The sequence below is a fragment of the Plecotus auritus genome (assembly GCF_963455305.1).
Source record: "Plecotus auritus genome assembly, chromosome: 1".
Classification (NCBI taxonomy): Eukaryota; Metazoa; Chordata; class Mammalia; order Chiroptera; family Vespertilionidae; genus Plecotus; species Plecotus auritus.
Window position 1 is genome coordinate 56,953,746 of NC_137770.1, and position 144,179 is coordinate 57,097,924.

At 42.5% G+C, this 144,179-nt stretch overlaps 1 protein-coding gene across 2 annotated transcripts; it reads left to right on the forward strand.

The window, feature by feature from the left end:
- Window positions 1–11,594: 11,594 nt before the first annotated feature.
- On the forward strand, window positions 11,595–107,749 carry ALDH1A2 (aldehyde dehydrogenase 1 family member A2). 2 transcript variants are annotated; one of them, XM_080649335.1, is made up of 14 exons: window positions 11,613–11,930; window positions 51,530–51,634; window positions 51,786–51,926; window positions 55,026–55,155; window positions 66,773–66,834; window positions 68,841–68,969; window positions 69,094–69,207; window positions 93,061–93,163; window positions 95,841–96,025; window positions 97,599–97,763; window positions 98,902–99,059; window positions 99,374–99,448; window positions 105,815–105,904; window positions 107,050–107,742. In XM_080649335.1, the coding sequence occupies exons 1-13, from the start codon at window positions 11,814–11,816 to the stop codon at window positions 105,885–105,887; spliced, it is 1,557 nt and encodes a 518-aa protein (XP_080505461.1). In that variant the 5' UTR covers window positions 11,613–11,813; the 3' UTR covers window positions 105,888–105,904; window positions 107,050–107,742. The 2 variants fall into 2 exon arrangements, with proteins under 2 accessions (XP_080505460.1, XP_080505461.1); XM_080649334.1 differs by having other exon boundaries at window positions 11,595–11,930; window positions 105,815–107,749.
- Window positions 107,750–144,179: the final 36,430 nt, after the last annotated feature.

The following is a 144,179-nucleotide window of genomic DNA, read 5'->3' on the forward strand; positions in this document are numbered from 1 at the left end:
TTTGGTGGTGATGAACTCCTTCAGCTTTTTCTTATCTGTGAAGCTCTTTATCTGCCCTTCAATTCTGAATGATAGCTTTGCTGGGTAGAGTAATCTTGGTTGTAGGTTCTTGCTATTCATCACATTGAAAATTTCTTGCCACTCCCATCTGGCCTGCATAGTTTCTGTTGAGAAGTCAGCTGACAGTCGTATGGGTGCTCCCTTGTAGGTAACTAGCTGTTTTTCTCTTGCTGCTTTTAATATTCTCTCTTTGTCTTTTGCTCTTGGCATTTTAATTATGATGTGTCTTGGTGTGGTCCTCTTTGGATTCCTTTTGTTTGGGGTTCTGTGCGCTTCCTGGACTTGTAAGTCTATTTCTTTCACCAGGTGGGGGAAGTTTTCGGTCATTATTTCTTCAAATAGGTTTTCAGTATCTTGCTCTCTCTCTTCTTCTGGCACCCCCATAATTCTGATGTTGGTACGCTTGAAGTTGTCCCAGAGACTTCTTACATTATCTTCAACTTTTTGGATTTTTTTTTTTTTTTTTTTGCTTTTTGCTTTTTCGGTTGAGTTTTTTTTGCTTCTTTGTATTTCAATTCTTTGACTTGATTTTTGTGTTCCTCTTGTCTGTTTTTGGGTCTCTGTATAATATTTTTTATTTCAGTCAGTGTATGTTTAATTTCTAGTTGGTCCTTTTTCATATCTTCGAGGGTCTCGTTATATTTATCGGCCTTTTCTAGGATATTCTTAAAAAGCCTTATAACCGTAGTTTTGAATTCTATATCCAGTCATTTGTTTTCCTCCATTTCTTTCGTTTGTGATCTGATTCTTTGATGCTGCATTTTCACTGCTTCCCTGAGTTGGTACGGTAGATTTGTGTGCTAGGTTTCCAATATGGCCCAGTGGTTCTGCCTCCCCAGTTAACCTGAGGTGGACACTCTTGGTGCACCCCTTTGTGGACTGTGTGTACAGCCTTGTTGTAATTAAGTCTTTATTGTTGTTGGTATCACTGGGAAGAATTGACCTCCAGGCCAGTTGGCTGTAAGGATCAGCTGTGTCTATGCTGGGAGAAGTTCAGTGCTGGAGACAGCCTTATTGGATTAGACTTGCCAAATTGCAATAGCCTCTGTGCTCAGCTTGGATGGGGTGGAGTCTCAGTCTTGGCTTCCCGTCAGCCTTGCTCTTGCGCGCACATGCGCGCCTTCAGACTTCTGCCTTCCCGGCTCCCGAGTCTCCGCCCGAGAGTCCAGACTCCCCCCACAAGAGCGTGGGTCCCCAGGGGCTCGCCCGGAACTGGGGTTGAGTGCAGTCAGAACTGGGGTTCAGTGCGGTCAGGGGCTTCCTTCCCCCTTCTGCCAGAGAAAGTCAGCCAGGCTCTCAGCTGCCCTTCCTCTCTGCGCGCACAAAGACCCTTTGCCGTACCTCCAATTCTCTGTGAGCTTTTCTCTTTCCTTCTAGTTGTAGAATTTTCACTCAGCCAGCTTTCCTGTGGTTCTGGATGGTGTCCGTTCTGTCTTTTAGTTGTAGTTTTGAAATTGTTGCGCGAGGCAGCAGTTTAGGTGTTTACCTATGCCGCCATCTTGGCTTCTCTTGACAGTAGATGTTTAGGGGTGCTTTCCTTGAGAGTCAGATCCTTCACAGTTCTTTATTCAATTTGCTTTTGGTGTATTTCTAACTGCAGGCCCTCCCACAGTTCTCTTACATAGGGACCACTTGTATGTTCTTCTTCTAGGCCCTCTGACCATACCGGATGCTGTTTTCTTTCTACTGAGAGCAGCATGGGTAAGATTTACTCACATTGGCAGTATTTTTGGATTCTGAAGAGTGATTTAGGGTGATTTGCCCTAGAACCACATGACATTTTGTGGGCCTAGGCATATTTGTTGTCAATTTTTATGAAGATTTTTCCTTAGGAGAATCATATGAATATTGCAGTGATTCATTTTTAGAGTAGTTGATAAATGTGCACTTGCTACTCTAGCAAAGATATTAGGATTTGCACTTGAATAAATGAAAGTAAGAAATGTAGTCTTTTAATAATTCAAGTGTCAGCTTGAATGTAAGGAGTTGTAAAAAAAAAGGCTTGCAATATCCGAATAGAGTAACACGCACATGTCCTGAAATTCTCTTACTGTCTCGCAGCAGACACAGGTCCACAGTCACTTGTTCAAGTCATGCTTTGATGTGGGAGATATCACATGCTCTGGAAGTAACTCCTGATAAATTTCCTTACAGTCTTGCCACCCTAAAAATAGCTTTTCAAGTGAATTCTAGCTCTCACCCACCTTTCTTGAAACTTGTGATTCACAATTACTAAAAATGTCTATTTATTCATAGCCAGAGAACTAAAAAGCCAGAATATTAATAACTGGAAATACTGTGGAAATTCATTTTAGATCTTTGAATTATCTAGATTCCAAATATCACGTTCTACTGGACCTTGTAGTTCCCAAAATAATGTCTGGCCATATCTTTAAATCTATAAAATCACATGAGTTTAGAATGGTCCTAAAGTATATTATAAAGTTTTTGTTTCATTTGTAATATTAATTTTCTTATTGAGTTTATTTTCTTAAGCATTTTTATGAACAACTCAGGTTAGAAAACCTCAATCATTTGAGATGACAAACTAGACTTATACGTTTTTATATTAAAACATGTCTTCAGATGTGTATTTCTTTTGCAATTCTGAATCCCATTTTTCTCTAGAAAGGCAGTATCTCTGGACAACATATTGTCTTTTTTTTTTAAATATATTTTATTGATTTTTTACAGAGAGGAAGGAAGAGGGATAGTTAGAAACATCGATGAGAGAGAAACATCGATCAGCTGCCTCTTGCACACCTCCTACTGGGGATGTGCCTGCAACCCAGTTACGTGCCCTTGACCGGAATCGAACCCGGGACCCCTCAGTCCGCAGGCCGACGCTCTATCCACTGAGCCAAACCGGTTTTGGCAATATTGTCTTTTTTAAAAAATATATTTTTATTGATTTCAGAGAGGCAAGGAGAAGGAGAGAGAGATAGAAACATCAATGATGAGAGAGAAGAGAATCATTGATCAGCTGCCTCCTGTATGCCCACTCCTGGGGATTGAGCCCACAACCCAGGCATGTGCCCTTGACTGGAATCAAACCTGGGACCCTTCAGTCTGCAGGCCAACGCTCTATCCACTGAGCCAAACTGGCTAGGGCCATATTGTCTTTCTTATGTTAGCAGGTCCATAAAACTCTTTTAGGGCATCACAGTATGCAGAAACGTTAAAACTCGAAGTCCAAGCCATTGTAGTTACATAGCAGAGTCTTTTCTTTTTTCACAGCAGAAAAGTTTGAGTCCTTCCACTGACAGGCAGATGTTGTCTCCATATTCATTAGCCCATAATGAATTTATTAATTGAATATGTAAGTTTGGCTAATTAGATGTAAGACATTTCTTCAGATTTAAAGGGTAATAATAAAAAATTTAAACTGCAACACCAGATCAAGCATTTAAGAATTGATAAATGTGAACTGGAAAGTGCACAGTTCCAATATAAATTAGTTAATTGCCTCTGTTAATTTAGGTGAAGCACATTAGCAGAAAGGTCAATCCATTTGAGGCTTGATGTGTTTTTCAAATAATAAATTAAAAATAGCAAATCCAAGAGCATTATGAAATGGGAAGCGTGGAATCCACTCTTCCAATCCAGAGGTTGCAGGGTGGATTCAAGGAACCCCACAGAGTTAATCTGCTGTGGGGTAACCAATGGTTCTCAAATCAAGCAGTGTCTTAGACACCAGGAAGCTTTGTTAAAGATATCAATGCCTTGGGCCCTTCTTAGACTAACTGAAACCTCTGGGGTGATGGAACCTGGGTTCAAAACCATTGGACTATTTCATGAATGTCTGAACCTCTGAGTAAGCAGGAGGAGAGTGGCAGCATCAATCCATAGCAGGTATATAAGCATTAGAAACATGATCTAGTGTCCTACTTAATGCTCTCTTTTCTTCTTAAGTGGGAAAAAATTGGCTGCCTTGTTCCCTTCTCTATTTCCTCTTCTGGCTAGGTCTGTATGTACCAAAGGGTCTTTACACTTGAGAACATTTAACTCAGATTTGGGAAGTAGGAGGCAATCTCAGCTCCAAGTATTTGTTCTTGGGAATTCCAATTTTACAAAGAGTTCAACTTAACAGATAACATTTGTTATCTTTACACTAGAAAAATGTAAAAGGAGTTCTTTGTAGAGACCAGTTTTGGAAAATGTTATCTTTATCTCTTGTATCTTATGTCTCCCCAGTAGCACCAAGAAGAGGAGAAGGTCCCTGGCAAGCCCCAATGAAACTTTTTGACTAGGCTGTCTCCTCTCTCTCACTTTCACTCTGCCCTGCATATTCTGACTTCTTTCCTGTCTCTTGGCCCCTTGAGTAACTTCACATATACAGCTACTGTTATTCACAGACTTCTTTTTGCTCTTCACAGACTCTATGTCAATGCTTGGCTTATAATGCATTGCCAATGAGTTTCAGTATTTGTTCACAGCTCTTTGATTGATAGAAGAAAGAAACCCAGGTTTAGCAACAGCAGTCAAGGCATCACAGATGCTTTGAAAGGGGGAAGATGTGCGCCTGAAGCAAGACACCTCTCCTCTGTAGTGTGGGGCTGAAAGTCCAAACTGGATGTCTGTTACTGACATCTCTGAAGGCTTCCCATTTTTGCCTGGTGCCTTTTACAGGTTGGACTGTGTGGTTGAGAAAAAAAGAGGCTGGCATTCTCCCTCTGTTGTCAAGATATGTTCCTCATTACCTTTTCAGTGGTTCATTCCAGCATGTAAAAGAGGGACACAGTGACTGTTCCTTTAGTCCCATTTTCTAATGAACATGAATATGGATCCCTACCCCAAATATCACCAAAGTTCATGTGAGAATTCCTTACACCCAAAGACCTTTTGAGTGAATGACTATATAAAGTCAGAAGGACTTGGGAAAGAAGCTTATGTTTAAGAATGGGAGAGTCCTGCCCGGCCGGTGTGGCTCAGTGGTTGAGTGTGGACCTATGAATCAGGAGGTCATGGTTCCATTCCCGGTCAGGGTACATGTCCAGGTTGCTGGCTTGATCCCCAGCGTAGGGCATGCAGGAGGCAGCCAAACAATGGCTCTCTCCTCATCACTGATGTTTCTATTTCCCACTCCCTCTCTCTTCTCTGAATTCAATTAAAATATATTTAAAAATAAATTAATGAAAAAAAAAAAAGAATGAGAGAGTCCTACAGTAAGTAGGAACAACAAAGAGATGTGTGGATATAAAGAATTTTAAAAGTAAAAAGAAAAGTGTCAACTAAGGAACATGAAAGAAAAACTTAACTTAGTTACATGCCAAGCACTTATTAGGGCAAGAATAAAAAACCTGGAGCTTGCCTATTAGTAACTCTTCCTCGCCTACCATGATAAAAATAGCTGCTTCCGATCTGAGACACATCCCTGTGACCTGCTCTGCAATATTGCATGCTCTGAACTACTATGTGAGCAGTACTGTAGTGTTCTGAGTACTTCGCTTTCTGTGGTAAGTCAGGCTAATGAACACCATCATTCCTATCTTAAAAGTCAAAAGGTCTTTTAGTGAAAGTCCCTCTCTTAAAAATTTGTAGTCTAAAATTTGTCTGCATTCTGAGATTATTTTTTCCTCCAAAGTAATCAGATTATAAATGTCACATCTTCGAAGATTTCTCATCAGTAGCAGATATAATACATTGAATTCAAGCTTTTACAATAATATTCTCTTGCACATACATACCATGGACTGCAGAGGGAGCGAATGCCTTTTTCCTCAGGCCTGTGAGAAAAGGGGCCATAGCTGGGTTTTTATTTTTCCCCTGTGCCTCGAAAGTGTGATTATCGATACAGTACTGAGCTCATCTCTGCACCTAGACTGCAGTCTTTAAACATATGTGAGGTGGAACTGGGCTTTACAAACAAAGACAAAGCTAGTTCCCACTTTTAAATTAGTCTCTTGAGGTTCCCAAAAGGTGGAGGATATATTTTAAAAGGCAAGAATTGTGTTGTGTATCAAAACATGATTTTTTGAGTCATAACCAATTAGGAATATACTCCCTGCAACCATAAATACCCCTTTTCATAGACTACAGTGACCAGAGGCCACATTGGGCCACGAGGGACTTAATATGTAGAGAATTTTTATGGTTAATAAATGCCACAATCTCAGCCTCTTTTCTTATAGATGCTGGAAGGAAAGGGATAATTAAATGAGCATTTAGATCCCAAATAAAAAGTTAATATTCACATTAAATAAAAATATAAGCGAAGTTATTTAATAGAAGTTTTCATAATGAGTTCAAAATACTTCATTAAACATTTCTGTATTGAAATATGTAAAGCTCTGTACAAGCTTTTGTTAATAAATTAAATACCACTTCTCTATAAATATACCATGTATTAAGCTTTCCTGCTATGGTTTTCAGGGAAACATTTTACATAAAGTAGCCCAGCATATCCCATTTGAGATGAATGAGATCATTAGGAAACACTTATATCTGAAATAAGCAATCATTCTGCATACAACCCAAGGGCCCTAATTTTTTAAATATTTCAAACATTGTGCCTCTTTCAAATCATTAGACTTAGAGACATTTAAGGACCTGATTCAATTAACCCAGAAGAGAGAAATGCTATAATGTGTGATTTATTTTGGCAGATAAATTAAAACGCAAGTGTGTCTGTTAGAAAAGGTAGGCTGTCATAACAGGAACAGAAAGGCCATTAGGCAGGGCTTCCTGAGGCTGAAATAGCTCCTGAATAGGGAAGCTTGCTGTTCAAGATTGGCACTCAGTTACTGTCAAAACCAAAAGTATTCCTTCTTTAGGAGGAGTCTTGATATTACATTCAGTTGCCTTAACTGATTTCTTTCTTCTTATGTTTTTTATTGATTTCAGAGAGAGGAAGAGATAGGGAGAGATAGAAACATCAATGATGAGAGAGAATCATTGATTGGCTGCCTCCTGCATGCCCCCTACTGGGGATCAAGCCTGCAACCCGGGCATGTGCCCTGATCAGGAATCGAACTGTGACCTCTTGGTTCAAAGTTTGATGCTCAACCACTGAGCCACACTGGCTGGGACCTCATTGATTTCTAAAGCATGTTTCTCAAATAAGAAACACTTACCCTCCTTAAGTGAAAACTAAAAAGAAGCCTAACTTGCTATGGTTTCATACCAAAGTCAAACTTCACATAAAATTGATGCTTTAAAATTATAATTTTGCATTCCATTATTGAGGTGAGGAAATATGAGGCAAGAATTTATTTTTCTCCTCTACAAGTCCAGGAGATTAGCTCTACCATGCTTAATAAACTGTTTTCACAAGGAAATAAATAGAACATGCTGTAGTTTACATTCCCTTGCACAGAAGGTTTTAAACACTATCTATCCTAAACAATAAATAATTATAGATGGGGGAGACTGGAAGAAGGAAATATTATAAGGGCGGGGAAAATGTTTAACAAAATCAGGGAAAAGACTGGAATTCAAAATGTTAGCAATCTGAAGGTAGTTGTGGGAAAGACTTAAACCATTTTGAAATCTATAGAGGAAATAAAATAAGATAAAAGAAAGAAGAGGAAGAAAGACTAAGAATGTCAGAAGAGATGTTAAGGCATCCTTGAATGTAAGTAACAGAAGAATAAATCCTATGAACAAAAACCAAGAAGACATATACTGTCTCCTATTGAATTAGAGCTTGGACAAAATATACAGAGTGGCCAGATTATTATGATCTCTGAACGCATAATAATCTGGCCACTCAGCGTATATCCTATATAATAAAAGTCTAATATGCAAATTGTCCCCTCAACCAGGAGTTCAACCAGCAGGCAGGCCGGCCAACAACCCATGTCCCCTCCCCCTGGCTAGGCTGGCCAGACCCACCCATGCACGAATTCATGCACTGGGCCTCTAATATATATATATATATATATATATATATATATATATATATATATATATATACACACACACACACACACACACACACACACACACACATATACACACACACACACACTCTGAGTGGCCAGGTTATTATGCGTTCAGAGATCATAATAATCTGGCCACTCAGTGTATACCCATACTAATAAAAGGGTAATATGCAAATTGGTCAGGACGCCCTCCCAGTAATGACTGAACAGCAGGCTGCATGGGGCAACCAGGCTGGCAGGGGGTTAGGGAGGGATGACCAAACTACTGAACAGCAGACTGTGTGGGGTGACCAGGCCAGCAGGAGGGGCAGTGAAGGGCGACCAGGCCAGCCGGGGGGGCAGTTGGGGGCAACCAGTCCGGCAGGGTGGTTAGTGAGGGACGACCAAATAACTGAATAGCAGGCTGCATGGGGCAACCAGGCCAGCGGGGGTGGGGGGGGTTGGGGGCAACCAGGCCAGCAGGGGGGGAAGTTGGGGGTGACCAGGCCAGCGGGGGGGGGGGGCAGTTAGGGGCGATCAGGTCGGCAGGCAGAAGCAGTTAGTGGTGATCAGGCAGGCAGGCAGGTGAGCAGTAAGGAGCCAGCGGTCCTGGATTGTGAGAGGGACGTCCAACTGGCTGTTTAGGCCCGATCCCCAGGATATATACACACACACTGTATATACTAGTATATGACTGTAATAATGAACTGAAGATAGGGGAACTTTTTTTTTTCCAGAGGATGATTATATGAAGAAAAATACTAATAATCTATGACCATATGACCAGAAGGGTTTGCAGTAAAAGATGGGGCAAAGCAAAACAAACTCCAAGATTAGGAAAAGAAAATGTTTCTTAATCAGTGAGTGTAGGAAAGTTCATTTCTACTTACACTAGAAGTAGTCAAACGCCCCCATAGGGAATGTGTTTCCTCTTTTGCTCATATTACTCAACAAAAATATTTTAGTTTAGTTTCTTTTTTCCATCACAATTTATTCCCCCATATCCTCTTCCAACTTCACCATTGCCCCTCCCCACCGAAATCACCACACTACTATCTGTGTCCCTGAATTCTTTTTTTTTTTAAACAAATCTTTTTTATTGATTTTGTTTTTACTTTTAGAGCAAAAGAGGGAGAGGGAGACAGAAACATTGATGTGAGAGTGAAATATCAATCCCCTGCCTCTTGCATGCCCCCCTACCCTCTGCCCTGACCCAACACTCCTTCCCCCACCAGAGCTGCCTTGCCAACAAATATTTTTATCAAATAGTTACTGTGTGCTCCATGCTGCTGTAGGAATTGAGGGAAGGAACCGAGGAATAGGAGCCACAGTTCCTGTGCTGATCACTTGACTATCTAGTTGGAGAGCAAATCTCACACAAAAGTAGCCATCAGGGAACAATTCAAACCAGTGTGCCATCTGTCACTGTCCTGGGTCTTTTGGAGATGTTTATGAAAGCCAAGAGATCCTCCCTTCCTGCCTGGAGAAGAAGGGGATCTCTTTATTGGCTCTACCTCACTGTGTAACAAATGCTCATCATTTCATCACACTGTTTCTTCTCTGGGAGAGATTTTTTCAGCCATGACGATAGAACTGGAATTAGCAAGCAAGAAGTGGGTCATGGACGAACAACCCCATCTTATGCTTTGAGAAAAAAAAAATGTAAATCAATGGTTTTTCATTGTGATAGTCTTTCCTGACAATATTCATTTATCAGTTTAATTTTTACAGATTTCCCCCTTTTCTCCTTGGAACCTTTTGATGATGTCTCAGTGTCTCAAGGATTAAAGTCCCTACAGCCTTGAATCAACTGTCTTGCCCTCCTCGTCTGCTGCTCCTCCAGCCACATTGATGTTTCCTAAAAAGTATTCTCACATCTCGATGCCTTTGCTCTCTGGACCCTTCTGCTTGTCCTTGCCTCCCTGTGGAAGTCTCGCCTCTCCTCTAAGGCCCAGTTGAAAGGTTAGCATTCCCAGAGAGCCCATCTCTGTGCTTGGGCATCCAGAACGTGTTGCTGATGCTCTTTTGTAACTTTCCCCACAAGCTCTCCTAGTCAGTAGTACCTCTCTGTGGGGAAGGGTTTCAAGCTCACTGATGGGAAGAGCTGTCCCAGTCTCCAGCACTTTGCCTTGCATTGGAAAGCGCTCAAAACATGTTTGCAGAATTGTTCCATCAGCATCATTGATTTATTTCCTTTGCTGCTACCTTCTCCCTCTCTCCCTAACTAATTCTAAGACTGTATTCTTGTATTCCTCAGTTGTATCTCTAACCCTTTGGCTTTAATAAAAGTGTATCTCAAGAACATACACTGTTATTAAAGCACGATTTTTGGGTATAGAGATCCTGTGTGAATTGAGATCGCTCAACTACCTAAGCTAAGGTCCCTAGTTTCTCCATGAAAACAATTCACTCAGGTATCTGTGGGGATATACTTTCAGCTGAAAGTTATTTCTATAGGCCTAATACTAAAATGAAATATTCTGTCTATTTCTATTGTTTAGCAGCCAAGCACTGAACATCAGGCAGTTTTAGGTACTGAAAATATTTAAGGCAAGATCTTGTCTGGCTGACACTTAACACCCAAAGAAATGGGGTTCTCAGGGCTCTGAAAATGGCATTTAAGATAAGAATCAGTAGGCTCCTGTTAGGATTATAATGGGAGGAGGGAAGTGCCCTACAGAAATCTTTTCATTTGGACCCAAATTTAGTCCACTGAGTCCTAAGTCCATTCTGGTATGGGGTCGCTGGGTTCTTGACGGATGGACACTTACATGCTGACCTTAAGGCGCCCACAAACGAGAAGAAGGCCTATTGGAGCTACGGAAACACTTAAAATAGGGGGTATAAATATGGAAGCTGAAGCCCAAGGGGGTAGTTAAGTGAGGGGTCCCATGTCCAGCGGGATGATAGCTGTTAGCGTGAAGAACAAAAAAAAAACCACACTTGTATGTTTGTGTGTTTTCGGGTGAGGAATGTAAGTGCTGGAAGGAGGGATCCCAGAAGAAAGATTATAGGGGCAAATGAAACGTGCAACTCTGAGGAGCTTTTGAGGACCGAGGCCCGCCTCCCCGGCGCAGCCCGGACAGCCTGGCAGTCCCAGCCGGCAGAGGGCAGCAGCTGGGCGGGAGAAGCCAGCCCAGGGCCCGCGGAGTCGCCCGGCTCGCGGGACACTCTTGTTGAGTGTGGGGCGAGGGACTCGACTCATCATTACCCGCCCCGACCCTGCGGCCAAGGCGAACCTCGGGCTCGGTTGCGACATTGAGGTGTGCGGGGGTTCGCTGCGGAGGTCCCCGCTCCCCTGCCCAGGGAAGGAGAGCTGAAGACACCCCCTCCCAGGCCCCCGGGAGGAAAGGAGCGCCGGAGTTGGGAGGGCCCCCGGCACGCGGGTGGGAGGGGTTCTCCGCACCCCTGCAGCTACGTCCCGGGCTTGTCCCGCCGACCCCGCGCGCCCCCCTCTCACCCACTTCTGGGGCCACGACCCGCCCCCGCCCTCGCCCTCGGCCAAGGTGTGCCTCCCGCCGATGCCGACCTGGCCAGAGCGAGGCCGCCCCGCTGCTCTCCGAGCCCGCGAAGCCCTGGGCAGGTTCGCGCTCCGCCGTCGAGGAGGGCGGCGTGGGCGTGGGCGTGGGCGTGCGCGTGGGCGGGGGCGGCTCCAGCGGCCGGGGCGGGGGCGGGGGCGCGGACGCCCTTGACCGTGGGCGCGAGCACCAGGCGGCGGGCTGTATGTAAATCGCTGCGCCCCAAGTCCTAGGTAGGATGGACCAGCCCCCGCGCCCCGGCCCTCACGTCCAATAAGAAGCGCCCCCGCTTGACACCTGCCTATAAACAGGCGAGCGCCCGCCGCCCCGCGCACAGCCCGCAGCCCGCACCGCCACGCCGCGGGGCGACACCATGACCTCCAGCAAGATCGAGATGCCCGGCGAGGTGAAGGCCGACCCCGCCGCGCTCATGGCCTCCCTGCACCTCCTGCCGTCGCCCACGCCCAACCTGGAGATCAAGTACACCAAGGTAAGCGGCGGCGAGGGGCCGTCCACGCACACTCTCGAACCTGCCTTCCGCGTCTTGCGTGATCTGTTAGGGGGCGAGGGTCGGGGGTCGGGGGCCGGGTCGCCGGGGCCAGCCTGTCACCCCCGCGCAGCAGAGGGGCGCCGGGGCTCGGGGTGGGGGCTGCCGAAGTCCCGTGGAGTCTGGGGACACCTCGGGGACTGACCACCCGGGAAACGCGGCGCACAGGGCTCGCCGTCAACGGCTTTTTCCCAAACCGCATCCGCTGCTGCCTTCCATCCGATTCGGGGTCGCGACCGCTTCGGGGAAGGCGTCGGCACCGCGTCGGCTCCTCCAATGGGGAAGAAGGGCGTCCCGCCAGGTTGGTCCCGCAGCCTGGCTGTGGCTTCTGGGTCCCCCGCCGTCGAGGGCCGCTCGGTCGCCCGCCCCGCGGGTCCTCGGGGTCCCGACGGCGGGAGGAGCGCGGGCGCTGGCTGCCCGCACAGGTTTCGTGGGAACCTGGCTGCTGAGCGCAGTAGACCCAGTGTCAGCGTCGCATCGAATTTTGTAGGCAGTGGCCGTTTCCCTGGAAAACTTGGGAAGTCTTTTCATTTGTATAAATCAACAGGCTCGCTTTGGAACTGAAAAAAATTACTCTTTAGAACGAACGCTGACATCTTGGGTTTGCCAAGCAAGAATGTTTTTTGTTGCACCACATTAAAAAAAAAAAAAAGAATATGTATTCGCTACCTAGTATAAATTGAATTTACTTTCTTTAAAAAAAAAAAAAACTCGACATAGAAACAATTATTAATTACGCATATGGGGGAATTAGAGTGTTATAGCATTGGGAGGGAGAGATGGGATTTAAAGTCGTGTTTCTTGAAGTTCATTTTACAGTTCTCTTGTTTGATTTTTCTCTTTCTTTCCGTTGATTTCTACTCTAAACTCCCGATTAACTTAAATACACACTGAGCACACACAATATGGTTAAAGTTGTTTTCCATCATGCTTATTATACGATAAACTAAATTTTGTCGAGAAGTAAATTGTTTGGTTCTGACTTAATGGGTGAAAAAAATACACAAAACAACATCGGAATATTAAAATTTTACTTGCTTTGAGTTTTAGGTTACAAATCAGGGTGGTTCCTGTTTTGAGTGCCAATTTAGATGAATTTGATGTACCTGCTAGTTTTTTTTTAGGTGGCGTGACAAATTTTTGAAAGCTCTTTTAATGAGAGGTCGTTAATGGTTACAGCCATTTAGGCATCATTTGCATCACTATAGTGCCAATGTTTGGCACATCTCTGGGTGCAGGAACAAGCGGGGGAAAGCCTGAAGCATCAAGTTTTGTTTTAGGAGGGTCTCTAACCTCTTCAGCCTCACTTTAAAATTATTAAGAGGCAAGATCTCCTTCTGAGAGAGGACCTGATCCTCAGCTTTGGGAGGGTTTGATTTTCGTCTCACTTTTGATCAGATTCTCCTCACAGCCCTGAAAGGAGTTTTAGGTATGCAGTAGGTATCTCCGAATTTCATTTGGAAACTCTTCCAGCTCTCTTTCCCTCTAACTACCCCCGCGCTCTTTTTTCTCTTGTTCTCCCTCAGTAGGAAAGACAACTGATTTATAGCTAATTGAAGTCTTTAATGTGGAGTCATTTCACTCAGGGGAGACTTTTATCCAGTATCCGCTTTCCCACTTATTACAAAGAAAAACAATCAGAAATGAAATAATGGATTGTAACTTGATTCTTTAATTTGTGGGGAGGAGGCATCTTATTTTTGGCTTGACAAACAACCCTCATAAACACTGAGTAGTACTCATCTAAAGGCGACCTCTTTTCACAAAACCTTGTAAAATCAGGTATCTGTGAACATTCCCAGCAGCTTTCCTTCTTAGCTCTTTGGTGAGACTTTAAAATTTTCTGAGACAAGCGTTGTGGGCATGCAGCCTTTTTAACGCGGGGCAGAAGCTGCTCTTTGGTAGCCGAGGGTAATGGCGAATGCTGTTTTACTTAAAAGGAAAATAAGATGAATGGGAAGTTTTTTAAAAACTCACTTATGCTCACAAGTGAGGGAAATTATATTAGCATTTTTAAGCAGAAGAATGAATAAGGTAGAATGGACAGTTAGTCCTTTAGAATAGTGATACCACAATCACTAGGAATTTCTAAAAGGGTAATTAGTAGCTAAAAATTATTATGCTAGAGGGCTTGTTTCATAACACATAGGAAACAACAATGTTTGTATCAGAAAATGGTACAAAACAAACAGGTGGATCCTCAATCATTTTTGTCTTGTTAAACAAATACATCTTTAGTGAAGGCTATTGCGGTAGGATTTTAAAATGTGATTTTGGGACCAACATAAAGTCGCTACTGAGAATTTCAAGTAGCATGCATCTAGGAAACTTTGCACTGGGATCTTGTATTATTGTATTTATTCACCATTCTCTTTCTTCCTAAAACTATTTTACTTTTTTTTTTTTAAATAAAAGGGGAATGAGGGAGATAATTAGGGGGAAAAGTTACTGCCTTTGTTTGTTAAAGGTCCAGTGAAAGTGCTCCAAAATTAAAGTTCAATCTCCAAGGATGCTGAAAGGGCTAACCTCCCGGTTTGTATGTATTGACTTTCAGGCAATTACATTTAGTTTTGAAAATAAGCCTGAAGGTCCACTACCCATTTTAGACTAATGATCAATGGCAATACTATCTTTGGAATATGTCTATTTTTATTCTCCTAATAAAGCAAGCTAGACCTCAAGCTTTAAAAGTGATTTCTTATTAAAGAATATGTTAAACAAACAAATAAGACTGCATTAGTCAAGAAAGTGTGATAACAGCACCAACACAAAGGAGTGAGTGGACTACTTTGAGGTAGAGAGAACGGATACTTTCTTACTTGCATGCTAAGAGGAATGCTTAACAGCTAGCGTAAGAGTTTGATTGCTTTTAGCTATGCTTTTATGAATTAAAATTTTTCTGAGTTGTTTCTGTTTTATCAGTCTAGTTTTTAGAAGTTTTGTATAGCTGAATATATCACAGGAGCATACACATTGTAAAATCAAGCCTAGTACTTTACTGACTGCCCAGAACTGCAGAAAAGATCTTTTCCAGATCCCCAGGTCTTTGGGAACTTTAATACCACCCCTACCTTCTCCATTTTCTGTATCATCTCTCCTGGCTTTACTAGTCCATCTGTCCCAGCCCCCTCCCGCCCCCCCAACCCCGCCCCGTCACTACTCCACTACACACACACACACACACACACACACACACACACACACACACACGGGTTGCACTCTTTCCCTGTTGATCACTTTTTCAGTAAGAGTTTATGCCCATAGCTAACAGTAATATAAAGTGTTGTGTTTTACTCCAGCATCTGATTCCGTGGAGAGCTAGAACAGAAGGAGGAAGGGGGGCATTTATGGGGTATTGACTTACTAAAATAGAAGAGGAAAAATAAAAGGTAATCAACTGATAATCAGAGCTGATGTGCATGGAGTAACTACTATTTACTCTTTTGTTTATTAAATTAACAACCTTTTATTGAACATCTGTTTTCTGAAGTCAATTTCAAATATGAATGGCTATGTTTCTAACAACTGTGCTTTCCATTATGCTAGCTGGGCTGTGGAAGCATTGAGTGCCAAAAATTAGTTGTCAGCCTGGTGGTAGTTAGGTTGATCAATGTAAAAATAACAAGAATGACAATAATACTTATAATGCTACTTACATTGTTTATAGGGCCTAATGGTTTACCAAGCACTTTCATATATATATCTTATGAAGGAGAGAGAGAGTAGGAAGAAGTAGGAAAAATGGATAAGGAAAACCTTGGCTTTGACTTTTAAAAATTGATAGAGCACTCCTCACCATACCCTTTGCTTTTCCTAATAGTCACATACTTTTTTCTTTTTAAGAGAGAGAGAGAGAGAGACTTCAAATCTTCATTTTTTGTGTTGCTTCTATTGCAAACATGGAGAGAGTATGACTTGGCCTACTCCTCTTAAGAAAGAGCTACCTTTTGTGACTTCTGATTCCCTAACTTTAAATTACTATTTTTGATGTTTCTATGGTTTGTATGTCTGAGGCAAGATTGTTGCCTGTCCTAGGGATCATTTCTTATAAGATGGTGTGGGTCTAGTTGCCTCTAATTGAGATTGTATGTCTTGATTATAAATTATTAATCAAACTTTACATTTAGAGGGGAACTTACATTAAAAAAACTTTTTGCAATTGCACAGCTTTTTGATGTTTGTATCATCTCCATTTAACACAGGGGAGCTGACCAACTTCATTGTAAGACTTGAATTAGGCCCTTCTCCTGGGGTCCTGCCTGCCCCGATGCCTTCTGCTGTATGGGCTTATGTTACCATATCGAATCATCAAGTCCTTTTTATCTATAAAATGAGGAACCAGTGTTTACATTTCAGGGTAGAAGATTCTCTGAGGAGCCTATTCTGTGAGGTCTCATTTCCTTGTATCCAGACTTAAGAGAAGCCAGGCATGCATAATTAGTTCTCCGTTGTGTTAGACAAGCATCTCAAATACCAACATGCACAGTTCTCTCTCAAGTCTTTCTCAATTTGGGTGGTGGAATACAAATACTGATGGATATTTTTGCCTTTTTAGTTATTTTAGTGACAACTTGCAGGGGTCAGCAAACTACAGACTGTCTACCTAATTTTGTAAATAAAGTTTTATTGGAACACAGCCACACTCATTCAGTTACATATTGTCTGTGGCTGTGTTTGTATTACAATGGCTGAATCAAGTATTTGCAACAGAGACCATTTGGCCCACATTTTTGAAAAAGTTTATAAAGCCTTACCTTAGATAAAGGAAGGCTCTGAATTAAAATAGGCCTTTGTTCTAATCTTGATCAGATATGTGCTTAATTAGCTATGTGAACAGTTATGGATGGTGTCTTCCCTTAGGGGGTTTCTTCACTGGGTATCAATTTCTAGTTGTCAGTGTGAGAAAGTAAATGGCATATAATGACAATCAACCAAGGACTAATCCCATTTCATTTTTGTAAAGTGATCATTACATTTGTAGTTCCAAATTAATGGAGGCCCATTAAGAAATATCAGAGTTGTATGAACAATAAAGTTTTACAAACAGGCCAATGTTTAGTATTCTGTTTATTTATTTAATGTTTAGTAGTTTAATTAGTCATAAGAGTAATATTCTGCATAGCTTGTATGTTTACACCGGATTTTCATCAAATGGGATCCCTTGGAGGTTTCCCGACCAAGGTATTATTTTTACCAAAACGTAACCAAATCAGTTTCCCAGCCAGTACAGTCTTGAGCCACATAATGGTGGTTAGGCCAACAAGAGACTGCATTTACTACAGTGACCCCATAAGATTAAAATGGACCTGAAAAATTCCTATCACCTAGTGATGTCATCGCCATCATAATGTTGTAGCCCACGGCATTAATGTTTTGGCCATCTCAGCCCATCCATACTCCTGCTGTCAGCTAGAAGTGGCTGGGGGTGTCCCCTGGCTCACATGACCCACGGCACAGTATGGTCCTGAGTAGAGAGGGCATGAGCTAGCGTTACACACTGGCTCACTCTTTATTGGTGAATTCAAAACCTAAGAGTGGGAACTTAAAGTATGGGAAGATAAAAAAAAAACAAAAAAAAAAACACCCACAACAAGTAGCCTAAAGTAGTTACCTAAATCAATCAAGATCTCTAAATCAAAGGAGCCTAAATGGGAGGAGGTGGACTGACTCTTTGTCCAGTCCCATGACTGGAATTGTGTGCATTCCAGATAGCCTTCTTAGAAGTGTTGCCTCTTTAAAGTGGATGCCTCAGCAATCAAAGCTTAAATCAGGCACTTGTATTATAAAAAGGAAAGCCAACAGTCAGGGCTTAAACTGTAAGTACTCATGTGTTTGTGATGATGCTGGTGTAAGCAAACCTTCTGCCCTACCAGTCGTATAAAAGTAAAGTACAGCATACGAAATATAGTCAATAATATTATAATAAACTAGAGGCCCGGCACACAAAATTCATGCACTCAGGGTTGGGGGGGGGGTGGAGGTCCCTCAGCCTGGCCTGCATCCTCTTGCAGTCCAGGAGCCCTCGGGATGTCTGACTGCTGCGGAGGAGGCGGGAGAGGCTTCTGCCACAGCTGCTGTGCTCGCCAGTCACGAACCCAGCTCAGGGCTTCTGGCTGAGCGGTGCTCCCCTGTGGGAGTGCACTCACCACCAGGAGGCAGCTCCTGCATTAAGCGTCTGGTGGTCAGTGTGCATCATAGTGTTCAGTCAATTTGCATATTAGCCTTTTATTATATAGGTTGTATGCTGCCAGATGGGTAGTAGACTTATCAGGGTGAGTACTTCATAAGGGATGTAAATGTTTAATTACTATGCTGTACACCTGAAACTAATATAATATTGCATGTCAACTGTAATAAAAAATGAAATTTTAAAAATATAGACACAGATGACAGTAGTAGTCTATACCACCTCGGTTTGTGTAAATTCACTCTACTGTATTCACACAAGATCAAAATTGTCTCACAATGCATTTCTCAGAACATAACCCCATCGTTAAGCAGTGCATGACTGTATTTTAATAGTTAAATTAGGTATCTGACACTTGTATGCCAAAATTCAGCATTAATATGCCTCAATATACCCAACTGACTGGTGTTTTAAGTCATTTGTACCAAGATGTTCCCAAGTCATTGATGCTTAGATCTAGGAAGTATGACAGCCTGTAAGGACATTCTCTGAAGGAAGATACTATTTGGAAATGGGAAGGTATATTAAGTTATATAATTTAAAACTGACTAGACTTTCACTGGTCCTGACTGCCCAATTTTGGGGCACTTCACCTGGAAAAGCACCATGCAGTGACTATTTTGAAAGTCCTTCTAGCACTTCTTTAATTTTTTTAATTTGCTGTGACAGGTCATTTCAAAGCCAGTCATTTCTCTTCAAAGACCAAGTCTAATGCATATAAAAGTGATTGCCAAAATGTCACTTTGATTAATTTTTAATTGCCTTTTCAGACATATCTTTGAGCTCTATTCCATTTTACTGTTCAGATATATAAGATTCTTCAAATTGGGAATTTCTTATCTCTGGCATATCTCTATTGCTTGTTTTTGGCCCGAGTTATGTTCAAGTTGTCTCTCTTCATAATCTTAACTCTTAGTGAGTTTATTTACAGCAAGTCTCTGTTGTGTCACATGATTTGGAAACACTTCCAGACTTTGAAAATTTCAGTTGGAATAATAATTGGTCTCTCAGCAAAACTTCACTGGAGCTAACACAGAGGCTTACTGACTTCCGTAGATTGTGATTGAAAATTAGACTATCATGGGTGAACATTCTAATTTTTGTTATAGAAGGAAGCTTTCCTTTTCCTCCAGTTCAGCTCTGTTACTACCAGCTCTGTTTCCTTTCCTCACTATAGTTTGATCTTTGGAGAGCAAAGTAGCAGTTTCTTTATTCCTACATCTTTGGAAATGCCGGGGTTCTTGTCCTAGCCTTACAAAGGGTTCAGCAATCTGGAGAAAGAAGCTGCACATAGATTCAAGAAAGAGTCCAAGGACAAAAGATAATTTTGAAAGGCATTGGGGGTCAGAGGAGCTTCAGGTAAAGGAACTGAAAACTACTCCTTGTCTAAGGACCCCATGCTATTTATTAACACAATTTGTCCTAAGGCAAGGTGGAGACATACACTTCAAAGGGTAAGGTTTATAGAAGCATTGTCAGTTAAGGGAATAGCCTACAGCTGTTCAGGTGTTTGGCCAACAGGAGGCAATAATATGCAGATTAAGATGCTCTGAGCTGTCTGGCAGCAAGCAATAATATTCAGGTTTGGGGGAAATGCCGTTTAGCTGTTTCAACAGGTAAACTATATATGTGGCTCAGCCCTTGTTGAGCCTCAACCTTTTGGTGAAACTCTTATAATTATTCATGCTGGAATTGGTTTCTGGCATGGAGAGATAAAACCTATTGTCCAGGTGAACCTGGAAACACCTGTCTCTTATTTAGAAGAATTTAGGATATCATCAGTGGTACCAAAACACTCTCCAATCTATATGTATAAAAGGCTAACATGCTAAGTGTCCATCCAAACATCCAACTGGTCGCTATGATGCACACTGACCACCAGTGGGCAGAGGCTCAATGCAGGAACTGCTGTGATGCACACTGACCATTTACAAAGAAACAGCACCACAGACCTGGCACTGACAAACCAACACTCGGCTTCTCCCAAGTGGGACACAGGACATGCCACCACCCAGGAGCAATACCCCACCAAATTGCAGCCAGTGCTGCCAAGACCCCATGGTGCAAAATATGGCCCCAGCCCAGCCCAGCCCAGAAACAGTTGCTGTGGGCACCAGGTAATGATGTCACATAGCAATGCCCAGCTTTTTCTTCCTAAGGACTAGCCTCCTTGGAGTTACTTCAGCCTAGGAACATGACTTGCTTTATAGCCAGGTGGAAACATTTTACACTGTAACCAAATGTCTGTGAAGCATTTTTCCCATGCCTCATCTCATTTGATCCTCACAGAAGTCCTGGAGTAGGTAGATAGGAGACTCGATAAAATCCTGTTTTCTTTTCATTAGCCAAAAAATGGAGATTTAGAGAGTTTAGAAACTTGACCCAACTGAAGAGAAGTAAGAAATGGTGGACCTTGAAAATGACTTCAGGTTTTCTCACTGCGCAGAATATAGTCAAACAATGCTGTAGTTAAATATTTTACTCTTTGTTCTCCCTGTGTGATCTACAATAATAACCTGCTTTGTGTTGATATTTACTGCTGTGTTGCTGACAATTACCTGAAAGAGAAGTTAGGGTGCTTCACTGGACTGGAAAAAGTTAAGCTAAATCAGAAAGCAGGTCTAATTAAGCAAGTTTATTCTCTCTATATAGAAGGCTAAGTTGACTCACGCATGTGCAATACATATAAAGCTCTCGCTGGCACCAATTGCACGCTTGTCATTTCGACCTGTCATTGTTGATCATGAATTTGGTTGACACTTCTATTAAAGAGAAAGGGCGAATAGTGATATTAAAATATTTCTTCTAATTAATTTCCTTTCAATGTGCATGAATCCGTGCACTGGGCCTCTAGTCTTGATTATAAAATATAGGGAAATTTTTTCAAAATAATTAAAAGATTATATTTTTGTATATTTTTCTGATACATAATTTTGATTTGTCTAGCTTAAGTCTTCTGATTTCGGATCCAGTGACTCTTAAGGGTTTTTGCCCCAGGTCATTTCTAGAGGTTTCTTAAAGATTAAACTGAGTCCAAAAATTGGTATAGGTTGTATGCCTCTTCCCACAGGTTGGATGGAAGCTGTCTCCCCATAAGTGGATCTGGCAAAATATGGCGGATTTAGTAAACCTACTAACAACCAAAAATAAACTATTTTCTTCCTCCCCATCCCCAGCATCAAAACACACACTGGATCTGTGGGCTGAGGTGTGAGTAATGATGGAGAGTTAGGGTGGGAAGGAAGAGGGGAAATGACACCTTGCCTAAGAAGACAAAATTATGAAGTGTCTAAAGCATCTACAGAGGATAACTTAAAATCTTATTTCCCTACGTGTGAAAGATGGACTTCCTTTTTTGGGAGGAGATCAGGAACCAATATGAGGCTGGTTAAATTCTCTAGCAAGCCTGAAACCAGTGAATTCTGCCTCATTTATATTTTAGAATCTGATACCCAGTGTACCAATGTAATTTGATTTTCACAGGGAAGGTTATATCTAATTGTATTATCTTGGGGTCATTTTTATTTTTAACTGCAGCTAGAGCTACCCTTTTGCTTCCCTGAATTTATTCATTCTTTTATTCATTTGACATTTATTAGGGCCTCTTGTGTACAAAACGCTGTTAGTCACCATCTGGCATGAAGACACATAGATGTGGACTTTGTCCTAAAAGAGGCTGGAGAGGAGTCCCACTTGGGTATGGGGTGAGGCCATGAAAACAGTAACTATGGTACATGATAGGAGATGCTAAATGCCTGAGACAAGTGCACTTTAAGCACCTCGAAGATTCAGAAGGTAAAGAGGTATTTGCTTCTCAGCAGATCACCAGCATAATGTATTGTTAGACATTACAGGAAATGAAATGTTTCAAACATACAGAAGACTATAAACAGTAATATAACAAACATGCCTATACCCAGATTTGTTAGTTCTTAACATTTTGCAGTGTTTGCTGCTAATTTTTTAAATTTAATAAATCTTTATTGTTCAGATTATTACAATTGTTCCTCCTTTTTCCCCCATAGCTCCCCTCCACCCGTTTCCCACCCCACCCTCTGCCCTTACCTCCCCCGACACTGTCCTCATCCATAGGTGCACGATTTTTGTCCAGTCTCTTTCTGCACCCCCCCACACCCCTTTCCCCCGAGAATTGTCAGTCCACTCCCGTTCTATGCCCCTGATTCTATTATATTCACCAGTTTATTCTGTTCCTCAGATTTTTAATTCACTTGATTTTTAGATTCACTTGTAGATAGATATGTATTTGTTGTTCATAATTTTTATCTTTACCTTTTTCTTCTTCCTCTTCTTAAAGAATACCTTTCAGCATTTCATATAATACTGGTTTGGTGGTGATGAACTCCTTTAGCTTTTTCTTATCTGTGAAGCTCTTTATCTGCCCTTCAATTCTGAATGATAGCTTTGCTGGGTAGAGTAATCTTGGTTGTAGGTTCTTGCTATTCATCACTTTGAATATTTCTTGCCACTCCCATCTGGCCTGTATAGTTTCTGATGAGAAATCAGCTTACAGTTGTATGGGTGCTCCCTTGTAGGTAACTAACTTTTTCTCTTGCTGCTTTTAATATTCTCTCTTTGTCTTTTGCTCTTGGAATTTTAATTATGATGTGTCTTGGCGTGGTCCTCTTTGGATTCCTTTTGTTTGGGGGTCTGTGCACTTCCTGGACTTGTAAGTCTATTTCTTTCACCAGGTGGGGGAATTTTTCGGTCATTATTTCTTCAAATAGGTTTTCAGTATCTTGCTTTCTCTCTTCTGGCACCCCCATAATTCTGATGTTGGTATGCTTGAAGTTGTCCCAGAGGCTCCTTACACTATCTTCATTTTTTTGGATTCTTTTTTATTTTTGCTTTTCTGGTTGAGTGTTTTTTACTTCTTGTATTTCAAATCTTTGACTTGATTCTTGCGATCCTCTAGTCTGCTGTTAGAGCTCTGTATAATATTTTTTTTATTTCAGTCAGTGTATGCTTAATTTCTAGTTGGTCCTTTTTCATATCCTTGAGGGTCTTGCTTAATTTATCTGCCTTTTCTGGAAAATTCTTGCAAAAGCTTATAACCATGGTTTTGAACTCTATATCCAGTCATTTGTTTTCCTCCATTTCTTTCATTTGTGATCTATTTCTTTGTCTCCACATTTTGGCTGCTTCACTGAGTTGATAGAGTGGCTTTGTGTACTAGGTGTCCTATAGGGCCCAGTGGCTCAGCCTCCCCAGTTACCTGAGGTGGACACTCTTGGTGCACCCCTTTGTGGGCTGTGTGCACAGTCTTGTAGTTAAGCCTTGATTGTTGTTGGTATCACTGGGAGGAATTGACCTCCAGGCCAATTGGCTGTGAGGACCAGCTGTGTCTACGCTGGGAAAACTTCTGTGCTGGAGACACCATTATGGGAGAAGATTTGCAAAAGCCTCTGTGCTCAGCTTGAATGGGGCGGAGTCTCTGGGCAGAGCAGACAGCATTGGTTTCCCGTCAGCCCTGCCCTAACAGGCCCCTGTGTCTCAGTGTACCATGGTAATCGCTGCAAGCACCTCTGAGAGAAAGCCGCTTTCAAGTTCCGCCCGCTGCCAGATAGTCCAGTTTCTCCCTGAATGAGTCTGGGTCCCCAGAGTCTTGCCCAGAACTGGAGTTCAGTGCAGTCGGGAGCTTTTGTCTGCCTCCCGTTTGAGAAAGCCAGTCACGCACTCAGTTGCCAGTCCTCTCCGCACGCACATCTCAGTACCTCTGCCTCCTGCAGCTCTTCTGAGTCTCAGTGTGCTTTTCTCTTTCCTTCTAGTTGTAGAATTTCCACTCAGCCAGCCTTCATGTGGTTCTGGATAATGTCCGTTTTGTCTTTTAGTTGTAGTTTTGAAATTGTTGTGTGAGGCAGCAGTTTAGGCGTTTATCTATGTCACCATCTTGGTTTGTCTCTGCTAGTTTGTTTTTAAAAGAAATACACTGAAACTCCCCTGCGAACTCCACTTTTCCTCTCTACCTCCCCCTTCCTTCCTCAGAGCTATTTATCTTTCCCATAGGTGTGTGTATATGTATTCACAAACAATACATGCGGCTGTTTTGCATGTTAAATCTTTTTATATAAATGGTGTATACATTCTTCTGCAATTTGATTTGTTTGCTTAATATATTCAAGATTCACCCATGTTGTTGCATGTACCTGCAATTGATTCATTGTCATTGTTGCACAGTGTTCCATTCCTTGGATATATCACAATATTTAATTGTTTTACTATTGACATTTAAGATACTCCTAGCATTTTACTATTACAGTAGTGCTGCATTAAACATTCTTGAACACATCTCCTTATACACCTGTGTGAAAGGCCTTCTAGGATATACCCTTAGAAGTGCTATTGATGACTCACAGGGTATATGTATCTACAGCTTAATTACAGATGACCAGGTTTCTGTCCAACACAGTTATACTAGTTTCCACTGCCACCAGCAGTATATCAAAGTTCCCATTACTCTACATCCTCACCTATACTTAGAGTTCTCATACTTATTAAATTTTGCCAACCTGATGAGTGTAAAGTTATCTCACTGCAGTTTTAATTTGCATTTCACTGATTTCTTGTGAGGTTGAGCATCTCTTCATATATTTATTGGCCATTTGACTTTCTTCCTTTGTGAATTGGTCAGTATATAATTTGCTCATTTCTGTTTGTGTAGGTGTGTAGACTTGTGGTAATTGTTATATGTTCGGATTATAATTCTTTAACAGTTATATACTATGTGAACATTTCCTTCCCCCTGTGCTTTTTCTTTCTTCTTCTTTTCTAGTGTAATTGTCATATAGCTTTAAATGTAAATAGAGAATTTTTCTATCTTTAAAAAAATGTTTAGTGCTTGTGATGTCTTGTTTAGGAAATTCATTCTTATTCCAAGTTTTTAAATATATTCTTCTACATAGTCTTCTCAAAGTTTATTTTTATTAAAATTTTTACCTTTTGCATTTGTATCTTTATCCACTTGTAATTGGTATTTGTTTATGTATAAGAACACAGATAAATCTTAAGGACAAATGATGCAACATATAGTAAAGTCAAACGATATTAATGTGTCAGAAATTTTCAAAATTGTATTTTATGAAATTTTGGAATAAGATTAGGGGGTCCAGAATGTGTGTTTCTTTTCTAAGCTTAGTCTTCTCCACTAGGGGAAAATTTCAGAAACTAGTCCTACGTTGGTGGGTGATTTGAATACATGTTGGTTTTCCTAAACTAAGAGCAGAAATGCATTCCATAAATCTACCTTAAGGTATCATTGTAGAAAACTCTGGGTTACATGATCATTACAACTTTTCATGTCAAGACTAATTTCCCTACTTTTCTTACATTACCTAGAACAGAATATGTGCTCAAATGTAGCTACTATTGTGTTTCTTTTTCTCTCTCTCACTATCACTCCTACACACACACACCACCCACTTTTGAAGGGCTATTACCTGGTAAACAGATGAATTATTCACTGTTTGCTATTTGTTTTGGGAACTGGAGGAAAAGTAGAGAGATGACAATGAATATAATGTGAAAAAGAATTTCTAATAGAAAGACCCTTTTTCTTGAGCAACTGATTCAATACTGTGCTTTATCTTGCTAGTTTAGAGAATTTAAGTTATTCCTTAGCATCAGGCTTGAAAATAACATTACTTTGTATTTTGTTAATGTTTTAACTTACTGTGTTTTGAATCAAAGCAGGTGTTGTACACTCATTCACCTATGTGCTTGTATTTTGTAAGCGATTTGATCTGTTCATGTGTGCATCTAAATCAGAAGAAGCTACTGAAGAAGAATGAAATTTTCAAACCTTAAAAGGGAATCTAGTCCTTCTGTGCATGGAGTACTTATGTAATAACTAACAGGGTTGTCCCCATACTTTTTAAAGAAGGCTGAACATATATTCTCTGAATGCCCATATCACTTGTTTGTACTACTCCTAAATGGTACAAATTTTGTCTCGTATTATATTTTTTGTGTAACTCCCTACTCCTGAACTGTACTAGATTGTACACTCCTATTCATCGTGGTATTTCTGAGCATCTAGCTCAGTGTCTCATAGTGTAAATGCTTAGGAAATATTCATTGAATGAATATTTGTTATATTCCACAGCTTTTATTATTAATACATTTCCAAAGGGCTTTTCACATGTGACTACATTTAATAATTGTGGCAGTCCTAAAATGTGGATATTATGCTGACATTCCCATTTTATAAACGAGAAACTCAGACATATTAAAGTTAAATAATTTTTCCAGGCTCACTAGCTAGTAGGTGACAATTTCAGAACTCAAATAATCCTTTTCTTTTCCTGCTCATAACAATAAGAACAAACACAAGAATCACAACGAAGGCAATAAAATTTGAGCTCTTAGCTTAAAGCTCTGCTGAGTGTTTTGCTGGATAATCCCAAACTCAATTCTCTGAATATAAATTCGAAATTTAATTATAGTTGACATTATCATAGCTACTATTAGCAACAATTTCAACCTGACATAAAGATGAGAATGCGCATACAAACCAAAAAGAGAAAACTATTGATATAATCAACACTTTAGGTATGAATCACCTGGGCAGGTGTGATTCTTTAGGCTGTTATAAAGAACTGTGCTTTTAGATTCTTACTGACTGGGTAGTCAGTCACACATGGCCCTTAATAACACCTGCTTGTTTGTGTTTTCATTCAAAATGCTCTTTTCTTTGTTATGGATATTAGATTCCATTGGGAGTGAGACTGTGGAAAGCGAATATATTTCACATTCTTTTTAAGGATTCTTCTCCTGCCATAAACCATCATTTGTGGGGAAGACACTTGTCAGAGAGATGGGTGGATATCTTCCATGTTGTCTTTTAGGAGCAATCCTTTCTCACTAAGGCTTTACTGTTAGATCTGTCTGTTACATGTAACCTTAGGAGGGGAATGCAGAATAGAGAAATAGAGAGGGGCCCCAAAACTCATGCAATATCGAAACTTTAATAGAGTTTCAGTGACAGAGGGTGGTGGGATGCACAATTAATGTTTTGTAGTCAATGGCTCAAAAATCCTATCTAAGGAAACTGCTGCCAAGTTGTCTTCTAAAGCCAGACCTTAGTCTCTAGATTTCTGTCTTCACTTCTAGAGAGAAAACATTTCTCTTTCTCCTCTACTTCCTACTTCTTCTCATCTTTTTTCATCTCTGTTTCTATTTTTTTACGCACTGCGCTTCTCTTTTGCTTCCCTAAGTATTTCTCGCAGGACAGGCTCTTAATGACTCTCCTTCCTTGGTTAGACTATTACCTGTTTTCATAAAATGGCTAGTTATGCCTGGGAACCTTTGTAGTCAGCTCTTCCAGCTGTTGGCCTAAATGGTCCTTAGGGAGACCAGAAGCAATGAACCTGGAATAACCACATCTGACTTCTGTGAGCCCTCCTGGGAATTTAGTAATTACTTAATGGATTGAATCAGTGACATATACTATTCCAGATAACACCCTGGGTTGCATTAAATTAACCTTCACAAATGGATATTTATTGGTGTACTCTTAAAAGACTACATGTGTTGGCTGTAATTGCTCTTCCATGCTTCTCCACGCTGATAGGTATTTGCATTGAGTGAAAAATTTCTCAGATTAGAGCCTGGGTGGTAGTTCTAGCCATTTAGTGATGTGTGTGATTGTGTTCAGCACATTGAGCATAAATCCTGTCTTGTAAACAGCAGGGAGACTAATGAGGTTTGCCCACATTCTGGTGTCATTACCAGGAATTCCAACAGAAAAAGAGAGGGCTTAGCAAAGCAGTACACTAATCAGAGGTTTTTGGAACTCTTGATGAGCTGAATTAAGGAGAGAGATTGTTGTTCAACATTTAGTACAGACGCCTACGTACAAATATGGGTACAGAAACTACATTTAGCTAAAAAAAGAAAGCAAACATTTTGCTTTTAATGAAGTTGCCAAGTCGCTGACTCAGTTCCACAGAGAGCTAATGAGAGGCTTATTTATGAGTGTCTCTAATTATGAGTGGTATAAAGAGGATGGCTATTGAAATAATGAAGTTGTTAAAATGATAGCACACTTTTTGCTTTCTTTGAGCTCCCCATTATTTCAGCCAACTAAAATTCACACCAGTTTTAATCTTACAATTTTTGGAGTGATTCTGCAGGGTATTTTTTTATAGCGACAAATTACATCTGAACACAACAACTCTTTTGCAAGAAGCTTTCCCAAATGTGTTTGTTTTAGATTTATTTCAGATCTTTATTTTTATTATTATTGTTAAATAACTTGTACGTTTGATAATGTCACATCAAGGGATCCCGAGGAGAGTAGTGCACAGAAATCTCCGTTAATGATTCTCCTTATACAAGTGAGTGATTGAGCAGTGCCATAAAGATCCACTGGAAATCAAAATACTTGTTTTGCTAAAGACTTATAGGACTTGAAAGTAGAGTGGTGACTCCCAAGAGAATTCTTCCTTTAAATCTTAGGAAAAATTGATTTTAATACTTGGCAAAGTGGTGGAAAGAAGAGGCTTGTTGGCACTTCCAAAGCACATCAGCAGCTTTTCAGTGAGCCTGGGCAAACTCGGGGGAGAGGGAACTTGTCAGAAACTTACAGCTCTTCACTTGAGTCTAATAGAGACTTAGCACTTTGCAGGTCAGTGCCACTGCTATTTGTCTCTGACCTAAGAGATCTGGAGTTCTTCACATCAAAACCACATCTTGCTGAGCAGAGATCAAACGTAGGAAGGTAAAGATCCTGCCAGTGATTTATCATGCCAGGGAGAGTGATCAGGCCATATGGGGCCACTGCGAATGAAGTTGACATTCCGGCAGTTTCTCATACAGGTCTCACATGTAGTGATGGTGAGTTTTTCTTGTAAAGGAATTCCGGGTCAAGTGGCAGCTTTCAGTGGTGTTTCTTAGCAAGACTTACCTCCAACATGAGGTTTGTTTCAAAATCAAGTCTTTGCAAGACTTTTTAAATATTTTATTTACATGGCAAATAGGCATTTCTTGACCAAATATTTGAAGCTTCATTTGAGCCCAATGTCTCCTTTTCTTCTTTTTTTTATTTTCTGGGAAGGTGCCTATAAAAAAAAAAAAATTAAGGTCCTTTGAGGTCAACAACAACAAAAAAGCTTTCCCCCCTAAATATTAGATATGAATTAAAGGTAATGAAATTGACTCTGTAAGTTATGTGCAATTAGGCTTTTTAGTTCAACATCACATTTTATTAACTCGGGGGCTTTTGGAGTGAATAATTACAAATATTACAATATAATTCTGGGGTAAGGGAAGGCAACACATAGACCTTTTTGCATATTTGTGATGACCAAGAGCAAAGAGGAAGAATTTAATCATTTAATTACAAAATAGTTATAAGTATGTTTGAAAATATTTGCTAAGATTTGAGTCAAGAGCAAACATTTTAATTTTAATTCAAAAACAAGTTAACACTCCCTCTCCTCATTTAACTGTATCAACAAATACATGAGAATGATAGTGCTACATGAAATTCAGCTTGCTTTTTGTTATTATGACAAACAAATGTTTAGTCTCCTGTGGAGAAATCACTTATTTATTGGTTCAAAGGCCTCTTCAACCCTAGGATGTGCACTGGGGTGTTCCAGCCCTCTTTGCACAGGATGTTTGCTTTGTAACATAAATGAAAGATGGTATTGGCCTTTAAATGTAGTAGGTCATGACATTAACTTCTAATTTAACTGAAGATTCAAGTTGTCCCTTTTGTGTTTTACTTTTTCTCTTCTTAATGAGATGGCCATAGATGGGATTCATTACCATAAATGGAATGGGCTTTGGTGGTCAGAGCTAGATCTCATCCTGTAGTCAAAATTCGCTTGATTTCCTGAGGTATCTATCAGTTTATCTGTTTATAAATTGGGGATTATTTTGACTGATGAACTACTTCAGCTCTGCAGGGAGCAAGTTTAAGTATAATAATGAAATGGAATTTCTCCTAGTTTTCACTTGGCATCCTTAGAACACATAAACATCCATGAAAACCTGGTAGGGTTGCAGATAAAATGTACAGCATCTAGTTAAATTAGAATTTTAGGAAAATAATGAATAATTAAAAAGTATAAGTATTTCCCATGACTTGCCCTTGATTTGGGACATACTTATACTGAAATTTAATTCATTGCTTTTCTGAAGTTCTTATTTAACTGCACATCCTGTATTTTTATTTGCTAAAACTGGTAACCCTAAACTGTTATATACATGGTTTGTGACTTTTATTTGTGACGAGCAAATAAACATAATTTTAATGTAAAATTAATTGGCAATAAATATAAAAGACCAAAGGAATCCTTTAAAATTGTTGCACTTGAATAAAGAAGAGTGTAGTAGACTTTTTTTTTTTAACCCTAGCAATACTAGTGAATAAATAGGTCAACTAGGGCCCATTGTAAAGACAGCTTAATCTCCTAAATGAATTGCTCCAACCTTTTAATTCAAAATCATACAAACAAAAACATGAGATAAGCTGGGTGCTTTTTCAAATGGGGACCCCTGTGGCTTTGAAAACAAACATTTCAGCCTCCACCCCCTCCCCCCAACACCCACACCCACCCTCACTAGCCTTTCTGATGTCTTCCATTTGCAAATGAACAGGCTGAATTCTGAGAAAGACAGAAGACTAATTAAACCTGGGGAAGATAGGCAAAGGAACATTTGTTTCCAAGCCCCAGACAAAAAGAAATCATGTTACATGAGGTTTTCTTAAGACTGACAGGAGGGAGCCAAAGCCCTTTCCCGTTTCCTCTTCTCAAAGCACGTTTCCCACACCCTGCACAGCCCCTCTCAGAGCAGGCCATTCTGCTGTGTTTGAACCAGCCTGCTTCAGCCTGTCTTCATGGCCAGCAGCAAAGGGTAGCAATCAGAAATTCCAGGGGACCAGTTAACAGCTTGGATGGCCTTCACAGTCCTTACCTTCTCCCCCCATCCTTTTGCCCAATGGGTCTCTGATGGTTTGGCAGACAGGTCTTAGTTACTAGCCATAGAGAGAAGAATAAATGAATGAATAAGCAAACACAGGACAAGGAGTGACTAGCTTTAACAGCACTACTAAATTGTCTGAATTGATTGCTTGCATTCAGAATTAGAATCAGTTAAAAGTTTGAGTGCACGCTATGCCAGGGTTTTTAGTAATCAGGTACCTTATTTAATCCTCATGACCACCGGATGACATGGTTTTATTATTTTACAGATGACAAAATTGAGCCACAGGAAGTTTAAATGACACACCCAAGTCATACCATCTAGTAATCTTTATACATGTAGGAATTTGACCCATTAAGAAATCATATGAAAGCAATGGGGAGGCAGAACTTGACTTTAGGACACCTTTGTCCATCTTTGTGGTTGAAGAAGACCCAAAAGACCTTCATGAGATTCAATCTAGGTGCTAGTCAAACCCGGGAGATGGAAACATCGGGCAGTTTAGGTCTATGATAGAGACATCCTACCACAAGGCTTGGAATCCTGAATCAAAGGGAACACTAGGTCTGCCCTGATTTGTACCACTAGCCCCTAGAATTACCCCAGAGCTCTCTATCTGAAAGATCCAAGAAGCCTCATTCTGGGAAGCAGGCCAGCCCCCCGTGCCCCCTTACATCACCTCCCAGTGTATTTGTCCCCGGAAAGGCTGGCCAAACTGAACTGTCCTCTGGGGAACATGACTAATGACCTTTTGTCTTTGTACTCTCATCAGTGTCCTTTCACTTTCAGAAACAGACCTTGAGGTTAGATATATGTGACAGAAGCTGAGTGGATCTTCGCTACCTAACTAACTGCTAATGTCCTAACTTATTTCTGTTTATAACTCCACACAATTTGTGTCATCATTGCATGCTAGTATAATATGTTGGGCATACAACATTTATTTTAAAATATTCTGTCTGGCACAATCACTTTAGATTAATATTTAAAGCTCTTTTAAAATGTTGCCTCTAGTTTCTTACTTCTTTTGACCTTGGGCTGTCTAAATACTTTGAAAGTCTAGTTTGCAGTTTTTTCTAGTGAAGTCTTCCTTTTTCCCGCCTTTCAGCCTAGGATAGGAGGGGTTCAGGGCATACAATATTGGGTCCAGTGTTCATTGATTTAAAATTAGAACTAATAAATTAGTCTTTGTCAAAACAAGCTTTGTAAATTCATGGTTTTTTTTTTTTTTTTTTTTTTTTTTTACCAGTAAAAGATTACACCTATTGAACAAAGGCCATGGCTCTATAATATCAAAACATTGACTTTAAAGTAAAAAATGCAATCAATCATCTAGGTGTTTTCCTATACAATGCCATTTGGGTGGTTTTTCACTTTTTAGCCAGATGTTTTGGCGTGAAGCAGAGTGAAGAATGGAAGTCAACAGAACCACTTTTGCTCTACCTACCTAGATATTTCAATAGGAGGACATCCCTCCATAACTGATCTGATCATTTGCTTCATCATTTTACTTCATACAGATAACCTGTTAATTAGAAGTAAAATAAGGTGAAGATTTCCTCATTCAAGTTAAAAATACCTTTATTACCTTTGATTATAATATTCAATTATATGTTACTTTGCAGAGTAGCATACTGAAGTGATCATCAATATGACTATTTTTATAACAATAGACATTTAATTTCATATAGTTAAATGATAGTGCTGTCTATTCTTCATTGTCCATAAATCTCTAAAGTACATCTGTAGAAACAATGGATCAATCATGTAAAAGGAGATAACCAATATATGACAAATCCTCAAACTACTTCTTTGTTCTGCTTACTTAAAACGAATTGAGCTTTTTTCTATAAATAGATCAATGTGGTTATTGATTTGCTATCTGGTACTTTCCTTTGATGAACCAAAAGCAGTTTAGTGGCTAGGTGAGTAAAATTCAACACTCCAAGGCACAGTCTACTTCAGGGTTTAATACAAATCATTTGAAGCATTTACTATTAAAATAACAAAACATTTTATTACTGAAATAAAACATGGCAGCTTTATGTCAAAGATTCATTGAGGATAGGAAATTATCTACACCTAACTGCCAGTAATGCCTGCTGCTTTGAGAATTCCTCAGGGGTTTAGATTCCCCAGTTAGAAAATTCATGGCAGCCTCTCTCTGTAGTCACAGCCACTTTGCTGTGGGCCAAGGAAAAGTGTGGTAAATCTGACTTGTCCTGGATTACCTTCCAGCTGCCAAAGTGGCCAAGTGATGTGGCTTGGCTTGCATGGCGAAGCTTCATGGTTTTGAATCTTTATCCAAGTAATTGCTGAGATTTATAAAACAACTTAAAGCAACTTTTGGATGAATCGGATTCCTGTTAACAGTCAATCTGAGTTCCTTATCCCATCTTCACTTCTTTCCCCCTTACTATCACTTATTATTTTTTTTTTTGAACACTGATTACATGTTAGAATGTGGGGGAAATCACATGAAGCCAGGAGATCTTTCTTCAAGGAACATAGGAAAGGGAGAAACTTCCACTTCAGCCAGCGAAGCCTTAGGCACATTCACATGTTATCTCCTTAACTGTGCATCTGCCTGGTAAGGTGGATAGGTGTCCACCCCCTCCATTTTTACAAAGCTGAGAGTTGGAGAGTCTAAGATCCTTCAGGATTACATAAGTGGTAAAAGCAGACGTGTTTAAATGGACGTCTTTCAGCTCTAGTATCTCCATCTAGTTTGTTCTATAAGGAATATAAAGGAATACATGCTAAATTAATCACCTCACTCCTCAGTGAATTTCCTTATTTCCATACTTTGTTTTACATGCATACACATAACCCTCATAACACTGACCTTTCATGATTGACTAAATTAAGCAATTTCAGTCTCTACACTTGTCTTGGGGAGAATAGACTTGCATGTTACTTTGTTATCCTGATGGTCTCTTTTGGAAAAAAAAAGTATAAACCAGCCCAGTCACCTTGAATTGGTCAAAAAGCCCAACTTTATGATCTTTTTTGTTTTAATCAAGGGATACACCCGTGTACCCCATTCATATTTCAGACCTCCTCTCTTGGACACTGTGAAATAGGCATAATGCCTTTCAGGCTTGGGAAGGGACACTTTTGTTCGACAGAAAGCCTTTGTTGCAGTAGAGTATTATGCTTGTTAGAGTTCTTAAAAGCATTCCACCAGAAAGGGAATAAAACTTCTCAGATGGAGAAATATATGACATTTCCTGCCCAGGTGCCCAGAATCTAGGATGCTATGAAATATTTATAAAAGGAAATTGTACTCACAGTTTTTTTTTTTTCCCCAAATGCCTGTGTGGAGTGTCCTAATAAAGTGCCATTATGAATTTTTGTTTTAATTCCCTTAGCTGGGAGAAGTAACTGAGCCAAACATCTGTGACCATTTTATAAAGACTTTGGCATTGGATGCCCTTTTCTTATTCAGCCTTGGATACCTGGATTCTACAGAGAAAGGAACATAGGAAAAAGGAATCACTTTGATGCAGTACAACTGTGATCAGCTCCTAAATCAGCCCAGGTTGGCCATTCCCTTTTTTCTCTGCTCATCCAAAACCAACCCTCCTGGGAAAAGTCATTAGAACAGGTTTTGAAGTCCCTTTCCTGGACCCTCAACCATAGCCCTGTGGCTGTAAGAGTACAGAACCGATCTTTACAGCGCCCAGGAAAATGATTTCCTACCTGAGAATCACAATAGTCTGGCTTCTGGGTGTCGTCTGGCAGAAGTCCTGCCTCTGCACCTGGGAGACTGCAGCCTGTCCCAGGACTTCACCTCCAAGCAGAATTGCATCAGGAATGTAAATCACCACGTCGTCCCTAACACACTTTGCTTTCAAGAAAGGAAATGAAAAATTATTTTGCAGTCACCTGTGTTGATTGTGCTGAAAGCAAAAGGGAACGAAGCAAAATTCCTTGTGCTGAATAATTTTTAGGGGACACAGTGAAAGAGATGCGGTGGGGATTGCTCATAGTCCCTGGCCAACCATCAAATCTGCTTTCTAAAAAAACCCATGCAAAAATTAAATTTAGAAAAATCACTGGGATGCGAATCAGGATGTGGGGGTTTCCAATCCCTGTTCTGCCACTAGTGGGGTGTGTGAACTCGTGCCAGTCACTGGGTTTTTGACAAGTTTATATAACACTTTCCATTTGCATATATTGAAGGCCCCTTCCAGCTCTGTGAATAAAGTGGCCTCCACTATATTTAGAACAAGAAAAAGGTATTCATTTATTAGTGCATTTTAAAATAGTGCTTTAGGGCCTAGATGGTTTTGCACAGTGGTTAGAATGTCGGCCTGTGGACTGAAGGGTCTCTGGTTTGATTCCAGTCAAAGGCACGTACCTTTCTTTGGCTCTCCCCCTCCCTTCCATTATCTCTAAAAAAAATCAATGGAAAAAATGTCCTCAGGTGAGGCTTAACAAAATAAGTAAAAATAAATAAAATAAAATAGTGCTTTAATAAGCCTTGGCTTTAAAATATGATCTAGGCATACTCCATAGTTTCAAAACAAGAAACTAAAACCAGTTTGTCTGTTTTTTTTTTTTTTTTGGGGGGGGGAGGGTGGGAGGTTTCCAGTTGCTCTTGGTGATTACTTTGCACAGGTTTTTAAATGCTTGTTTTCCAGCGAACTTTCTCTTTTCAAATGGTATCTTCCTAGTACATAAGTTGTGTGATCAAGTACTAGACAGAATTGGAAAAGGAGGCAGTCAGTTTTTTTTTCCCATTTTTTAAGGTATTACATGTGTACATATCTTCCCATTGCCCCCTGCTCCCTCCCCCTCCAACTCCACTCCAGTCAGTTTTGAACCTGGAGGACAGACTCTGCTATGGGCATGGAGATATGTTATTCACGTGGTTAGAGAAGGAGCAAGACAAACCTAGTGTCACAGAGCTTGGGGTGAATTTTCTTATGGAGCGCCCACTGGTGGCCACATGTGTTCTATGGACAGTGCCTTAGATACCCAGCATTAGAACTAGGAAGTCCTTAGGTGGGCATCTTCCCCAGCTGTTAGTAGCTTTCTAAAGTGCCAAGTTGAAAGTATTCAACTGGAAAGTGTCAGGATCAATTATCCCCGTCTGCCCAGGGGCTGGACAGAAGATTTGTCCCTGCCTTTGGTTACCAAGTCCAGTTCTCTCATAGGCAGAGAAGCAGGGCTGGGGAAGCTGGGAGGTTTGGTGAGAAACCTGCAGGACATCTTGTGAGAAACCAAGACTAGAACACAGCACTTCACCTCCTCCTCCCATCAGGCAGGTGTGGTTCTTTGGCTGGGTTTCTCTGAGGCGCACAGATTCCCTGACTAGTGTTTTATAAGATTAGAATATAAAATAGGTGATCTTTGGAGTATATTCATAGTGGGTATTCCATAAATACTTTTGAACGTTGTGACCACATCGTATTATTGGAGCTGTTACTGTATTGGCCTTCCCACCACAGTGCTGAACATTTATTTCAAGGACAGGGGCTGATTCTTATTTATTTCTGTGTCCTTCAGTGCCTAGCATAGTGTCTAACATATAGTAGGTGCATAAGAAATGATTGTGAATAAAGGAAGAATTAATGACTTCTAAGGAGATAGAATAAAGATGCCAACTGCCTCCCCTTTCACATGTAACTTGTCCTCCTTTCTTCTTTTCCTGCTCTCTTTTCAGCTCTTCCCTTTCCCCCAATCATCAGTACTCTATGAGTATTGCTAGCTTTAATACACCTTTCTAGAAGATAATATTTCTTTCATTTCCTCTCTTCACAAAAATGAAAGGTGACATGTCTTCATTGTAAAGAAATGGCCTCAGCAACTTCTGGAAAAACTCTCGTGGTTAATCAGTTACTTTTAATATAAATATATATGCTTAATGCTGAATTACATTGTAAAACTCCCAGGCTGATTTATGGTCTCAGTCCGCCTTAATTAACATCGATTCTAGAGAAATAGTAATGGGAATGGCCCTCACAATTGAGGTTGAACAATGAACTCTCTGGGTGTTGTCCAATTTGTAACATGATTTACATGAAGTGAGCCCTTCCCTTCCCGGATTATCCCTTTTTCATCTGGTGTTTAGGACGGGCTATATATAACCCCTAGATAGGAACATTTGCTGTCAAATACTTTTGCTGATTTAGAGCTAGGCCACAAAATGGTCACTATTAATAAAGGAGGAGAAAAAACCCTAATCTGAGGCTTTGCAGGGATTCCAGCTTCTTGCCATGTGTCATCGCTTGTCCAGTGTGGCATTTTTACGAAGTGGCCATAATGAAAGTCAGATTAAATGCATGGGATATATACATTTAATCAACAGCCATTGGAGTCTGTGGTGCTGGAAGAATTATAAGAGCCCTGTGAATGCAAATTTATTGCAAAAGAATCCAAGGGGTGGGGGAATGAATGTCTGCCGACTGGTACTACCTGACACGGGACACCCAAAAACTCTCCAGAGTGAGTGATTTAAGTGTAAGGTTTGGCTTGTAAAGCTGCCAGCTGCTTGGTTTCAAAACTTGAAACATTTCCAAAACATTGGATGAGGCACTTTATATGTGCACTAGAGTAAATACTCTGGTTTTACTGCCAATTTAAATGTGCTCAGTTTACAGTAATGAGCTTGTATAGGCATTACCTTGTTTATAGAAAGTGGAACAGGAAGAAATGAACATTAACCATTACCAGTAGCAACTCCCATTGCCTTCTGCCACAACACTGATGGCATGTATAGTTTCTTCCAGTGTGGGAATATGTCACAACTGACAATGGTGTGTACTTGGCTTTAATGCCATGTTGCTTCAACAGGATGACAATTGCTGTAATTCAGCATGACTTGGTCAAGGCTGCTTGGCTGTTTCTTACTACTTTTCCTAAAGCAGATATCAATAGCTTTCTCAGACATGGGTGTCATGGGACAGTAAGTAGGTTGGTACCCTGATTACACATAATTGAGTTTGTTTCAGCTAGCTCTGTTTTCTACAAGTGAATCAGTCATGGGAATTATGTTTTTTTCTCTTACAAAATTATTTGGGGGTGTTTTTATGCTCTACGTGGAAGCAGGGGCCTTTTTCTTTTGGGACGACTGGCACAGGAACCCCTTTAGCCCTCTTGTACTCCTGGAATCATAAACTGGAGACAGGCAGATATATTTAGTCCTAAAGACATACTTTGCTCAGCCTGGAAAAGAAAGAACAGGTACAAATCTAAGGAGACACTAGCAAGTACAATGCCTAGAAGAGAGCAGACACCCAGTAAAAACCGTAGAAGGAGATAAGAAAGGAAGGGAAGAAGGGAAGGGAGGGTGTTAAGAAGAGACCATGGAAACCCATATCTTAAGAGAGACATATGCTCAGGAGTTCAGCTTTGTTTAGACTAGACTTCATAAAATAAAAAGTCCCTACTGATTGCCAGGGACTCCTTGTCTTTATTTCTGCATTTCTTTGCATGGCTTCTGAGAACCATTTGGCCCAAGTAGATACTTATGAATATCAGGATTGTGCTACCCAAGGAACACCACACTTCCCCTACATAAAATTCCTTCTCCGTTGTGTGGGGATACTAGCAATATGCAGAAATAGAACAAAACCAGCAGCATGATACATTTCTGCAAATAGCGGGATTCTGATAGCCTGTGGCTATCAAATTGTTCTCATGCACAGGCTATGTATGTTTTCTGGCTGGTCTTGCTTTAATGCTTTTTCTAACTGTATTTTCATGGTGATAGAAAGAAAAGAAAGCTAGTTATTTAGCATTGAATAGTTGAAAATATTGAATACCTGAACTTTACTGGGAAATGAGTTCTACCTCTTTCTGTTTTTTTTTTTTTCTGTCACACCCCCTCCTTGTCCCTCCACCCTCCCTTCATCCTTGTTTCCCTTGTCAATTCATTGTTTCTCAATATGAGTAATAAGGCTTATTTTTTCTCAGTCTCTTCTATTTTAACAGAACTATATATTATAAAAATAAGTATTTGCTTTCTAACACTATTTTTAAATATTCATTGCCCTTGTCTTTTAAAAGTCACCTCTTCCTGTTTCCTGTATGGCATTTTTCGTTCCCTTTAATCATTGCTCATTCTGAATGTGGTTAATTTATAACATATTTAACATTTTTCTTTTCCCTGTGTCTTCCTTTCTATGACTCTGTTGGACAAGCTTTATGAGTTTTTGACCTATATAGGGACTCTGGATTTCCATGATTTCTGGGTCCTGCTTGCCTGAAACCACCCTGCTTACTCGTAGGCCAATGCTGTGGTAGAGGCTAGTGCCACAGGGGCCACTCAGCCCCTGAGACTGCTGGGAATTACGTTTTTTGGGACTTTTTTTTTTTTTTTTTTTTAAATATATTTTATTGATATTTTACAGAGAGGAAGGGAGAGGGATAGAGAGCTAGAAACATCGATGAGAGAGAAACATCGATCAGCTGCCTCCTGCACACCTCCCACTGGGGATGTGCCCGCAACCAAGGTACATGCCCTTGACCGGAATCGAACCTGGGACCCTTCAGTCCGCAGGCCGACGCTCTATCCACTGAGCCAAACCGGTTCCGGCCGTTTTTTGGGACTTTGAGGAGGGAAGGAGAGAAGCTAAATTTCAATTATCTTCTTTCTCTGTCACACTTCTTAAACCAGGCTATCAGATCATCTTCAGAGAGGAGCTAAAGTTAAGGAAGCGGGGCTGATCAGGCCAGCTGAATCATTTTATTAGGGATAGAGTTTCTTTCTTCTACCTTATCCGTTCCCTACCCCAGGTCACACTCCCTCCTTATTCCTTGTTTCCCTGAAGTGTTCTAACATGTCAGCCCACACCGATATTTTCCTTCTCAGAAGAGTACTCCCTGCAGTGCTTATCTCTACCAATCATCTGGGCACTAAATCATACAATGTCTTGCATTATTTAACTTTCCTGAAAGTAATCTTGTCTGTGAAACATGATTATTAGCTTGAGGACATCAGAGTACAGGTCTTCTGTGGATTTTCAGTAGGCCCTACAAACAACTCTGTGTTGACAATAGACCTTTAATAAACATTTTGTAGGTTTTTCTGTGAAATCAAATTTCTGCTCAGCTATTCCTTACTCCCTTGGTTGCAACTCACACTATTTTTGTTCTGTCAACCTGTTTCAGAAAGGAGGATGTGGGAAGGAGTTTTGCAGTTCCCTGAATTTTATGAAATGGTTGCATCGTAACTAAGAGTCATAACTATTCTTTAGACTCTCTTTGAGATTATTATTTTAAATTCGCATAATTTAAAAGGTTAATAGGTGCTGGCTGCCAAAAGTTGCTCCTCAGGATTTCCACATCTAGCATTATAGTAAACTATATACTCTAAAGCAGGGGTAGGGAACATCCAGCCTGCGGGCTATATAAGGCCCGTGAAATCTTTTGGTCTGGCCCTGCCAAGGCATTAGAGGTGAGTTAATTAAATGTTTGGCCAAATACAGCAGGCTAGTTTTTAAGTTGATAATTTTGCATGACCCATGAATAATTTTATAAATATCCAAATGGCCCTTGGCAGAAAAAAGTTTCCCCACCCTTGCTCTAAAGGCTCCTTCTGTCACATGTAACTAGATCTTGGATGAATTAATGTGTGTGTGTATAAATATATATATTTAAATGTCATTTTCCAATGATTTGTTAATAGTATAATGGTTTTGTAAACTGAAACTTTGGTAAATTTCTATTTCTATTATATATATATATATATATATATATATATATATATATATATATTTTTTTTTTTTTTTTTTAAGGAATTTTTACACAGACAATCATGTCATCTGAAAATAAAGACCATATTACTTACTTTACTTTCAATCTTTTGGCCTTTTATTTCTTTTTCTTGCTTTATTACTTGGTAGAATATCAAATATTATTACAATATTAAATAGGAGTAGTGAGGACATCTGTCCTTACATACATTAATGTATTGATTAGTTAAAAGAACAGTGATCTGAAAATGAATCAAGGAGCTGAAAGAAAATGCAAAAACTGTTGTTGTTTTTTCTAGAAACAAATGCCCATACCAGTTCATTCAACAACAGAATACTCATTCTTCTCAAGTTCACATGGAGCAGTTAACAAGATAGAGCACATTCTGGGCCATAAACACACTTTAAAACATTTAAAAAAGTACAAGTTATATAAAAAATGTACTCTCAGACCATAATGGAATTGAATTGGAAATTAGTAACACTAAGATAGCTGGAAAATCCTCAGATATTTGGAGATTAGCAGAACATTTCTAAGTCTCAAGAGAAATTAAAATAATTTTACTAGATGAAAGTAGAACTTATCAAAATTTAGGGGATATAGTGAAAACAGTATTTTAAGGGATATGTATAGCTTTGAATACATATATTATAAAATAAGAAATAGTCTAAGCTCTATCTTAGGAAAAAAAATGAAGAGCAAGCCTGGCCGGTGTGAATTAGTGGTTGAGTGTTGACCGATGAACCAGGAGGTTATGGTTGGATTCCTGGTCAGGGCATGTGCCCAGGCTGAGGGCTCCATCCCCAGTAGGGAGTGTTCAGGAGGCGGCTGATTGATGATTCTCTCATCGTTGATGTTTCTAACCCTCTCTTCCTCTCCCTTCCTCTATCTGAAATCAATAAAAAAATACTTTTTTTTTTTTAAAAAAGAAGAGCAATATAAAGCTAAAGCAAGCAGAAATTAGTGAAATTGAAAACAGGAAAAGAATAGAGAAAATCAGTGAAACCATAGGTGGTTCTTTGAAAAGATGAATAAAATTGCTAAACATTTAGGCTGGCTAACAAAGAGAAAAAGAGAGAAGACATAAATTATAATATTAGAATTAAAAGAGGGGCCATCACTACTGCTTTTATAAACATTAAAAGGATAATAGAAGGATATTATGAACAACTCAATGCCCACAAATTTGATAAGTTTATTGAAAGACATGAATTTATTGAAAGACGCCAAAACTTATACAAGGAGAAATAGATAACTTGAATAGCCTTATATTTACTGAAGAAATTGAATCTGTAGCTAAAAAAAGTTCTCACAAAGTAAAATCAAGGCCCATATGCCTTTAGTGAATTCTATCAAATATTTAAGGGGAAAAATGCCACTTCTACATAAACCCTTCCAAAAAATTGAAGAGGTGAGAGTAGTTACCAACTCATTCTTTGAGACCAGCATTATGCTTATACCAAAACCAAAGGCATTACCAGAAAAATGTCCTTAAAATCCTAACACCTATCAAAGTGGCACCCATTCTTGAGCTATTCGTCACCTATTGCCTGCCTCTCCACAGTTCTTTTGAAAAAAAAAAGTTCTTCTGATTCATAACTTGGCCCTTAAATCGCCTCAAATGGTACTATTTCCTGGTTCTAGATGTTTGGACCCAAAGACAGCCATTTAATGTACAGCTGTGACTGATTTGAAAAGATGCTCTTCTCAGGAGGTTAATCTAAGAGACCCAAAGGAAGAGAATAGTTGTTGGTGGGAGCTGAGAGTGGATACCCATATTGACTAAACCAATACGGGTTTATGTGCTTAAGAAATTGAATCAGTAATTAATAATCTTCCCCCAAAAGAAAGCACCAGGTCCAGATGGTTTCACTGGTGACACCTATAAAACATATCAATTCTCTACAGTCTCTTCCAGAAAAAAAGAAAGCAGAAGGAACACTTTCTAAAACATTCTATGAAGCCAGCATTACTATAATACAAAAACCAGGAAAGGAAAAACTACAAACCAATGTCTCTCATTAACATAATGCAAAAATACTAAAACATATTAGCAAATAAAATCCAACAATGTATAAACATATTATATACCACAACAGTCTTGAGAAAGAAGAGCAAAGTTGGAGGAATCACTTTACCTGATATCAAACTATCCTATAAGGCATAATAATCAAAACAGCATGGTATTGGCATAAAAACAGACATACAGATCAATGGAACAGAATAGAGAGCACAGAAATAAACCCACACCTTTATAGTCAATTAATATTTCACAAAGGAGGCAAGAAAAAACATTGGGGTAAAGACAATAAATGGTGTTGGGAAAACTGGACAGACACATGCAAAAAAATGAAACTAGACCACCTTCTTGCACCATATACAAGAATAAATTCAAAATGGATTAAAGACTTAAATGTAAGACTCAAAACCATAGTAATCCTAGAAGAAAACATAGGCAGTAAAATCTCGGACATTTCTCATAGCAATATTTTTTTCTGGAATATTGGACAATATTAAGGGAAACAAAAGAAAAAATAAGCAAATGGGACTATTTCAAACTAAAAAGTTATTTTGAACAGCAAAGGAAACCATCAAGAAAATGAAAAGGCAACCACTGAATGGGAGAACATATTAGCCAATGACACATTGATAAGTGGTTAATAATAAAGAACTTATTCAACTCAACACCAAAAAACAAACAGTCCAATTAAGAAATGGGCAAAAGATCTGAATAGACACGTCTCCAAAGAGGACATACTGATGACCAATAGACATATGAAAAGATGCTCAATGTCACAAAAATCATCAGAGAAATGCAAATTAAAACCACAATGAGCTATCACCTTAACCTGTCAGAATGACTGTCATTAATTAATCAACAAACAAGCATTGGTGAGGATGTGGAGAAAAGGAAACCTTTGTGCATGGTTAGTGGGAATGCACACTGGTGCAGCCACTGTGGGAAATAGTATAGAGTTTCCTCAAAAAGTTAAAAATGGAACTCCCATTTGATCCAGTAATCCCACTTCTAGGACTATATCCCAAGAAACCAGAAACACCAATCAGAAAGGATATATGCACCCCTATGTTCATAGCAGCACAATTTATAATAGCTAAGATTTGGAAACAGCCTAAGTGCCCATCAGCAGATGAGTGGATTAAAAAACTTTGGTACATTATACAATAGGATACTATGCCACTATAAAAAAGAAGGAATTTTTACCATTTGCAACAGCATGGATGGAACTGGAGAGCATTATGCTAAGCAAAATAAGCCAGTTGGAGAAAGATAAATATCACACGATCTCACTCATATGTGGGATATAATGATCAACATAATTTGATAAACAAGAATAGATCCAGAGACAAATGGTAGGGGGGAGGTGGGGCTAGAGAGCAACCAAAGGACTTGTATGCATGCATATTAGCATAACCAATGGTCACAGACACTGGGGCAGTGGGGGCTTGCCCAGGGTGGGAATGGCTGCGGGGGGGGGGGGGGAGGGAGGGGGTCAATTGGGGAAAAAGGAAACATATGTAAAACTTTAGATAATAAAAAAATAAAGAAAGAAAAAGAATTCGACAAAAAATAAATACTCAATGATTACAAACTGTACAAGAAAACTTGCAAGAAAATAATAAAAGGGCAAATCATCAACAAAGATGATAATCAGAGACTTACAGCAGATTTCTTATAAACACCATTGCAGGATAGAAAATATTGGAATAATATTCTCAAAGTAGTGTGAGAAAGTAATTGTCTTTTGGGGATATATTTTGAGAATGAGAGTGCAATATATATGTGTGTATATATATATATACATACATATATATATATATATATATATATATATATATATATATATATATATATATATTCAGGCTTGAGACTTTATCCCCAATAGATCTTTACTGAATGAAATTTTAAAGAATCATAAGAACTGCCAAAACCGGTTTGGCTCAGTGGATAGAGCGTCGGCTTGCGGACTGAAGGGTCCCGGGTTCGATTCCGGTCAAGGGCATGTACCTTGGTTGCGGGCACATCCCCAGTGGGGGGTGTGCAGGAGGCAGCTGGTCGATGTTTCTCTCTCATCGATGTTTCTAGCTCTCTATCCCTCTCCCTTCCTCTCTGTAAAAAAATCAATAAAATATATTTTAAAAAAAATAAAGAATCATAAGAATAAAATAAAAACTTCTTAAATACATAATTTTCTGTGTAAAATAATTTTATAACCAACTCTTGAAGAAAGCAATTATATTTTGTGTTCTAAGGTCCTTATAATTGTTTGGGAGGAATATATAAACTTTATACTTCAAATTAAATATACATGATAAAATATCATAAAAAATCATGAACACTCAATGAAAGAATAGAAATATTGTGTGCAAATACCAAACCAATAAAAGGGGAAATTTAATTGTAAAACAAACAATGGCAAATATTAATGAACTTGAGAGAAGAATCAAGAAAGGGGAAAACAGGAAGTAAAATAAAGCAAAAAATGTATCTAAGAATAAAAAAGTTAAAATTTAGGATAACGGGTCAAGCAGGAGGATGGGACCCAGCGGAAACACACAAGTATCTTCAGTGATATTAATAACATTCTAGTGCTTGAATAGTGTGTTCATGATGTGCTTTAATATAGTGCATGTTAACTCACATTTATGTTACATATATTCTTTTGTATGTATTAAATATAGTATAATAAAAGAAAACTTTACTGCCCAAATATGTTTTCATTCTTCAGAGTGTTTCAGATTTTATTTTGGTGTGGGAGACATTATATTTCTAATCATATCAGGAAAGTTACTAGACAGTGATTCATGTCCTCTCCCAGCAGACATCCCATTCCAGTTAACATTAATTAAGTGCCCACCACATTCATTATGTCTTTTAATACCAACAGCAACCCATAAAATGCCAATGGACAGTTCTTCACAGCCATAGGAAGAAAGTTAGGTTTATGAGCTAATCCATCCTATCCTCTTAGAAACCTACAGCAGACAGGGAGCTTCTTTATGGGTCATATGCTTCTTTGCCTGTGATTTGAGCATCACAGAATTATATAATGTTATGTATTATGTCAATATTTGTATATTTTACAGATGAAGACACTGAGCAAGCTCAAATAACTTAGCTAGAGTCAGACATCTTTACTTGCACAGAGGTCTAGAGTAGAAAAGGCTACATCTTCTTGATACTTATTTTGAAATTCAATACCATGCAAGGCAGAATTTTCTAGTTTCTCATACAACTATTAACAAGTATTTTAACAGAAATAATTTGTAAATTTAAAAGAATAATTTTGGCAGCATTGGGCCACATTTTAAGGCAGAGCTTGAATTATTTTATTTTCCACAAACTCACATTTAAGAATGAACTTTTGTGAAAAGAAAGATGTTAAATCTTCATTATTTCATTTAACGTATTTGTTTTGGTCACTTATAGTATGAAAGGTAGGCACCATAGGGCAACTCTAACCTCTACTTTTTTTCACTTTTCATTTTGAAATGATTTCCAGTTTATTTTTAAAAGTTTCAAAAATAGCGCAAAGAATTCCTATGTACCTTTCACCCAGATTCCCCAGGAAATTAAAATGGATACACAATCTAATCCAAAGACCTTACTTGAATCCCACCAGTTGTCCCAATGATATATATTTTTCTGGTCCAGGAGCCAGGCCACAGTTACATGATTCATTTAGTTTTACATATCATTAGTGTCCTTTACTTTAGAATGGTGTTTTAGTCTTCCTTTGTCTTTCGTGACCTTGGCTCTTTAAAAAGATAAAAAAATTAAGGCCACTTATTTTGTAGGATGTGCTTTAATTTGGATTTGTCTGATAATTTCCTCATGATTAAATTCAGGTTATGCCTTTTGAGTAAGAATACTGTAGAAGGATCTGTGTCCTCAGTGTATCATACAAGGAGCACATGCTATCAATATGTCCCACCACTGGTGACGTTAACTTTGATCAGTTGATTAAGGTGGTGTCTGCCAAGTTTCTTCAATGTAAAGTGGCTGTTTTTCCCTTTGTAATTAAGAAGTATCTTGAGAGAGACTACACAAACACCCAATTTTTCATCATGTTTTTTTCCCACTAAGTTTACCATCTGTTGATGATTTTTGCCTGAAGCAGTTATTACTGTGGTGTTTGACAAATGGTGATGATCTAATTCCATCATTCCTTCACTGCTGTTAGTTGGAATTCTACTTGAAGAAGAGCTTTTCCTTATCCCTCATTTATTTACTTATTCATTTAAAATCTTTATATCAGTATGGACTCTTGGATGCTGTTTTCATTATATGAATAGAATTCATTAATATTATTACTTATTTTGTTGTTTAAATGATCCCAGTGTTGGCATTGGGGAGCCCCTTCATGTTGGCTCCTGTCCTTTCAATATGTCCCATCAGTTTTTGAACATGTATTTGATTGCTGGTATCACACTAGTCCAGGATCATTTTGTGCTTCCCTGCTACAGCCCTGAAATAAACTATTTCTCCAAGGAGCCCAGTCAGAGAAGAACGCGTTAGACAGCATTTAAAATTTTTGAAATGGCTCAGAGAAGCTGAAAACCTTCAAGAATTGTGGAGGTATTTGCTATCATGTGTACCAACAAAGTTGTCGTACAAGTTTTTAAATGGTCATACTGTAGACAAATCAGGATCTACAAAAATAGCAATGCAGTAGAAATATAAAATATTTTAACCTTTGTCATATCAGGAAAAATAGTCATCACATTTACCATTTGGGCCCAAAGGACTCTTTTTAAAATTTTTTAAAAATATATTTTTATTGATTTCAGAGAGGACGGGAGAGGGAGAGAGAGATAGAAACATCAATGATGAGAGAGAATCATTGATTGGCTGCCTCCTGCACTTACCCTACTGGGGATCAAGCCCACAACCCAGGCATGTGCCCTTGGCTGGAATTGAACCCGGGACCCTTCAGTTCACAGGCCGACACTCTATCCACTGAGCCAAACCAGCTAGGGTTGGACTCTCTATATTTTAAAAATTTTAAATTATTTTATGAAAAAATTAGTAAATAAACAGATAGCTAAACCAATGAAATAATTGAAACATAGCAAACCAAAGTTTCTTCTGTATTTTTCTGGTTTTGAAAGTACATATACCTGAAATAGGCAATGGCCTTTGAGTGCACTGATGCGTTTATCGGTTTCCATGTATGAAATGGGAAATATTCATGTCATAAATACTGATTCCAGATTTTAAATACATTTCTGGTAGGTTATAGCATATCATTTCTGTTTTTTTTTTCTTATATGTGCATACAATGTAATACTATTAAAAAGTTTGAAGGCTCATAACTTTGTAAAAAAGAGGATGGCCATCTTTTTGTCCCATAATTACGAAAACATTTTTATTTTTAGTTTTGAAACCATAAATTTGATTAATCCGATGAACTTTTTAAATTTTTACATCATATCTGTCCTTTCAATCACCTTTGTGTATACACCTACCTTCAGTATTTATCCATTTATGAATTATAGCAAGTAAATTTTTATCTACACATATCATAAAAGATAAAACAGTTGTTACATGTCCTTTTATCAAAACAAGATGGTCCAGGTTCTTGTTGCAAAATAATAAATGATTTAGTCCTTCCTGATGAATGACTGGTTAAAATGTCATATTCCTCTTTGTGTTTATAAATTGTTCGTTCTTTGATTTTTCAATTTGAGAAAATTTATTTATCCTAAAGACTCATAGTCCAAGATTTTTCTCATTCAGTCAATTTCACCCCCATTAGTAGAGTCTCTAGTGTTTCTGTCTCTCTGCCTTCATCTTCTGACTCATCTAACAATTGTGAAATGTCTTTGTTAATTTCCTTCTCTTTCCCATTATAGACGGAAATGAAACAATTTGAATTCTTAACTATGTTCAGTAAAAGCTAAAAAGAATGTGACAAAGGTGATGCCTCCCAATTTTTGTATACCCTTTTGAAAGATAATACATTACTTTGGACAACACAGTAGAAAAGTGAATGATGATGAAATAGGGTGATGTATTTATTCACTAGTGGCCTATTGCATGGATTTGTGCACATTGAAAAGAAATTAATTAGAAGAAATATTTTAATATCACTATTTGCCCTTTCTCTATAATAGAAGTGTCAACCAAATTCACGATTGACAATGGCAGATTGAAACACATGTGTGCAATTGGTGCCAGTGAAAGCTTTATATGTATCACACATGCAGGAGTCAACATTTATTTTTAAATTGCCAGTGCGCGTCAGATGTACTGGCCAGCCAGTTGGTTAGACGGTCAGACGGTCAGTCACTTAGACTTTTATATATATATAGATTTCTAGGCAGTTCTATAATGTTTTTGTTTCCTTATTTTTTAGGATTTTTTTTAGCATAGTTGGAAATAATTAATGAGTGATGATGAAATAGTTTTTAGGATGATGAAATAGCAAAATGTTTCAAGGTTTAGGAAAAATCACTAAGATCCCATATTATATCTTTGGTTTATAAAAAGATCAATGCTCCTAAATGACAATAGTAAGAGAATGAATTTTATTCTACAAAAAACAAATAATTTTTCTCTTAGATCAAATTAGAAGACCTCTATGAAACAATAAAAGTAATGAAATATCAATCCTTACAAATAGAACTGCTCAGCAAAGAATCTTAAAAACTAAAATTGGATCATGATGATTTTCCAAAGATTGAGAAGTAGATAAATAGTGGATAAAATGAATAAATATTGGCAAGACTCCTTGTTCCTTAAATCTGATAATAATACAGTACTTATGAATCCTTAATAAAATTAACCTTATATATATATATATTTTTGTGTGATCATATAGTGTTTCAAAGGAACATGCAGATATGATCAGCTGTGAACAGTTAGGAAATTTGTTAAATGGAGTGAAAAGAGAACTAGACCAGGAGTCCAAGAACTGTAGCTCTAATTCAGGCTTAGACATCAGCTAACTAGCTGTGTTTCTTTGGACTGAGCAATCCTGGCAACCATGGTATAGTGGAAAGAGCAATAGACTGATTCAGAGCCACCACGAGAACCTGCTTCTTAGGACTCTTAACTTCCCGGCCTCTGTTGTCTCATTTTCTGTAGAGATAATAAAATCCTGCTGTTAGGGGTGTTGTATTTTTTTTTTTTAAAAAATACATATTTTATTGATTTTTTACAGAGAAGAAGGGAGAGGGATAGAGAGTTAGAAACATTGATGAGAGAGAAACATCGATCAGCTGCCTCCTGCACACCTCCCACTGGGGATGTGCCCGCAACCAAGGTACATGCCCTTGACCAGAATCGAACCTGGGACCTTTCAGTCTGCAGGCTGATGCTCTATCCACTGAGCCAAACCAGTTTCGGCTGGTGTTGTAAGTATTTAATAAATTACTAGAGACTATGTAAGACGCTGCCTGGAAGATTGGAACTCAGAAATCTTTGTCGCTCCAGTGGCTAAAAGTAACTAAGTATTTATTGAATAAATGAATGCATTATACTAAGTATGTTTATAAATTGTATATTAAAATGTATGAAATTACAAGGTCATTGTGTTTGTGTTTAATACATTTGTACTAAGTGCTATATAGATATAATATATTTTTCCCCTTTATCTTAAAAAGCCTTTAGGAAAAGATAACTTCTTCAACACAAGCTCATTGTTTTATCAAAGCCAGGAAAAAGGGAAGCTTTGGAATAATATAGAACCTAATATTTAAAATTGTAACTGTAATCATTTCGTCTCATCTGTGATTGTTAAAATGGCAGGCAATAATAAACCAGCTTACCACTGACTGACTCATAAGTTCAGAAACTTTCATTGTCATGCCATTAATGTTACAGAGAATGTCTCTGTGCATTCTTTGACTTTTAATAGTCCAAATTATTCTTTTGGGTTTCTTTCTTAATGCAATAAAATTTTTGAAATTTCTTTGCCTATATTCCCCCTTCTCTTTTAACTCATGTCTTACAGATCTTCTGAGAAATTGGCTCAAATAATTTCTTAAACGATTAGTCTCTTTGCCATTTTAATAAAATCTTCATTTTTTATATAAGGAAACTTGAAAAATTTGAAAGTTATAGACCTTTTCCCTTGGCTAAACCATGTAACCTACCAAGCAAAGAGAAAGAAATCTCACTTGGGTTCAACTTGTAACTTGTTTGATTCACTAGTTAGTTTGGTCAGAGTCGTTGCTCGATTAGGATCTGACTGTAAATTAAGTAAATGCTTATTTCAGCACCTTCAAGTTTCCCTGTGAAGACACTTATGCCTCTGACAGAGAAACTAGGATCTAAGGTTTAACCACTGTCAGTTTAATCCACAATTTACTCCGTACGTGTATTGGCCAGAGCATGGACAATGGATCAGTAAATATTTTCTCAGCCCCAATGTATGTTTTCTATGTTTATGAGACTCTGTCCTTTCATTTCTATCTGACTCTCTCACTGGCTGACAGGTTCACTGTATTTAATCTTTGGATGACATTGAGTTAAAAAAAAATGTATAGAGGAAATTCCTGAATTGGGGGGGGATACTGTTTAGGGGTCTCTTACAACTCTTCATATTCTGTACTTTACTTGCATAGCAGCAAGCATATAGAGTAAGTATGATTACTGTGATACTTCTATAACAGTTTGCCTCTGACTGGCTTCCTGTCACCTGTCTCACCAAGCCCATTCTGCTGTCTACTCCTTTAGATTTTTATTAACAACGAGTGGCAGAACTCAGAGAGCGGAAGAGTGTTCCCTGTCTATAATCCAGCCACAGGAGAACAGGTGTGTGAAGTTCAAGAAGCAGACAAGGTACGTCCTTCTTAGAAAAAAGACTCCCTATGAAGTTGCTTTCCAGACACCACCCCTGACATTCACTCATCACCTTTTTCATGAGAGCAGTTGGTTCTTCCTTTATCTGGAGTGTTGTCTCGCTTCAGTTGTGCTTCATTCTCTCTAACAGGCAGATATAGACAAAGCAGTGCAGGCAGCCCGCCTGGCTTTCTCCCTTGGTTCAGTGTGGAGAAGGATGGATGCTTCTGAAAGAGGCCGTCTGTTGGATAAGCTCGCGGACTTGGTGGAACGAGACAGGGCAGTGCTTGCAGTAAGTAGCTTAAGCAAACACGTCTTTACCTCAAATTTACCTTTCCACTGAAATTCAGATTCCTCACTCTTTATGAAAGTATGGTGTGAAGCAGACCCGGGGAACAAGCCACGGTGTACGTAACACAAGAAAAACGAGAGATGTTTGGCTTTTGAATCAGGTGGGGGAGGTAAGTGGAGGACCAGCTGAGTGTCTCTTCTTACTTAATTTTGAAGAACAAAACCTTAGCTTCCCATGACTGGTAAGGGCCTTCCTGCCTCCCTCCCGCCCTCGACAAACAAAACAAAACAACCCTGTTAAGCAGCAGGAGAGTCACCATGCTGCTTGCAGAAAACCAATACCGAATGATTCATTGAAGAATCAAAAGGGCAGTTTTTGACGCCCCAGAGTTAACCCCTCTTGACTAAGGAGACTCCTTCAGGAGCACGGGGCGTGATGGGGACTCCTGGTGCATTTCTGCTCCCTTTGTTCAGTCCCTTTCAGCTACTTCCTTTCACTAAAACAGTCTTTTTCTTACATAAGGAACTTTCCTCTCTTAATGTTTTTGTTGTTGTTACTGCCAGTTTTTAAAGTAAAATCACTTTGTTAGAGAAAAGAGTTTTTGAAAGCTGGAACCATTAGGGAATGCCCGGTCTGTACACAGGGATCTCCACGTGGATGACACACAACTGATCAATTAATATTTAGGGCATCCTTGCTCAGTCAGGGCATTCAAACCACGAATACTAGATCCTGCTGTCTACTTGGGCAAACAGGTCCCTGTGGGGCTTGCTTTGGGAGAGGCAGGCATCAGTACCCTTCCTCAGTTCACACCTACCATGGCCGCTCCCTCCCACCAGCCCCCTCAGGGATCTGTTCAGAGTATGGAAACAAAAGTGCATCCTTAATGAGAGGGTTTGGAACGCTAGCTATATGTAACATTTATTCATCTATAAAACCATTTCCTAATCTGGTCCTTCAAGGAGGTGCTTATTCATATTGTGAAAAAGGTATCTCATGGTGAAATGGTTCCTTCTTGGAGATTCACAAGACACCAAGCATATTAACAACTCTGAAAAGCCCTCTCATGTTTCTCAAACTTATTTAAGCCTCAACACCATTTTTTTTTTTTTTTTTGGCTAATGTATCAATATGATGCAAAACTGATTTTTTTGGAATAGCTTAGGGTATTCCAAGGTATAAGATTTTTTTGAGAGTGAAAATTATATTTTACTTAAAAAAATCCCCAGCACAGTTCTTGGCACATAAATAGTCAGTGGGAGGTACTCTGAGGGTCTGTAAGGATCAGCTTGATTGAGTTAAAGACATACAGTATTTACAACATTAGATTAACAATATGTAGTAGATTATGATACAGCTCATTGTTGTAGTTGTAGTTTCATGTCATAAAATTCAAATGCCATTCTTTTTCTGACATATGTCTCCCTGTGATGACACTTGAATGGCCTTTCTACTTTTAAACCCTACCAAGTCACGAGAGGAGTGAGTGTTAATAAGAGGTAGCCTCTGGAATGTGGGGGAGCTCCTGCCCGAAACTGAAGTTAATACTGTACCTGAGTAAACACAGTTGAAAATAAACCGAGTCTGGCAGCTCTCAGGCAGATTTGGCTGGTGTCAGTAGCTCCTAGGGACCATTCAGGTGGCCCAGATTTTCATTATTGACTCTGTTCCACTCTGTGCTGTATAGATGGCTCTATGTTAGACATGGAGAATGTAATGCTCGTCTCATGAATGTGTAAATATTCTAAAAAGTACTAGGAAGTAATTTGATTTCCTTTGATAAAGGAGAGTCAGTGTACAGGGATAAGTAACATGATATTTTATTTATGTTTTTGAGGTGACATTTGTTAATAGGATTATATAAGCTTCAAGTGTGCATGTCTATGATACATGATCTGTATGTTGCATTGTGTGCCCACCATTCAAGTCAAATCATCCTCCATCACCATGTATTAGGCCCCCTATATCCTTCACCACCTTCCCACCCACCTCTCTGTGGTAACCACCATATTGTTGTTTGTATCTATGGGTTTCAGTTTTATATCCCACATATGAACAAAATTGTATGGTTCTTAGCTTGAGAATATTATGCTAAGCAAAATAAGTCAGAAAAAGAAGCTAAGTAACACGATATTTTTAAATGAATTTCATCTTATACATACAGTAAGTAGATAAATTGCACTGTAAATAATAGTATTTTCATGTTATGGGATGGAGAATATTTCAATTTTAATTTTCAGTGCTCAGTTTTCATACCACTATGTTTTATAAAATGTCCTTATAGAAAAGGACATGAGATTACAAACATGTTTTGTTTATTTCATTTGTTCACTTTGTAACACCATTAATATTTCTCAAGTCAAAATATTCTTTTCTCATTTCAGTGTATTCATTTTTAATTCTTTTTGTTATGGATTTAACCATTTAGGAACATGTGATTAAAACAATAACAATTATAATCTAAACCTGCCTTATATCTCTATTTTTATTAAATGAACCAGATACTTCACTCTCAATATATAATGGTTGCTAACATAAATATTTACAAAAAAGCAGCCCTCGAGTAGTTAAAGTCTGAGCTTCCCTGGAGGAGACCTTGTTTATTTGGTGGCAATAAATAAACTCACTGTGCGCCGTGGATATTCCATTCCTCAGCAGGGGTCTTGGCAGCTGTGGAAAACATTTTATATTCTCATCAGTTGCATAAAAGCCCGTGTCCCTGCTCCTCTTTGTGGATTCAGATTACTGGCGTGGACTCTGACCCCCTCCCTCCACAGCTCTGATCACTAATATAAGAGAAGGTGGTTTGACTAGAGAGTATTTGTTTATCACCAGTTGAAGAAATCTTATGTTTATGCACTTGGATAGTGATTACCGGGAGCACGCAAGCCCAAGAACATGCACAGTTATATTCATTGTGGTTTTTACTGGAAACTAAACTAAATGGCAGAACTGAAATCTTTGTATTTGAAAAATCAGAGTTGACCAGGTATGCATCACTGTCCATATTCACCTGTGTTCTCTTGCTTTCTTTTTTCTTCTGCTCCAGAAATTACATAGCATATCACTGGAAAGTTTTCTCTATTTCTTTTCCTGCAGACCATGGAATCCCTCAATGGTGGCAAACCGTTCCTACAAGCTTTTTATGTGGATTTGCAGGGGGTCATCAAAACCCTTCGATATTACGCAGGCTGGGCTGATAAAATTCACGGGATGACCATTCCTGTAGGTATGTGAAATCTGAGTACATTGAAAAAGGAAACATGAGACCCCACCGGAAACATACTTTTCACCACCAAACACAAACAGCAGTCACATAGAATACAGATATGAGCACACTTCTAGCAGACTGAACTGAACAAAGAAACAAACAAATTACATCACTCGGATAATGACCCTATTTCTACACATAGACAGTTCACATATAAGTGCAGGATAAAGCCACTTACATCAATACATCAGTGAGCCAAGGAACAGGTATGTGTTTGTCAGCTGCTGAGTGCTCAGCACTGGGCTAGGTTAGGTTCAAAGCCGGGGAGAGGCCTCGGGTTTGGTGAAGTCTGGGAAAATTCGGAGAAGATTAAGACGTAGTTCTTTCCCTCCTGAAACATAACAGTAAGATATATTTGTTTGGAAGAAAATACTCTAAAATGTTAACAGTTGTTTTCTCTTGGTGGTGAGATTATGGATGACGTATTTCTTTTTAAAAAATATTTTTCCATATTGACCATGAATTACTTTCACAATCTATAAAAACAGCCATCATCCTGATACCTTTCTTTTTTCCTTTTTTTCTTTTTTTAAGACTTAGAGTACATTTAAAAAAATATATATATTTTATTGATTTTTTACAGAGAGGAAGGGAGAAGGACAGAGAGTTAGAAACATCGATGAGAGAGAAACATCAATCAGCTGCCTCCTGCACACCTCCTACTGGGTATGTGCCCACAACCAAATCAAACCTGGGACCCTTAAGTCCTCAGGCCGACGATCTATCCACTGAGCCAAAGTGGTTAGGGCTCTTTTTCTTTTTCTTTTTTTTTTTTTTTTAAGTCATGTGGCTTGGCCTATCAGTGCTGTATTCCTTTAAAGGAGAGGGAAAGTATCCAGACTGAGTTCCTGATCTGAGCGTGAATATTAGGGATAGCGAATACCACATGGAGTGCTTGCCTAGCACCCCAAAAGGAAGGCACTATTATTAACTTCCTCATGACAGGGGAGGAAACTGAGGCCTAGGGAAGTTAAATAGTTTTTCTACTAACCCAGCTGGAGTTGTAAAGCTGAAATTTTAACATTAGAGCCTGGTGACTCGGCTCACTAGAAGATCCGTTTTACCTACTGGGTGGAAGAATTATGACAGGAAGGGGACCGACTGAAAGAGCCATGTGGATGTGAGTGTGAGTAGATATAAGAAAATACATGTTTATTGAGTGGCTCCTGGAGGCTGCCAAGTCCCGTTCTCCGGAACACAGCCTGCTCTCCCTGTGCATACAGTAGGTCCTCAGGTTACGTCGGAGATCCATTCCTGCGGTGTGACCTATTTTCGCAGTAAGTCGGAACCCACTTACATAAGCACCTATGTCACTCACATGGAGCCCATACACAGCAGTAATGAAGTGAAACAGTAAAAAAAATTAAAAGGAAGATAACAATTCCTGACCTTTACTTGTGGTAAATAAATAATAAAAAACATAAAGCACATATGTACATATGTTGAAATGACGGAACTTTTTTTTTATTTTATAAATAATTGGAATGTAACTACAAAACAAAGTATGTCGAGTCAGACGTAACCCAAGGACTGCCTGTACTAGGAAGAGTGCAAAGTAATGCTGGGATCCTGGGAGTGCCCTGTGAGGCATTCTTAGACTCAAGAGTATACTATCTAATTAAAGAGTAATATGCAAATTGACTGTACCTCTGCTACACCCACAAGCCACGCCCACCAGCCAATCAGGAGTGACTATGCAAATTAACCCAAGATGGCTGCCACCATGGAGAGAGCAGGAGGCTTGGGTTTCCCTGGCAATGGAGGAAGCGAAGCTTTCTGCACACCCTGGCTGGCCTAGGCTTCCACTCAAGGCTACAAAGTTTCAATTATAGAAGATAAACAAATCCCTACAAAAATGGTGGCAGCCACATTGCTGGAGAGAGCAGGAGGCTTGAGTTGCCCCCGGCAATGGAGGAAGCCAAGTTTCCACAGCCCTGGCCTGCCTTGGCCTCCGCTTAAGGCTACAAAGTTTCAATTATAGAAGATACATAAATCCCAACAAAAATGGCTGTGGCCACGGAGCAAGCAGGAGGCTTGGCTCCGCTCAAGGCTACAAAGTTTCAATTATAGAAGATAAATAAATCCCAGATACCAGGGCCTCCGCTTGGGTTGCCAGGGGGCATGGCCGGCCTGCAAACCACCATAGGCCCCTCATCCAGGCCGCCCCACGCCCCAAGGGAACCCCCACCCTGATCTGGGACACCCTTCAGGGCAAACCAGCTGGCCCCCACCTGTGCACCAGGCCTCTATCCTATCTAATCCTCCTATCTAATAAAAGAGTAATATGCAAATTGACCGTCACTCCAACACACAAGATGGCTGCCCCTATGTGGTCAAAGATGGCTTCCCCCATGTGAACACAAGATGGCTGCCACAAGATGGCCAGCAGGGGAGGGCAGTTGGGAGGGACCAGGCCTGCAAGAGAGGGCAGTTGGGGGCGATCAAGCCTGCAGGGGAGGGCAGTTAGGGGTGACCAAGCTGGCAGAGGAGGGAAGTTGGGGGCGACCGGGCCTGCAGGGAAGGGCAGTTGGGGGGGACCCAGGCCTGCAGGGGAGAGCAGTTGCGGGGGGACCAGGCCTGCAGGGGAGGACAGTTAGGGGTGACCAGGCCTGCAGGGGAAGGCAGTTAGGGGCAAACAGGCTGGCAGGGGAGCAGTTAGGCATCAATCAGGCTTGCAGGGGAGTGGTTAGGGGGTGATCAGGCTGGCAGGCAGAAGCGGTTAGGGGCAATCAGGAAGGCAGGCAGGTGAGCAGTTGGGAGCCAGCAGTCCTGGATTGTGAGAGGGATGTCCAACTGCCCGTTTAGGCCCTATCCAGGTAGGATCGGGCCTAAACGGGCAGTCGGACATCCCTTGAGGGGTCCCAGATTGGAGAGGGTGCAGGGTGGGCTGAGGGACACCCCCCTCCATGCATGATTTTGTGCACTGGGCCTCTAGTCTATATATATAAAAAGCCAGCGACCAGAAAGCTGTAATGACCAGAATGACTGGTCACTATGACGCCCACTGTGACCAGCCAACTGGCCAGATCTGGAGGTGGGGCTGGCAGCCAACCTCCTGCAGCCCCTCCCCTTAGCTGGTTCCACCCCAGATTGGCCCCCCACCCCGATCAGGGGCAGGGTTGGCAGGCCAACTGCCTGCAGCTCCTCCCCCAAGCCAACTCCACCCTCTATGGCCCCCCCCACACACACCAATTGGGGGTGGGGCTGGCTGGCCAACCTCCCACGGTCCCTACCCCAGCTGCTGACCCCCAATCAGCCCCCACACCCAATCGGGGGCAGGGCCCACCGGCCAATCACCTGCAGCCCCTCCCCCCAGCCGGCCTGGCCCTGATTGGCCCTGATCAGGGCAGGCCAGCTGAAAAACCTCCCGCCGTTTCCTCCTCCTGGCAGGCCTGGCCCCAGTTTGCCCCAATTGGGGCCGGACCCCACCAGTGCACAAATTCGTGCACTGGGCCTCTAGTTTTTTTATAAAAAGGGGATGGTTGGCTGATAGAGCAGATGGCTTAGAGCAGTTCTTCTCAAACTTTATTGTGCCTGTGTACCACCTGGGATCTTCTTCAAGTGCAGTTTCTGATTTAATAGGCCGGTGGTGGGGCCTGAGATTCTGTATTCCTAACCAGTTATCAGGTGATGCCTGGGCTACAGGGCCTCTGCCTCGAGTAGCACGGAGAGGATAGAGACCAGCACGGAGCAGGCACCTGCTCTCTCAGGTCCTGTGTTAAGTATTGGGGACTACAAAGGTGAGTAAGTAAGACGCTCATAAAATAGTAAGGAAAAGCAACAAGTAGACAAGCAAATGCAGTACAGTGTGGTTTGTTCAGATGTGGAAGCATGAAGTTCAGTGGGAATCCATAGGAGAGGCAATCTTAGCCGGTATTAAGGCTTCCCTGAGAAGGAGTTGAGATGAACAAGATGATACCTGAAGGGTAGGTAAGTAAAGATGGAGATAGGGCCATCACAGATGGTGGCAATCCCTGTGCAAAGCATGGGGGGAGGAGAGTACAGAGTGGTAGTGGATCTGAAAGTGTAGCCAGATATAGAAGACAGTGGGGCTCTGGGGCTGGGGAAACTATGCTTCACATTTTATTCCAATGGTGAGTCACTGAATTATTTTAAATACATCAGTGCCTTGATCAAAATTGCACTTTGATTACATGATGGACAATCAGTTGGAGAGAGCAAGTATCTGCTTCCTCCTCCACCCCCTCGTAGGGTAGCCTCCCTCTAGAATATTTGGGAAGAGGAGAAAAGGGTTATGGCATGACCATTCTGTGCCATCCACTGGACAGCTGCTTCTCCTGACTTGAGAGCCTCTCCCATTCCTCTCCATTACATCCCACTCAAGGCCCATCGTGGATGGTATCCCAGAATCATGCAGTATCACTGTGATTCACGAAGGTCTTGATGCTTTTTCCTGTACAGCACTGTCTGTCATTTCCTGCCATGATGCTCAGTGGAGCTGTTGTCTCTGATCATAAATACTATGCTCTGACCCTGCTACAATGGCACTTCTAATTATGTTGATAAATAATAACCATTACTATGATTTAGTGAACACCTTATTTGTGCTCATTATATTATCTCTAATCTCATAGCAACCCAGCAGGCAAAGTATTATTTTCCCCATTTTTATTATTTTAAATCTATATTCTCTCATGTCCACAAACTCTTTAGGATGGAGGATCAAAACTTATTTGCAATTAATGGAGGGAGAAATGGAGGTTAATTGATTTGCGTAAGGTTTTCCTCTGTAACTACCTAGTGTTGATTTTATTGATTTTGTGCTATGTAAGCAGAGAAAATATAGTTCATGCTTTAAGCTGAATTCCTACAGAATGGCTTTATATTAGCCTACAGAATAGGTTAAAAACCTACTCAGGTCATATGTAATTATTTATTCACTTCCATCCCCTTTCAGTTTTACGCGTTAAGTGAAATAATAGGTAAAAAGTGCTCAGACATTGACTCAGATCCTAAGGCTTTGCATTCAACAGCTACATCTAGTTTAGTGCTATTAACGAAGGTCGCATATGGTGAAATCTTATTGTTCCCTAAGAGGGGAGAGCTATTTGTTCTGCCCACCTAAGAAGAATCAGGGTAGTTAGTGGGACCTGAATTGGTGGTGACAGGAGGTCATGAAGTCTGTTTCACATGTAACCTCTTTGAGAGGTTTAAGGCTGCAGAGACCTCAAGGATTCCTAAGGCCAATCTCCTCATTTTTCAGACAAAGAAACTGAGGTCCAGAAAAGTAATGTAAAGTCTCAGTGTTTGTATAGGTGTTTATAGTTTATCATTATAGCTGTAAACTGTTCTGCGAGGTCTGTTCAGTGTCAGAATACATAGGAATCTGCCAGGGGACACGACGGGATGGCTCAGTGTAGCTGGTCTAATTGTTTTAATATTGGAGATGGAAAGATGACCTCCCATTCACTGAATTCTGTACAGATTTTTATGCTATCAAATAAACTCATTTTTAGTGTGACCAGGTATATCAAACTAACTGCAGTTCTTCAAATACTCTTAGTATTGTAATGTAACTGAGAGCTAGTTCTTGCAGTCCATTTTGGATAAACTTCTCAATTTCTGGCACATTTCAGATTTTTCTGATTTTATTGACTGTACATATTGCCCAGTTACACTGTCTGATTTTTGTATAGACTGTGCCAATGTCAGATATGCTTATGAGAAGTCCGTAAACATTTTTTTTCAAGCAACTATAAAATCTGCTTTCAGAAGTAATGTTTATTCTGAAGGAATAATCCAAATAATTAAATTGTTCTAATTAACTAAATAATTGCTATCTCTGCTGTGCAATTTTTTCTTTTTAATCCTCACCCGAGGATACTTGTCCATTGATTTTTAGAGAGAGTGGAAGAGAGAGGGAAAGACAGAGAGAAATATCGATATGAGAGAAATACATCGATTGGTTGCCTTCTGCATGTGCCCTAAACAGGGCCCAGGCCAGGGAGGAGCCTGCAACGGAGGCATGTGCCTGGAATTGAGCCCAGGACCCGCGGTCCACAGGCCAACACTCTATCCACTGAGCCAAACCAGCCAAGTCTCTCCTATGTAATTTGTTGAGCCCCCCTCAAAAAACAGTACAGTAGCTCAAGTGTATTTCACAAATACAGAGGAAGTTTATTACTCATTTCTAGGGAAGAAGACTATATAATTCTAGAAATGGCTCAATCGACACTTATAAAATTTGATCCAAAGTTCAACTAAATTTATCCTGTATAATCACAGGGTAATGTACAAATCGACCGAACGGTGGAATGACCGGTTGCTATGACACGCACTGACCACCAGGGGGAAGACGCTCAACACAGGAGCTGCCCCCTGGTGGTCAGTGCACTCCCACAGGGGGAGTGCTGCTCAGCCAGAAGCCGGCCTCTGTGGCAGCACTAAGGATGTCTGGCTGACAGCTTAGGCCCTCTCCCCACGGGAGTGGGCCTAAGTCATCAGTTGGACATATCCCGAGGGCTCCTGGACTATGAGAGGGCACAGGCTGGGCTGAGGTTCCACCTCCCCCCAGCCCCCGGTGCACAAATCTCGTGCACTGGGCCTCTAGTAGTATGATAATATCTTTAATTATAAGAAATTTATATTCCTCATGCTGTGTAAAAACACTCAGGTGTAAAACACATCAGGGAAGTTGTCTCTGGGTGAGTCTTAAACTCCTGTAAGAGTGGTATCTTACTCTATAATTTTTACTTTCTTGAGTGAAATGGGAAAGAGGCTGAGAGATAAAAACCTTACACGTGTGATTTAGTATTTCTGTTTTGGTATCTCATCTTTTCTTTAGTTTTCTCCACCATAGTTATTATGTTCTGACTTGTCAGTTCAGACTGTGGGATTCAGAACATTTTTTTGGTGTCCTCATCAAATGCAGGCCTTTGTGCTGAGTCTGGTTCTCTCTGCTTCATGGTTGGTAAGAAGACCTAAGATCATCGCAGCCCCAAGTGGAGAGTCTGTGTTTGGGTGGAGATGTTTTCTACATCAAGCCCATGAGAAATGAAGGGAACAACCTTTTAAGTCATCTTGCCGTACTTGGGGAGCATCCTATATAATAAAGAGCTAATATACCAATTGGACCGAACAGCAGAACAACCATCCGGACATCCTTCCAGATGACCATTCGGACGACATTCCAGACAAAGCCGGGGCTTCGAGGGCCGAGCCCCTTGCATGAATTTTGTGCATCAGGCCTCTAGTGATTAACATAAAAGATGGGAAAACGGGTGGTAATTTTTCTTCTAGCAGATGAGAGTACTCATTATGTATCATCTTAGGTGTAGAAGGGAGAGAGAGGTTATTACTGTCGTCCCTGTGAGTCAACTCACCTAGGAAAAGGGGAGAGAGGCGCTCAGCCTTGTGCACCCCAACTGAGGTAAGGGGGTGTTGCTCTGCAGTGTTCCCTGTATACCTTAAGATGCTGGAGTTTCTGTAAGTTCTCTGTGTCCACATTCCAGATCCTCAGAGTCATCCTCACTTTTTACAAAAGGGTTGTCATTTTACCCCATTTGAATTTGTTGACATAACACGGATCCTATGATTTGTGATATCCACCTAAATTCAACACCTTATTCACAAAAGAGTCTTTAATATGTTTCTAAGGGTAATGAACTTGAAGTCTGATGACCTAGTTTCAAGTCCAGGAGCCACAATTTAACCATATGACTCTGAGCTTAACCTACCTGTGCCATATTTTCTCTATAAAATGCTGATAATAACAGTTGCTGTGTTTTTTTTTTTATCTCATCAAATTGTTTTGAACATAAAATAAGAATGTGAAAATATTTTGTAAGGCTCTATAGAAATATATATGTTTGTTCTTATTTTGCTATTTTAAAAGTATTAAAAACATTGATCAGATTCCCCTGCACTTCAGACTCCTTTCAGGCAAATTAGTCGAGTTACCAGTGAGGCAAAAATAAATAAACAGAAATGAAGTCAGCATGAAGCGGCTGTAGGTCATCACGATGCCTGTCGACTCCCATTTACCATCTTGGTTCTATTGAACCTCGCTACTTGGAGTGTGATCCGTGGGTCAGAAGTGCCAGCATCACCTGGGAGCTTGCAGAGGCTCAGGTCCCCCAGACTTCCTGACTCAGAGTCTGCATTGCAACAAGACCTCCAGGGGCTTTGTGTACACTTTTAAACTTGAGAAGTACAATATAGCACACCACCTGGCGCTTGTAGCATGCAAGGTGACTCTACACAGTAAAGTAGTGAACGTTTTTTATTTTAATTATTAGGTTTGAAGAAATCAGAAGAAAAGATTGTAACTCATGAACCCAGTTGCTTCATAGATTTTCTTTAAGGTGATGCTAACAAGTAGTCATGTACATATATTTAAAAGATGAGTTGATTTAACAGAATGACTGAGTAAGTAATAGAATAGTTATACTTGGATATAGCAGAAATGATAAAGATGGCTCTTGAGCGATTGGTGTTTGGGTAACTTTAGTCTGGAAGCTTGGTGGGATTTGGAGCGGGTCGTAGTACCCGGGAGGACCTCTGAAATGCCTTTAGCCTTAGACAAGGATGCATGTAGAAGGCACAGCTACTGTGTTTGCCAGGGCCCCAGATCAGACTAGGGGTGTCCAGAATCACCTTGCGCTGACCAGACTGGAATACAGACTGAACTATGGTCCTTTCTTTATCTCTTTCACTCAGTGCTCTGTTGGGAAGAGTTCAAGCACCAAACCCTGTATTTCTTTATTGACTACTTAGAGGAACTGTAGGGACAGAAGATTCTTCAGTTCACTTCTCTGTGCCAGCCTTTAGCTAATTGTCTAATCTGTGAGCTGTTTATTCAGGAAAGTTTCATTCCCCATACTCAGCTTCTCTTGGGACACAATTATGGAGTCAAGTTCAGTTCCTCATGAGGTCAGTTTTTTAAGATTTTGCCTACACTTTTTTTTTCTTCTCTTTCATTTCTTCAGTAACTTTCAAAATCATATAAGTAATACCACTAAATTCTTAAGCACTTAGCACGTAGAGGGGGAAATGCTTTATGAGTCACCATGCTGTGCTTGCACTAGTGCCTTGTGAATTTTCTCTGAACTGTTCCCATTTCCCACACGGGCTTCTAAAGTAAGCACCTGTATTGTTCTTCAGTTCCTCTTCCCATATTTCCCTCAGCCCATTTGTACTCCATCTTGACATTATACTCTGATTTTTATGGTTTGTGATTATCCACCTGAATCCATCTCCTCAGCCAAACTGTAGAGTTTAGTTGGGAAGGATTTCCTTGGAAAGGAAACTCTTTAGCCTATTGATTGGTATTACTTCTCCCCATGGAATACCTTCCCTGGAATAAGAGCCTGACATCACATATCTACTGAAAAAAACAATCTGAAACATAAAAAGGTATTAACATTAAAAAAAAACCCCACCATTACAGAGATTTATAAATTGAAGAAGGGTAATAACTGGCACTATTGTAAAGAATGACATCTATGATAATTCTTGAGTTGTCTGCACACAAAACTAAGGTATATAAAATGATAGTGTTTACAGCATTATTTATAACTAGAGGCCTGGTGCACAAATTTGTGCATGGGTGGGCCATCGGGGCTGATCGGGGCCGGCCGGCCGGCGGGGAGGGACCATGGGAGGTTGGCTGGCCACAGGAGGTTGGTTGTGGGAGCACACTGACCGCCAAGGGGCAGCTCCTGCATTGAGCATCTGCCCCCTGGTGGTTAGTGCATGCCATAGTGACTGGTCATTCGGTTGTTTGGTCATTCAGTCGCTTAGGCTTTTATATATATACTAGAGGCCCAGTGCATGAAATACGTGCATGGGGGGGGGGTCCCTCAGCCTTGCACCCTCTCGCAATCCGGGACATCCCCCTCGCAATCTGGGACTGCTGGCTGCCAACCGCTGGCCTGCCTGCCTGCCTGATTGCCCCTAACCACCTCTGTCTGCCTGCCTGATCTCCCCTAACCACTTGCCTGCCTGCCTGGCGCCCCTAACCACTCTGCCTGCCTTCCTCATCAACCCTAACCACTTGCTTGCTTGCCTGATCACCCCTGACCACCTCTGCCTGCCTGCCTGATCGCCCCTAACACTCGCCTGCCTGCCTGACTGCCCCTAACTGCTTGCCTGTCTGCCTGATCACCCCTAATTGCCTCTGCCTCGGCCCCGCTGCCGCAGCTTCATACTGAAGGATGTCCGGAATGATGTCCAGAAGGTCATTCGGCTGTCTGGTCTAATTAGCATAGTACGCTTTTTTTATTATAGATAGATAGCCTAAACCAGTGGTCGGCAAACTCATTAGTCAACAGAGCGGCAAACGGCGGCTCGCAAGCCACATGTGGCTTGCGAGCCGCGGTTTGCCGACCACTAGCCTAAACTGAAAGCAGTCTCGGTGTCTCTCAGGATAGTTTGTAAGTAGTACCATTATTGAGCCAGTGGAATAACAGTCTGTAGTTAAATATGTTATATTTATGTGAAAAAAAAAGTGGAAAAAAGATAAAATATAGAAGACTGAATAATATGATGCTATTTGCATTTTAAAAAAAATGAGAGGTGGGGCAGAATAAAAGGATGCTACCAGTAACAGATAGCTGTTAATTCCAGGAAGAGGTCCCGGAAAAAGAGAGAGAGAGACCTTTAATTATTTTAAAATGTATAATTTTGAATTTAAAACAATTCTGTGTGATAAATATTAGTGATTCAGATGTGTTTAGAGATAATGATAAACAGTCACATCATTTTCTCTTCCCGAAACCCACGTCCCCCTCTTGTCCCCACCTGCAACCCTTGCCTGTCCCCAGAGGTGATGCTCTTCACTTCCTGGAGGGATGGCTTTTGAGAGAGAAAATGTATCAGTGAAGTGGCCAAAAGGTTGGCAATTGAGGGAAAAACAAAGACTTTGCCCAGGACCAGAAAGGGAAGGCCCTATGCTAAAAATGCGCTGTTCTTTCTTTGGTTATTTCAATTAGCCATTTAAAATAATTCAGATAAATATAATGGCATTTTCCTAAAGGAGAACTTGGTTTGGCTTTCCTAGATAATTATTCCCATTTCCTTTGTTTCTATAAGGAAAACCAGGTTATTAAATCGTCCTTGTTTCCATGGCTAGTTTGGGGGTGGAGGCTTTGGGTTATTGATGGAGTTTTCTTTGAAGTGGACTTTGGCCTTCTTAAAATTAGGCCTACATATGCTTGCGTCCAAGGGCTCAGGAAGTGCATTTGAAAATTTTGATGTGTCTCAGTTTTTAAATCAAATAACTGTTCTACATATAAGTATCATTTAAATATTTAAAATTTAGTAGTGAATATTTTCCAGTTTCCAGCGCCCCCCACCCCAAAAACTTCCTCCCCCAAGACTGTTTCTAGTGCCATCAACCTGTCCATCATTCTGCCTCTGAGGTTAGTACTCTGGGTATCTGGGAGCCATAACCAGAGATACTTTATGCCAAGTGAAGTATCTACCAGCTTTTGTACTCGGTTGAGTGGGATGTTTTCTCAACTTTATTTCTCGTTTTTGCTGCCACCAAGTTCTCCCTCTGCATTTTTTCTTCTGATCTGGATTCTCTGGTAGTGACCATGCTCATTTCTTTCAGATGGAGACTATTTTACCTTCACAAGACATGAACCCATTGGAGTGTGTGGACAGATCATCCCGGTGAGTATAGATCCTCATGCTTTGTATTTATTTTCATTTGAACCGGTTCTCTTAAAAGATACATAAAACATGGATCTCAGTGATGTGTGTTTTCCATTACTGGGGGGAAAAAAACCAAGCTCATGTTGTTGACATATCTTTAACAGCCTCCCTGCAAATGCTTATTTGAACAGGTTAATAGGGTTTCAGCTCCGTTACCAGGAGTTGAGTTCTCAAGTCATGGAATTCTCATGATTAAAATAAGCAAAGCCAAGCCCAATGTATTAATAACCTACCCTTGGTTATGGATGTTCATTCAGCTTATGGAAAATTAATGCTTTGTTATATTTGCTTGTTTATTTTTTAAAACTGTGACTCACCATCTTTCTAGGCATATTGTTTTATATGGTCTTTTAATCCCATTCTTTCTCACTGTTTCTTTTCACAAGAATCTAGATAGAAGACTCTACAGAAGACACAGCAGTACCATTAACGTCACAGTCATAATTGAAACCATGCCGGGCTGTTGTGTGTCTTGTAAAGGGAAATAGATGTAGTGCTTAGTGTTTGGATTGGAACATTAAACATTGTCTTTCTTTCCTGCCTCTCTCTCATACACAGCCGTGGCACTGTACAAAACACATCCAATCTTCCAACAGTGCTAGCTCATCATTCTGGCCAGGATTTCAGGGGAGGCTCAGACTAAACTCTTACGTTGTAGACAAGGAGTTTTCTCTTTTTAAAATATATGAGAATGAGTTAAGATTATCTTTGGCTTGGGGGGCAAAAAATTTTAGAGATATCAATATTCTTTTCATGAGCTATAGACTCGGGTTACTGTGAAATTTATTAGAGAATGAAAACGGAAAATGAGAGGTTTGGTTTAAGTTCTTCTGCTCCTAACCGCCCTCCCTCTCTCCCTCAACCCCTCCCTCCCCCGCCTCCCCTGGGAAACCCCACTTGGATCAGAGCAGGGGTGAGGTCTGTTACCTTAATTGCAGGAGCTGAAGCCTGCTCTCCCCGGCCCTTCCCAGACTCTCAGGGCAGCAGCTTTCACTGACAGGACAAGAGCTGCCTGTCAGCCACTCCGCTCAGTTACCGCGCTCCAAGATTTATATGCTGTAGATGGAATTGAAACATCACTGTGGACTCCCAAGTTTATAAACAACTAAGGGGAAAAGAAATTGGGTGTTTGGTGAAGGCAAGACACTTGTATATTTTTGCAAGCTTGCCAGGGCCAGTGAGAATCTTTCAGGGGTGGCAGCTGAGATGCTTCAGGCAGAAACACATTGTGGTCGGGCTGAAGCCAGGGGACCAGCAATTCTGTTTTCTTTCTTAATGAAATTATCAGCAACACCTGATAGTCCTGAGGCTCATGCCTGTGCTTAGGACAATGCAAGCTCAATATTCTTTTAAAATCATTTTTGGCCCCAAATTCAGATACATATATTTTTTGGTCTCCATTAGCTTATTTTGCAGTGGAAAGAAAACAAACTAAAATTTTTGCCTACTCCAAAAGCAAAGATGCACTGTATTTTTATAATCATGTTTTGTGATAATACATATACATATAAGTAAAAGTCACGGCCTTGAAATATGCATTGACAAATATAATTCACAGCTGGAATATTCTCTTCCAGTTCTTCCACACTGGAGAGCTTTCATACCCGTCTGAAATCCCTAGTACAAAAATCACAAATGCAAGAAAAAGTTTCATACACAAGAACCTCCTGGAACCAGTCTAGTTTTAAAAACGTAAAATAACAACAATGAAAAAACAAACAAAGACTCTTTTTTCACTGTGTGATTTCTTTTGCTGGGTAGTTGGAATATAGTAATTTGGATTTTCAAGGCCAGTCCTATTTTATTCTTAATGAAGTAATTTAAAAAATCCAAACATCTACACTTTGTGGTGGGACAAGATTTATGTTGAGGACTAGTCTGAGAAATCTGAGAAGTCACAGCTTGAAAACAAAGTAGCGGAAGGATATTTTTCCATCTACCAACCGCGTTTTTTTTCCTTTCAGTGGAACTTCCCCCTGCTGATGTTTGCCTGGAAAATTGCTCCAGCTCTGTGCTGTGGCAATACAGTAGTTATTAAACCAGCAGAGCAAACACCACTCAGCGCGCTCTACATGGGAGCCCTCATCAAGGAGGTAAGAGAAGCCGCCTTCAGAAGCGGCCCCCGCTCCGTACAGTTGGGGCCTATTGGAGCATATCTGATTTCACCTGCTTCTTCAGCTCTCACAAGCCACCCTTCCTCCAATTCTGTTTTGTTAGGCTGGCTTTCCACCAGGAGTCGTCAATATTTTGCCAGGATATGGGCCAACGGCTGGGGCAGCAATAGCATCTCACATTGGCATAGACAAGATTGCGTTCACAGGGTCTACTGAGGTAGGTACCTGGGAAACCATGGGTTGAACAATCCTGCACATGAGTTGAGGGTTCAAAAGAAACAGGAAATGTTACTGAGAGGCTGGTCACCAAAGGAGCAGTGAGCACCCACACCCTCCAAGGACATCATTGGTGTCATAGCTGGGATACTGGCGAATCTCAAAGTAAAGGCACACATTGACCAGTGTGGCCACAGACCCCTGATCTTTTTGTGTGTGATGCCATCTGTGTAAAACCTGTCTCAGAAAAAGAAACAAAACCCTATTGTCTTTTGAAATAAAAGAAATACAGAGGCAAAAAACAAATAAAAAACTATTTCAGAAGAGACTTTCCCAATGACTGGGTTTCTGAACACTCTCTTGAGTCAAGTACAATAATGGCAGAAGCCAGTTAAGAAGCTGGAAATTAAACTAACCTCTGGTAGAGATTAAAATGCGAAGTGTTCTCTTCTGTTTATTTCCACCAGATCCTGTAGATGCAACTGGCAACTACCTCTGCCCATGAGTCATAAGGGATGATATAGAGCAGGGGTCAGCAAGCTTTTTTCTGTAAAAGGCCAGGTGATAAGTAGTGTAGACTTTGCAGGCACTACTGTCTCTGACGCAGCTACTCAACTATGCCCCTGTAGCACCACATAGCCACAGGCAGTATATAAGCTAAGCATGGCTACAGGCCCATAAAGCTTTATTTAAAGATACTGAAATTTGAATTTCATATAATTTTTATGCCTCACAAAATATGAATCTTTTTAAAATTTGTTTTCCAACCATTTAATATCACAAAAACTGTTTTTAGCTTGTGAACCATACTGGATAGGCAAGGGGCCAAATTTGGCCCCTGAGCCATAGTTTATTGATCCCTGCCTGATATGGAGTCACAGGTCTGCTTAGAGGGTTTATAATAAAATGTTACCCCAAAATGTCTTGGATTGAGGTAACAGAGGTGACAAAAGATAATCTGACTCACTTTACCAAGTAGAACTTTATGGATGACATCATCATCAAACAAAGGATGTTTGCAGGTCTAGAGCAGTGCTACCTAATAGAAATATAATGAGAGCAACATTTGTCATTTAAAATGTGCTATTAGCCACATGAAACATTTTAAGTTAATTAATTTTAATTATATATATATGTGTATATATATATATGTGTGTGTGTGTGTATATATATATATATATATATATATATATATATATATTATTGATTTCAGAGAGGAATAGAGAGGGAGAGAGAAATAGAAACATCAATGATGAGAGAAAGTCATTGATTGGCTGCCTCTTGCATGCCCCCAACTGGAGATCGAGCTGGAAACCTGGGCATTTGCCCTGACTGGAAATTGAACTGTGACTTCATGGTTCATAACTCGACACTCAACCACTGAGCCATGCCTGCTGGGCAATTTTATTTAATCTGGTATTTCCATATTATCATTTCAATTTATGATCAATATAAAATCATTATCCCAGTACTTTACATTCTTTTTTCATTATGAAGTCTTCGAAATCTGGTATATAGTTTACATTTACAGCATATCTCAATTCACATTTTGACTTTTCAAGGGCTTTATTATTATTTTTAAAAATATATTTATTTATTTTAGAGAGGGAGAGGGAGATAGAGTTAGAAACATTAACGATGAGAGCGAATCATTGATCGGCTGCCTCCTGCACGACCCACACTAGGATTGAGCCCAAAACCCGGACATGTGCACTGACTGGGAATCAGACGTGACTTCCTAGTTCATAGGTCGATGCTCAACCACTGAGCAATGCCAGCTGGGCTCAAGTGCTTTATATTGGACAGCACAGGTCTAGGGACTTGAGTATATCTGCTGATACAGTTAATGGTACTTGGTTAAACTGACAAATGTTAAAATATTTAACAAGAAATTAATTGATTAATAAACCTGATGTTAATTTATAGTTACACATTATTGTTTTGTGTTTGTCAACCTTTTATTTTAGTTGTATTCACTATAGTAATTTTGAAATTTCAATGAAACATAATCCAAAATGTGAGCATGAAAGAGAATTATTATTCCTATTTCAACTAAGTCTAATGTGTTGAAAAGATTTGCTAAGGGCTAGATGCTTAGGAAAACTGCAGTCAATGAAGAGTGGGCAAGGCAACTGCAAAAGATTGGGGGGGGGGGAATATAAATCTAGATAGAGTGTGCACCTGGATTGCTTTGCAAATGTTTTTAAGTCCTCACTGCATTTTAAAGAAACTGAAATCAGAAATCTTAAACAATACTTTAAGGGTATAGTTTACTAAGAAAGGACAGGTGGACCCCTAGTTAAAGAAAAGTCCTTGGTCCTATGTCCAAAGATTGCAGAATAAGTGTACATATTTTTAAAACTAAAATGAAGTACTTAAAGTATCTTTCCTTATGCTTTAACCTTTTTCTCATTAACCAACCAATGGTCCTGGTTGAGTCAGTTGAGAGTCTTGGACTATATAAATAATTTTTAATAAAAATGAGTTCATAATATATAAAATGAGATATCAGACTTTATATGTCAGCCTCTATAGATCACCTTCATTCTTTTTTAAGAGCTGCAAGAATACTCTTGCATTAATGTATCATAGTTTAATACAGTGTAGCACTCATTCATGTACACTGATATTTTTTTTCACTTTTTTACACAGCCTATTACACATACCATTGAAATAAAAATTCTTTGAGATCTAAGACAAATATATATATATATATATATATATATATACTGTATATATTCTGTTTGATATGTTTTAGAAGTGGAATTGCAAAACAAAAGGATATTTATATGTTAACTTGCTTATCACCAAGAATGCATTAGAGTGATGGTTTTATTTTTGAGCTATATATTGTGTTAATCTATTTCTTGTAGAATTTACAAATATTCCCAGTTTGTTCGTTGCTTTTTAATAATAAAAAAAGAGTTGTCAAGCACAAGTTTTAAATTTGTATACAGTCATATCTTTCAATCTTTCTCTTAATGGCTTCTGGGCTTCCTGTCATCTTTAAAGAACCTCTTCAAGATTATACAAATGGCCCTTAACATTTTCTTTCAGTACCTTTATGGCTTTGTTTTTGTTTAAATCTTTAATCTGGTTGGAATTTATTTTCATAAATAATGAAAGAGGAGGTCTAAGTTTATTTTCTTTATAAGTGAGTGTTCAGTTCCTTCCACACCATTTATTAAACAATCCCTTTGCAGCTCATTTGAATAAAACATCAACGTTATATGATAAATTTTATATATTCATGTTTCTGTTTTGAGACTCAGAATTTTATCTGTCTATTCTTTCACTGGTACCAGATTGCTTTAATTACTAGATTATAAAAGATGTGTTGCAGTGTGGTAGGCAAGACACCCTGTTATATGGTTTTTCAAAACCTTTTGGCTATTCTTGCCCATTTTTTCAGGTAAAATTTCAAATCCATTTTCTAAGCACCTTTCCTTCTTCCCCAAAAATCTCTCATTGGAATTTTGACTGGTGTTACATTACCTGTTTATATTAAATTGAGGGTAAGTGCTTTCTCCACATGAGATTGACTTCTCATGTAGGAACATGGTGTAAATCTCTTATTTGTCCTGTCATGTTCATCACCAATGTCATCATAAAGGTCTTACATATTTCTTGATCAATTAATTCGTAGGCATTTAACTTTTTCTTCCAAAGATATTTTAATCCAAACACTGAGCACCTTTTTTTAAAACCACAATATCATGTATTGGAAACTTAGTTAAATGGGTGACCTAATCGTTTCAGCCAGACAAGATGTGGCGTAGTGAATCAGTAAGAACATAATGCTTGCTTCCAGGCTGCTTGGTTCAACTCTGTTTTGACATTTAAATTTTGTTTAACTTTTAAAAACACTTTATTGAATTATCATTTACATCCAATAAAAAGCACCCATATAAGTACCAAATGTACACACTCATGAAAGCATCACGCAGATCAAGATATAGAATTTTTCCATATCCTAAAAGATTTCTCATGCCTCCTTGTGGCTAACACCCCTGGTTCCAGGCAACTGCTGCTTCTTTTTATTCATTTGCCTAGTCTAGAATTTCATATCAATGGAATAATACAATATGTACTTTTCTGTGTCCATTTTTGGTTGTTGTTTAATATGTAATGAATTATTGATATGGTTGCATTTAGATATCCCATCATGATTTTTGTTTTCTACTTGTCCCATCTGGTGTTTTGTTTCTTTTTCCTTGTTTTCTACCTTCTCTTGGATGAATTGAGTACACTATCTTATCTTCTATTTTGGATTATTAGTTATGCCTCTTTTTAAAGTGCTTGCTTCAGCAATTACAATATACATCTTAACCAGAGCCTACCATTAAATAGTATTATGTTACTTCATACATCTATATAATAGAAGCCTAAGCGACCGTTACAGCGGAACGACCAGAACAACCAGTCGTTATGATGCACACTGACCACGAGGGGGCAGATGCTCAATTCAGGAGCTGCCCCCTGGTGGTCAATGCCCTCCCACAGAGGGAGTGCTGCTCAGCCAGAAGCTGGGCTCACAGCTGGTGAGTGCAGCAGTAGTGGTGGGAGCCTCTTCTGCCTCTGTGGCAGAGCTAAGGAGCAGTTGAGCCAAGCAGTAAGGAGCAGTGAGCAGGCAGGCGGTTAGGAGTGAGGGGTCCTGGACTGCGAGAGGGATGACCGACTGCCAGCTTAGGCGGACATCCCTGAAGAGGTCCCGGACTGTGAGAAGGCACAGGCTGGGCTGAGGCCCCCTCACTCCCCACAACCCCCACCCCCAGCAAGAAATTTCGTGCACTGGGCCTCTAGTAGTATAATAATTGTACAGGTAATGTAACAGAATTCTTCCATTTCTTGTCCTTTATGCTATTTTTGTCCTATAATTTACTACTACATATATTATACACCCTACAGAACCTTGCTACTCTTTTTGTTTAGTCAGCTTTTTGAAATTTTTAAAATGGGAAAACAAAATTATTTTACATTTATTTACATACTTGCCATTTCTGCCCCTCTCCTTTTTTTTAGTGTAGACCTAAGTTTTATTCTGATATAATTTTCTTCCTGTGTAAAGATCTTTAACATTTCTTATACTTCAGGTTTGTTATTGATGCATTTTCTCAGCTTTTGTTTGTCTGAAAGTGTTTTTATTTTTTATGATGTTTTTCTGAAAATAGAATTCTGATTTGACAGTTTTTATTTTCTTTGATTTTACTTCAACACTTTAAGTAAGTCATTCTGTGTGTTTTTTCTGACTTACACTGTTTCTAATGAAAAATTAGCAGTCATTCTTTGTTTTACTGTACATAATGTTTTTTCTCTGGCTGTTTTAAGATATTATATTTTTACTGGTTTTCAACAATTGAGATTCTGTAGATTTTTTTCCTTAATTGAGGTTCATTGAAAATTCTTGGATCTATGAGTTTATGGTTTTCATCAAATTTGGAAAACATTGACCTTTAAGTATATATATATATATATATACACACACACACACACACACACACACACACCCACAAGCTTTTTCATGTCTGTTACTTTTTGAAAGGATGCTAAACATTATGACCATTTCATTATTGAACAGTAGGTTTTGTTGTTACTCTTTAAACAGTGCTGAGCTCTTTTCCCCCTAATAGGTGGTTAAGCACAACTTGACCTTTTTGACACTTAATTTTAAGCTTTGTTAGGACTTTTACTAACATACAAAAATTCACTAAGATTACTAAGTTGAGGTCCTTCTGGGGTTTCTACTGAATGCTCCCAGTGTTCAAGGTCTTTTCCACTCTGGCTGGTCAGAACTCAGATGTCTCCCAGCCCTGTAGGAACTCTGGGTTTACTCAGCATGCAGATGACCTGGTCTTGGTTCTTTACCTAGTCTCACGGAGCCTCCCCTATGTGTTCCCTGCTTAGCATTCGGCCAAAGACTCAGGGGGACCGCCATGCACATTTCTGGACATAATTCTCTCCTTCCGGTACTAAGCTCTTCACATTTCAGCCACCTCAGCTTCTGAAAACTCTGATCTATTTCATCAATTCAGTGAGACCACCCGGTTCTACTTCAGTCTCCCCAGGCTACAATCTAGAAGGTGTTCTGGCAGAAAGGTCTTTCCTTATTTGTTTCTCTTATCTCGGAATCACAGTCCCATACTGCCTGACATCCCGTTTGAAGGAAGAAATTCATCTATATTCTAGTTGTTCACAGTGGGAGGGCAAGCCCAGTGCCAGTTACTCCACTATGGCCAGAAGCAGATGCCCCATTGCATTGTTTCATTACTTTTGATATTGTTCTTTGATTTCTTTATCTAGGTTTTAGGCAGATCACTTGTTCTCATGGTTTATCATCGACTCATTTTGGATATATTAGAGTCAGTGAGGCTACAGATTTATTTTCTTCAGTCGATATAATTTAAGTCTTAAAGAATATAACTCTAAAGGCAATTAGACTCAGAAAAGTTCTTAGTTTACTTAGTACAGAATATTTTAAAAGTACCTTAGTCCAATAATTAACTCATTTTTAATCTCTTTGGGTGAGTTAATTTGCTTATCAGTTTAATGTTATTTTTTAGCTTTAGTTTCAGAGATGAGAGTTTTTGGTCGTATAGGTAAATTTGGGTGGGGGGGGGGGGTAAGCAGTCTCTTTGGAGTTTATCCTATAGGCCTTCTCCTCACTACCTCAAGTAGTACATGCTGTGTAGTCAGCATGCATTATAAATATTTGTTACTACATGAAAGGGGGAAGACTGAATTTGAGAAGTGAATGCTAAATCTCAAAGCTAGAAGGTAATATATCAAATGGAGCACTCTCCTTCTTTCCTTCTTGCCACCAGAAGCTTAGGGTTTAATATCTTTTACTTTATAGCTATACAATCATGGACCAGCACTTCATTCTGTACAAAATTGGCTTAATAATAGTAAACACATGTATTTCTCAGGATTATGAGGATTAAATGCAATATGAGTTTTGTAAATTGTAAGCAGTTAAGCAAATGTTAGTTTGCAATACGACATCAGTATCCCCAAAAGGGCAAGGTTTCTGGGGGTTGGATGGCCTGTGAAGGCTTGAAGAGAAAGAGGGATTTAACATAGGTCTTACAGGATATGAATACATGGGGTGGTTTGGGGAAAGGAGCAGTGTCAGTAAACACTAGCGGCTGGAGAGTATAGGAGCTCTTAGAATAGAGTGGGCATTGGGAAGGGCTTGGGGAGAAAGGTGGTGAGGCAGATGAACTTGAAATTAAGAAGCTGAAAGTCAAGCCCTTGAAAAGCATTCTTGGTAAAAAAAAAATTGAGATCAAAGTGTAGAGACCTTCCCAACAAAGATATTACATGAAAACTATACACCAACATTCTTTATAAATTATAGATACAATATACTAGAAAACAGAGTTCAGTGACATATAAAAATGATTATACACCATGACCAAATGGGATTTATCCCAAGAATGTAATGTTGGTTTAACATCCAAAAATCAAGCAATGTAATACTCCATATTGATATATTAAAGGACAGAAATCACACAATCATCTCCATACACACAGAAAAAGAACACACCCTTTGACAAAATCTTAACACCACACAGAAACGTTTACAAAAATGTTATTCTTAATTGCCAGAAATCCACGTGTCCATCAAATGGTAGTTGGTAAGCAGATTGTGGTTTATCTGTATCCATTCAACGGGATACTATTCAGCCATGAAAACGGAATGAAGAACTCATACATACTACAACAGAGATGAATCTGAAAAACATGATGCTAAATGAAAGCAACCAGTCATAAAAGACCACATATTGTATGATCCTATTTATATGAAATGTCTAGAATAGGCAAATTTATAGAGAGAAAGTAGAATAGTAGTTACCTGGAAGCTGAAAGGAGGGCAGAATTGCAATGACTGCTAATGGGTATAGAGTTTATTTTTGAAGTGATGAAATGTTCTGGAGTTAGATGGCATCAATTGTGGCGGTTACATAGCTCTCTGAATGTACTGAAAATCATTGAATCATACACATTAAAAGGTGGCTTTTATGGTATGTGAATTACATCTCAGTAATGCTGTTAAAAATGTATGATTTTTTAAAAAGCATTTAAGGTTTTAATTGTGGTTATTAATAGCCAATATTGATTGAGCACCTCCTGTGTGCCAGGTACCCTCTAAATACTTTGCATATATCATCTCACTACATCTTCACAGGTGAGCAGTGTGGCTGGGAGAGGTTAAATTACCTGCCCATGGTCACTTACTAGTAAGTTGCAGCTCTGGGAGTCATAGCGAGACTGCTCCAAATCACAGTGCTGCGCTGCCTCTCTGGCTGAGGGGCTGTACAGCACCCATGGGAGGAGGGAGCCATTGAAAACAAGGGGTCTCTCTCAGTGGAACATGTTTTGTTCAAATCATGGTCACAAGTTTCTAATTCTGAAAGGTTGCTGTTCTAACTCCCCGCCCCCCTAACATTTACTTCAGCTTCTTTACCTCTTATTTGATATATTATGTTTCCATCTGACATTCTGGGATATAGGACCTGAAGTTTTAAACCTAACTTTCTTAAATCAATTCCACAAACATTTATTGAGCACTTAATAAATATCAAGTACTATGCTAGACCTTAGAGAACTTGTACGAGTCAGTCTGACCCAGGTGATTGAATGTTAGTTACTGTGAATATGTAACTAATATTGTGGGATGTGTATGGGAGTGTGGAGGAAGAGAATACTAGTTCTGCATCACTTTACTTAAAAATTTCCTGATTTCGAAGATGTTTTCAAAGATGAAGGATAGAACTACAATTACCTTGCTCAACATGCCTTTTAAATGTGTCTGTGCATAAAGGAGAAGTACTGCTAATTGAAGATATTTAAATTTAAATGAAAAGCTACTTCATGCAAAAATAATCTTTAAGACAAAGATAATTCTACATCTTAATTCTACAGTTGTTAAAATTCACAACTTGGAAAATGTAGGTTCATTTCCTTTTCTCTTTGGAGAAAATGAAATTGTAGAGGTGTGGGAACCAAAGTACCAAAAGGACTTGGAGGAACCCCAGCTAGGGACCCTTGTGAGTAGTGTGTTGCTTAATATTGGCAGATAATCAACAAATACTGGTACCGTTCAATTCTCAGAATCATTTCCCATGCCTGACATTAAGGACCAGCACTTTGAAAAAGCTCAATACATATTCGCCTGGAATGTAAAATGGGAGATTAGGTTTCACTGTTGCCTTCCAGTAACAAATGCAGTTTTCTTTTTCTTTTCATTTCAGGCAGCTCTACTTTTAGCAGGCATTTGAATTCCAGAGCTGTAGATTTGATACTGATTCAGTGTGTAACTTTAAAAGTTTCCTCTGGAAGTGAAAAGCCTTATAGAGGATGGAAAATAAAAGCCCTAAGGACCTAAATTATGACAGATGGGACATATTGAGGCGTTAGTGTGTGTCTGATTTCCTAGTGCCCCGGACACTTGGTGGATTGAGCCAATGCTGGACACCAGATGTTCAGTGATTGCTAAACACATAATCCCAGTGTTCTAGTGAAAGCATTTAATATTTAAGAAACACCGAAGTGTGCAGAAATTAGGTTTGCCTCTATACCTATGTCTCATAAATTATCTTTCTAATCCTCAAATGATGTGACTCTCACCTATATTCAGACCCAATTAATTTTCAGCAACAAAATTATCCAGTGGCTTATCATAAGCAAAGGTAATAACTACACTGAGTAGTTAATAATTAATCTAATGATCAACGGACACCTCATAGAATTTAAAATGATTAGGAAGTTAAGAACTTTAATGTAGTTCAGCGTGAATTAATGTTTTTCAATCCTTTAGAGTCTGTTAAAGGAAAATAGAGTACTCCTCATTCCTTCACTGAAATGAAAGCTTGAAAGAATGCTTCATCATACCATACTTTTCTAAACACACACACACACACACACACACACACACACACACACACACACACAACAAAAACCCAAACACACAAAACCAAAAAGAAAAGCAACAACAAAAACTAGAGGAAATTGTCACTTTTTCAATAAGAAATTCCAAACACAGTCTTCAAATCATAAAAGCAATCAAGATGAAATAAGATATCATATCCGTATCAGAAAACTAGACATAATTTAAATCTCTATAATGATTGTGTGAAGTTGTTCACAGTATGTTTTTTTAAAAATTTCCACCCCTCAGATTTCCATCCATAGATAAATAGTGATTGTACCTAATTCATGGGTTTTGAGGCTGAAATAAGCTAGATTATCTAAGGTGTTTAAACAGGGCGTGGTTCTTAGAAAAGTGTCAATAAATATTAGTTGTCATTGTTTTCTGTTTATTTTTAAATGAAATTCATAGAGCAATTTATGTTTAGGAAAGTGTGAAATAATAATAGAAGGGGGCTGGGTTCATCTGACCTTGGATCAAATCCCACCTCTCCTGCTGTGGGACCCTGACAAATTATTTAATTTTTCTGATTTCTCATTTCTTCAGCTATTAAAAGGCACCATGAATAACTCCTTAAAGGCTTACTTGTGGATTAGTGGAGGTAATATATTTGAAAGTTCCAGTTCTATTGCTTGGCACATTGTAAAAACTCAGTAAATATTAGTTGAATTTGAAACTTCCATTTGTAAAGAATATGCCTATCAAAAACTAATTCCTGCTCGCCTCTGGCAGTTTTACTTTCCTTTTGTTTGTTTTATAGCTTTTATAAATATTTTACAAATATTTTTGTCTTCTAATAAATGTTTGGGCTTTTCTGTTTTTGTATTTGCTCTTCTGTTTCACTTTTTGGAAGATTGCCCAGGTGCTTGCTTGGATAAACTGATTTTGAATCTTTTTTTTTTTTTTTTAAGTGGTTGAGTGTGCTGGATTTAGAGATAGTGCTGAAAGAAGACACTTGGTACCTATTAAGGAATCGCTTATGATTTTGCTATGGCCTAGTCCAGGGGCCACTCCTTCAATTAAGTTTGCCAGAACTGAATTCTGGTGTGGGAACAGAATCCTTTGCAGTAAAGTGTAATGCAGTTACCATTGTTTTTCAGTTGTCCTTCAAGGACTACCTCACATACAGTGATAAAGAGGGGGTGGAGTCAGGGGAAGATAGGGGCTTATTTAAATGCAGATTCCTGAGCACCACTCGAGATCTTCTCAGAACACTTGGAAATGGGGCCCAGGAATTCTCATTTTAACAAGGTTTCCTCATGATTGTTATGTTCATTAACATATACAGTTTAAGTAGCTGGGTCATACTCCAGAACATGTTCCCAGGCCCATATAAGAAAAATAAATACAGCTCCGAGTTTGTTCATCTGTGCTAAAATAAAATGTCGTGTAAACTGACAGGCACCACTCATATTGTATGCTATGTCTGTAGTTCCCTCTCCAGCAATAACCTCTCTCCCAAGCACCTGAAGGAAAAAAGAAAGTAGTTCAAAATCAGTTTAGCAAAGCAAGGACATGGTCCAAAGCAGTCCCTATAATATTCAGGGGTGGGCAAACTTTTTGACTCGAGGGCCACAATGGGTTCTTAAACTGGACCGGAGGGCCGGAACAAAAGCATGGATGGAGTGTTTGTGTGAACTAATATAAATTCAAAGTAAACATCATTACATAAAAGGGTACGGTCTTTTTTTTTTTAATTTCAATAGTTTTATTCATTTCAAACATTTTAACAAGAAGAATGTAAACACTAATTATTATAATTTGAAACTTTAAAAAATGGAGGAATCATAGCACAATAACATACCTTATATTGAAGATGGCAAAGGCAAAATAAAATTGCCTAACAAAGGAAAGGTACAAAAGCCTTTCAAATTAAACTTAAATATAATAAAATAATTTAAAACTAAAACAAATAGAAAAGAACAAAATGTGTAAACAGTAAATTAAACATTTTCTTTACTGCAACTTCCAAATTATGCCCGGGACGTAGATGTAGATGGCAATGTAGACTGGGTTGAAAGGTTTTTGGTCTTTAAAACATCAACTTCAGTGGGAACAGTGTTGTTGGTCTCCTTTTTAGCTAATGCTCTGATACTGTGTTCTCAGGGGCGTGTCTCCCTACATCACCACAATAACGTGTCTACGCATTCCCAGGGTGATGTCGGGGGACGCGTCCGCGGGCATTACAAGGAGCCTCTGGAAGATTGAGAGGTTGTTCCTTCTACTGAATGGGCAGATATAAACCCGCCCACTCAGAAGAAGGAGCTGTGGCCGTGTTTCCCGACGTTGCCATGTTAACACTGCTGCTGGTGAAGGAGCGGAAGGGAGAGCAAGAGAACCCTCCGCTCTTTCGGCTCCGCGGGCCGGATAGAACAGCCGAATGGGCCGGATCCGGCCCGCGGGCCGTAGTTTGCCCACGGCTGCCCTATATCCTTAAATTACTCAACAAAGACACAACAAAAAAATGCCCATATTTTATTAGAAGTTTACAAATGTTTCCAAAAGTGCATACATACTATGGAACTACACAGTGCTGATGATCTGGGAGAAAGCCGACTGAATGCAGGAGAATTTAACTAATTGCCATGTGAGCAGTTCTGCTTCGATTGCATTTCTCTGATAGAGGCTCTAACTCACACAGTGCAGTTGTAAAGTGCTAAGACTTTATACATGACACCTCGTCAACAAGCAGTATAGCAACTCCGTTGCCTTTTTTTAGTCCGTGTGTAGTTAATTACACTTTCTCTCTTTCCTGCTCCCCCCCCCCTTGCCCCCCCCCCCCGCCCCCACCCGGCACTGGAGCACCTGGAGAGCCTGGAAGGGCAGGAATGAGCTCACTAGCTACAAAAGAGAGATGGCTTTGATTATCTGAGAACTAAGATTCCAGTTTTATCCAATTGATATCCTCCTGTGTGCCAGGCAATGGTGAAGATATCCTTAAATCATTCCTTACTTTACAAATGAAGCAACTTAGGGTTCCACCCAGCATGTGAGCATAAATCGGATTCCTGGTAAATAGAATTGAGTTCTTCATGAATTATTCCTCCCTCTCTTCTCTGTTTCCTTTGTGCTCCAGTCCTGTTCCCCAGAGGGTCCCACAGGTTTAGCACAGATCTAATGCCATCATCGGTACCCTTATGCACAGAGGCTGAGCAACGGAGCCCAGGGATTCAGCTGACGAATTGGTAGGAAATTGTATCTTCCAGGTTTAACTGGTTGGATTTCCTTCCCATCAGCAATTTTTGTTCACTTACTCTTATCTGCATAAAAGCACTATTCCTAAAACAAGGTCTAATGTTTACTTCTGCCATAACTATTGGTTTCTGAAAAATGAACCACCATTTCCCTCTCCAACTCGCTTTCTTCCTTAAGACCATCAATATAAAAGATTTTTCACCTGTAGTAACCTAACTGATCCATTTGATTTTTTATTTACCAATATGAAAGTAATCAAACAAGTGAGTGAACACTAATATTTCATTTAGAATATTTTGCTGAAATAGCTCATTTATAATTATTAGTCCTCCTTTGAGCTCCAGACTTCCATGTCTAACTGTGGAGTGGACATCTCTGCCTGGATGAAAACTCCTTAAGGTAATGGACAAGTTGATTCATGACCTTGCCCTTGCACCTTCCCCTGCTCTCTAGCCTTCCCTGAGTGCTTGCCAACCACTTTCACAGTTCTGTGACTGCAAATGCCATTTCTTTTGCCAGAAATGCCCTCCCTTCCCACCTACCTAGTGAGTCCTCAGCTCAATGATTTGTTGTACCTTCTGTGCAGATAAATGAGAACTGACCCACTTCTATATTGAGTACAATGCTTCATTCTTGTTCAGATTCGTAATCTCAGATGTTGTCTCCTTTTAGTTCCAATTGTAATTTCTTTTATTGGCCTCTGATCTGTTCTTTATTTTCACTACCTTTTGTTTTTCTTTGTTTTCTTTTTTTTCTCTTTGCTTGTTCTCTTTCACTTTCAGCTCTAATTATTTTAAAATTTAATTAATTTATTCAGTTATTTTATTTATACAATTATTTTAAGATTCACTCATGTTGTTGCGTGTATTAATACTTCATTTCTTTTTATTGCTAAATAATTTGTTTATGGACAATAGTAATTTCCTATTGATGGACATTTAGGACATTCAGGTTGTTTGCAGGTTAGGACTACTACAAATAAAAGCTCCCAAGAATATTTCATGTGCAAGTTTGTGTGTGTGTGTATGTGTGTATTTCCTTTTCTTTTGGGTAAATACTTAGGAATGAAATGTGAAATGGCTGGATCATATTAGGTTAAGAAATGGCTAAACTGTTTTCCAAAGTGGTGTACAGCTTACATTCATAGCAGCAATGTAAAAGACTTCCAACTCCTTCATATCCTTGCCAGCATTTGGTATGGTCAGTCTTTTTAATTTAAGCCATTCTAATAGGTGTATAATGTTATCTCACTGTAGCTTTATCTATATCTATATACACTGAGTGCCCAGATTATGATGATCTCTGAACGTATAATAATCTGGCCACTCAGTGTATTTGTATCTCAAATGGGTACCAAAAGTATTCTAGACTTTTGCTGCTGGTCAACCACCTATTTTCCCTGAGCTTTCTATCAGCCAGTGCAAAGGGGAAAACTGATCAGGTGCACGATTTATAGTATCTTTAATATCAAATAAATGAGATACTCAAGAGAAGTACACTGAGTGGCCAGATTATTATGATCTCTGAACACATAATAATCTGGCCACTCAGTGTATATAAAAGCCAAGTGACCAGAATGATTGGTCACTATGACACACACTGCAGCCAGCCAACTGGCCCAATTGGGGGTGGGGCCAGCCAGCCAACCTCTTGCAGCCCCTCCCCCAGCTGGCCCGGCCCTGATGGGCCCCGATCGGGGCAGGCTGGCCGGACCCCATCCATGCATGAATTTGTGCACAGGGCCTCTAGTATATATATATATATAAAAGCCTAAACGGCCATTCGACCATTTGACCATTCTACCGGTAGCTATGACGTGCACTGACCACCAGGGGGCAGATGCTCAACACAGGCATGGAAACATGGAACAGACTGATGAATCTCAGAGGGAAGAAAGGAGGGAGGGGAGCAGGAAGAGATTAACCAAAGATCTTATATGCATACTAGAGGCCCAGTGCACAGATTCGTGCACCAGTGGGGTCCCTCGGCCTGGCCTACGGGGATTGGGCTGAAACTGGCAGTCCAACATCCCCCAAAGGGTCCCGGGTTGCGAGAGGGCACAGGCCAGACCAAGGGACCCCACTGGTGCATGAATCTATGCACCAGGCTTCTAGTATAACATAACATAGGAATTTCTTTTTTTTTTTAATCTATTGTTGAAAGTATTACATAGGTCTCCTTTTTCCCCTACCCACCCCCTTCAGCCCATCCTGCCCCTGCCCCAGGCCCTCACCACCCCACTGTTTGTGTCCATGGGTTATGCATATATGCACACAAGGTCTTTATTTGATTACCTCCCACCCACCCTCCCTCTCCCGCCTTCCCTCTGAGATTTCACACTCTCTTCCATGCTTCCATTTCTCTGGATCCACTCTGTTCATCAGTTTATTTTGTTAATTAGAGTGAGATCATGTGATACCTATCTTTCTCTCACTGACTTATTCATAGGAATTGTTTTTATCTTCGTAGGAAGAACAGTAAGACCTAAATATGCAATTTTCAAAGATGCAGATATTAAATGAGGGAACAGAGAGGAAAGAAATAGAAGAGAAAATTTGAGAATGCAGTGGAAGGTGGCCCTGTGAAGTGTTTTGCTATTAGGACTACTCGCAGTGCAGTGGCTTATAGCAGTGTGAATAGAGGAAATTTCAGCTACATTTTCCTGACAGAGTCTATTGATATTTCTCTCTAGGGAGAGGCTTACATTCACTTTGATGGGAACCAATGCTGTGGCCTCTGGAGAATCTCTTAGTTTCCTCTCTGGGATGATATCATTGACAGACAATAGAGAGCCTGAGGGAGAAGCATTTGTCTAGAATATAAAAGCCAACTTATAATCTATCTAATAATAGGGTAATATGCAAATTGGTCAGGATGCCATCACAGTAATGACCGATCAGCAGGCTGCGTGCACAGCGGGTGGGCAGGACTTGCAGCGTTGGGGACACGATGACGGCTGCCCAGGGCTGGCCTGGGGCTCTGGCAAGCTGCTGAGCAGGACTAAGCTGTCAGTAGGACATCTCCTGAGGGCTCCCGGACTGTGAGAAGGGGCAGGCCCAGCTGAGGGACACCCCTAGTGCACGAATTTTGTGCACCGGGCCTCTAGTTATCCCTATTAATGGTGGCAGGTGGAGAATTTTCATAGGCAAACCAAATGATCACATAATCCTCAAACCCCTTTTCAGCTTATATTACTTACTTTTGTATCCATTTATCCTTTTCCAATTTTGTAGGCTACATGGAAAATTGTATAGATGCTTTCAGAGGGCATGTGTCACTTAAATATGGATTTGAACGTGGCTCCTGTTATGGTAACCCCAGGGAGAGGGACCTATTGGTACATCACCAAATGCCTATCAGTCAGCAACAAGATGCTCACTTCAGATGGCTGCTTCCCATTTACTTCAGCAAAGGCCTCTAAAAAGCAAACAAAGTCACTCAGATTAAAGATGGAATTAAATTCTATTTATGCAGCTAAATACATAGGCAATACATGTAAATATTTAAGAAGCGAATATGAAAGGGCTCTAACAAACACAGAGTCAATAAACAGCCTCAGTGAAGGACAGGGAAACAGTTTGCGTTTTGCTTTGTGCGGTGTTTTCTTTATTCACTTAGATTAACAAACCATGATTTCATCATTAGTCAACAAGATAGTAGAGAGACCATCAAAGCGAACTACAGGAGAGTCCAGATTGATTCGTGCCAAGCAAATGTTTGTAGCTAACAGCTGTATTATCACTGATTCCAACTTACGCAGCCGGGGTTCCCCTTTCATTTCCTAAGTGAGATGAATGTCATGTTGCATGATACGGACACCCTCTCTGCTGCTTGAGTAATGGATCGGGTCAGCTCTCTTCTGTGCAGCCTCTGCCTCTTTGCAGGTGGGGAAGCAGCGAGCTCCAGTTTTAGCTATTTTTTAAAAAACAATGAAGGGCCTCTCTCTAAGGTTGTATGAGTCCACTGGTGAATATCCAGCGTTTGCATCAAATATGCCAGTTTGATGTGTCAAAACCATTGGATGGACATGTTTTAAATGATTAGCTTTCTCCCTTTTCTCCTTCGATGATGTAATCTAAACTTGAGTACTGAAGAGTGAGAAAAGGGATGCTGTAGTCTCTGCCTGCTAGCTGATTCTGTGACTGGATGCAGGATTCTCTCCTCAGCTCTCAGGCTGAGCATGAACAGGGTCCTAAGATGCCCACCCTGTAGTTTGCCTAGTTAGTGGGACTAACGTGAAGTAACCTTGACTTGAGTATATCAGGCTGCTTCCTATCTAAGTGACCAAAAAATCAAAATCTTGATTTAAAAAAAAAAATTATCTGACAGAGGAAGGGACAGTCATGTAACAAAAGAATGGCTAAGTGTGCCAGGCAGTTGATCTAGTCTATTCGTTAGCTGTGGGTAGTGTGTTTAGCTATGAGAATTCTACTCATGGCAGAGGGGATCTAATCCCAGGAGAACATCTGGAGAGGAGAAGCAGGAACCACAGAGAGCAGCTATTGTGGAGCAAAAGGCTTGGTGTGGGCCTTTGGAGTCCACTCATGGCTCTGCCATTCTGGGTGCCTGTCAGCAAGTCGCTTCTTGACCTCTCTGAGTTGTGGTTTGTTTGTTTGTTTCAGCTCTAAAATGGAGCAATAATTCTTGCCTCACAGGGTTGTCATGAGGATTATATAAAGTAACGTTTGTGAGAACAAGCAGTACACCATAGGTGCTCAATAAATGATCATGTTAAAAAATTAGAAACTAGGACCAACAATGAAAGGTTAGAGTCAGTAGGAGAGAAATGTCCTTAAAGAGTCTTTAATCTCATGGTTCTGAACCCCAGCAACACATTGACATGCTCTTGAGATTGAAGAAAAATACCCAACGCATGCCTGTGTGCCCCATTCTGGACAAAGATCAGACTCTCTGAAAGCAGAGCCCAGACATAGAAAAGATTTTTAGTGCGGGGACTCCAATGTGGAGTGGAGTCAGGACCACAAATATCTGCCCTTCATGAAAGATGCAGAAATTTAAGCCAAAGGTAAGTGAGAAGAGAAAAGCTACAACTCATGCTGCTGGCTGTGGCAAAGATAAGCCTTGGAAGTAGGTGTCCTGTGTCCCAGCCTCTCACTTCTGTTTATCTAAAGACGGCATGTTCTCTGATTTTCAGAGACCTCAAGAGCAGCTGTCATGTCTGGCCCATTGGCTCATCTCATGTTGAAAAGTGTGTGTGTGTGTGTGTGTGTGGTCCCTCTGCCCACACGTTCATCCTAGTGGGGAAGACAGCTATTAAATGAAAATGGTGTGAGTTATGTGGGACCAGCCAGTGGAACGTGGACACCTAAACCCGGGGGAGGTGGGTGTGGAAAGCTAGTGTTTCTGGCGAGGTGACAGGTGGTAGGCCTGAAGAACTCGGTGTATCAAGTAAACGGGGGAGGAAAGGATTTCAGATGAAGCAGCTTACACGGAGACAGGCACCTTCTGGGAAGGGCAGGTGGTTTCATGTGGCGGAGTGATGGGGCTGTGGTGGTGGGAATGGTGGGAAAGAGGCTGCACATGTCGTTAGTGGCTTTATTGGTTTTCATAATGTGAATTTCACAAATGAAGTTTTGAAATTGCTGTTACCACTTAAATTGATATTTAGATGCCTCAGTCCTGTTACTCTCAGGTAGAAATCAAACAGATTGATTTAGCCTGTTATTTCTGAATATTTCACAGAGACAAGAAATATCCAATAACACACATTTTTGGCATTTCTATTCCCATCCTAGTTAGAACCAGTGAGCACAATAAAACTAAGAAAGGAGGTTTAAGAAATGAAAACATATTGCTGAAAGCAGGCATCTTCAACCAGTTTATTGAGCTCTTGACTAGAGGATTTTTTATTCTTAAAAAGGGTGGGGTATCTCTGAGAAGGAATTCACCCTAATATGCACAAGTAATTAATCAAGAAAAAGAAATACCTTTGAGAAGAAACCCATCCCGATATGGGTAATTAATAAAAAGAAAAAGTTCACCCAACTTTAGGAACTCTGTTCAGGGAGAAGCAGCCTTGAATAAAGGGCAGGGAGAGCCATCGCGTTCTCTTTTATCCTGTGTAACAAATTACTTTCCGTGCAAAATGCCAAGTCGCATTTCCTACCCTGTGCATTGCTGTGAACATGATTCTGGCACATTGTGGCTTGTCCAGCGATGCTCCTGATATCAATCTGGAGGACTATTCAAAACCAGGATGGGAGTCAGAGTTGATCTGTGCCAACATTCCTGCTGAGAATTAACCCAGTTCCATTATGTGTGGGGGAGCCCGGGTGCCCTGCCCTTGCCTGTTTGGGGTACATGGATACAGCTGAGAGACGCTGCAGGGAGTGTGAAGTTAGGAAACCACACGATAGGAACACGGTCACTTTTCCATAATAAGCTCTATGTGAAAAATGAAAAAAAGGTCAGATTTTTCTCCCATTCAGTGCAGCCGCAGTGCTTCCATGAAAAACTACCTCTGCTCCACAGGTTGGAGGGATGCAGAAGAATGGGGGACAGACTCCGAACGAGCAGGGCTGCAGGGGCCCTCTGGGTCTTTGCTTAACTTCCAACAACCCGGAGACCGAAGGGACAGATTAACTGCTTGGCTCGTGCCTTCATTTGTCAGGTGAAGAAACGGAGGCCCAGGGGGCTGAAGTGGCTTTCCCAAACTGAAGGTGACTTAGGGGCCAAGCCAGAGTTTGTAGTACGTGGGTCTTCCAACTGCTCTGGGCCAAACTGTAGTCCACAAACCTGAGCATGGTTATAATCAGCCAGGTCGTCAGAGATAGGGCAGGAAGTATACGAAGAGTATATTGTGATAGCTTTGCTGATTGGGGATAAAAGATAACGATGAACTCAAATTTTGGTCTCTATGCCTTTATCCAGTTTAATCTATCTTCCCATACTGTATGTTTCCCAAACTATATGTTTATCTGTTTCACCGCACAGATTGCCGTTTGATCAGAATAGGGCTTGGTTTTCTGGTCCGTCCCTATTGACTTAACCACTCAGAAGACCTGAGCGTCCTTGCAGCCTCATCTATCCCACCACGTTCTTCCACCTTCTGATCACGTATGAAAGGGTTCAGTATGACCAGTGTAGCACCTATCCCCAAGGACGCTTATTTATTACTTTTCCATCTTAGGTGGCCTAGTGGATCCAAGGCCTTGGTTTGATGTCAGTATTTCATTTGTTCTTAGACTTTCTAACCCCCTAGATTTTAATTTGGGAAACCTTTGCATGGTATTTGTGTAAGTAATAGTTTAGGTTGGTTTGCATAAGACCTATCATGTTTTGTAAGCAGACACAGAGTCAGTTCTCACTTGAACTTACTGTTTTTAAACATTACTCTTTCCTATTAAGAATCCCCTGCTTTGAGTTGCATCTGTTCTCCTTCCATGGCCTCTTCCCCCTCGTGGTAATGATAATGAGGCGTGCCTCCTGTTTGGGGTCACTTAACCTCTCTCGCTCCACTGGCAGGGAGGATTCATGAGTAGCAATATATTCTCCAAAGAGTCTGACCTGGAAACTGAGCATGTCATGGGAAGGCACATGATACTTGATCCCATAATTAATGAAGGTTATTGCATCCTGGCCATTCTATGGGAAAGGGCCAGAGAGGTCTGACTCTGGCTTACAACGAAGTGCTGCAGAACCATATTTCATCTGTTCAGATCTAATATTAAGTCACACTCAGATTTTCCTTTAAGTGGACTGCAAAACTGCACTTATTGAGCACCTGCTAGGTTTACATGGGAGATCTCTTAGCTGGGAGTTCCTTGTTGCTAGGGACTGTGCCCAACATTGCACCTGACATACAGGAGGAGGGCCAGAAATATGTGTCTGAATGAAGGAGATGGGTATCCTATTCTGCGGCCACTCCAGATGGAAGTGGTTCTTTCCTCGCCTAATACATCCAGTTCTTTCCTGAGGCTGGGCTACAACTTGACCTTCTTCCAAAGATGAAAAGGAGACATTCATTATTCATCTGAGATTTGCCTTGTAGTGTTTAGCATGAATTTGGTTTCTAAGGAAAGGCTAGCAAAGCATTGACACAGGAAAAATTATGCTTAGGTATTCTTCACTGATGACCATAGACTGAGCAAGATTTTGTGTAGTTACTGTAGCCATGAAATTAATCATAGTGGCAAAAAAATACATACATATCAACCCACAGAGGGTTTGAGGAAGGTCAGGGAGTAGGGCTAACAGAACATAATGCCCGCTAGGCCAACACTCTCTTTACCAACTCCAAATACTTATTTAATGTCTGACACTGTATAAAATCCATGATTTTTGGCTTTTGCTTATTTTTAAAAATGTCTATCTGAAGGCAGAATATTTAAGATCATCATTTGTGTCTACGAAAGGTGAAATTTCTACTCACTTTGAAATCAGTTTGGAGTTTGAGGATGAGATTTAGGGGAGGAGGAGATACACATTAGCTGCTCAGTATGCACAGAAAGGCAGGCAGCCAGGGCAGAGTGTTGGGGGAAGAGAGGGAAGGAGAGGGCGAGAGCCACACTTGTGCTCTGGATCCAGCCTTCATAGAGTCCAACAGGTTCTGCCGGAGCCAGTTGGGTAACCAGGTAACATCCATTGATGTCTAATTCTTGAGTTTTCTCACCTTTGAAATGAGTTAGTACCTACTTTTTAGGGGCTTTGAGAGTCTTAAATGAGTGAATGCGTGTAAATGTGTAACATTAACTCAATAAATGTTAGTTTTTTAATACAACGAGTCACGACATTCATGACTGCAGTGATGATTTCCTCTGAGAAAGCACTAGTCTATCTTTCTGGACTTTGAAATGAGTCCCCATCAATTAATATGGTTTCTTCAGGGCAGAGAGAGCCACACACACTGAAATCCCTCAGAACAGGCAGCTGTAGACACAGCCTCCTGGGGATGCCCCTGATGCTGCTACCCAGCTGCCTGTGGGTGCTGCTTCCCTCTCCTGCGAGGCCTCAGGCCTCTGTCATGGTTCCCACCCGCTGATGGTCCCTGGAACAGAGGGCCGATCCTCCTTTCCTTCATGTACTCGTCTTTTCTTCTTGAAAGAGACAGAGTATGTCTGCCTGAGAACGGAGCCTTTGTTAGCCCGTCTTCATGGGGAGTTTACCTTGTCGCAGAAGAGACAAGCTGGCAAGGCAGGGAAGGAGCAATGTGGCTGGTGGGCTGACGTGTGCCCATTCATCTTTAGGGTCAGATGTAGGCGTTTCTCAACCCCTTGTTAACTAACATTGTTCCACGAACAAAGAGACTCTAATTTTACCTTTTTCAGAGACATCTCTGTTTGTTCCCCAAGGTTGGGTTTCCTCAGAAGAAGAGTGTATGTTCTAAAACTTTTGCCATGAGGTGGAGTTATACCACAACCACAAAGCATTTAAGCCAGCTAATCCAGAGGAGGAGGGGATGGTGGGGGAGGTCCCCAGACCTTCCACAGCATTCCCAAAACAGTGGATGTCCATGGACAGGCTGGAGATGCAGGACGAGACCTGCTGTGAATGGTCTGGGGCCCTCCCGCACCATCACCTCCTTCTCTGCACTAGAGGTGGAGGGAGAGGGGCCCTGGCTCCCCACGCCTGCACATGGGTTCTCAGGCCCAGATATTTTACATCACTTAATCCTCAGACAACTAAATTCTGAGGCAGATACTGTGCTATTTTTTTCCATTGATTTTTTTTGGAAAAAATAATCTTTATTGTTGAAAGTATGATAGATGTCCCCTTCCCCCCTCCCATCCCCCCATTGACCCCTTCTAACTCAGCCCCGCCTGCCGACCCAGGCCTTCACCACCCTGTTGTCTGTGTCCATGCATGCATACAAGTTCTTTGGTTGATCTCTTCCCACCCACCCACCGGATACTGTTTTTAGCTTCATTTACAGAGGAGGGAACCCCGAGGCTCAGAGAAGCTAAATAAATTTTCCAAGATCAAACAATAAGTGATAGAATCAGTAAAAGAAACTCAGGCCCCAGAGCCTCTGCTCTTAGCCGTGACTCAACACTGCTCGAGGAATTACTATTCCTGCTTGAGGATCTTCACAAGTGGCTGGAGGAATCCAACATAAATTCAGCATTTCTCTTCTCCAGGCTTTCAAAATACTTAATTTTTGGTGGATCCAGGCACAGGTAGCATTTCTCATCTCAACTAGAGCAAACTGCCTACATGGTGGCTCAGTGCTTTCCATAAAGTGACCTCTGCCCTCCAGGAGAGCGGCGCCGTTACTGGTCAGGTTCTCCAGAAGACCCTGAGGTGGAGTTTGGCATGCAGGCTGTTTATCAGGTTTCCCTGCTGAAGGGGAGTGGACACAGGGGAAGCCAAGCTGCAGTGCAGGCCTGACGTCCTCAGCCAACCATAGGTGGCCTGGCTGAGCATATATGGTCTTGCGGAGTTGGCCTGCGGTGGGCTGAGAGAGCAGGCCTGTATACCCCAGCCCTCAGTGGATGGATGAGGGATGCCCTCCCCTGGGCATCCCTATGGGCAAAAGAGCTCTTTCTAGCTGAGGCAGATTCTGAAGGAGCTGACAGCTTCCTAGTCGCCGAGGCACTAACTTGTATCTTGTCCACACAAGTTGACCCCAGGAGCTGTTCCTGTGTCATCAGTGGGTGGGTTTGCTTTGCAGGGTCCATTTCTGCTGCCTGCCACTGTTGCCCGGAGCTGGCTCAGGCCACTGACTATCTCAATGCACAGTGTGCAAAACCTCTCTCCATTTCCTTTCAGGTTGGAAAGCTTATCCAAGAAGCAGCTGGAAGAAGTAATTTGAAGCGAGTAACTCTGGAACTTGGAGGGAAAAGTCCCAATATTATTTTTGCAGATGCTGATTGTAAGTCAACCACAGGCCTCATATGTGTTCCGGCACATGCCCTTCAGTGATCTCTCCTATCTCCCTTAAAACACACACAAAAAACTTCAGTGTTGACAGTATTACAAATGTCCCCCTTTTTTCCCTCCATTGCCCCCCTCCACCCGGTTCCTGCCCTGCCCCAGGCCTTCACCACCACTGTATGATCTGTGTTCATAGGTAATGCATATATGCATATAAGTTCCCTGTTAATCTCACCCCCACCCCTACCCTCATCCCCGCTTCCCTCTGAGATTCATCAGTTTGTTCCATGTGTCCATGCTTCTGTTTGCATTTTATTCATCAGTTTATTTTGTTCAATTACTTTGATTTTTGGATTCAATTGCTGATAGGTGTGTATTTATTGCCATTTTATTGTTCATAATCTTGATCATTTTTTTTCCTTCCTTTTCTTCATCTTCTTCTTAAGTAATACCCTTCAACATTTCATGTAATACTGTGATGAACTCCTTTAGCTCTTGACAGGACACTGAGAAAAAGATCTTTAATGCTAAGGGGCACTCAAGAAGAATCTGGACTCTTCCTTCGAGGGGAAAACAGTTTAATATAGGAAAAGAGCACTTATCAATGTGGAACTGAATAGGATTTGTTTTCTAGACACTAATAAGCCATTTTGACCTTGTGATGTGTAGAATAGGGTGGAAGGGGTGAAGGCTCGGTCAGCGCTATATACTAGAAAGACCAATGTGCTGCGATCTGAACACCTGAAATATAACCTCCCTGCCTAGTTTCAAGAAGTCTGAAACTTCTCAAGTGTGCCTGGTGGCTTTGTAGGTCATTTAGAAAATTCTTCACTAGCCAATATTTTTCCAAACCCACAGCCTCTCCTCTGTTTGGTCAGCCCAACCCCTTTCTGTTGCTCCCATGACACTCAGTCAGGATGACAACACACAGTGGTCAGCTCTGTGTGAATAGACCCAAATTGGAGGTGATTACACCTTGGCAGTGGGGCTTTAGGGAGGCTTGAAGCAGTAGCCTAGGGAGCCCCATGTCTCCAGGCAGGATACTGTCTGGTTCACTCTGCACAGGTGTGGTCTCTCTGTTTTGAAAAACAGTCCAGGGAATGACATTCCCAGTCTCTTTCAGCCATCCTTTTCCTTCCCCACATCCTGCCCGGCAGAGCTGCTTCCCCACTTTCACCGCTGGGGAGAACAGGAAGCAGATTGCTTGCATTCCAGCCCCAGCTGGGAATGTGCAAGGAGTTCAGCTTCAGGTTTATACTAGGCTAGAGGCCTGGTGCACGAAATTTGTGCGCGGGGGGCGGTGTCCCTCAGCCCACCCTGCACCCTCTCCAATCTGGGACCCCTCGAGATTGGGCCTAAATGGGCAGTTGGACATCCCTCTCACAATCCAGGACTGCTGGCTCCCAACTGCTCGCCTGCCTGCCTTCCTGATTGCCCCTAACCGCTTCTGCCTGCCAGCCTGATCACCCCCTAACCACTCCCCTGCCAGCCTGATTGATGCCTAACTGCTCCCCTGCCAGCCTGTTTGCCCCTAACTGCCTTCCCCTGCAGGCCTGGTCACCCCTAACTGTCCTCCCCTGCAGGCCTGGTCCCCCCCCCCCCCAACTACTCTCCCCTGCAGGCCTGGGTTCCCCCCAACTGCCCTTCCCTGCAGGCCCGGTCGCCCCCAACTTCCCTCCTCTGCCGGCCTGGTCACCCCTAACTGCCCTCCCCTGCAGGCTTGATCGCCCCCAACTGCCCTCTCTTGCAGGCCTGGTCCCTCCCAACTGCCCTCCCCTGCTGGCCATCTTGTGGCAGCCATCTTGTGTTCACATGGGGGAAGCCATCTTTGACCACATAGGGGCAGCCATCTTGTGTGTTGGAGTGATGGTCAATTTGCATATTATTCTTTTATTAGATAGGATGCCAGGGGATCAGAATTCTTACAGCTAAATCCTCCTGCGGAGTAGGCACTTCATTGACGTGATGTTGATGGATTGATTCAGTCATTTAGCAGCTAGCACACACCAGATTTAATTCTATCTTGAAATATAAGAGATGGAAATGAAAGAGCTATCACAGGCTATTATACAAATCCCTGTAAAAATAGAGGAAATGTGATGTCTTCAAAGAAAAGCCATTGCTGTTACAGTTAAATTCACCAAAATACTAATTAAACATAACAGCCACAAAGCCTTATATTTTAGGGGTTGCACATTGGTAATCACAGGCCAAATGCCAGTCTAACTATGTTTATAGTCTAGATATTTCACAGTGCTTAAAAAAATGAAAACTGTACATTAAAAGTATTGATTTCTATTTTTCCTTAAAATTGGAAATGTGGCAATCATGGGCTTATATCCATGCATAGCAATAGCCAAATGTGGTGGCTTTCCTTCCCAGCACCCCTCACATTGTTTTACTATCTGGCAGATTCATACCATTACGTTATCTGCCAACCCCTGCGAATTGGGCTTTGGGACTCAAAGAGGTGAAGATGCCCAAGTTAACACAGCCAGTAACATCAGGGTCTATTAGAACCACAACTAAGTTGCGTTCTCAGTCCAGTGCTCTCAGAGTTACTCGCCCTGTGTCCTGTGGGCAGCCTGACACTGCCTGGGCTGTGAGGGGAGGGGCGGCTCGCGGATGGCCCCTCACAGGTGAGGCAGTGCTGGAACGTGCCTTTCCTCTTGCAGTGGACCACGCAGTGGAGCAGGCTCACCAGGGTGTGTTCTTCAACCAAGGCCAGTGCTGCACTGCGGGCTCACGCATCTTTGTGGAGGAGTCCATCTACGAGGAGTTCGTGAGGAGAAGCGTGGAGCGGGCCAAGAGGCGCATAGTGGGGAGTCCCTTTGACCCCACCACTGAGCAGGGACCCCAGGTAGAGAAATCATGAACCATCCCTTTCTTAACATTTAAAAAAAATATTGATTTGAGAGAGAAAGAGAGAAGGAGAGATAAAAACATCTATGTGAGAGAGAAGCTTTGATCAGTTGCCTTCTGCACTGGGGATCAAGCCACAATCCAGGCATACATCCCGACCAGGAATTGAACTGTGAACTCCTGGTTCATGGTCGATGTTCTACCACTGAACCATACCGGCCGGATCCTTTCTTTACTTTATCCCTGGTGAGCACAGAAACTGGTCACTTAGTGGGACCCAGCAAAGCACCACCTTCCTTTATCCCGCTGCCTCCTCACTCTTCTGCCTCACCTTCACAGCTGGAAGTGTGGCTGGTGGGGCATTGCTTATGTCTTAGATTCTCTTTCCATTTCTAAATTTTATTTCTGGAAAACAAAAGGATTAGAGTTGCCTTAAGGATACTGTCAACTTTGGGGGTAAGTTGGAGTCGCTCAGCCCTAAAGGAAGACCTAGTCATGACAAGGTAGATCTTGCCATGAGAACCCAGTCCCAGCCCTGACCACGAACTTCAGACATCCTTGCAGAGGCCACAGTCAAGGAGGCTGGGCCTCTCTCATTATCAGAAGCCATTTATCCTTTTCTCAGCTGCAAAGGGCTCTCTCCACCACCCTGCTGCTCTTGGGGAGACCATTTGTAGATTGTGAATGTTTGGACATGAAGACCTTACGGTTGTCGCTCACTCTGAGTACCTCGTGTGGTGGATGGGGAGGCCACAAAAGTCCCGCAGCCTGCTCTCCTTAGCGCTGCAGGCTTTCCACAGTCATCAAGGTGTATTTCCAGATGGAGTTCTGGTTTTAAACTGTAGATAGAGGCTGAGAATTTGTAAAGAATGCATGGACCAGATCTCATCTGGGCCACTAGAGCCTGGGTTTTCCTAATAAGAATCAACACCTTCTCAGTGTTGGGGCCATTTGAGAGAATATTGATGTTCTAGCTGAGCATTTGAAACTCAGGAGAATGTTAGTTTTTATATTACTTACCATAATAATTGCGTGATAAGCCTATAACTTTTGGAAAGCAAGACTGACCTTATTTTATGGAGTAGGAAGCTAGGCCTCACTCTTTAAACTTAACCCTTTTCTCTAAAGGTGGAACATTCCATTAAAAATTTATCCCAATAGGATTTGAGGTAAAGAGGATGCATTAGCTCATCTCTTGTTTTCATCTTTTTAGTAACAGTACAACTTGTTAAACTCTTCATTTTGGCTATAGAAGTCCATTTTCCTCCACACAGTGAATAATCAATTCACCAGTGTCTCCATCACTTAGAAACGTTGTTTAAACATTAAACTGGTATATCTGATTTAGTGGTATCATCAGAGCTGTTCATTTATTGGAATTCTTGATATATTTGTTTGAACCAAACAAATTGCCATTTTCCATGGATAAAAAATGTTTAAATAATAGTATTCCATATGATTTGACTAGATATGATGAAGCTTTTTAAAAACACAAATGATTCCTGAGAACATGCTTATTTCTGTTTTCATGGAAGATTTTACTTGGAGTCACTTGGCAATTTTGTCTGTAGATTGATAAGAAGCAGTACAACAAGATCCTGGAGCTCATCCAGAGCGGTGTGGCTGAGGGCGCCAAGCTGGAGTGTGGAGGCAAGGGGCTGGGCCGGAAGGGGTTTTTCATCGAGCCCACGGTGTTTTCCAACGTGACTGATGACATGCGCATTGCCAAGGAGGAGGTATCAAATACAGGATTCTAACATTTTGGCATGTTTTCCAGAGCATTTCTAGTACAATGATATTAGCGTTTTCTATTTTGTATATATTGTACTATAGCAATAAACATGGCTACACAAATCTCTGTTTCAAGAAAAAAGTTAAAAAGACAGGGAAGGTAGGTGACATATTGTATGACTGCAATTTTTATTAGCCAACAGAATAATCAGTTGTGGGGTCACTAGGCTGTTAAGTACGAAAGGAAAGGCATCCAGGCATCCTCACGGTAATACAGCAGAGGGACCACGCAGGTCAGCCAGCAGCCAGAACAGTGCTTCTTCGGCTCTGCCCGGGCTCAGAGTACACAGCTGAAGTACACACAGTGGGACCAAGTGACACCAGGGAGGGTGGAGCGTGGGGCATCAAACACACTCTAAGGATAGACTCCTGGTAATCTATTTCTGCAAAGTTTGGGATATTTTCCAGTTTTGTGCTGCTGAACGTAAACATCTATACTAATAAAAGGGCAATATGCAAATTGGCTGGGATGCCCTCACACAACGGGCGAACAGCAGGCTGCGAGGGGCAGTGAGGGGCGACCAAACAACTGAACAGCAGGCTGTGAGGAGCGACCAGGCTGGCAGGGGGACAGTTGGGGGCAACCAGGCAGGCGGGGGAGGGGGAAGTTGGGGGTGACCAGGCTGGTGGGGGGAGGCATGGAGGGGCAACCAGGCTGGTGGGGGTGGGCAATTGGGGGCGAACAGGCTGGCGGGGGGGGGGGGCAGTAAAGAGTGACCAGGTCGGCAGGGGGGACAGTTAGGGGTGATCAGGCTGGCAAGCAGAGGCAGTTAAGGCTGATCAGGCAGGCAGGCAGGTGAGCGGTTAGGAGCCAGCGGTCCCAGATTGTGAGAGGGATGTCTGACTGCTGGTTTAGGCCCGATCCCCGGGATTGGGCCTAAACTGGCAGTCAGACATCCCCCAAGGGGTCCTGGATTGGAAAGGATGCAGGCTGGGCTGAGGGACACTCCCCCATGCATAAATTTTGTGCATCAGGCCTCTAGTTATTTAAATGATGAAGGTAGAGAACACTTTCTTTGAAATGTGGAGAGCAGGCGAAGGAATGGCATAGCAATGATGTTGAGGCAAACTATCTTGTTGCAGATCTTTGGCCCTGTTCAGGAAATTCTGCGGTTTAAGACTATGGATGAAGTTATCGAAAGAGCCAATAACTCCGACTTTGGACTCGTAGCCGCTGTCTTTACCAATGACATCAACAAGGCCCTCACAGTGTCTTCTGCAATGCAAGCTGGGACTGTTTGGTAAGATCCATCTGTGTCATCATTCTGGCCATAACACATTCCAGGGGTGGTACGGGGGCCTTGCCATTCTCCAGAGCCTGGGTGAAGTACACATGTGTCCTCTGGAAGGATGGGGAAGGCCCAAAGCAGCAAATGTCACCCTGAGAGGGGATGCATTCTTTACTGGCTAGATCAGGAAATCAAAGTGAATTATAAATTTTCCATCTGAAACAAAGGAAATAAAAATAAAACTTACAAAAGAGGTATCATGCCCGTGGGATTATTTCTGTGTGAGCAGAATTCACACTAACAGTAGCACTGTTTTCTTCTTTCAGGATCAATTGTTACAATGCCTTAAATGCCCAGAGCCCCTTTGGGGGATTCAAGATGTCTGGAAATGGGAGAGAAATGTAAGTGTCCAAAGAAGCTGGTTCTTAGCATAGAAGAGGACTCCCATTCCCTTATTCATTAAACAAGCATTTGCTTGAACATACACCACTGTAAGCTAAGCTCTGTGCTGCATGTTACAAAGATGAACAAACACAATTCTCTCATCTGAGGTGGGAATGGGGAAAAGTTAATGTACCGGCAATGCCATATTATAAGGGCCATTAGAGAAGTATGTAAAACATCTTGTAAGTATAGAGGCAGAACCAATTAATCTCACCTGATGGGGTCAGAGAGTTTTTTAGGAGCAGGCATTCCAGGCAGAGAGAATAGCAAGAACAAAAGTGTGAAGGTACAACAAATATAGACTAGCCAGGGACCAAACCAAGTTTGGAGTGTTTAAAACAAAGGTCACCAACTGCTAGCCCAGGGACGAGGGTGGCTGGCAATGTTTGTTTTGCCTCACATTTAAAAATCTTTACCGTCCATTCAACAACGAGGAGGCTCTAAATAAATCTAGATTCCTTGCTTATTTCCTTCTCCCTATAGAACTGCTGCAGCTGTGAGCTCTGCAGTTCGCCATTTCCCCACCCCTCCTGCTGCTCGTGGGACCTGAGTATTGGTTGTCATTCATTTTACACACACCTGATTCACTCACCTGCTCAGCACCTGTAGGTTCTTTGAGTCTGGAAACGCAGCGTTAGTGCCTAGCATGAATGAGTGGTTTAATCCCAATCTCAAAGGGCTTCCAGGGGCATTCTGTGGGAGCTGAGGAGATCCCAGAGTGTTTAAGGCCAAGATTCATGGCACAAGAGGATGCTTGGGCAGAGATCATAAGAAGACGACCCGCTAGAAGGAATTTGCAGTAACAGTAATGATACCATTAGTTAAATGCCTTATCTGTGTTTGGCTCTATGCTAACTTGTATCCTAATGTTGTCTGATTCAATTTTCACAATGATCCTTTAGGATAAATACTTGTCTTTATATTACAGATAGTTTAGAGGGAGAACGAAGGGTTAGAGGAGTTATGTAGCTTGCACAAGTCATACAGCCAGTAAATGGCAGATCTGAGATTTGAACCTGGGATTCAGTGGCTCCAAATGCACTTAGTTTCCATAAGATCAGCCAAGAAAGCACGGGAGGGGGGCGGGGGGGGGGAGAGGTGGCAGGCATAAGGACTCCACAGGCACAGGAACACGACAGAGTCCTGAGATGCTAAGGACCTGAAAAATGGGACTGAAGCAGAGGAAATCTAGACTCAAGAGGGATTTTGTTTGCAGGCTTCATATGTAAATGGACTTTTTGGGTAGCATTTGGAGAATTAATGATAGCCAGGGTCTTCCTGAGGTGACATCTACCTTCCCAAGCAAAAAAAACCTTTTGTTTTGAAAAGAGCTGGACCCATGTTTTCTAAATCCTGTGACTCACAAGAGGAAACATTTTTCATGTCCTGCCCTCTGCCATTACTGAATGCATCTTTATTATTATTTTTTTGAGCAAATGCTCAGTTCATAGCCAATCTTCTAACAAATATTGAGCAAAGCACAGTGCTTGATCTGTGGGGGAAGATGCAGCTCATTAAGGTACTTAAGATCATATTGGGTAAATGAAATATACAACACAGTGAGCTGAAGAAGTCTGGGAAGCCTTCAGATATGATCAATTGTAACAATTGGAATTGGCCTTTAAAGGAGAGGAACATTTAGGTAGCTGAAGAGAGGGAAATATTTTTTCAGCGTTGGTGGCAGTGTGAGAGGAGTAAGTAAAGACACTGTGGGAGAAATAAGTGTGATTTGGAGGGAAAGTGCAGTGAACCCATAAGACTAATGCAGAAGGGCTGTATGCTTAACACATTGTGGACGGATCACGAGAATTCTCGCTTCATATTACACAGTGTTTTACAAAGTATCATACTTTTAAAAGATATTAGCTTATAAGAACATCTAATAAATAACTTCAAATGCAATGGGTATTTAATTTTAAAGCGTGCCTTTAACATTTATGTAAAACATTTTTTGTACTCGTTCAATAGAAACTTATCTGGCCACTGGGCAAAGCTAGCAATAAAACTACCAATCCTGGTCCGTAATGTGTTAAGATACTTTAATTGGTCATTTCCAGCCCCTATCCATCAAACCATAAAGTAGGTGTAACTTTGAGGCAAAGAGGAGACTTTTTAGAATAACACTGCTCAGATGTGTATCCTGGCTGTAGCATTTAATACCTGTGCAACCTTAGGCAAGTTACTTAATCTTACTAAGCCTCAGTTTCCTCATCTATAAAATGGGTATAATTATAGTACCTGCCCCAAAGGGTTGCTGTGAGGATTAATGTTAGCATTAAGTATGCCAAACATCCAACAGAGTGTCTGGCCAACCTTCAGAAAATGTTAGCTGCTCTCATCATTATTGATCAAGTACTGTAGATGAGTGCTATGCAGGTGATCCTCCTTTTTCTTAATAAATATCTTACTTTGGAAGTGTGGCAGAATTTTTCCTAAATTCCAACTAGTATCACCAACTTCTGTGCTGTCTCTGGTGATGCCAGGGAGGAACCACTCCTGCTTAAACCTTTGCTTCTGGCTTCAGCACCTCTCACTTGCTTTACAGCCAGAATCCAGAGCCAGTCTGGATGCTCTTTGCTCAGCCATTGGTGCTCCTCAGCTTTTATACAGTCCTCACATACTCCAGGTGTCTCTTCTTAGCCTGCACATGGCCTTGCTTTCTGCTTCCATTTGTCGTTTTGCTTCCCGCCCCTGGGTTTGGGCTCCCCACTCTGAAAGGTTGGAACAGTCACTGGCTCTGGGAATGCTGCTCACATCGACTTTCCTGTGACAGGTCGTCAACAGGGTGAATCATGTGCATGAACTATACTTGTAATAAGTAAGCGCTGGCTGATGGCTGTAATCCCAGGCTTGGCCTGGACCCTCGTCATGGTCAAGCATCCTCCCGGGATTCAGGCTGTGAAGTCCAGGTCCAGTCTGCTCCTATCAGAAACATTCCCCCTGCTAGAAAGATGGTCCAGGAGACAGTCTGGCTGTGTCAGAACCACCCAGAACAGTGGGCCAAGATACTGAAAAACAGCGCTCGACTCATCTTATAGGCACTATACGTAGTGAATTGGCCTTCCCAGGCAGTTAAACAGTAATTAGGAAGCAGAGCTCTTTGATGAGACACACTTCATCTTGCTCAGTTATATGCTTCTTTGTCCCTGCTTGCCCTTCAAACATGCTCTCTTTTCCTTAACTAACCTTGAGTGGTAGGAAACACTTCATATAAAGAACCTGCCTTGTCCCGGCCTCACTCTTCCTTCTCATTTAATACAGTCCTAGAAACCCCAGCTAATCCTGCGTGTGGAAGGAACTGTCTGCCTCACAGCCTGCAAACTCCATGCAGCTTCGGTCCCTGCCATCTCCCTGCCACCTCTGAGAGGAGTAGAGACAGGAGGGAGCACCTCCTAAAACAAGCTGCACGGAGGGCTGGGGAGCCTCTGCGTGCTCCCCCAGGGAGAGCTGTGGAGAGGGCTCCCTCTGCAGGTTACCTGACCGGCTGGCCTCTGACTCTGGGTCAGAGAAGGCTGTTTCTCTCAGTTCCGCCTGCTCAGCTAACTCCATCTGTTTCACTTGCCCCGTCCTTTCCCTTCCTCATTCAGGCTCCCCTGAGACACAAGAGCCCAAGCTATAAAATATGTGTCACTGTCAAGGGAAAGGAAAGAAAGCCGTGAACCTCAGCATTTTACAAACCAAGGACACAAGCGTGGAAGATGAGAAGCATTATTAGAATGCTCTGCATAAGGGCTTCTCAAGTTCACGGTGCATGCACACGCGTTGTGCATGTATGTCCGTGCACAACACGCGCCTGCACAGAAAGTGCCTGCAGTCTGGGGAGGGCGTGCTGAACGTGCCTACCTGGGGACCCCTCAGAGATTCTGACTTAGTAGATGTGTGCTGGGGCCCAGGCTCTGCATTTTTAACAGGCTCCTGGAGTGGTTCTGATGCAGGTGGTCTGGGGACCCTGCTCTGGGAAATGCTGCTGTGAGCCAAAGAACAAGGCAGGGAAATATACACCCGAAAGCAGAAATCCCTGTTTGTTTAATGAGTGAGTCTAACTGATTTTCTTAAATGGCAGGATGAGAGACACCAAAATCTAACCTTATCTGTAGATATACCAAGTTTAGTTCCTCTTAGGGAATATAACCTGTTCTGGCTGAGAAACAGGAATAAGACTTCTAAGTGCACCTGTGCCCTGACCCATGGTCCAGCTGTGAAGGCGACCACACAGAGAGTGGGACACCTCAATCACAGATCTGCCTTTATGCCGGAGTGGGGTTTGGTGGAGGCAGGAAGTGGTGCTGTGGGCTGTGCACTAGGTTGGTGGGGGAAGAAGTGGTGCTGTGGGCTGTGCACTATGTTGGTGGGGCAGGAAGTGGTGCTGTGGGCTGTACACTAGGTTGGTGGGGCAGGAAGTGGTGCTGTGGGCTGTGCACTAGGTTGGTGGGGGAAGAAGTGGTGCTGTGGGCTGTGCACTATGTTGGTGGGGCAGGAAGTGGTGCTGTGGGCTGTGCACTAGGTTGGTGGGGCAGGAAGTGGTGCTGTGGGCTGTACACTAGGTTGGTGGGGGAAGAAGTGGTGCTGTGGGCTGTACACTAGGTTGGTGGGGGAGGAAGTGGTGCTGTGGGCTGTACACTAGGTTGGTGGGGCAGGAAGTGGTGCTGTGGGCTGTACACTAGGTTGGTGGGGGAAGAAGTGGTGCTGTGGGCTGTGCACTAGGTTGGTGGGGGAAGAAGTGGTGCTGTGGGCTGTGCACTATGTTGGTGGGGCAGGAAGAGGTGCTGTGGGCTGTGCACTAGGTTGGTGGGGCAGGAAGAGGTGCTGTGGGCTGTACACTAGGTTGGTGGGGCAGGAAGAGGTGCTGTGGGCTGTGCACTAGGTTGGTGGGGCAGGAAATCCGGTCAGTGAGATACAAGCCCGTGGGGAGATGGAAGCTCAGGCAGCCCTCCTGGTGACAGGCTGTGCTAGAGGTGGATCCAGGGCTCTGTAAACACAGAGGGAGGGCAGCTGCTTCTGTGGAGTGTCAGGAAAAGCTTCATGGAGGTGTGACTTTACCGAGAATAGAAGGAGAAAAATTCAAGCATTTTAAAGAAAAAATAGAACATACTTGGTTTTACAGTGAAATCAAGAAAAGAATAAAAGACAGTTAAAAAGAGGTAAGAATGGGAGGGACTAGAGAAGAAAAGTTAAGACAAATTGCATCGTAGTCACAAGGCTTCACTCCACCCCAGCAGCCTGAGAGCAGTGGCTGCAAGCCGCCTCTGAGAGTGTCCAGAGGGCTGGGGAGGGCGGCCGCAGTCTCCTGTGGCCTCATGGCCAGGTGACCAGCTCCCACCCTCCTCTCAGCCCAGCCACCAGCATGCTCCTCAGAGCCTGGAGCCGTTATTTAGTTCCTCCTTCGCCCAGCCAAGTGCAGTGCTGCCCATAGTCATAGCTCAGTTATGTTTGCTCACCAGATGAATGACAATCCTGGATCTATAACCAAGATCCCAGAGGTCCCTGTGAGCCAGGAAGGAAAGTGGCTGAAGAAAAGTCTGGGGCGGGGGTTTGGGGGGGTGACAGCTTACTGCCACTTCCCATCTTCTAAAACATTTTTCCTAAGAGTTTGTTTGACAATATATGCCAAGGAGCAAGATCTCAAATGCTCCCCAGTCATTTTCAGTCAGTTATTTTGATTACTGCGGACATTGTTTATTCAGGATGATGTTTTTCAGGCATTTCAGGTGATTTGTGCTCTGCCGCGATAGGCCTTGGGGGTTCATTTCCATGTATTAGATCTAAGAGCCAACAAGAAGGGATTTAGAATCCCAAACCCAGAGGCCCTTAGCCTGGGGATCTCCTGGTCTCCTCCCAGGTAGAGCGGACCCGCTCTCTGGGAGAGCGATCAGAGCACAGACACATCCTGGGCCCAGGGGCAGGACCGGGATTGGAAGAGAAAAGCACGCCATGGTCCTGAGGAGCCAGTACCCCTGCGGTAGAAACAGCCCAGGCATTAGACACTGGGTCTGCCGCTGACCGTGGTGCCCAGCCAGGAGCACAGCCAGGGTCTCTGGTGACTGCTGGCCACGGCGAACGTCTGGCCTGTTTCTGAGTAGTTGGGAAGTGTGGCCTTTGTGTGTAATACTGTGAAGACAGATCATCCTTTACCTTTAAGAAACGGTGACTGCTCACAGATGACGGCTTCCCCAGCCCGCACATGGGGCTGGGCGTCATTAGGAATTCCTACAGGAGCCCCAGGGCCTGCTGGTAGCAGGTAACAAGCTGCACCTCCCAGGACTCTGGCATCTCCCGTGGGGCTGCCGGGCCTGGTGACTGACACTGCCCCTTTCTGTTTTCAGGGGTGAATTTGGCCTGCGAGAGTACTCCGAAGTGAAGACTGTGACAGTAAAGATCCCCCAGAAGAATTCCTAAGGATGCCAAGAGGGAAGGTGAAGGCCGCCTGCACGACCCCCCTTCTCTGCTTTCCCTGAGGGGCCCAGCTCTCAGGAATCCAAAGTTGATACTCGGTCCTTATTTAAAGATGAAAATGATAACACATAGGCCAGGCCAGTCACTGCATCACTAAAGCAAGCCAGCTGGGCACAGTTTCTTGGCACTCTGGGGGATCACCGAACGATACCAAATATTGGGGAGGGCGGGATGAAGAGGTGACTGCCGGCACACCCAGTATCTCTCTGAGGTGGGGCTGAATAGGGAGCTGTGTTATTGGATGCCTTCTGTCACAAGATCCTTCCTCCTACGGCAGTGGTCGGCAAACGGCGGCTCGCGAGCCACATGCGGCTCGTGAGCTGCGGTTTGCCGCTCTGTTGATTAATGAGTTTGCTGACCACTGTCCTACGGAAAGGCAGCCTTCCCACCGGCTTCCTTTTCCTGGTCCAGGCACTCCCTGCTCCTCCCCTGTCCCTGCTCCTCCGAAGAGAGCTCAGCTGAGCTCATTTGGGGCAGATGTTTGGGCCGGGAACAATTTTCCAAGGTTTTGCAGCCAAATTACCGTTTCATGTTATCCATTTCTTCAAAGCAAAATATTGAAATGGCTTTAGTTAGAGCCAGGCCAGACTGACGATGCCAGAAGCTGGTACACTGCAGGTACACCAGTAAGGAAGGAGGAACTGGGGATTTTGCAGACCCAGCCTGGATTTCTCACATCCACGGGTAGCACGAGGGCAGGACCAGGAAGGTGGGGATGCAGAGATCGTGTGTAGTTCCCAGCTTCTGAGCTTGGGAATGTTTGGGGGAGGGGGTGCACACCTGCGTTTGATTCCTTGGCTATTCTAGAATAAGGCAGGGAGTGGGTTGTTCTCATAGATTAATAAGATCTTTTCCAAAGTTTATCTTAAAGTCAACCAAAGTAATCTGAGTAGGCTCGAGCATTTGGAGAAAGGCAATGCTGGGTGCCTTGCAGAAATAATTATGTTTCCAACACTGCTTGACAATTCTTAACTAAGTGGATTACCTCTGCGGTTGGATCAATAGTTTCTCCTGTACCCCAGCCCCCACTGCACCACCAATGGCTCCCCCCAGTGCTATGGTTATTGGCCTCTCATGCCTTAAAATGCCCCAATTCCACTGGCAGGAACCTTGGGAAATCTGGCCAAGCCTGGCGGTCTTCTTTCCCATTGGCACGGTTCCAGTGTGCCTCGGACGCCACGCTGCACCAGAGCTCCTCTGCCACATGCAGTGGCCCCTCCATGGACCGTTCCTGCCTCTCAGCCTCCCGGCCTCCCGAGCGGGGGTGAGAAGCAGGCTGGCCCCCTTTCCTCCCAGCCACGCACTCCTCTCCCGTGAGCCCACCAGTGTGATGTGAGCAGTGTCAGCTTTCTTTTCTTCTTCCCTCCTTCCAGCTGCCAAATCCAACCCCATCTCTAACCTAGAGGAAGATCATTTATTTAAAAGTACCAAACATAACCTAGAGTATATGGAATGTGGGCAACACATATATAGCCTTCTGTATTTAACTGTTTCTGCTTTCTAACCATACCGGGTTCCCTTTATAACCCTTGTCTGTTCATGTTTTAAAGAAATCCCTCCTTGCTGTTACTTACCTACGACAGTGCATTCCGTGGCCTGATGCCTTGAGGGATGCCACGTGTCTGATCCTCCGTGTGAATGTCATGCTCTCCCCTTATAGCGTGTGTCCAAGTGAACATACCCATTAACCAGCTAGTTACCTTCAAACTGCAATATAGAATGTGAAAATGAAGATTTATTTCTTTTAATTTACTTAAGAAGAAACCTCTGTGCTAGCAATAAAGCATTTATATTGTGTACTCCTCAGGGCTCTGGCTGTGTTTGTTAAGTCTGTGTCACACAAAGCACATGCACATCCCTCTCCCGGGGGCTGGGCACCCAGCTGTGCTGCTCTCTGGTGAGGAGCAGAAGTCTGGGAGGGTGTTCTTACAGGACGAGGCAGGACAGACAACACCCTCATTTTCTGACATGACTTAGAATGTGTGTGTGCGTATGGTTTTATGTGGCAAACACGTATAACCATCTACGTATGAAACACGTGAAGTAACAATTTTCATTCAAAATAGCCCCCATGAAAGCTAAATGCGGAGGAGTTTTGGGGGTCCTGTTCTCACAAACGTGGTTACGTGGTGAGAGCTCACGTTGCTGATGGCACTTAGCATGGCTGCATTTGTATTTACCGAAGCAAAATGAAGTCGAGGCTGACTGTCTGATGCAACATTTTGCAGCTGTAAAAAGGAAGCTGTCGGATGACTGTACCACCACCTACAGCTTGTTTGCTCTGTCTCTGTTCTCAAAGTTGAGCTTTTGGGGAGTGGCGTCCACCCTTTTAGACCTGCACATCCCCTCCTTCCAATCTCCACCCAAGTCCAGGTCTCGTGAGACACACACAAAAAGTGGTGACGTGGCCACAGAGGAAAGCTACTGTGGCTGGGATTCGGCGCTCTCACTGCTGTGTCTTGTCCCTCAAAGGAGCCAGTGGTGTGGGCGAGAGTGCAGTCCCCGGGCGCCAGGCTGAACTCGATCTCTAAGAGGCTTCCTGCTAATCTCCTTCATGCTCAGGAAGACAATGAGAAGGAGTTGGGCATAGACTAAGCATTGAAGTCCTCTGGGCAGGTGCCTTTGTAGAGCTTATTTGTAGCAGGAATTAGAAGATAGACATACTTTGTTCTTCAAAGCATAGCATTCCTCAAACTTCCTCCCTTTATGATTCTGACATACAGGCAAATGCAGGTGGCATCACAGATGTCATTAATGAAACAGAGACACCCATCGGTCACTTGTCATCAGCACTACATAGTTTCGGTCTTTTCCCTACGTAGCCACGTTTGTGAGAACAGGGCCCCCAAACTCCTCTGCATTTAGCTTATTGTTAACACCTGAGATTTCCATTGTACCTTTTCCTCCAAAACACACTCAGTGCACTCATCGATGGTTTCATTCTTTTTCATGACATTTTAGTCAATAAAGGACAAAGATATTATAATGTAGGGACTAAGAAACAGAAAAAAACAGAACCCACTGGACTGTGTGGGAGAACAGGAAGGCACCCAAGAAAAGAGGACAAAGAGAAGTCAGTAGAAGAGGTGGGTTTTGAACTGGGAGGACGTCATTCCAATAGGCCAGGAAGCAAGAGGAAGGAATTTCTGGTCAAAGGAGAAAGCTACAAAGCTGCAGAGGCGAGGCCAAGGCACCCTTGTGTGACCGAGAGGAGATGACGGGCCAGAGCAGGCCTGACGTGCTGGCAGTGGTCGGCTTGTGGAGGGCCTGGGGCAGCCATTGCCCTGAGGTCACGTCACAGGGAGCAGGCATCTCTGGCTGTTTTGGAGTGGGAAGTGATGAGGCAGTGGGTAGAGCATGCAGTTGTGGAGTGGTGTGGAGAGGAGACACAGACTGATTATGAATGAGCTTGGTGTAATGCTTGCTTGGTCATGGGGATGGAACGGAAGGAAACAAACCAGGATATCAATCACCAGAGCCTGATGAATGAATATGAAAGATGAAAAGTAGGTGAGGAAGCTTTCAAGCCCAGCTGAGTGAGGAAATGGCAGCACCACTGCCCCAGAGGTTGAAACGTGGAACAAAGTTTTGGGAAGAAAGTCTTGCTGTCAGGCTTTGGACGTGGAAATTTTGGGATGATAAAGAGGTATCTAGAGAGAAATCTCCAGCAGGCATTTAGAAACGGGATCAGAACCTGGCTCAGGTGATCGAACTACAGCACGAACATAAAAGGGATGGCTCTGAGTGCAGGAATAGGAACAAAACCGGGCACTGGCTGGTGTGTTCAGTGGTTAGAGCGCTAGTCTATGCACCAAAGAGTTAAGGGTTAAATTCCCAGTCGAGGGCAGGTTCCTGTGTTGCAGGTTCATTTCCCGGCCCCATAGGGGCACACGTGGGAGGCAACCAATCCATGGTTTCACATCAATGTTTCTCTCTCTCTCTCTCTCTCCCCCTCCCTTCCTCCCTCTCTTTCACTCTCTCTCTCCAAAAATCAATGGGAAAAATATCCTCAGGTGAGGATTAACAAAAAACAAGAAAACAACAGCAACAACAAAAACCAGGGCCAGCGAGAAGAAGCTGAGCAAAACAAACGGAGGCTGTAGTGAGAGAAGTAGGAGGAGATTGCACCAGCTGTGCCCCCCAGAAACCCAGGGTAGAGCTTAAGAAGGCAGGCAGCAAAGAGGGTAGAGGTTGATGGTGACGTGAGGAGACCCTGACTTTCTCTCTTCCTTTATGAAGTAGAGACTGCTGGGTCTGTGGGCTGAGGAGGCATAAGCAACCCCTGCCATGTGTGTGCTTTATGCCGTGCGCGAGGAGGCCTTTCACAGGCCCGGGCTCAGCAACAGCCTTGCAGCCACCAGGCCTCCCTGAGCCATAGGGCGGACTCTACCAATAAGCCATTACCCGCTCTGACCCCCTGGAAAGAGGACGTGAACCCACAATTAGTACATGTCACATTGAGTTAGAAGAAACTGGAGCTGGACTAGCTTAGCTGGCTGAGGTCAGGCAGGAGGAAACTGGACATGGAATAGTGTCAACGTGGGAGTAGAATTGCGAAAGGTGTAGAGGAGACAGAGCGAGACTGCTGGGGAGAATCTCCACACAGACTTTGTTCCTGCCCTATGGGCTGCCTCTTTAGCTGTAGCTGACTAGCGACGAGACGGGTGAAGAGCACGCTGCATCAGAGGGTTGGACAAGCGATCAGAAGCCCTCACTTGGAGCCCCGAATAGGCCATTACAAGCTGGCATCTTTGGGTGGGTGACTTCACTTCCGTGGGCCTCCCCTGCCTCCGTGGGATCATGATGATCGCTCCTGCCCTGCCTGCCTCCCAAAGCTGAGTGAGGATTCATCCACGTCATGGCTCATGTATTTCGGAGACACACAACTTTAGACAACTACGGAGAGTAAAAACAAAATGATTCCGTTGCTTTGCCGATAAGTCAGCAGGTCATGAGAATTCATCATTTCTCCCCCAGCTTTGAGGCCATCGGGTAGACCCTGACCCCCCAGGGTAGGTTTCTTGTGGGTTTCCAGGCAGGTGGACCCCATGGGAATTCCTCCAGCCAGCTAGGGGCAAGGGAGATGAGTGCAGCTCCGATGTTCCCCAGGCTTTGGTCCTGGTATTTAACACACTGTTCAGCCGCTCTGTAGGGTGCCTACAAGACCCGAAGGCTTGGCCGGCTGTGGGTGCCACCCTGCGTGTCTTATGCAGCGAGTGCTCCTCCGTGGAGACTGGCTGGGAATGGGTATGGGAGAGTCCACTCTGGAACAGCCTGAAGCCCTCTCCCTAAACATGTACATGTCTGATTCTCACTTGGTTATTGGCCAGATTCAAAAGAAGACCGGCTTGCCATTTAGCCTTTGATGTGAAACTGCTTGGATAATGTTTCCGTTGGCCATTTATCTATGTAGCGAGGGGGAACCTGAAACCACGGTGGCCTGGGCCCCATTGCCTCTTAATGGTTTCAGGGCCTTTGGGCCCTACCTTTTCTGTTTCTTTCTCAAAAGCAGGTCCCTGTCCTTCTTTTCTTTCTTATGAAATAGATGTTATTTATCAAGTGGGCTTGGGCTGCCTAATTTCTTGTGCAACACTGTTTCTGCAGTCTGTTTGCAGAGATGGGCGGCTGGTTTCATATTTTATATTCTGAGCAGGATAAAAAGCACTCCATCCCAAGCAGTCCTGAGATGCACAGAATAGCTCTCCCTCCAACCCGACCCCATCTGGAGCCAAACACAGCGACCCCAGGACCCTGGCAGGACCCCTCTTTCCAATCCCACGCAGCTATGTCCTATTTGTGGAAGGACAATGTAGAACCTGTCCCAGTCCCTCCTGTCTGGTGACCTAGGGTAGGAACCCTCAAGCCTCCCTGGGGGGAGCTGAGTAGCAATGGACAAGGACCCACGGCGCTGCTCTAGCCAGAGCTGGCAAACCCATGGGCAGGGTCTGTTTGTTAAACAGCTGAGATCCCAGGTTCATTCATAAACAACACAGGATTTGTGTAAAATTGAATAAATTCCAGATGTTACTTGTTAATACAATTAGCTCATGCTCCCTAGTAGCCCTGAGGGAGGTGTAATGGCCACAGACACTCTCTAAGCTCACAGCGATGTCCCCTCCCACCCCCACTGCCCCTAATTGTGTGTGCTAAAGAGTGCTTTGCCCTGCCAAAGGGAGGTGGGCAGGAGCTTGTCAGGCCTAGGCTGGGGACTGTGTGTGTGTGTGTGTGTGTAGGGTTGTCCATCCATCACATGTTGAGTCTTTCAAGTTCACATCGGACACACTCTAATTCCAGAAAGACCTTCCCTAGTGGGCAAAGGAGCAGAGTTTTAAAGTATTTCACCATTCACTAGCTGTGTGCCCTTGGGAAATTAGCTATTCAAACTCCCAGTTTTCCTCACCTGTAAAATGGGGCAATAAAATGACCTACTTCACACAGCTGTTCTAAGAGTGGAACAGAAACTGTGTGTAAAGTGCTTAATCTGGCCATTGTAAGATCACAATAAAATGGTAGTGATTAATAAAAGTGAATAAATAAATCAGTATTCACTAGAGCTGTAGTCCTGAAGAGGTTGCAGATCTCACATTACCTTGTGGTTGGACGAGCACATTTGTGGCTTTGGGTTCCCATGTGGGAGCCAGGCAGGGGGACACCTACATGAAGGTGGCCTTACATTTGCAACAACGTGGATGGACCTAGAGAGTACTATGCTAAGTGAAATAAGTCAGACAAAGAAAAATACCATACAATTTAATTTGTATGTGGAACCCATAAAATAATGTAAATAAACAAATAAAACAGAAACAGATTCATAGAATCAGAGAGCAGACTAGACTGATGGTTGCCACAGGGGAGGGAGATTAGGGGGCTGGGTGAAAAAGGTGAAGGAATTAAGAAACATAAATTGGTAGTCACACAATAGTCATGGTGATGTAAAGTACAGCATAGAGAATATAGTCAATAATATTGCAATGACTACGTTATGATGCTGGAGGGTGTTAGCCTTATCAGGGTGATCACTTCAGAAGGGATATAAGTATCTAATCACTTTGTTGTACACCTGAAACTGATGCAATATTATATGTCAACTGTAATTGGAAAATAAATGTTTTTTAAAGGTGGCCTTAGATGGTGGGATTGGAATTGGAACTCATGTGAATGCTGGGAGACTACAAAGATGATGACCATTTAAAATCACATGTCTGCTCCCAGTCAGTTCTGTGGAAACACTGAGTTTTAGAGAAGAATTCTTAACACAGAAGATGTTGTCCTGGCTTTCATATGTTTAAAAAATAAGTTAACACTTTGGCCAGTGTTGTTAAATGGTTAGAGCATTGGCCCTCACTCCAAAAGGTCGAGGGTTTGATTCCCAGTCAAGGGTACATACCTGGGTTGCAAGTTCAATCCCCTGCCCTGGTCAGGGAAAGTGCAGGAGGCAACCAATCAATGTGTCTCTCTCAAATCCATGTTTTTCTCTCTCTCTAACTCCCTCCTACTCCGCTCCCTCTATCTCCCTCCCTTTCACTCTCTCTCAAAATCAGTGGGGAAAAAATATCCTTGGGTGAGGATTGAAAAATAATAAAAAAGTAACTGCTATTCTTACAAACTAGTTACAAGGCTTGCCCACAAGAAGACTCAATAACCTCAAAAAACCTGGGGAAAGTAAAACCACTCTGTGAACGCAGTCCCGAGGGCTTGGCTCGGGGCATGATGACCCAGGATTCTGATTTGGCTTTTTTCCCCTTTTCCCTCTCAAAGATAACAAATAATTTAATGCGCAAAGCCATGCACATATTGGAAACACTTGTCTTTTTTTTTCCACTTACCCTCAGTGATATCAAGGGCTCTATAACAAATAGCTTGTCAGGAATTCTTTTCAGGAAACTAAACCACAGTTTTAGTCTTGTCTCTTCAACACATTGTTCAGAAATGTTTGGGTAACCTTTAAAGCCCTTCTCTAGGAGAGAGGTTCCCATACCCTCCAATTAAATTCTTTCCTATTTTGAAGGTCAGTGAGATTTCGGGAGATGTGCTCTACGTGAGTTTGAGTCACACATCCGTGTCCTCAGCCGAGGAGACAGGAAGGTCCATTCTTGTGAGAAAACGTTCCACGGAGCCACCAAACGCGCTGGGCCAGGCCCTCCCAACTCGGAAAGGAAAGCCTGGGGGTGTCCGACACAGTGGCTGCCACCGGATGGTGGGGAGGCCAGAGGACTCACTCACTGCATGGGAAGGCTGTGGAAAAAACTCTGAAATATGGAGTCGGCCTGCAATGCTTCAGCCTGCCAGATATGGCCTGCCCACCCCTATCCAAACCCAGTCACAGAAGAAATTGGCACAGATATTTACACACCCATGTTCACAGAGGTGTTATTCACAATAAAGATGGAAGCAATGCAGGTGTCCATCAGTGGATGAAGAAATCAACTAAATGTGGTATAGACACATCTCTTTTTATTCAACCTTAAAAAGGGATTTTTGACACATGACAGCACATGGTTGAACCTGTGATGCCATTATGTCAAGTGAAATAAGCCAGACATGAAAGGAATACATTGCACCATTCCACTTACCCGTGGTGCTCCGAACAGTCAAATCCATAGAGACAGGAAGTAGGGTGGTGGTGGCCAAGGGTGGGGAGAGGGGCATGAGAAAGCTTCAGTTGGGGAGATAAGAAGTCATGGGGACAGTGCTGGTGATGGTTGCACAATAAGGAATGCACTCAATGCCACAAAACTTGCCACTTAAAAATGGTGAAAATGGCACATTATATGTTGTGTATATTTTATCACAATAATAATAATAAAAAACACACCTGTTCATGAAAAGATCTGATAAGCTTGTAGACACTCAGGGTGTGTGGCTGGCAAGAGAGCATTGCCTTCCTTGGGAGCACTGACTTGCCTTTTAGTGGGAGGAAAGCCTTAGGTTAAGGCTCCGCATACCAGCTGGACCAGGGGTCCTGCCAGGGGATGAAAAATAGGGCATCTCTTCCGGACCATCCCTTTCTCAGACGCACCCCCCGCGGCAGGAGCAGAAACCATGGCGAGCAGGCGTGTCTGCGCGCACACGCGTCTCCTGGGCTGCGCCTTCTTCAGTTCTCACGGCTCACTTCCATCTTTAACTCTCGTTTGGCTTCAGTGTCTTAAAGTGAATCCCAAGCTCTTCTTCTTTCTTGTGATCAAGACTGACGTTTGCACGGAGTGGCTCCCTGGACCGCCCGCCTGACCCTGAAATGGCTACAGCCATGCTGGTGGGGCTCCGAGCTCAAAAACACCCATGTTGCCGGGAACTCTTTTCCAAAAGGACTATTGAATCGTCCAGGGCCTGTCATTGGAAACATAGATTTAAACAGAAAGGAAAGATTCAGACAGGGGTTATGGAATAGATTTTTAAGAGTTAAATGGTTCCTTTAAGATTATTGTGTCGAATGTCCTTATTTTACATATGTAGGAAACGAGGCAAAAAGAGAAATGACTTCCACACGGTAAACATTTCAACCCAGGGCCGGGGACTGAATACAGAGCTCTTTCCCCTCTGCCTCCTGGGGTAGCTAGCATGCTGGGGAAATTGTTGTAGTGAATCCTCCATATGAACTTACCAGGAGCAAAACACAGCCATTAATTGCCAATGTTTCCAGAAGGGTTCAAGCAGTGTCTTTTAACGGAGCCAATGAGCCCATTAGTACCCACTAAACACATCATCACCCAGGTTTCCAGGTTAGCGAGCAGAAAGCAGGGTTTGAAGGGCAAGGGGCCTGGGACAAGGAGAGCCTTTCTTGTAGTGCTGGGAGGGGAGGATTCTGGGAGCCCCAGTGGGAAAAAGAGGGTCTCATGGTTTGGAGAGCTGGGCACTGGAAACGAAGATTCTACCAGCTGTCCTGTTCCTACGCGCGGGTGTAACTTGGCCCCCTCAGAGGTCAGTTTTCTTATCTGTAAAACGGGTCCTTTGTGTGGAGGGAAGTGTTGTCCTCAAGTGCAGGCAAGCGTCCTTGAACCTGGCACCAGAGTCACGTTAGAGAATTGGTTAAAACACTGCCTCATTTCCTGTCTGGATATTTTGATTCAACTGGACTGGGAAACTGTGTGTGTGGGTTCCTCTTACTTTAAATGTGAATTATTTTAGTTATTTTTGAATAGTTAATTGCATGCAGTAGGTTCAAAACTCAAAAGCCAACAAGAGAGTATGTAGATATTGGAAGATACCTTCTGTCGTCATTCCCCAGCTCTCTTGCCAGAAGCAGACCCGATAGCAGTTTCTAGGTATCAAAGAGGCCATCGACATCTTCAGCATGTGGCCCCGTGGTTGTGGTGCAGCTCCTCACAAGATGGTATTTGGGAGCGAGAGTTTCCTCCTCCTGCAGATGAGGGGATGGAGGTTTAGGGGCGGAGTGTGTGGGCAGCAGCTCTGGTGCACAGTGTCCTCAGCTCTCTGCCTGGTGTGCCCAGGTCTCAGCCTGTGTTTGCTGTTGTCACTGTCTTACTGAAGGCACTGCTCTCCGGGACTAGAGGGCTGTGGTGTGTCCACCCCCAGAGCCTCTCTCCTCCCCTCTCGAGGGCACAGCTGACTTCTCCCCTTGGCATGACTCTGTGTTGGGAAGGGGTCCTGCACTCAGAGTGGACCCCCTGGCAGCGACGTCAGGATCGCTGGATGAACAACTGTGGGACCCCCAGGCAAAATAAAAAATGCCCTCCTGCCCCCTGGGAAGGTGTGAACTTCACCGTGGGTGTTGCATCTTCCCCTCCTCTCTCTGGCCTTTGTGGCATCAAACATTTAAACACAGGGACTGCTTCCTAAAGTTTCCATACCGAAAAAAACCTTCCCAGAAAAGGAGCTGGAAATTCGAGAGAGTCAAGAGCCTTCGTGCTGATACTTGAGTCAGTAATGGCCTTAAAGATCGTCTAGTAATGGTCGATCCACATACCCCTGCCCTTAGCTAATAAATAACAGCGAAGCGTCACCACGGGCCTGGTTTTGGACAAATTATCTTTTCAACACTTGGATCAGTTTACTTCATCGCTTGGTTGTTTCCTGTTTCTCACATCCAATTGGCTGGCCTCGGAGCTGGCCTTGAGTCTGGGCTTTGTGTGTGATCTTAGGAAGAATTCCTTTGCTTTACTTAAAATCCATGTTCCTCCCTCTAGAGCTCCCATGGGGCGGCCCGCTGTGGCGGGAGGGCCCTTGACTAGCAGTCCAGGCACCTGGTTTGTCATGGTCCCTGCTGTGTGCTGACTGTAGGCGCTGGGGGCCAGCTTCCCCTCCATATGCTGGCCCCTCATTCACACAGTGTCTTCACATTCCATCGTTCCTCTCAACCTCAGCATTCCCTGAGCGGGAGGCACCAGGAGCCCATGGCGTGAAGGCACTGAGATTTGAGAGGCATTGGAAGTGGCAGTGCAGAACTGAAGTCTGATCTTTTTCCAGCCTTTGGGGTAGAGCCTCCGTCCAGGTGATGGGACCCCAACCCCCAACCTCTTCCCTGACACACATCTCCCCCTTCCACTCATCTCTTCCTCCAACCCCAGCTCACCTATTTGATATCGTTCCCTCTCTCTGCTCTCTGGTACCGACTCCCTCTCCCCGGAGCCCGGCCCACTCCCCTTCATACTTTCAGTGGGATGATCACCCCACACCTGGAATACCTAGTGGGTGAGACGTGTCGGTCCTCTGGAGCTTACCTTTAATGTGGGAGATGGGGAGACAAATACGTCACTCTAATATCGCAAGTGCTGTACTCAGAAGAAGAAAAGCTACAGTGGGAAGGCAGAAGAAGGAAGTGATCAACTTTGACAGGGGAACGGGGTCTGGGGCTAGTCTGGGGGAAATTTTATAGGGAAGGTGTCATTTGAGTTTTTTAAATACCTTCCCTTCTTCCAAAAAGGATTTTAGAAGGGCAGATATAGGGCAGGGATCAGAGACGGAGAGAATTATGACTTGCTATGTAGCCTACTGGCATTTTTACTCGCTTATTGGCATTTTTACTCACCTGGGGCACAGAGCTGGAAGATTCAGAGTCATGTCCAAAGTCTGGAATTTTTCTTAACACCATGCTGACGCCCTCCAGACAGTAGCTTCTAGAGGAAAAAAGTACAGATACAAGCAACGAAAGAAAACCCAAGTACCTGGAATCAACCTCAAGGGGAAAATACCTGTCCATTAACCAGGGGTAGATTCTGAGTGTGTGTAACAAAGCAGTGAAGTGCTGGTGGGAAGGGAGAGGACGATGACCAGAAAGCCATGGCAGCAAATAGAACTGGCTACTCTGCTCCCCTCTGAAATGCTAAATGGACCTTGCAAAGAGGCGGATGGGCCATGCTCCGCAAGAGGGGCTCTTGAGGATAAGCTCAATACAGGGTCTGCTTCTCCTTTGCTCTGTGACCTTAAGATCCTGACTTCCATCCAGGCTGGCAGGTGGGCTGAAAGCTGCTCTGCTGGGATCCAGGAGGAGCCGTGAGTGGTCAGGAAGAAGGAACCCGCTTGGGACAGCATCTGCTCACACAGCTCTCAGCACAGCGTCCAGGGCGGGATGCATTAGTGGATAGACATCCCCATGGATAGTGGAGAACACAAATCCTCCCACGGGCAGCAACACCAGGCCAGGAGAACTCTGCCTGCTGGATACAGCACCTTCCACTTTGTCGATTCCCAACACCTCCCTCAGGCTCTGGAGTCGCACCATGAACAGAACTTGGTTCCTGCTTCAAGGGGTTAGTGATTAGATTTTTACTTCCCGGGTCTTCTTGCATATTGTCACACCAAATGACATGAATAGAAACAGGAAAGCTTAATAGCTGAATTAAAGAGTTTATAGTCATTGTCAATGATAAGAACTACCTGATGTTTAAAAAAAATAGTCCTTGCATTTTGCCAAGTGGGTCTGTTAGAAGAGACGGAGTTAAGAGTGGTAGTAAGACTGGATCTGAAGCAGATAGACAGCTTTCAATCCCGGCTCCGCCATTTGTGTGTGACTTGGAGCAAGATGCTTATCCTTTGTATCACATGTTGCTCTGCTATAAAACTGAAGAAGAGCGTATCACATAATTTTGCTACAAGGATTATTGCTAATGCATGTCAAGGCAATAGCATTCAATAAGTGAGATTTTTTAAAAGCATGCACCCAACAGATTAGGTGAAAATATTTGCCATGTATGTAACAGATAAATGATCAGTATCCAGAATATATAAAAAGCTCCTAGAAATCAATAAGAAAATGACAAGCTAATAGAACACTGGACAAACAATATGAATAGGTAATTCACCGAAGAATGAACATAAAAGACAAATTTAGTTAGCATATGAAAAGGTCCTCTCTTTTACTAGTAATCACAGCAGTACAGACTCACAATGGGAGTTTCAATTTTTATAAGAATGGTTCAGATGTCACATGGTGAAGTTAAATAAACATGTAACATATATGTAATAATTTATCTCAGTATAGGGTGTGGTTGAAATTTCTAGCTCTGAACCCAGACTGCCTGGGTGGGCACCCAGGCTCCACTTCTTACTCTGTGTGAGCTTAACTGGGTCCTCTAACCACTCTTGTCTTAGTTTCTTTATCCTTGATATAAACATACCAGTAGTACTTGTCTAGGGCAGTTGTGTTGAAGACAGACGGCCAGTACATGTGAATACTTAGTGCCTGGCATGTGGAAAGATCGGCAATGTAGCTTTTACTATCATTACTCTCTTTCCTACAATGGGTCAGCAAAAACCATCCCATGTTGGAGTTGGGAAGGTCCACATTTAGCCCAACGTTATTCCACAGATAAGGAAACTAAGGCCAGAGAGATTCAACAAAGGAGAAGCTTCTGAGTGGAAAGTTCCTTTGTTTTGAAGAAAATGGGCTGCCTGAGCTTCCCTGAGGTAAGGCCTGGGCCTGGGATGGCTGTCCTGTGGGAAAAGGAAACCCTATCTCCTGGGGAGGCCTGCACAGGAGAATATTTTAATGAACTTCTACCTTTGGGTGGACAGGTGGTAAAGTGCAAAATGCAAACAGCGCAACAAAGAAATGCAAATGGAACACCCTTTTGCCCAGTGGAGCCCCCCTGGAAGAGCTCCTGCCCGGGATGCTGCTTTGAAGGTGATGGATGGAGTGTGAGCACCTCAGCCCAGCCAGCCTCCAGGCTCCCACTGCCTCCTGGAGGACCTTGGTGACTGAATTCTCATGAGAGCATCTGAGCGTTGTTATTCTGGTGCGGACCTACCATCTTTCAGATGCAGCCGGGAGACTGTTGCTGGCATGTCTTCCTGTTGCAGCACCTGCGGGTCTGTATCAATGGCCGAGTGCACTCACCAGTACACAGGATTTGCTTTTAGCATCTCTCCCCCAACTTCAGAGCTCCTTATTGATGAGGCCAGTGGATGTCAAGGAATGTTTCTTTGTATGCCCCCCAAAAATCCATTATCAGAAATGGATAAATTTATGATACTAGCCAGCGAGGGCTACCAACAAAAATTAGTATTTAAAAGCTTGTTCATGAAATGAATTCTCTTTGGGGCTGAGAGGAAACCCACATATTGTTGTCATGACTTGAACCCCAGTACTAGGATAATGTCTACTCTCAGTGACTGCATAAGCCCATTTTTTCCTCAAGGTCATCAGTACTGTATTCTTTCCTTTTCTTACTTAGCAATTTACCTGTGATGTAAATTGCTAAGTAAGAAAAGGAAAGAATACAGTACTGATGACCTTGAGGAAAAAATGGGCTTATGCAGTCACTGAAGGAATCTCAATTCCTTAAGGAAGAAGGATCTACACCATTAGCAGAACCCTTACCAAATTAGCAGCAAGAATTGCAACATCCCCAGAAAGGAAACTTGGGTGGCAAGGTGTCCTTTGGTGATAGACTCCACTGCAAATGTAGCCACAATGAGGTGAATGAAGGGGATTGTGAGGGAAGCCTCCAGCTACTAACGTGTGATATGGGGCTCATTCAATAGACCTTAGGTTTCAGATATGTGGGATGGGGGTAAATTATAAGAAAGTAAAAGGGAAAGAGAAGGAAGGAAGTAAGAAAGGAAGGGCCCTAACCGGTTTGGCTCAGTGGATGGAGCATTGGCCTGCGGACTGAAAGGCCCCAGGTTCGATTCCGGTCAAGGGCATGTACCTTGGTTGCAGGCACATCCCAGTAGGAGGTGTGCAGGAGGCAGCTGATCAATGTTTCTCTCTCATCGATGTTTCTAACTCCCTATCCCTCTCCCTTCCTCTCTGTAAAAATCAATAAAATATATTAAAGAAAAGTAAGGAAGGAAGGGAGAGAGAGAGGGAGGGAGGAAAGAAGGAAGATCAAGGAAAGGAGGGAGCAGGGAGGAAGCAGGAAGAAGTGAGGAAGACATTGACAGCATTGCTATGGCTGCTTTGTGTGGGAGCCAATGGGGTCTCCTCAGAGAGAAGCAATAGACCATGAGCTGCTCTCTGCTGCAGAAGGATCTGGTCTGATCTGACAGACAAGTTGACAATTTGCTCTCCTTGACAATTTGCCCAAGAGAAAGACGGAGCACTGGCCTTGAACATGGGGCAGGGAAATGGCTACTTTTGAAGTTGCTGATTTTTGGAGAAATAGAAGACCCTAAAAACAGGAATACGCAACGGCAGAGCTAATTGTCAGGATTAAGGAAACACATGTAAAAGGCAGAGTTGTTTCCTCTGGTCGCGGATCCCTCGTTCCAGGGTTGTCCATTCACAACTGGAAAAGGTGGGTGTGTCATCATGACCAGTTTGCAGAGCCAGCCCAGCCACTGCCATCTCCATGGCATGTGACAGGGCCCAGACCTTCTGGGTATTGGTGCCTGATCTGCAAACACAGGATTGGCTAAGGCTCATTTCACCTGGAAAAAGCAACGATTCCAGTATTCATCTCCATGCAATTCCAGGTACAGCAAATATCTGGATTAAGAGTGGAACATTGAATATTTGGTGAAGTTATGAAGTTATCTCCTGAACGCTTGGATTCATGCCACTTAATATTCCACTTCTCAACAGCAGCAGTTTTGTCTGCTGTTACACAGTTGATTGTTTTTCTCTTGGAGAAATTTATAACAAGAAATCCAGGAACAAAAAAAAAGCAGAAATACAAATCTCTAGCTATTGATTCCAACTTATAACTAAAAGAAAAATGAAGATAAGGACTTAGCTACTTTTTCCAAACTTAAATTACATTCTTTGTCTAGATGGGAATAGCACATTCAGTGAGAATGGGTTTTGTAAAACTACTTTTCTCCACTACTTTTGTGGACAAAATTTAAATGCTTAAAATATTCTTAGAAATCTATGACACATATCTGATGACAAAGAAGGAAGTCTAAAAAAGATAATGATTTATATTAAAGGAAACAATTTGATGTCCAGTGGTCACCTGCTGCCTTGGACATGAGCCATCTCCCAATAACTTGCTATGTTTCTGCCTGAGCCAGCTTTCAAAATAAAAGGGTCCAGCCATCACTGGGAGTTCTAAGGTAATTGCACCCCCATTCACTCTTGAGGAGCTTCCCCAGCGAGTTTATCCATCAGTCAGGCCTCTGATCTACAGCTTAGAGAACAGGCGAAGGTATCTGGTTTCTGCTGACCTCGTGGAAAAGGCCCTTGCATTTAGAGACTGGGGCCAGATCTGTACCAGATGAAAAGGATGGTCTAGCTTGAAAGCCTCAGTCCTTCCCACCCTGATCTGAGAAAAGCCTCAGGATTCGTGAGAGCAGAGACTGCCAAGGACTGGTTTTACTTAGGCCATTCCACTGCTCTTGCACAATAGAATAACTCCAAGTAATCTGTGACAAATCACTTACATATGAAGAGGCTGTTGACTGCCCACGAACACCACACTCTTGCTCTCTGAGTGGCAAACACATTTTTTATTTAATGTGTTGCTCTTGTCATAGAACACCAGCAGGCAGGCATTGTCACATGCATTTTTGGTCCCTGCACAGAGCTTCCACTTAAAGAATTACAAAGATACTGCCCTAAATTACACCCATGCAAGGTGAGGGGTGGGGTGGGGGTGGACTCTAAACCCATCTTTGCATCAAAATTAGTTGGGGGCTGGTGTCAGAGTACAGTTTTCCAGGCCCCCTGCCCCAGACACACCAAGTCAGTATCTAGCTGGAGGAGGCCTGGGAAGAGCACTTTTGAAATTCTCCTTTTGAGATCCCTATGCCACCTGCCCTACGCTAATCCTTGAGTTCAAGTTTGAGAACCACCAAGCCAGATTACCATTCCCAGTATAGTAACTTCCCAGAAAGTAATTGGTTTCATCTAGAACTCTGGCTAAGCCCAAGAAATGTTCCTAACGAGAGACTTGCTGTGGAAGTTATTCATTGTAACTTGGCTGAAGTGGTTGCTGTTGCTTTTAACCACACGATTTAATTCTCATTTGTAATCAGACTAGTAAAAATTAAAAGTTAAATCTGTTTCTACTTTAAGGTTATTATGTATGCTGGTTGATGGGGCAAATTCAAAACAGAATATGTATGTATGTACATATATCAGTGAGTATTAGTCAACTAGAACAATTAAAATGTCTGTGACATTTTGGCTTTGGACTGCACATCTAATACAGTGTATTTCCAGAATAGCTGTGGTTAACCCACTGAACTGCAATAGGTTTTCATGAAAAGAGTAAAAATAAAAAAAGGAAATATGCCTCTGCTTGCAGAGTTTATATTGTTTCTTTTTGAGGAAAGAATATATCCGAATCTTGCTCCTTTGGATAACACGGTGTTGTCAACACCATTCCAACCCTTTTCGTTAAACCAATGAGACCAGCAAAATAAAGGAGGTGTGAGGATTCATTTCCTTGGATTAATTTGCTGGTAGAGATCTTGTGCAAACCTTGCATTAAACCAACATCTTTCCCAAGATGCTCCAGGAAAATGTTTTGTTTGATGAAAACTTTAGCTTAAAAAAAAAAAAAAAAGAGCTTTTTTTTTTTTTTTTTTTTGCTTGCTTGCTTGCTTTAAGATATTTTACATTCCACTCACTTCCCTAACTCAAGAAGAATCAGGAGTCATCATATCACCTCATGGGCATGAGCACAATCTCTAGAGTCATTGGAAAGTTCATGAAAATTTTTAGGAAAACACAGTCAGTAAACTGAGCAGGGGAAAAAGGAAGAGCCATCTTGCATACAAGCCCAATCCAAGCTTAGAGGTTCATTCATCCTTTCACACAGCCTCTGTCAAGTGCCTTCTGTACACCAGACACCAAGGATGGGGATTTATAGAGGCTAACGCAGTTCCCACTGCTTAGAAACCACCAGGGAGAATGACAGGCATTAAATAATCACAATACTATTGGATAATTCAAAAAAATATATACAGAAAGAGCCCTGGCCAGTGTGGCTCAGTTCGTTGAGCATCATCTCATGCACTGAGAGGTTGCCGGTTCAATTCCGGGCAGGGCATATGCTCTGGTTTTGGGCTCAATCCCTAATAGAGGGCGTGCAGGAATCAGGCAATTGATGTTTCTCTCTGTCTCCTTTCCTCTCTCTCTAAAATAAATCAATAAAAAACATATATATGGACAAGTCATGAGCTGGACTTTGCAGGATTCAGAGGTAAAAATGGGAAGGACAACTTCCCTGCTTCCCAAACATTAAAAGCACAGAAGTTGAAAGAGGAAAAGTCAAGTGTAAGCAATGGCCACTGGTTGTGTGGCTGGAATACTAGACTGTAAGATGTGGTTCACCTGAAGCTGTAGGTGTTAGTAGGGCTGGGGTAGTGAAGGGTGGTAAATGATGTTCAAAATTCAGATGTTATCCTTCAAGGGATGGAGTAGTCTTTGAAGGGTTAGATTTCTGACAGCAGGATGGAGGTTGGGGATGAGACTGGAGCCATGGGGAGCAGGTAGAAAGCTTTGACAAAGTCCAGGTGAGTGGTGATGGGCACCTGAACCACAACTGTGACAGAGAGGAAGGAGAGAAGTGAAATGCAAGAGCTCTTTGAAGGATGCACTTGACAGAATTTGCTTGGATGAAGATGCCCACAGGGACTTCAGGCTGGGCTCTGAGAGGGAAAACAACTGACCCGGGGGCTGATACTGCAACATCTTGTTTTATCTCCTCTCTCCTTGCCAATAGGTTGCTCTTGCTTTTCCAGATCCTTTTCCTGTTCTCTTACTTTTACTTCTTTTTACTCTTCATCCAATAAGATTGGAAATACCACCATCCATATGGGCTTCTATCACCACCACACACTGTCCTACCAATTGCAAGACTCAGGCCACAAACAGAAGCTGGTGAGGCAGTAGGTCCCTGGTGCTCATTATGGCGCAGCCACAAAAATAACAAGATCATGGAATATTGCTTCGCGGTGCCATTTTTTTTTCCCACCTCGGTGTCTCATTCAAGTCTTATAACCACCCTTGTGTGTAGAAAGGACAGGTCTTATTGTTCCCATTTCTGGGAAGAAGAAATGGGCTGGAGAAGTTGATCCCAACAATCCCAGAATGGCCTCCCACCTCCTGCCTCCAAGTGTCAATCTCCTTCTCTGAAAATGGGAACAAGAAAAGTACTTGCCTCCTGGAATCGTTGCACAGGCTAAAGGAAATAATGCAGGTGAGGACCTGTTGAAGTCTCAGTAAGTGTTCGCTGTTGCTTTCACAGCTCTTCTAGCTCCAAAGTCCTAGCTCGTTCTCCTCTTCCAGTGTCCCCACTGCTTTTCAGAAAGAAGGCTGTCATTTGCCACTGGACGAATTTCTGCTGCTGACAGAAGAAAAATGCCAAAAGGAAACATAAATACTTCACTGGGCCTGGTATATCATTTAACAGGCACAACTCATGTCCCAAAGTTCCTTCAAATACAAAACTGATAGTGTCGATGGAGAGATGTTGAGTTTTTACGACTCACTCATAGGCCCCAAGAGAGCTTCCTGTACTTGCAGGAAGTGAAAGTTTGATGGTGTGAAAGTCAACATGTCTGTGTCTTATAAGAGGACCAGCTACTGGGCTCGGGAGGGGTTTTTGGCTGGCCAAGAAGAATCTGCAACCAGAGCCATCGGGGTGTTCCTGAGATCTTGGTGATACTGGGCATCTGTGCTGATGACAAGGCCAAGGGGCCGAGCAGTGTGTTCTTGCAGCCACTTTGTGGTTGGAAGTCTTTCTCAAGAAAAATATGTTTCCAGTTCCCATGTCAGCATCTATTTCCACCTTTTATGACTTTTCTACACGTTTTGCCTCAGTGCTAATGATCCATAATGAACATCATGAAGATGGGGGCTGTGGGGAAGGGGACAAAAATATTGACATATTATTTGGGGACATGATGGGGAAGGATATCTTAAGGCCAACAATTCAAGAAGAGAGGAAGAGGACTTCCATTCTGCTGGGTGGAATAAATGTTTGAGCAGCATTCTGTCCAGCTGGGGAAAGGCCAAGACTAATTTAACCTTTGGTCAAATGGTTGGGAGTTAGCTAGTTTCCTTTTTCCTCTTACATCACTCCCAGAGATTCAGACAAAAATAACATGGTCCCGATTACATGACATTATGGGCTCTGAAAATACACCAGGGAGGATAGTGTTGAAACCCCTCAGAGACAAATTAATCCTAGCAAAGCAACAGCTGTTAAAATTGATACAAACAGAAGAAACAACAGCATATTGGTTCCAGGCTTGGTGAAGAGTTGATTTTCATCCAAGCTATTTCAAAAAGGGTTAAAAGCACTAATTTTGTTGTTGTTGTTACTGTAAGATGGTACTTTATGAAATACTCATTGATCTTCCATGTGCTTCAGTCTGCTGTTTGGCACACTTTGGGACTTAATCCCTAATTTGACTTTATAAATCCTTATTGTTTAAAATGGAAATAAATGCAATGAGAAAGGTGACCTCTGCTGTGGCAGATTTTTGGCATCAGGCCTTCTATCGGGAAAACCAAGGCATGGGAGTCGCTGATGCTGTGGGCAGTCAGGGACTGGGCACCTGCTCCTCCCCCCTGGGCCGTTCGCATCCAGAGCAGACACTCGAGCTTTTCCCGAAATCATAGCCTGCAGCCCCTGGAGGACCATCTGCAGAACTTGTATGCACCATTGACACTCCAAAATCAAAATATTTCCTCTCCCTGGGACACAGAGGCCTCTCCACACCCGCCCACTTTGCAATTGGGCATTACTTGGAGACCCAATATGAACCCTATAATAGAAATCTCGCAGCTGGAGCTGAACTCAACTAACAGAACACACTTTTAGAACACGAGGAAATCTATCGTAATGTTTATGGGCACAGTTTCTGTACTCAGCCTGCCTAAATCCCAAGTCAGCTTGGCCCATTGCTATTTGCTTCACCGTGGGCAAATCCCCCTCAGGGCCCTCATCTGGGAAAGGGAGGTAAGAAGAACACCTCTGTTATGATAATGTTTGGGACGTGCTCAGTGCTGGCCTGACAAATAAGAACAAAATAGTGGAACTGCTGTTGTTGTCAGAACCACAGTCGTTTTAGAAGTCTTGACAGAAATTGGTTGGCAGTTGGTCCCCTGAAGTAATCTTTAGGATTGAGCTAATTTATAACCCTTTTAATCATAAAAGCAAAGACTGTCAGGACAGCAGCCATATAATAAGGAAAATGAGTCACAGTGCCAGGTCCAGCAAGCAAGCTGAGGAGATCTGGGTCTTTCTCCTGGAGACAGGGATATGGTTTGGGCTCTGGTAGGGTTGGGGAGGGGAGTGAACGCATCAAAAACCAGATGGCAGAAGTCCCAGCACAATAGGGAATATTGAAGCTTGAGAACTGTGTTTTCTATACTCACCCACTCACATTCTCATCCATCCATCCATCTTCGTTCATTCATTCGTTCAATAGTTCTCTATTTAATCTATGCCTGGCAGGAACTGTGTTAAATTTTGTTCTTACAGAAGGGGATTTTAATGGAACTTAGTGCAGCAGAGATGAATTTGAAATATAATCACATACATATTTAATTTAAAATTGTGTAATTTTTATGGTTTATTTTTTAAAAAGGGTACTATGATAGGAAATAGTGAGGGGCTTACTTTAGGTTGGGGTTCAGGGGGGTGCCTTACTGATGAACAGATAGAAGTTACTCAGGCAGCTGGAGATTTGAACTTGTGCCTCCTAGTGTCTTAAGTCAACAACCTCATTCCATCAGCTCTGACTCTCCTTGCCTTGTAAGCTATTACCTCTTCTGCTTCTGCAACAACATCCCCAATACCCAGTTCTACCCTGTGAATAGGCAATAAGATAGTAAAGGCCTTCATTTTGTACATGCAGACACTCGGCCCCGGCTGGGGTGGGGATTGTTGCTTATCTATAGTCACAAGGCAGCAGGTTGGGTCTGGAACCAGAACTCCTGAGGCTGGGTCAGTGCTCCCCATGTGACTCAGTGCTCACCCCCTACCCTCTGATGTATGACTTCTTCCCAAGGAAAGAATGATGGGAGGCAAATGTCCTTTAGAGAAATGACTCCTAGAAAAGTTCCTTTCAGGGCAGCCCCAATGCTGGAGATCTCTGATCTACTCTGAGGTCCCTCTAGGTTTCCACCATTAACAAATAAAAAAGAAATAAACGAAATGAATAAAATAAAATAAAATAAAATGAGCCATTACAGGGCATGGTAAAGCTAACACCTTCAGAATGACAATCTCATTTGCTGAGTTTGTATTCTGACTGGCCTGCCTTCCAGGTTGCTCTGCCCCAGAGGGAAAGTATTTCTGATTATTTCTGACTCGTCTATAGACCTTTTGCTAGCACAGCACATAACTAGTGAGACTTCAACCCAGATCTTTTGACTCCAAGCCCAGTGCTTTTCAACTCCAACATATGAAGTTAGTAACAAATTCTGTTTGGGATGCATGGAGACTGCAGAAATGGTGAATGTTTCACGTGGTGATTTCCCAGGGGCAGACCGAAAGAGGCAGATGGTCACTAATTTATTCAGCAAACATTTGCTGAATGCCAACAAGTCAGGCCTCAAGGATTTCTGGGTGAATAAGACCAATTCAAGTTCCACCCTCATGGAGCTAATAATTTTCCAGGAAATTCATACAATAAACACATAATCACCCAAATAATGATGAATTACAATGATGCTGAGTTTTGGGTAGGTTTGTACAGGGTGGGTACAATAGAACCTAAACCAGGTCCCATCTCAAAGAACAGCACTCCCACCCCCAACTCCCCAGTGTGGAGGCAATAACCCAGGAGTCATCCTTAATCCCTCTCAGCTCCTATTACCAATTCCTTACCAAATCCCCTTGGTTTTGCTATTACTAATTCCTTACCTAACCCCCCTTATTTTGCTATTACTAATTCCTTACCAAATCCTCTTGGTTTTGTTCCTATGTGTCTTCTAGAATTTTGTACCTCTCTCTCTCTTCATTGCCATTGTCTCCACTCGAACCATTGTCTCTTGTCTGCACCATAGTAGTATCCTGGCCAGGTCCACCCCTACCCACAGGGGCCCTGCAGTCAATTCTACACCATACAGCCATGGTGATCTGAAAGGAAAACCTGATTATGCCATGTGTTATGCCTCACCTCACTTTTCCTCTACCCTTCAACACTCCCATTTCCCATCCCACACTTAAAACATTATTGTCTATTTGCTCTCAGTATCCAGGCAAACTCCAGAGGGTATCCCACAGAGTCCTGGATATTCTGCCCTTCACTCTCTCCCCCAGTCAGTGCAACAGCCCTCACTCTCTGGCCAGCCACCTCGGCCTTCTTTCAGGCTCTAATATGTGCTTTGCTTTCTCCTGATGAGCAACCTTTCCACAGGTTGTTGCTCTGCTTGGAATGCTCATATGTTTCTCTCTTTTCCTAAACAGCTTTCCCAGCCTCCTTAACTAGGTGCAATTCCCCCAACAATGCGTTCTTGGAGCGTATCACAGTGGCACTCTTACTCCTACGTACCGTGTTTTTCCGTGTATAAGACACACCCATGTATAAAACACCCCCCACTTTTCCAACCCAAAATTAAGAAATCAATATTTTAAAGATTTTGCTGGTTTTCCTCTTAAGGCCTTCTTCTTTTTTTGGCATCTTAAGGAGTTGTTCCTCCTGTTTTCTCCACTGTCTGATCATACACTCAGTGGGAGGGAGGTCCAAATTGTCTCTCTGCAGCTCTATTTCCATGCTCTTTTGCATAGCTGATTACATTCAGTTTGAATTTTGCAGAGTAAAACAATCACTTACTGCTATTTATCTTTTTATTTTTTGACATCTTTATGGGCTCAGAATGCTCCAGTCCCTGTTGTATCTGCACACTCTCCACCTCCACCTCCAATTATGGCATCAGCTGATGTCAGTAACAATAAGGCTTGTGATTGGAGGAAGCCTGTTTGACAAGGTATGGGCAGCTAAGCACCCGCCTGGCTCCCTCCTCAGCTGACTCCCATGTATAAGACGCCCTTAATTTTCAGTCTAACGATTTTAGAATAAAATAGCATCTTATACACGGAAAAATACGGTACTTGATTGTCTGCTCCCATAGACTGTAAGCCCCATTAGGGATATGTTTGTTTTGGCTCATCATTGTATCTTCAACATCTCGCCCAGGGCATGTACACAATAAGTGTAGAATGAATAAATGAACAAATGAATGAATGAATGAATGAACTTACTGAGAAAGTTTGAGCTGAAAAGTGAAAGGCAAACAGAAGCCAGTTAGATAGGGGACTGGGGAGGAAGGAACACTCCAGTGTGAAGAGGAACTCCTTCACTTTCCAGGGAAAACTGGGGCATCAGAGAGAAACTGTATGGAGATAGTGCCCTCCATCCTGGATGGGGCAGAAAAGCAGTCTCAGCTAATGCAGGGTTGGGGGTGGAGGCCAGGGGCTCTTTGCAATGGACATAGTTCAGTAAGGAGACAAATTTACATGGAGCATCAAAAGGTCAGAGTTACTTCACAAGATCCAATCACAGAGAGAAAAAAATTAGTGTTTTTTTTTTCCTTTTCCATGTGGCACCTTCAGGGGAAAAAAACTAATTTGCACAGTGATGCATGCTCCTAGGTGATTCAGCAAGAAACCAGTGTCGGGCATCCCTCAGAGATAAAAAACCAAGGGCAGATGAGGTGATCACGGTCATTCTGCCTTCAAGGCAGACCTTCCCACTGCCCTCTGAGCAGGGACAAGCTGGGCAGAGGAATGCCCCATTCATATCTGCCAACATCTGAGCCAGTGGCACACTGGGCAGAAATAAGACTCCTGTTTCCCTTTGAGAGATGTGGGTATCCTGAGGAATGGCGACTAGGCTTTAGTCTTAGCTCGGGCTGCTATAGAAAATACTACAGACAAAGTGGCTTAAACAACAGACATGAATTTCTCCCAGTCCTGGAGGCTGGAGTCCAAGATCAAGGTGCAGGCAGATTCAGTGTCTGTGAGAGCCTTCTTCTGGGTTACAGACAGCCACCTTCTCACCGTGTCCTCATGTGGTCTTTCCTTGGTGAGTGTGGAGAAGCAGCTCTGGTGTCTCTTCCTTTTCTTATAGGGGCACTAATCCCATCAGGGGAGCCCCTCTAAACTTCATTACCTCCTAATATCATCACACTGAGGAGTAGGGTTTCCACATATGAACTTGGGCAGTGAGTGGACACAAACATTCAGTCCATAACAGCCTTGAGTGTGCAGAGTTCAGAGAGGGGCCCAAAGTGGGTACAAGATGCGCAGGGAGACAGTGCGTGTGGAAGAGTAGGGCACCATCTGTTCAGAGAGCCATGGGAAGCTTTCTACCCCGACCCTCATTTCAGCCCAAGGGACCAATGAGCCTGATTAGTCAGAACTCCCATTTCTCCCAGCTGGTACAGTTTGGGGGAAGTTCTCTTAAATCTTCAGGCAAACAGGTACTTGTGGCTAATTTGGAGTTAGCATGTGGTCTGTCAGTGGGAGCAGACATGGTGGTGTTAGAAGTAAGGAGGTGTGAGAGTTGTCAGGTGTTTCCAAGATCCCCTGCTTGCCTCATGAGGTCACCTGTGCACATCCTGCCATTCCTGGGGCAGCAAAGACTACAGATCAGCAGAGGATCCTAGAAGCCAGGAGACTATATAGCCCCTTCCTTTGAGATTTCCCTTCCCTCAGCAGGTACCAGAGAGAGGAGAGACCCTGGTGTATAGGTTAAGATGCCAACAACATAACAGAAAGGAATTTCATGTCTTCACAGGCTAGAAAGAAGGCCACGTGCTCCATGCGGTGTAGGGTAGGAGAGCCGCAGGGTGGGCAGGAGAGGCTCAGGGACCCATTCCAGCAGATGTGACAGCCTGTGGTCAATCTTTTGAACTTGACTTGACATCAATGAGAAGCCACAAGAAAGTTCTCAGCAATGAAATGCCTCGAGAGTTGTATGTGTGGATCACCCTGGCTACAGATGGACGGGGATTAGAAGGAGTAAGAGATGATGGGGGAGTGGGGAGGTGTGGGGAGAGTACCAGGTACCATACCACAGGTGAGAGGGGATGGGGTCCTAGCCAGGTGATTACAGAGGAGATGGAGGGAGGAAGTGGTTTCCAGCCATGTCATGATGAAGAGCAATGGAGGTGATGGAGGCTAGGTAGCCTACACCAGGGTTTCTGACTGGCACAGACTAGGTGGTGGGTGGCGTCACTGTCTGGGCTGGGGGACATTGAAGGAGGATCCCCACTCTCTCTGGAGGAATCCACTGTGCAGCTTCTTCCTCAAGAGAATCCCACAAGCAGCCCCTGGTGGCTGCGGTTTCTGTTGATCCGGGACCCCCTCCCCTGCACGGCGCTGTGTGGCAGTGGGTGCCTGGGGGGTTTTGAGTTTACTCTTTTGCTTTTGAAAGGAATGGTTCTCATTTCCTCCTCCAGACGACTCTGAAGTGGTGTGTTTGGGAATGTTACATAACAGCCCTTCCCCATCTCCCTCCTATTTATCTTTGCCTGTGCACCTCCCTCCCCAACATGATGGGCGACCACCTCCGTCTCAACAAAACAAACTTGCCAAATGCCTGCCTTGGAGGTCAGGTCGGGGCTTAGTCCTCTGGAACCGCTGGAAAACCAACACAACTTAGGGATACACGCGCCCTCCTTCCTTAGATGTTTAGATCTCTGTGGCTCCCTTCCCTATGGACTCAAGTACATTTTTGGTTAGTGTAACAAAGAAAATGATAAAGGAAGAATAATGAAGGACAGTGCATACAACTTGGCGAAAGAATGCCAAGTAAGTGCCAGCTACCTTAGTTACGCTGGCTTGACTCGGTGCCAGAGCACTTTGTCTTTGGGCTGTTTCAGTTTTTCCACATGCAGGTTCTGCTTTCTCTCCTAGGCCTCCCGTTCAACGTGAGCAGCTTCATCTGAGCCTTTTCTCCATCTCTCCTCTTTCTCGCCGTAGGTTGGTTTTAGGGTTTTGGTTCTCCCTCACTCCCTACTAACTTCTGGCCCCTCACAGATTTGCCCTCCACCCCTTCTCCACCCTCCTCCCCCTCCCTCTCTCTTCTTCTCTCTCTTTCTCTCCTTGTCACCATTTGTTCTCCATCACCCTCCTTTCTGGCTGGCTGAGGTTGGAAACATTTCAGGAATTTTTAATTGAAAATACCATGAGAACTGTTATCACCTCCGTTTCACCAGGGAGAGAGCTCGTGGCTTGGGGAGGATGATGGGTGACTCCTGGGGCGGGTGGGGTTTAATATCTCACCTAGGTTAACTGGGGCAGCTGGGCTCTGCTAACTTAGGCCCTGGGTGGAATGTGAGGGATGAAATATGATCTAACAGGAAAGAGGGTGTGTTGAGTAACTGAAAATTCCTATAAAGTCTGAGGAGGTGGGAGAGAAGTACAGGATGAGGAATTAGTTAAAAGAAATAAAACAGCCAGGAATTCTACTGGCCCTCTCCCTTTCTAACCGTCCGCCACAAAAAAGGACTGGGAGGGAAAGCAGGTAACACCTGGAAGCAGGGGAAGGCTCAGGAGCCTCCTTCTTCCCTGCGGAGTGCTTGGTGCCCCCCTCTGTTCTCACAGCTGTCCTGGCCCTGACTCTGCGGCCTGGGTCAGATGAGCTCAGCCTCCTTTGATCTTCTCCCCTGTGAGGTCACCAGCTCCCCCCAGGCCTTCTCCCAGGTCTCAGGTCAGCCTTCACATCTGCCCGAGCCTCAGAAACTGGGAGGCTGGGAAAGAAGGCAATGGCAGGCTGTGGAGGGGGGTGGGCTGGCTGTTTTTCCACAATGTCCTACCACAACCAAAGAATCCTATTTGTAACCAGGTATCGTGAAATATGGAAGGAAGGCAGGGATGCTGGGACAACAGGGAGAGAAGGGGATGCTGACGGTTTCTGACTCCTCCCCTGCATCCTCAGCTGGAGTCAGGGGTTATGGCACAGGGTCATGGCACTGGAAGGAACCAGAGAGTACATCTCCTCCACTGGGCCCCACCCGGGGCCCTCTCCCCAACCTTCAACCAGTTTCACTTCAATCTGTCTCCTTCATTTTTAGCTGGGGTCCTGTGCAAGATTTTGAGAAAAGGATTTCGCTGCTGCAAAAAGCAGTAAAATTTTGAAATCCAGTAATTTAGTCCAAGTTTCTCCTGTTTATTTGTGAATAAACTAAGACCCAGAGAAGTTACATGATGAGTCCAAATAATACAGCAGTAAATGCATAACCAGCCCAGCCTTGGGTCTCCTGCCCTCAGTTAATTTCCCCGTGACCTTGAAGGCGGAGGAGAGGCTGATGAGAGTGGATTTGCTCATCCCCTTCCCCCCAGAAAGACCCTCACAGCTGCAGTTACTCCAGGTGGGAGCTGAGGCCCAGAAGGCTGCTTTGGTTTCCCAAAGGCATAAAGGTATGCCTTTAGGGCCTAGAGCGGAGAAGTCAGTGGGACCTTTGAGGTAAAGCATCACCAGTGAAGTGGCATAAAGCTACTCACAGATTACATGTAACTCTCTTATCCTCAGAGCTAAAAACCTTGGAAAGCATTACAAAGAAAGAGAGAACGAATGAGGGAGGGAGGGAAGGAGAGAGAGAGAGAGAGAGAGAGAGAGAGAGAGAGAGAGAGAGAGAGAGAGGAAAAAGGGAAAGGAAAGAATATATTCATAAAATATGATGAATGACCTTCTTATTCCTGAAGAATAGTCCGGAAAATGGGGAGATAAAGAAGACAGAGGCTTTTGGCCAGCTCCCACCACATGTCAAAACTCAATATTGAGCCTTTATGGGGCATTTCCATCTGTTAGTTTTCTAAAAGGAGACAAAAGCAGAGAAAATGAAAGCCCAGGAAGAAGACATAAAACTAAAAGCATGCCATGGAAGGGGATGTCCGGAAAAGTCAAACATCTGGGCAGGAGATGGCAGGACCCAGGGTGTTGGTACAGATGCTGCCAGCGAATGACCGGAAAGGGTGACGGCTCCTCCCAGGCCCGGGGCTGAACCGGGCAGCCCTCACCTCCCTCCTCCCGGAGGCCGCACTGGGCCCAAGCATGAGCAAGGCTGCTAGCACATGGTGTTTTCTTTTTCCTGAAATAAAATATCATCACCTGATCTGAGCTAAGTAACTGTGAACTTGTAAAAGTTTGTTTGTGGTTCCCCAGAGACCTAGTCAAATGGTTTTTCAGATGAATTTGTTCATTCAAACTCTTTGCAATATTTCTCTAATTGTTTCTCACAGCCCCGTCGTGAGGCATAATTACCCCAGCTCCCTCCCTCAACCTCGTTGCAGGTGAATCAACTGAGGCTCATGAAGGCGAAGACAGGAGTGGCAGCATGCAGTACTGACCATTCTCCAGCCCTCTGACGCTCGTGGGCATTTCCCACATCTAGAAATCTTGCAAAACTCGTAGAGTGCATGTTTCCAGCCAGCCCCGACCAGCAGACCAGGCATCTATTTGGTTTGGCCAGGACACTGCATCCTGTTGGTACCATTAAGTAATTTCACAGCATGTCAGGAGCGTCGGTGACAGTAGGACATTTCAGCCTTAGAAAATCAGCTCAGGAGAGGAAAACTAATGAGAACCAGGGTTCTAGGGAGTCTTTAAAGATACTGGAAACTCACAAGAAAAGCATTTTGAGGAGATACATCTGGGATTGAGTTTTCATTCTTTTTTTAAAATATATTTTTATTTATTTCAGAGAGGAAGGAAGAGGGAGAGAGATAGAAACATCAATGATGAGAGGGAATCATTGATCGGCTGCCCTCCTGCACACCCCCTACTGGGGATTGAGCCCAAAACCTGGTAAGTGCCCTTGACCAGAATCAAACCTGGGACCCTTCAGTCCACAGGCCGACACTCTACCCACTGAGCCAAACCGGCTAGGGTGAGTTTTCATTCTTCTGATAATGAAATATATTGTTCAGAATTCTTCTCTGTCTCCCTCAGGATTTAGTCCTGCACAAATATACAGGGATGCATTAATTATTAATTAATCCATAATATTCACTACAATAACATTTCATGTTATGTAGTATAGTATCCTAATATATAAAAACCCAGGGCTGTAATATACAAAACGACCAAAGGCTTGACTGACCCGAAGTCAGTGCTGCATTGCCATGGTGACCAGCACTGACTGCCCGCGGCTGTGTGCGCTGAAACCCAGCATTGACTGCTGAGGGGAGCTGCGGATCAGGCCTGAAGAGAGGCCTGGAGAAAGAAGCAAGGTCTGATTTATAGCCTCTGTGGCAGCTGTTGACCAGTCATTGCCTCTCTCTTTCTCTTGGGGCCTGGACAGCAGCTGTGCCTCTCTTTTTCTCTGGCTTCTGCTGGGACTGCTGATCGGGCCTCTGCTGGAGCTGCTGCTCAGCCCTGCCTCCCTGATCAGGCCCATTGATAGGCCTGGAGACGCTGACTGGCATAGAAACCAATCAATCAGAACCAAATCTGGGTGAAGTGCAAGTAGCCAATGGCTGCCTAGGAGGCAGAGCTTTTGACACTGACTGGCATAGAAACTGACCAATCAGAACCTAATCTGGGTGAACTGCAAAGGTAGAACATAAGGTGGGGGCTGAGGAGGGGTTTTAAGGGCAACAGCTGTTTGGTGTAAGGTGTAAGAAAGCAGTTCAATTTTTTAATGACTGTTTGGCAGTATAGTGTATATGGCTGGCTATCAGTCCAGATATAGGGATTATGTATTTTTGTCTGCCAAGAGCATCTCCTCCTGGTGAAAAGCCCCACCCCCCCATTTAAGCAATCCTATCCTATATAATCTATCTACACTAATAAAAGGGTAATATGCTAATTAGACTGGGTCAACTGGCCATCTTCCAGACACCCGACTTCCTTCCAGAAAAAGCCATGGAGGTGAGGGCCAAGACAGAGGCCATTAGAGGCAATTAGGCCAGCAGGAGAGGGCAGTTGGGGGTGAGATCAGGCCTGCATGGGAGGGCAGTTGAAGGCAACCAGGCTGGCAGGGAAGGGCAGTTGGGGGCAAGATTGGCCTGGGGAGGGCAGTTGGGGGCGAGATCAGGCCTGCATGAGAGGGCAGTTGGGGGCAACCAGGCCAGCAGGGGAGGGCAGTTGAGGGCGAGATCAGGCTGGCAAGGGAGGGCCATTGGGGGCGAGATCAGACTGCTAGGGGAGGGCAGTGGGGGCGATCGGGCCAGCAGGGGAGGGCAGTTGGGGCCAATTGGGCCAGCAGGGGAGCAGTTAGGCATTGATTGGGCTGGCAGGGGAGTGTTTAGGGGGTGATCAAGCTGGCAGGCAGGTGAGTGTTTGGGAGCCAGCAGTCCTGGATTGTAAGAGGGATGACATTCCCCAAGGGGTCCCAGATTGGAGAGGGTGCAGGCTGGGCTGAGGGACACCCCCACCCAATGCACAAATTTTGTGCACCGGTCCTCTAGTGTATGAGATAACATTTTATAGTTTAATATGATAACTGTAATAATATGTCAATAACTATACTATATTCATCATACATAACATTACACATTCATGTAAATAATATAAATATATTAATAAATATTATGATAATGTAATACAATAAAATAACATATAATAAAAAGTAAGCAAATACCTGCCATGTGCAAAGCACTGTTCCAGGCGCTGTGTATGTATTGGGAGCATGAAGCTGAAGGAGCCACCCAGTGTGGGTTGGAGTTGAGAGTCAGGCACGCCGAAGGCAGGAGGAGAGCACGGGCCTCAGGACACTCCCCTGGTGGCTGAGCTGAAAGTCCCTCATGGAGCTTGTTCCCAGGACCTGCGCCAGCACTGTGGTCAAGGGCCTTAAAGACTCTTGGATGAGAAGTCATGAAAAGTTTTCCAGGATTAGGGAACTGAGGGAAGGATGCCTCCCTCCTTCTCCTCCACTTTCTACTCTATATTAGATTAGACCCTTTTTCTCTTGGGCACAGATAGTCTTAAATATGTTGCCTTGCACAGAGTGTTTGGGGGAAGGCAGGGTGGAGAGGACAGATCCTGCTACTAAGGGCCCAGTGGGTTGGAAAGAGGGCTCACCTGGTTCTGAGGGGCAGGCCTGTCTCAGGCCCAGCAGGGAGGTAATCTGATGTCAGTGAGGAAAGAATCAGGAATTTCTCAGGGCCAAGTCTGGGAGGAGGCGGCTTGGGGAGGACAATTCAAGGGAAGAGACAGACTCACAGTGAAGTGGAAGAAGGCTGCCCTAGAGACCCAGGGTTCATCCTGTTTCTGCCTCTCACTTACTGTGCCATGTGGGAAAAGTCACTTCTGCTTGGCCTTGGCCTTGGTCAAATGTAAACCCATTCCTCAGACTGGACTGAGGCTCCCTCCCGCCCTCAATTCTGAGATTCCACCTGGAGCCTGGACTTAGGAGAAAAGAAAGGCACACTGCAGGCCCAGCACCATATTGTGGGTAAAAAGGAGAACCGGGGGACCCTTTCCCCCTCCCCACATGGGAGTCTGTACTTGTCCCATATAATAAAGAGTTAATATGCTAATTAGACTGAACAGCAGAACAACTGTCTGGACGACCTTGTGGATGAAGCCGGGGCTGCGAGGGCCAAACCCCTTGCTCGAATTTCGTGCATCAGGCCTCTAGTTCTTTAATAAATTTCCACCTTTGCTGTAAAAAAAAAAAAAAAAAAACTAAACAAACAAACAAACAAATAAATAAATAAATAGGAGAACTGGCCTGGAAGCAGAAAAAATGGCTTGGCCCCACAGTGGCCCTTTATTCAGTATAAATTGGGAAAATCATTTCCTCTCTTTGGGTCTCTGTTTCCCAATAAAAAACCAGAATATTGATCTTCCAATTTTTTAACAGCTATTTTAAACAATTCTTTTTAAACAAGATAAATCTTTTTACCATATCTCAATGTGACAGAAAACACACAAACACACAACAAAAAACCCAGACTTTCCCAGGGGAAGCAGTAGGGAAGGCTCCCGAGGCTATTCCTGTGACTCTGGTGAGCCATTTAATTTTTCTTGGGCCTCTATTCCCTCATCTGTGACATGGAGATGAGAATTCCTGCTCAAATGGCCTCATAGTTAATCAGGGGGGAAATGAGACAAGATACATGAAAGGGCTTTGCAAACTCTAAATTGCTCTGAGATTGTACAAAGTCACGTTCATTTAACCCCTTTAGCATTTCTGCTGGTTTAGAAGTCAAGTTCTCAAAAAAAACAATCCCGAAGCTCATGGGTATGGAAGGAAAAAGTCCATGTTCTCCAGCCCAAAAGCATGGTGTGGGACTGGTATCGCACCTGCCCTGTCTGCGGATGGGGCCCAGGGCAGCTATGGTCAGGGATAGAAGCCAGAGCCACTGCTGCCCACACACCATGCAGGAGAAAGAGGCTTGCTTGCTCGGGGCTGCGGCATAAGAGCAAACCTTGCAAAAAGAGGTATGATAAGAGTGTCCGGCTTTAAAATGTCTCCCTGGTCCTGTGACGAGCACTTTTGTTTGGGATCCCTGTGCCCCCCCCCCCCCCCCCCCCCCCCCACTCCACACCGCAGCTAGTTATCCTGGTCATCACAACAGCTTGGGACATAGTTTGCACAAGTAGAGCTGTGACCTCCCCCCTCCCTGTAGCCCCTCCCCCTGCCCGGGTCACCCATCTTGCTTTCCCACCTGCCCGCTCCCCTCGCCCCCCCCCCCCCATGCCCACACCACTCCCTTGTGCTGCCCCTCACTCATCCTGAGCATTCCTTTTGACTGGGCTCCAGCCTGTGGGACTCCCCAGTTTGGTTTCTAGCGGGGAGAGCTGGGTATGGCTTAGTATGATCTTTGCTGCCCTCGCTCTTTTGCTCCTCTTGCTTCAAACAAGCTCCTGCTGGCTTTAATTAAGCCCATGGAGCCTCCCCCAGGGCCGGCCCTCATGAAATGAGGTGACCCAGCTCACCAGGGCTGCTCCTCAGAGGACCCCGAGCTCCGGGCTTATCATAACAATTTCTGCTTCTCATTTTCCACAGAACATTGCAACCTGCACAGGAAAACATTGCCCGCCAGCGCAGGAGCCAGCCAGGGCACTAGAGCCCAAACAGGAAGGCTCTGGATGTTCTTGGTGCCCAGAGCACTGAGCTTTTGGAGAGGCTGCCAGTGAGACACTTAGCTTTTTAATACCAAGGAAAATGGCTCCTAGGCAGAGCCACAGGGACCAAGACACAGTCAGCAAAGCTTTGCAACTGGGCCACTGATTGCCTTTATGGTACATGGTTTTAAAAGACTGAATCCAGGATGTCATACTGTGTGGAAGTCCCAATCACCTACCCAGTGGTGTCTATATTTCTAATACTGGGGTTCAAGACCCTCAAGAACTTTCTCTCTTCCGCTGTAACCTAAAGCTGTTACACAGATCCTCAGGCTTTGCAAAAGGAAGGCACTAGGCAGGGGTCCTCAAACTATGGCCCGCGGGCCACATGCGGCCCTCCGAGGACATTTATCCGGCCTGCCGGGTGCCGCTGCCTGTCCTGCTTAGCAGCCGACTCGTCCCAGGTCCACAGTGCGCATAGGAATTTGTTCATAGTTTTTTTAAAAAACTATAGTCCGGCCCTCCAACGGTCTGAGGGACAGTGAACTGGCCCCCTGTTTAAAAAGTTTGAGGACCCCTGCACTAGAGAGTGCAGGATAGTGGTGTATCCGTTAGGAGAGGATACATTATGCTATAGTAACAAACAGCCCCACAATCTGTGGCTTAACATGCAAAAGTTTACATTCCACATAGTCACTCAGGAAGCCAGGCTGTCAGAGGCTCCACTGTTTTGTGGAGGGACCATGTGGAACACACACATCCTCCTTAGCCATCATATGTGAATGCCACAGTTTCTGCCATGACTACTAAGAACACAAACAGTGGAGCCTCTGTCAGATAGAACTAGATTCCGATCCCAGTTCCACCACTCACTAATTGTGGATCTCAGTCAACCTAACCTCTCTGAATGTTGCTATTATAAACTCACTTATTAGCTCTCCTGACTCTTAATATAAAGACAGTTTGCCATCTGGATGCCTTTTGTTTATTTACTTGCCTTATTGCACCTCCAGTACCATTTGAATAGGAATGTTGGAAGCAGATATATACACCTTGTTCCTAATCTTATGGGGAAAGTATCAGTTTTCGACTATTAAGAAGATATTACCTATTGGTCTGTAATTTTGTAATGGCTTTTTCTAGTGTTCATATCAGGGCAATGCTGGTCTCATGGATTGAATCGGAAAATGTTTCCCCCTCTTCAGTTTTCTTGAAAAACTTATATAGAATTTGTGTTAGTTCTCCCTTAAACGTTTATTAAAATTTAGTTGTAAATCCGTCTGGGCCCTGAGATGTTTGTTTGTTTCGTGGTGGGAAAGTTTATAACTCTAGGTTCTGTTTCTTTAACATACAGATAGGGATTTTCAGGTTGTGTTCTTCAAGGAATTTGTCCATTTCATTAAAGCTGTCAAATGTGTTGGCATAAATTTGCTCAAATTATTATTATGCTTTAAATGTCTTTAAGACCCAGTAGTAGTGACAAGCCTCCTTCATTCCTGATATTAATTTTTGATATATATGTAAATTGGGATAGTCAGTTATTAATTTTATTGATTTTCTTAAAGAACCAACTTTTGTTTCATTGATTTTCTCTGTGATTTTTCTTTCATTCATTTTTGCTCTTTATTATTACGTACTCCTTTTAAAAATTATATTTTCACTGTTTTTTATTAAAATATGTTTGACATATCATCAAGTTTCTTAATATGGAAATTTATGTTTGCAATCGTTCTTCTAATATATGCATATTAGCTTATAATATTAGCATATAAATCTCCCTCTAAATAGTGATTTCACTATACCCCCACAAAGTTTGATATGCTTTGCTTTTATTTAGCTCAAAATGCTTTCTAAGTTACCTTTTAATTTCTCCTTTGATCTACAGCCCCATGGATTATTCAGAAATGTGTTATTTAGTTTCCAAATATTTGGGGATTTTGTAGGTACCTATTGTTATTTGTTATTAATTTTATTGTGGTCAGAAAATAAACTTTGTACGATTTTAATCCTTTAAATTTATTAAAACTTGTTTAGTGATGACGAATATGGTCTATATTTGTAAATGTTCCACGTGCACTTAAAAAATGTGTATCCTGCTGTTGTTGGGAGGAAATATCATGGGTATGGGGGATTTTGACTAGCCCTAACCAACAGGATTAATTCATGCTGAAGACCAGCCAGGATCAGACATCACCTGGTATGTGGAGGATGAGTTACCCTATCAGATTGAAGGTCAGGGTTTCTGGATAAACTGACTTAGCAGGGCTCTTGCTAAAACTGGATTTTATGAAGAAGTGCACAGATGGGGTAGGAGAAGGTTCAGGAGTCTAACTAAAGTTTGGTCAAGCAAAGAATCTTTGTCAGTGACTCTATCAGAAAAAGCAATCTGGGTTGGAAAGATGGTTAGATGAGGACTTGGTCAAGCCACCAGTACAAGACCTGTTCCTCAGTTTCCTCATCCATAAAATAAGTCATTTATTTTGTACTAGGCACTGATCTAAGGTATTCACCCATATTAATTAATTTAGTCCTCCCAACAACCTTATGTGGAAGGCACTGTTTTTTTATTTTATTTTATTTTATTTATTTATTTTTATTGTCTACAGTTTTACATATGTCTCCTTCCCTCCCATTTGACACCCCCCAGCCATTCCCACCCCAGGCAAGCCCCCACCACCCCAGTGTCTGTGTCCATTGGTTATGCTAATATGCATGCATACAAGTCCTTTGGTTGCTCTCTAAACCCCCCTCCCCTGCCATTTGTCACTGGATCTATTCTTGTTCATCAAATTATGTTGATCATTATATCCCACATATGAGTGAGATCATGTGATATTTATCATTCTCTGACTGGCTTATTTCGCTTAGCATAATGCTCCAGTTCCATCCATGCTGTTGCAAATGGTAAAAGCTCCTTCTTTATTATAGTGGCATAGTATTCCATTGTATAGATGTACCACAGTTTTTTGTGTTTTTTTTTTTTTTAGATTTAATATTTTATTTTTATTTTATTTTATTTTTTTTAATTAAATTTTTTTTTTAATTTTTATTTTTTACATGTGTGTCCTTATTCCCCCATAACCCCCAACCCCCCACTTATGCCCCACCCCCTTGCTGTCTGTGTCCATTGATTAGGCTCATATGCATGCACACAAATCCCTTGGTTGATCTCTCCACCTTACCCCCACCCTCCTCTACCTTCCCTGAGGTATGACGTGCTGATCGACATTTCCCAGTCTTTGGATCTGTTCTTGTTTATCAGTCTATGCCGTTCATTATATTCCACAAATGAATGAGATCATGTGATATTTATCTTTCTTTGCCTGGCTTATTTCACTTAGCATAATACTCTCCATCTCCATCCATGTTTTTGGAAATGGTAGGAACTCCTTCTTTTTTTTACCACAGCATAGTATTCCATTGTGTAGATATACCACAGTTTTTAATCCACTCATCTGCTGATGGGCACTTAGGCTGTTTCCAAATCTTAGCTGTGGTAAATTGTGCTGCTATGAACATAGGGGTGCATATATCTTTTCTGACTAGTGTTTCTGGTTTCTTGGGATATAGTCCTAGAAGTGGGATTACTGTATCAAATGGGAGTTCCATCCTCAAATTTTGAGGAAACTCCATACTGTATTCCACAGTGGCTGCACCAGTCTGCATTCCCACCAGCAGTGCACGAGAGTTCCTTTTTCTCCACATCCTCTCCAGCACTTGTCGTTTGTTGATTTGTTTATGATAGCCATTCTGACAGGTGTGAGATGGTATCTCATTATTGTTTTGATTTGCATCTCTCAGATAATTAGTGACTTTGAGCATGTTTTCATATGTCTCTCGGCCTTCTGTATGTCTTCTTTTGAAAAGTGTCTATTTAGATCCTTTGCCCATTTTTTGATTGGATCATTT

Coding starts and splice junctions, on each gene's coding strand:
- ALDH1A2 (XM_080649334.1), top strand. CDS start 11,814: ATGACCTCCAGCAAGATCGAGATGCCCGGCGAGGTGAAGGCCGACCCC. Junction 11,931..51,529: donor TGGAGATCAAGTACACCAAG/GTAAGCGGCGGC, acceptor CTACTCCTTTAG/ATTTTTATTAACAACGAGTG. Junction 99,449..105,814: donor TCTGGAAATGGGAGAGAAAT/GTAAGTGTCCAA, acceptor TTCTGTTTTCAG/GGGTGAATTTGGCCTGCGAG.